The following is a 121896-nucleotide window of genomic DNA, read 5'->3' as shown; positions in this document are numbered from 1 at the left end:
GAATGTGTCATTTACGAAAGGAGAATATTAATACCCATCATACAAAGTTGTTGGAGGCTCAAATTAGATGACATATAATAAAGCACTGGGTAAACTGCTAAACAAATCTTTCTTATTAATTGTAACTTTTGTCTGAAGTAATTCATGAATGGCGATTGCCTTAGAAGCAAGATCCCACCTAAATGACTTTGTAATAGTTGAAAAGTGGAAAAACCCCCACAAACACACTACAAAAATGTACACACACTATGTACATGCTCCCTACACGCACACATACGGACACTGACACATGCACATCTATTTTGGGGAAAAATATTAAAGCTGACTGTTGAACTGTTAAACATTTTTATTGTGCAGACTTGTAACCTTTACAGGACATGCAGGATAAAAAAGTGTAAAATATATCAGTAAGCATATAAAATTTTAGCAGTCTTCTGGACCAGCACTTGACTGGCACGAGGGACTAAGCATCTATGTAGAACAGACATGTCTTGGGATACACAGTTTACAGATTGAATCACAAAGCAATTTCCCAAGTGATTTTCCTCATATAAAGATAAAAATATCTTTACACTTAAAAAGTATGCAGTATAGTACATTTTAAGTTATGTACACGGTTTAAAAGTAAAACTATGTCCATGCCAGTGTCTGTTTTTAATGCAAAAAATCAAAGTAGGTAACAGGTTGATAACTGAAGTGTCAGGAAAACTGGAAGAGGCAAAAAAAACAAAAAAAAACCCCAACAAACAAGCAGGGTTCCAATAGGTGTATGAAAATAAAAATAAAAGCATAACTGAAAGTCAAAAATAAAATCCCCAAGGGCAGAATCTTAATATGAACAAGAGGAATAAAAAGCCTTTGGATGTACCAGACAGCTTTCTGTATGACTCAGGTTTACAGGTAAAATTCCTCAGTTTGAGTTCAAAAGAACTGAATTTATTCCAGCAAAATTACCTCCATCTTTTATTACTGCCTCCTCCCCCATCTTCTCTCTGAGCAAAGTGATGCTTGGATTTGGTCCAAAGCTCCTGGCAAGGGGAGGGGCTGTGTGTCACAGCATAACAGACGGTTGCAAGTGCTTTACTTTGAAGGGGTCACATTTGCAACAACTGTGATAGTCTCACACAATGGCCTCCATTTTATGAGCCCTTCCCTGGAGGCCCACTGATCAGCTGAAAAGGGAACACAATGTTCAGCCACTAAACCACCCCGATGATGGATTAGTTTGGAGTCAGGAAAGCGTGATTATTCTTGAAAATAAACGAAGCTGAATAGACATGCTGACCTCATTCAGCTGATGAGAGGCAGGGAAAGCTGGCTTCCACTCCTGCCAGCTCAGAGAGGGCTCAACCCTGTTCGTCCACCTTAATTCGTTTCATGGGGCTGATGTGAACCATACTCGACATGGATAAAGATACTGCGTGATCAAGTGCAGTCATGAACTTCATCCGACTGTATCTCAGAGTCAGAAACAAGCATGGAGAACTAGTTAATGAATTTTCTAATTTTGGTCTTCAGGGAGGCTGCTGACCTAATGAAACTTGACGAGTTGGACCCTATTTGAAAAGGAAAGTGTGAAGAATAGGAAGGCACTTAGGTCTCATTATCTATATAACAAATATTTAGGCACAGAATGTATCACAAGTTAAAATTTGAAGAAGGGTAAGGCATTAGTCGGACCATGTGAATGCAGAGTGTGTTTTCTAACTTGATAAAGATCACTATAGCCCATTGGATCATTAAAGTGAATGGCAGCAATCCACTAACACTTCAGATGGTGGAGAAAGAGTTTGCTTAACACCTGCCCACATACCTGTACACTCAATGGCCATAGCCTGGAATTCTTCCCTTACCATAAAATGATCAACATTTTAGAACAGGCAGTTGAGGTTGTTGGTTGTTTTCTTTCCTCCTCAGTTCTCCATATTTCTCTCAAATTATATTTCAACAATAGGTTCATATCTCAGCCAATAAAACAATGATCCACATGGAAATAAAAATGTGAGGAAAAAATTTTAAATGGGTTTAAAAAATTCAGACCATTAAAAAAAATAGATGAACTAGCTCAGAAGAGACAAATAATAGTTATGAAGATTGAGAGAGTGATTTCTTTGTTCTGAACCAAGAAAATTCATTCATATATTGTTGCTGTACTAGCAACTTGAAACTTGAAATTGGCACCGAGAAAATTAAAAGGAAAAAAAAAAGAATCAGGTATACTTCTATCCTTGAAATGTCATTTATATTTCTTTCTGCATGTTGATGCGCATATTGCTGAATATTTTGCCAACAGCCTCAAAGAGTGGGTCACAGAAGGTATGGACGTAGATGGAATAGACACGGCTGATGCACTGAATCTCAATCAGGAAACTCTTAATGCACGGTACTACTGCCCAGATGTGCAGGAAAGAGAGAATGGCAAAGTAAATGCCCCAGATGAGCGCCATTGGGATGCCAAAGAGGGCAGACAGCAAGCGGTAAAACCAGTACTTTGTCACAGTGAAGGTGGTGAAGCTCGCCTTCCAGATGCCATCGAAACTGTGTGTCCCTTCTGGTTCTGCAATCACATCTTCAAAATCAATCTAAAGGGAAGAAGTGACAGAACATGAGCTTAAAATAGAATAAAAGAGGAAAAAAAAACCCACTACTGAGTATCCATAAATATAGATTAGCTTTTATGTACAGATTGTGTGTGAGATGCTTGAAGGCAGTATCAGCATCACTTGGAACTTTTGGAAATGCAAATATTTGCCCTGCACTCCCCCGGAGCTTATTGCATCTCTAGGGGTGGAATCCTGGAGAACTCTTAACACGTTCTCCAGGTGTTTCTCTCCCACGTGAAAGGTTGAGACCCACTGTTTTAGGAGAAACCAAAAGGACATGATAAAATTCCTGCCTTCAAGTAAAACCCAGAAACATGGATAAATACTTACTAAGTGTTTATTTATTAAAGGCACTCAGTAAAATGTAAATGACACAACCTAAGTTAATTGCACTTCAAGACAACTACACACACCATGTTAAGGGGTAGCTAGTTCATAACTGATTATCGACTCTTCAAACAGTTAATTCATAGAATTTCTTCAGGAAATTAGATCACTGTGAGCTGTGAGGACTCAAGAAGTCTTCATGGGGTGGTGGGACTTAGCAGGGCTTGGAAAATGGGGTATGATTTGGAAAGGAAGGGAGAAGAGAGCTTGGGAATGGTGTGCACAAGACCCCAGGAACAAGGAAGGATGATACGGTGAGTCACAGGCAGATAGACCTGTGTGGCCACAGCTGGAAAGACAGGTTGAGGCCAGACTCGATTTTATCTTACATACATTGGGGGTCAATTGAAGATGTTAGGGTCAGGGAATGCAGCCACAACCAATGTGGTCATTTATCAAGATGAATTTGACAGCAGTGTGCAGGCTGGGGAAAAGGGAAAAGAGACTCAAGGCAGAAAGACTGTATCCCAAGTTTGAGAGGGTAGGGTCAAACCTGGAATAGTGTCCATGAAAAAAAAGAAAAGAAAAGAATGAATTCCAGGGACATTAAAAGGAGAATCTACAGGACTTGATTAGTTCAAGGATAGGGAGAGAGAAAAGCCTAAGATGAGCTTTGAGCTTTGAGATTCTGATTTGACTGCTAGGCAGAACAGAGGTGACATTAATGGCAAGAAAAAAATTAGAAAGGAAGGGAGTTAAAAAAATGTCAATGGAGAGCTTTACTTTTGAATTAAACAAACAGAGTAAAGTTTTGAATAAGGACAGATGCAAATATCAGTGGTCCACACCTCATGAATCCTGTAGTAGTCCCTTTGTGGTGGCCACTAGAAAGTAATCAATGAGTTTGCAGTCACATAGCACTTAAGAGTTACCAAGTACTCCTACATGCACCATCTCCATGTGATCTGGGGTTTCAAACCAATCCAGGAAGGTGAGTTGTTATCGTTTTACAAAAGAGGATACAGAAGTTCGGAGAGGTGAAGGTGACTTGTTAGCATCAAGCACACAGCAATGGTGAGACCAGAATGCAAACTTGGCCCCTTTCCCAATACCGCTCTTTCCCATGGTACATGCTCACCTAACCAGTGAATTCTCATTACTTTTTATCCCTCTGGAAGGATTTTTATAGACTAAATTGAAGCATAGGATTAAAAAAAATTACCAAGAGTAGGACAGAGCCAACTCAACTGCTTGGTGGTGATGGCTATCTGAAGAGATCTAATATAGTTTGAAATCCACACGAATTGATGATTGCCCTCAGCAATCTAGCCAAGTTTAGGATTAGAGAATGAACACTTTGGTGACTGACTCCATGAAGGCTCTCAGTGCCAAGGAGCCACCTTTGATTCAACACAATAAAACATCTCTTGGAAAAAGTACATGATGCTTACCAATAGTTAAAGTTTATTTTCTAGAACATTCTGTTTCTTGATCTATTGTCCAATGTCCTAATAATGTAATATGTAAAAATGGTATGTTCACAATTATGTAGATGAAGTTATATAGATTTATTGTTGTTCTAATTTTTTCTTTGCCCATTTAGATCTAGACTCAGAGGTAAACATTGACTTGCGCGTTTTAAAAGGTTTCACAAAATACGTGGCAAGTTAGATCAATCCTTTAATGAAGTTTCTGGGCAATTTACTTAATTGTCTACTGTGGGGCTTTGTTCTGACACTACATTTTTCCAAAGCTATTAAAAATAAAGGCCTGTAGTTTTCCTTCATTCAACAGCAAGGTACCCAAATAATTTTATTTTTTAAAGATGATCTTGTTTTGTAAGAGGATTGGGTGAAGCCAAAATTAATACACTAAAGCAGATGTTCTTAATATGAGGTCAAAGGATGGGCACTGGTGGTCCATGAATGCCCTGAAATGGGTACATATGTTTTGAGTGTACAATGGGAGAGGGTCCATCACTTTTATTAGAAAATAAAAAGAGTCTATTACCAAAAGAGGGCGGGAAGCACTTTACTGGGGCAGGGGATTCCTATCTCTTTACAGAGCAGACTTGAAGCACGTCTGCCTTGAGATTCTTTTCCAAGGGAAGGGATAGTAATTAACATTTGTTGACTGGCTATTATGATTGGACACTGTTCTCATTTAACTCACAGCAACTCTTAATATACTATTCTCATTTTATAGAAAAAAAAATGTGAGGTTCAGAAATGTTAATAAATTGGACAAATAAGAGGAGGATTTTAAGTTAGAATCTGGTCTAAAAGATACCAACTCTATCTTTAATACCACATTGTTTTAAAAACAACTTTTCAAATTCCTCCAAGGCAATTATAGTATTTCATAATTAAAAGACACATTAACAAAAAAGAGTCTGCTGACTTTAACCCTGTGGGTGATTGTAAGAACTCGCACAGCATGGTCTCTGGGGACAGTGTTAGGATGAGGTCACACACATCACATATGCAATTGGTCCTTAGTGAAGATCTGTGAACTTATGAATGTGTGTAAGATTTCTTGATAATAACTTTATTTTTCTAAGCTTAAATATAAATGCTTTTTTCAAATAACATATTGGAAATTCTTAAGCTTTCTTTTAAGTCGCTTAGAAAATTTCAGTGTAGCTGCTTTTTCAGTGCTTTCCAGAAACTGCCAGTGAGCATGATTTATCCTCAAATATCCAAGTGAATTTAGAGCAGGTCTCCAGGGGTGGACAGCAACATGACAAAAATAACATGTTATATAAATATATTCAGTTTGCTAGTTGCTGCTTTAGTCTTGAAAATTTAACGTGGCTTAAAAGAATACTAAAAGTACAGCCAATTAGATGTAGTTGAGAAAAAGAAAGCAAGGCAGGTTAAGGAAACACAGTGGAGCCAGAAATAAAGCTTAGTTTCTCTCTACCTCCATTTCCACAGCAGTAATAGTAATAGGTTTTTGTGAGGAGATAATTTATGTAAACACGAGATAATTTATGTAAACTGCTTAGCATGAAGATAGAGCATTGCAATATAGTAAATTCTCAGTAAATAATAGCATTAAAAAATTCATTGCTGTGGGGGACTAAGCTTTTTAACAGGCAATTGTAATAAGGGAAACTATCAGCTGCAAAGTACATAGTGGCTGTGAATCCGAACCCCGCCAGTGGCTCAAAAGAACTTCCATCTGTTATCATCTTTACCCCAATTCTCTGAGATGCATGCTGTTATTCCTGTTTTACAGATACGGGTACCGTGGGAGGTTAAGAAATTACTCAAGGTCACACAAATGCTAGGTGGCAAAGCTGGAACTTGTCCTACTTCAAGTCTGACCTCTTTTTGCTTATGTATCCCCAGGACTACAAGCCCTTATAACAGTCTTACTCACTTAATCTTCACCCAGATAGATACGCTTCCTAAAACATTCCCATTTTGATTATTAAAGGAATTACTCTTAGGGTTTCCATTCTAAGTTAGGACATCTAGTAAGTAGGATGTTTTGCATTTTTGGTACTGATTGTATTTTCATGGCCCTGCACAGTATGTTCTCGCAATCCTGGGCACTCAGCCAAGGACTCTCACTCTAGCTGGCAGATAAGGAAACTGAGGCACGGAATGATTAAAATGGGCCAGACATTCTCAAGGTCCCAAGTGAATCACTGGAAAAGCTGAAATTAGAACTCTAACTTCCTGATTCCCAGGCCCAGGTCCGGCCCTGTGCTCCACACTACTTCCCTAGGAACTTACATCTCATTCCTGAAGTCCCTTCTCCTCCTACCCGATTCCTATCTCTAGGTCTCCCCTAAGTCTCTCATTGCCTTCTAAGACATTGAGTTGAAATGTATCTCTGTGTGAGGTTAGGAGAAATGTCCTTTTCACAACGTGAACATGGACATTTCTGTACATCTATCTGAGATGAAAGAATTTGGAGGGAATATTTTAAAAAATATCCTCATTGTACATTTTGACATGTATTCATAATGCACTGAACCCAACAAAGTTCTAGTAATCAGTCATTCCATTTAAAAGCAGTTCAAAATTCCACATCAATCAAAGCACAGTTGCTTCAGCAGATTAGTAGATATTTAAAGCCGAAGGCATCCTTAAAGAAATGGAGTCCCATTTGAGATAGAGAAATTGATGGCTAAAGCTGTCAGATGACTGGATCAAGGATACCTTCCCACTTAATGGCAGACACAGGATTGGAATTCAGGCTTGGGAACTCTCCTGGGCTCTCTACTGTCTGCTATCACCACACATCTTCAATTAGTCTGGCTGCTACATTCCATAGCCAATGCAGAAGAGAACTAGGCTGGCATCTGAACTTGAACATTGTTGAATGAACGATGGTGCCTGTTTCTGACAATCCCCAATGTGCTCATCGTTCACATGCATCATCAGTTTGATTTAACCCTCATCAAAACTATCACTCTGGAGTCCTGTTTCCTCAGGGGTGCACTCCGTTTACCCCAATACAGGAGGGCAGGTCTTGTCCAGAGCAGAACTTTATCTGCTCACTTAGATTTGGAGCAGAACAGGAATTAGAGATCTGCTTTAAAAAAACAAAAAGCAAAAACAAAAACCAAGAGGTGCAGGTGCCCTTTAGTTTCTTAGAATGAAATACCTCAGATAAGGTTGAGCTGCTCTTCCAAGAGCAGATTTTCTGTTCTGTAATCCAGGGAACAAGTTGCCCTTCTGGCAAGAATCATTATGCAGACCTCAAGATCAAAGGCATAAATATGCTTCAGTGATATTTCTGTGTCTTAATGGATGCTTTACAAGGAGTCAACAATTTATGTTACTAGATTTTTATAAATGACATTAAATACCTTTGTGCAACATTGACTTATGATGCTACAGTTTTGGAAACATAAATTAACAAAAATCTAGCAGCAGACATCAAGAAAAGCAATCTGTCTTGTGTTTTGATAATACTTGGCTAATGCAGTAAATTTCAGGAGATTTCAACTTGTTAATTTATCTGATGGCAATATTTGAAAAACAGTTTATACGTACTCAGGATTAAAAAAAATGGGGTCATTTTTTTGTCTTAACATCTTATGTCTGAATAAAGAATTTTCAAGATGGAAACTTTAAGTATGTTTGGGATTTCATAAGCAATGATGCTTGCATATTCTGTTTCTATGGGAAAATATCTTTTTAGATGGTTAGTGGAAATTGTGATTGTATTGGATATATAGAACACATAAATAACAACACACAAGATGTTTACAGAAGACATGTGTTGTCTGCCCAACATCCATAGTCCCACTTCTCTACCAACAGAATCTTTATTTATTAAGGTAGTAGCAATACTCCTTTGACTTCAGAGATAAGTCATGGTCGGTTTAGACTTGTCATGGTAATGTTAGTCTCTTTGGGGAATGATTAGTTTGGGGTAGACATTCTGGCCAATGAGATCTAAGTGGAAGTCTGCTGGGCGGGACTTCCAGGAAAGCTTCATCTTCCCTATGAAAAGAGACAGAGGCATATGGTATGGCCCTTTGCCCCTTTCATCCTGCTTAGAATATGATGTGTTGCCTTACTGTAGAGAAGTCACCTTGTGACCATGAGGTGACATGCATGATTAAAAGGCCAAGAGCATAGAAGATGTTGCTTTTGCCACTACTGAACTTTTGAAACAATGCCAGCAGCTGTCCACCTCTAGACATTTCCTTATGTGACACATATATACCCTTATTTTTAAGACATAGCTATTCAAATTTTCAGTTACCTGTAGCAGAAAGCATTTCTAAGTGATTAACTAACACTTTTTCTTGTTGGCTGGCATAGTAGGTGTACAGCTCCTCATTTAGCAACCTTAGTTCAATTTATGATCTCAGTGTATCTTTCCAACACTACTAGACTCTATTCCCAGACTATGCTATCTAACAAGTATAGGAAATGTTTGCTTTACATTAACATTTAGTTTTAGCAAAACATAAATAGGATGATAAATTGACTACGAAAGAAACAAATTAGTGTATTCTGTGATAGCATCTAAGATGGCTCCCAATGATTCCCCCTCCCCACTTCTTGGTATTCACGCCCTTGTGTAATGCCTTCCCCTTGAGCGTGGGCTGGATTTAGTGATTTGCTTCTAAATAATAAAACATGTCAAAAGTGATGGGGGGGTGGGGCATCACTTCCAAGATTAGGTTACAAAAGACTACGGCATCATCTTGCTTCCTTTCTTGCTCTCTCGCTTGCTTGCTCTGTTGGAAGCCAGCTGCCATGTTGTGAGTTGCCTAATGGAGAGGTCTATGTGGAAGGAACTGAGGGAGGACTCTGGCCAACAGCCATTGAGAAACTGAGACCTCAGTTCAACAGCCTGGGAGGAACTGAATCCTGCCATTGGCCATGTGAGTAAGCTTGGAAATGGTCCTCTCAGTCGGGCCTTGAGATGACTCCAGCCCTGACACCTGGATTGCAGCCTGCGAGAGGCCCTGAGCCAGAACTACAAAGCGAAGTCACACTTGGATTCCTGACACACTGTAAGATGATAAATGTTTGCTGTTTTAAGCCACTAAATTTTGGGGTAATTTGTTATGCAGCCATAGATAACTAACGCAATTCTAGAAAAATCACCTTCATTTTGATTATCATTTCTTGTTTTCTATTTTTTTGCCCTTTTCTATTAGAAAATTAAATGTTCATACTTATAGGAAAATGCATGCAATGAATGTATATAAATATCCTAGAATTTGGTTCTGGGGCAAAGTTTAGAAATACATGAGAAGGAAAAACAGCATTTCAACTTTCTATAACTCATGTCAAACAGAATGTTAGAAAAGTTTTAGGCTATTGATCATGCTATCAGCTCATATACCTCAAGTGGCTCTTGGCTTTATACCCAGATATGCACCAAAGAATAAGAGTCAGCTCCATCTAGAAGACCCATCACCAAATCTGGACTCTTAAATATAGTGCTCCTGAATGCACTAGCACAGGGGTCCTCAATTCCCAGGGTTCTCAGCAGGTGCATGTGGCAAATGAATCAGCTAGGAGGAGGGGGCTAGTCAAAATGCAGATGCTTAGGCCCCATTTCAGACTCAGATCAGATGCTCTGGGGAGGGGCCTAGGGAATCTGTATTTTTAACAAGATTTCTCCTCTCTTCTCACGCAAAAGACTAAACTAGAGCATGCTGTGCTTCTTTGGATTTAGCAACAGCTCCTTTTTGTCCATGCTACCCTTTCTCCTCCATGCCTCGAAGCCCTAGTTTGCCTCCTGCTTCTTTCTGGGAGCTCCTCATGTGCTGGATGGCATCTGGAAGTTGGTGGATAATGAATGGAAATTCTCTTTGAAAATCCTTTCCTAATTATGTATTATCGAATAAGGATGAATAACTATTATTTATTATGAAAAATACACAAATTGGCAAACAGAAATCTTGATTTATTTTCATGTTTCTAAACCCAGTATAAACAAATATATGTTTTAAAAAATCAAACATGCACTTCTAAAATCCTAACATATGTACTACACTCAGTCATACAGAGAGAGGGTTTAGACTAATTTCCAACTCCCTTCACTGTTCTCACACATATTTCCAACATGTTGAGCAGCCTTTGAAGTCAATGGAATAAATGTTGTGCGTGAGTGTGTGGGTGTGGAGAGGTTGAGAACTAGCACAATTAAATGTTACCAGAACACAGGAACTTTGCGCTGATGCCCGTGTGTTTTCTCAGGGACAAGGGCAAATACCCATGTGTTTACTGGGACAAACTTGCACTGTTAGGGGAAAAGGCTGCAGTGTTCTTGCAGCCCTGACTGAAAACAGGAGGCCTGGATTGTGTCGTTAATGCCTGCAATTACTTGGATTCCCAGAGGATCCACAGAGCATCCTAGGAAAAATGTAAACCTGGGGTGGGAACACTGATGTGTTCTGGGGGTGGCAGGTACTAGGCAACTTCATCTTGCAGAAGATCACAAGATTGCTTCTTGGGGAGGGAAGGAGAGGGCTGCATTACTAATCAGGGTTTCAAGCTGGAAGAGGATAGAAAGGTGGGTATTTACCTCCCTCTGTGAGCAAGAGCAAGTTTGGGGTGCAGGGAGATGGATGCCAAGTGGATCTGCACTCCCTGGCCTGGGCCTCCAGGTGGGACCCTGTTGCTTTCCAGACATTACAGAAGCCTCAGAATAATGACATTTTACATTTATGGTGCCCTATTTTACTCATCTGCTTCTCTCCACAAACTTATGAAGTTCTAGGTTATCTTCATAATAAGAATGGAAAACAGTCTCTTATTTTCCCACTAAGGAAAGGTCACTTAACTAATAAAAGACTGGACCAAACCAGAACTTAGGGCAGGTCTGTATCTGTTGCACAAATATCCTCCGTGATACCTAGTAGTACTGTGCACACATTAATTAGCCAATCAATATTTCTTCAATAAGTATAGTATTTTAAATGAGGTAAAATGTCCATTGAAAGGATGTAGGCATACATAACATTTCACTAACCATCATTTTATCTCCTATGAATTCATTGCTTGGTATCTCAAGTGCACTTTTATTTATCTATTTATTTAATTTTTTTTTGGTATCCTTATTTATTCAAAATGATGTTCTTATTCCCTGTAGCTGTATAATGCCACGACCATTCTGATTAAAATGAAGTGGAGGGTTAGTTATCATTCAGGTTACTTGGGCAGCATGGAAAGCCTACAGAGGAGTGGGCAATTAAAACTTAGAAGTCTTCACCTTTAAGGAAAAATGATTTAGAAAACATTAATGAAAGCGTAGTTTTGTGCCAATGATCTGCATAATTGCAATTGTGTAGACCTGGCCCAAAAGCAGGGGGCATGCACTGGATGATGATGCGGGGCCTCTGAGAGGAAGCAGGAGCAGCAGCCAGCCCAGCCCCCCAGGGGACCAGCACAGCACCCCGCTGGGGGAGGGATAGGGTGAGGAGAGCGATTGTTCTTCGGTGCCTCTAGCCTTCACTTTGCCTCATGTTTTCTCACGTGCACGCGTGTGCATGTGCGTGTGTGTCCAGTGCAAGAAAGGAGGCCTACAAGTAATTTGTACCTTAGAATGAATTTAGGTGACTGTGTTTTCTTTTTCGGCCAGGGTGCAGAAGGCAGCACAGAGCAAGGCAGGGAATCATCGCCGTTGTCCTTTCTGTGTCATTAGTGGATTTCAGGCGTCAGTGTGGCAGATGTATTGAGGCAGGACACTTTTACAGAGGCCTTGGAATAGCAATAACTTAAGTTATAGAGCACTATATGCCTCAGTGGGCTCACATTACATCCTGTGTGTGAGGACCTGCGAGGCAGGTATTATTTTCCCCATTTTACAGACCAGGAGACTGAGCCTCAGGGAGGTTGTCGTCAGTGACCGGACCAAACCTAGGACGTAGGTCCCTCATTCATCATTCAGTTCTCCCTCCATCACACCGCTCTCTTTAACTGCACACCAAAACCTCGTCCTGTTTATGTAACCCCGCTCATTCACACAGAATCACGCAGGGATTTCTGAGTCCACACGCTCTGGTTGCTCTCACTTGTCTGCACTCGTGCTTCCCATCCAAACTAATAGAAAACGTCTCCTCCGACTCAGCAAATAGCCATTTCTACCAGCACGAGGTGTGTGATCCAAGCAGGAGGATGTGGCTGGCCTCCTCCTGCTGTCAAACCTCCATGCTCAGTATTACTCTCATTCCTCAGCAACTGAGCTCCTCTGGCCAGGACCCCCGAGTCATTCGACTGACCATTGGTTACCAGGGTCCTCACTGCCTTGTCATCTCTCTCTGGCTTTTCCTGGTTTACCACATGCTATATCTTTCCCTTATTCCATTCCTTTAGGGTCAGTGATTCTTAAACATTAGTACACTCAAGAATTTTCTGGGGAATGTTTGTTAAAATGCAGATTCCTGGGCCCTGGGATTCTGAATCGGTGGTCTGACAGTAGGGTCCAGATATCTGTTTCTCCTCCTTGTCTTGATGCAGGTAGTATGGGGAGGACACTTTGAGAACAAAAGCTGTTTTAGGATTCATTCTCAGCTAGATGAGAGGATCTGGAAAATCTGACACTCAGATCTGAGTGGGTGTGTTAGTAGGTTATTTACTATATTGCTCCAAACTTTTGAAAGGCAATATGGTACCCTGAACAGTTCTGCTGTGTTATCTCACATAAGCTACTAAACCTCTCTGTGCCTTAGTTTCTCATCTGTAAAATGCAGATACCTCATAGGAGGTACCTCATAGGATTGTTAAATGACAACTTATGCAAAATGTTTGGGACAGTGCCTGGGGCAACGGTCAGTGCTATATCAGGAGCTTCTGGCCCAGGTGCCCCAACCAGAAGTGGGGAAATGTCAGAGATTTCAGTAACAGTGTCCGGAGGATGGAGGAGATATTTTGGAAAAGGAGAACTTCTTGGCATTCCTGAAATCGTTTCATTCGGGTGACTGCTTATTTTACATTCTGTCATTAAGCAAGCAGGAAGAATTAGCTCATCTCTAGCAAGTGCATCAGCCTTCTGGAGTTTATTATAAATAAGAGGCATACAGCGACCAAATATGCCCTGGGGAGAAGGTGCCCCAGCTGACTGAGTGCCTGGATGTGTCAGAATGTGGCACCAACACCAACTAGATGGGACTCTCTTTGCTTTGGATTAATTCCTATTTGCCTTATTCTTCCTTTCCTTTATTTTGAAGGCAACCACCAGGTTTTTCCATCTCTTATTCTTCTTAGGAGGGAGTATGGATTACCCTAGGGTTTGTATTACACTTTGAAAATTTAAGCTAAATTTCCCTGTTTTGATAACAAAGATATACATTCCTAGTTTACATACTGCTTTGCGTTGAATTTTGTCCCCCTCAAAAAGATACATTGAAGGCCTAATCTCCAATCCCTCAGAATGTGACCTCATTTGGAGACAAGGTCTTGCAGATGTAATTACACTGAAGTCCTACTGGAGTAGGGTGGGCCCCCTCATCCGATATGGCTGGCGTCCTTATAAGAAGATGGAAATGTGAAGACACACAGGGAGAAGGCCTTGTGATTGGAGTTATGCAGCTGCAAGCCAAGGAATGCCAAAGATTGCCAGCAAACTACCAGAAACTAGGAAAAGACAAGGAAAGATACCCCCTATAGTTTTCAGAGGGAGCATGGCCCTGCTAACGTCTTGATTTCGGACTTCTAGCCTCCGGAACTGTAAGACTATAAATTTCTGTTGCTTCAGGCTACCCAGTTTGTGATACTTTTAAGGCAGCCCTAGGAAGTGAATATGCGTCCTCTTTGAAACGGCTAAAAACTGTCCTCAATGATAAGATGATATTGGGGTTCCAGAGCATTTTCATACCTTCTCATGTAGGCTACCCACCCTTTCTTATGGAGATCCCAGGCAAGAATCTAAAACCACATTTGGTGCACCTGAGACAATTGGCCATGGGCCTCTTTCAGGAAACTGGAACCATCTCTCCTGTCCACACGGCCTCACATTTTCATTACCATGAAAAGTACCTAGTTGCAGATGGCTTGGTACAAAGAAGGCTGCATATCTTTTCATTCCTTTTTTTTTTTTTAATCTTCTAGCTTCTGTTATTGATTTGGTGGCACTTGTTGATGTTGAGTATCACCAAACAAGAGACATGGAACAGTGAACAGCATAAAAATAGGCCACAAAAGGGCCAGTGATAGGAGCATTGAGACTGCAGCATTGAACTCGAACAGGGAGGAGAGATACCTTGGGGGCACTTATGTTTGCCATCCTTGAGGAGAAATAACTACAGCTCTTCAAGTGTTGACAGTTCTCTTCTCAAATAGAAAAGCCGTGCATTGTTTAATGCATGAAAATCTTATTTTATCCAAATACGCAATTATAAGGATTCATCAAGAGGCCTCACTCGCTCACAAAATTCTGTGTTGACACTGGCGAGTTTGTTATTTGAACTTCTGGGCGTGTCATGGGACAGATATGAATGATTATTGCACTAAAGAAAAGAAAAGCTCTTTCCATTCTATCAAAGACACAAAAAACGGAAATGTCTTCATCATTTTCAGGCTACCCATTGGTCCGTGTAGACATTTGTTTGAACCAGAGCTTTTTAAACACTATTAACTTCTTTTCTGTTTCTACAGTTCACTTCCTGATGGCAGAGGTTGTTTCCCACCATTCAGTTAAGTCAAACTAGGGTTACTAATAGCTTTCGTCTTACCTCACTGCTGGAATATTTTTCCCTCCAGTGCTTCGAGTCTGTTTATTAAGCAAATAGAAAATGAATCAAATAAATCTCTGCAGGTTTGAACATGGCTTGACAAGTGAGGAAAAGGATGTACACTAGGGATCTTGTAAGGTCTAAGCAAGGATAATCACAGCCCATTATGTGGCTCCCAATACACTGCCCCCAGCTTCTACCATGCGGTTTCTCCATCTGGGCACTATGGGCATTTTGGGCCAGATAATTCTTTGTTGAAGGGGTGAGGGTAGGGGTGCTGTCCTGTGCACTGTAGGATGATTATCAGCATCCCTGTCCTCTACCCTCTAGATGCCAGTAGTGCCTCCTAAATTGTGACAACTGAAAAATGTCTGCAGACGTTGCCAAATGGCCCTGGGAAGGGAAGCAAAATTATCCCTGGTGGAAAACTGCTGCTATAGAAAATCAGAATATGATAAGACAGGACCGAACTTTAGAAATATTTATAGCCTAGAATGCTTCCTTACTTTTTGCAGGCACTTTTGGTTTGCAGTACTATGGCCTTGTGAGGTCATTCATTCATTCAGTATTTATCAAACACCTACTTTCTGAGGATGAAATAAGTGAAACAAGGAAACAGAGCCAGGACAGGGTCGATGAGCTGGCTACAGATCATTGAAAAGGGGACAGTGCAAATAAAATAGAGATGGCCTCTGGCTGCTCAGGCTCACTCAGGAAGCGTTACCAAGGAGGGGTGATGTCCTTCCTGGTGCACTCCTTTACTTTTATTTTATTTATTTATTTTTTTGTGAGGAAGATCAGCCCTGAGCTAACATCCATACTAATCCTCCTCTTTTTGCTGAAGAAGACAGGCTCTGAGCTAACATCTATTGCCAATCGTCCTCCTTTTTTTCTTCCCCAAAGCCCCAGCAGATAGTTGTATGTCATAGCTGCACATCCTTCTAGTTGCTGTATGTGGGATGCTGCCTCAGCATGGCCGGAGAAGCGGTGCCTCGGTGCGCGCCTGGGATCCGAACCCAGGCCACCAGTAGCAGAGCGCGCGCACTTAACTGCTAAGCCACGAGGCCGGCCCCGCACTCCTTTACTTTTAAGGTCATGGAGGAAGTCACTTTCTTGCCCTTCCCCAAATCACTAAACGCTTGAATTTAGACTGGAATCTTAAATAATTTTTCCCAGGACAATGGCCCTAGACTTTTCCTGCTTTGAGGCCTTCCCTCTTGCTCTTGGTGTTAACACTCCTTCCATCACTCTTCACCTGGCTGACTCTGAGTTATTGGTAATGTTTTAACCTGAATGTTCTTTCTTCAAAGACTTCTTTCTGGTCCCTATCTGTTTTCTCATCTGGACTTTTTTTTCATCCAGCCTATCCCCCACTTACTCAATGTGTGATTGTGTGTGTGTGTGTTTGTGTGTGTGTGTGATCATTTCTGCTACTGGACTATGAAATCCCTGGAACATAGTAGGCACTAAATTAACATTCGTTGAATAAATGAATGAATTAGTGAATGCTGTCATTTCCCAAGTTATATTCCTCTCTTTCTCCTATTTACAAGAGCACTAACCTGATAAAATCTCCTTTAGGAAAGAAAGTTCTGAATGTGTTGTTATCTGGCTAAAGGGTTAGTAATTGTATTCATTGATTGCATTTATTTATTCTAACCTAGTCACAGTAATTTCGCTAAAAGAGTGAACAAAAGATGACTAATGACGGGGAAGACAGATCAATTCAGTTTTTGTTTATCATGAAATTTGGGCTGAAACCTACAGATTTAGACATAGCTTTACTTAGGGAGCTAATGAGTTTCCTAAGAGGGTTCAGGTGGTCTGGAATTCAAACAACTTCATGTTTACCTTCAGAATCATACAGCTGGAGTGCTAAGTGATGGGATTAAAATTACACAGGGCCCTAAATGCTAAACTTTATATGGATCAGAGAGAAACAAACTCTTTATGGCTGGGTAATGGGAAAATCTGACTCAGAGTAATACTGCTTGTGCCCTGTAACTCTTAGTCATCTGATCCTATTGCTCACAGATGCGCCGGTAAAAGAACTTCAGAAATGTGGCCACATGAACTAGTTGAATTTGACAACTATAAGCACTCAGAAAGTCTGAGCATTTTCTGTTTAGCTAGCCCTTTTTAAGACAATTGCTCTAACCAAATTTGCAAGTAATTATGGACTTCTCTGTTACGTGAACTGAGAGGACTTGGCTGGTTACAAAGAAAAAAATTTACTGAAAGTTTGTAAATTCCAACCTTGGAACTGATTTTCTGATCCACCTCCGAACATAAACAGCCAGTTTGGAGGCAAGGGCAATAAAAGACAAGACTGAAGAGTTCTGAGCCCAGATGAGAAGAGGAAATACAGTCCAGCTCTTGGTCTTCTTCAGTCCCCAACGTTTATTTGTGGTATATTTGCGTTCAGCATGCCATCTGTTGATAGCTCAGTATTTCAAAGATGATTTAATTAAACCCCACAGCTTGAATATTAAGAGTGAGAATGATAATTGGTAAAATCTAGGAAGAAGGTAATAAAAATATTATTGATGGTCTCCCACCATTCTCTCTGCATGGACTTTTAGGTACTTTTACAGGCTTCCACTCTTTTATGTATACTGGTCAACTAGAATCACAGATTTTAGAAATGAAAATGAATAAGAGATTGTATAGTTCGACTTCTTGATTGCTATAGATAAAGAAACTGCTATCCAGAGGGTCCAAGTGACTTTTCCAAGGCCCAAGGTAATGCTCAGGGTCAGTGTCCAAGAGAGGGCTGGAATTCAGGTGTCATCTAAGGCTCAGTTTCCTGATCTGTTGTGAGGAGTGATTGGCATCAAAGCACTTCTCGGTGACTCGAGGTCCCTTCTCTGTGCCAGGCACTGGAGAAATGAATGACACCTCCCTATCCTTAGGTCCAGTGAAGCTTCGTGTGGCCACCACACCATTAGGAGAAAAGCCTGCGCATGTTGTCAGCCCCATTCCTCATATGCCTGGGCCATGAACTCAGGCAGGAAAAGAGAGATGGGGATGACATTCTGACACTCTAACCAGCTGATTTTCCTTTTAGAAAGAATAAAAGAATGAGTAAGGGAAAGGGAAACACAACAGGACTGGATTACATAAGTGACATGAGATTTATTCCACATATAAAGTCTGTCTTATGCAGTTGCTACGCAGAGTTCCAGAAAGTATTTTTTGTAACAGGAGTTTAAGTGACAAATATCATAGTCCAATAAAAATACTAAGGAGTCCTCAAAATGAGGACCTAGAGAAGTAATAATTTCCCCACTGTGGCCCTTATTATGGTCCTGAAAGTTGTATCATGGTACATAGTATTATTATTGAGAAATTCTGAAAGTCTAAACCAGACTCAATTCCAGCTGTACATTAGGGGAGCTTTGGAAAAAAAACATAGGCCTGGCCCTATCATAGACCAATTCAATCCGATTTTCTATGGATGGGCCATGCACAACAGTTTTTTAAACATTCCCCAGATGATTTGTAGCCAGAGTAAAGAACCACTGGTCTAAAGTCACAAAACAGCCATCCTTTGCAGAAGCTACACTCTCTCATGAGTTTAAATCACATACACAATAGGGGTTTATACAAGCTGCAAAATTGTGTGAATATGCAATGTGTAGGAGGGAGTGGATAGGCAGGCTTGCCATAAAGATAATGTTTCATGCTGACCTTTTGGTACATACAATGCATGCATTTTGCAGTGTTCTACTTTCAGATGTTTACCACTTGCATGCTCAACCACTGTTTAAAACAACGCCGCATCAACTCCTCTTTGCCTCCAAACAAACCAGGTATCCTGCTGGAGTAGAGGAAGGCATTCATGCGCATGCTTGTGCTTAATAATGAGGCTGTGTGTCAAGGTTGTTACACACCAAATTGTAATTGTAGTGGTAAAAGGATTTGAGAAGTTACATAGACAAGTAAGGAATTTAACACACAACTATTACAAAACAACCTCTAGTGACACATTTCTGGGATTAACTACTCTTATTACTTGAAATTTCTCCCATGCAACCTAAAACTTTTTTTTTTTTTTAAACTAGGTGTCCACCCCTTCCTCCTTTTCCCTTGTCCTGAATGGTGATTGTGTCTGAGCTGTGTTTCCATTGTTAGTCTCATAATATCTATATTATGAGTCTCATATAACCTGGCAATAACCAAAGGCAACTAGTTGTCATTCCATGTTCTCCTCCAACTCTTCTAAGAAATTATCCAGACAAAACAGTCCCTCCCCAGCCATACCTGGGGGCTTCTCTTCACCCCTTATCTCCTTCCTTTCACTCTTCCCTAGGATCTCTCCACCATCTCTATCTCCCTTTTAAGATCAAAATAGGAACCCATTCTTAAGAAGGCCGACCAATAGCAAATAAAGTAAAGAATCTTGTCTATGACATTTCTTTTTATTGCATTGACCTTTTGATTCCATTGATTATGCTTCTTTTAAAATATAATTAAATTATTGAGATGTTTAATGTTCAGGAACAATAGATAGACTTAGTTTGGGTCCCCTATTGCCCAAGGGATATGGAGTGTGGTGGATTCATTTAAGGGTGTGTTTACAATAGTGATTCTCACCCCAGAGATCTTGGTCCCTTGGGGGTTGTGGAATTATTACAAGGGGTTTCCATATCCATTATGCTCACCAAGCATCTTGGTTTTCCACAGAAATGACACTCTTCTCCTGGTATTTTCTTATTTTTCATATGTTTACCTATTTGTTTCCTACTTAATATCTATACGCTTTATTTCTAGTTGTTTAACATTATCTCACTTGGTATTGGTCTTTATCTTATTTTTCTGGGCTATTTGTAATTTGTCAAAATCACTTTGATGTTATTTTTACCATAGACATTAACAAGGGCATCATAATTGTTGTCGTTTGTAAGTTGAGAGTCCTCTTAACTTGTTCGTTCCAGTCACTGATAAAATATTAAATGTGCTAGGACTGTGGTCCTGGCTGTATTTTAGATACGAGTCACACCTAAAATTCACATTACACATCATCATCCCTTTTTTTTTTTTTTTTTGTGAGGAAGATCAGCCCTGAGCTAATATCTGTCGCCAATCCTCTTCTTTTTGTTGAGGAAGACTGGCCCTGGGCTAACATCCGTGCCCACCTTCCTCTACTTTATATGGGATGCCACCACAGCACGGCTCGATAAGCGTTGTGTCAGTGCCTGCCCGGGATCAGAACCCTGGGCTGCCGCAGCGGAGCGCGCGCACTTAACCGCTACGCCACCAGGCGGCCCCATCATCATCCCTTTTTGATGGCTACTTCCTAGTCCTTAACAGAATAATGATCCTGATTTCCTATACTTAGCTTGTTGACAGGTAAACTATTTAGGGTCAATTTGACAAGTCTTACTTTCATATAATATTACAGTAAATCCACCCCCAGTGAAAGAAGCAAATCTAGGAAAGAAGCTAACATTCTTTTTACTTGGCACAGACATTAAGAATGAAATGAATGATGTCTGACCCCTTCTAGAGACACTTAAGAATTTTGCCTGTTTTTATTTTTCCTGAGAGGAGATCTGAGATCTATGAGAGACTACCTCTGAGGTACAAAGAAACTTCTATGCTGTTGGAATAGTGGATTAATGGTCACCTTCCAGCTAGTAACATCTCAGAGCTCTGTGTATTTAACATCTGGAAATAGTAAAGCTAAAGAGAAGGAAAAGCTTGTGTTTCTCAAACGTGCTGTCTCCTTCAGGAGTGGAAGGTTTTGGATTTTTCTGCAGGGCTATCTCCTGACCTAGTCATTCCTCTGATGTTTGCAGTTGTCCAGGGGTGTATGGAGGGTTCAACAGGGAGTCCTTCTACCCTTCTCTTGGCAGGAGAGTTCTCTTATGGCCTGAGATCCACTCTCAGCCTCCATGCTCTGGCCCCAGGGGGCAATGCCAAGCAGCGGCGATGGCATCTCGGCATCCTGGGAATTTCCCTGCCTTGTCTGCCAGATACTTAGGAGATTAGACTTATCCTCCAGGCCCCCGGAGATCTTCCAGGTGCCACAGCCTTCTTACTGGAAGGCTCAGGAGAGATGTATTTGTGTTCTCCTCAAACTGGAGATTAAAAAACTTTCTTAACAATAAATATATACACATATTAGAACATGTTTTCTCTTTACCTTAGTAAATAGAGTGAATGTTTTTGGATTTCTTTATTAAGTACTTGGATATCTTTTGCCTTACGAGGTTTTAGATGTGGCTGCTGTAGAGAAAAGGGGCAAAGGAAGACAATAATGTAATCTTACTGTCTTTCATGCACAGAAGACATTTCATTACTTTAAAAATAGATTTTCAGATTCTTTTTGGCAGATTACAATCGGCATCCATTTTCTGATGGCGGATTCAGTGTGGTGCCTTGGGGTGGGCACTGGGCAGCCACGGTCCTGGGGCCACTGAGGGCCACTGTTCTGCTCTGAAGGACTCATGCGCCAAGTGGCAGGAGAAGGGGAGAGAGAGGCTTGGGGATAGAGAAGCAGAATCCTTAGAGGGCTTCCATACGTGTTAAATAGAAATAAAACCAAAACGTGGTGGGGGCCAAGAGAAGAGAGGACCAGTTCTGACGAGAGTGGCCAGGGAAGGCTGACAGAGGCCCAGATGGCGGAGGTGAGGCTTGGCTGGTGGCTGCGGTTCTGTCAGGTAGGCTGGACTCATGACATTCTCCGTGCCTGGCACAGAGCAGGTGCTTTGTTGAATGGCCTTTCTGGGTAGTACATTATCTGAGAACGACTCTCATTCCTACCTTTATAACTAGCGTAATAGAGGGGCTTACCCAAAATAGTTTGGTGAACTGGTGGTTATTAACTGTTTTAGAAAAACAATTTCTCTCCCTACTAAAAAGCCTGACGCTCAGGATCAAGAGAGGAGGAAAGATCTATCAACCTAACCGAAATAATTGATGATGAAATCCAATGAATGCCATTCCATTCCCTTGCCATATTTTGATATGTCCATTTCCAGCTATATATATTATTACTATTAATAATATAGAAAAGGCAAATGGTGAGCCATGGTTGACGGAACATTTTAATTGTTCTTCTGAGTGCCTTGTAAAATGCACTATTACGTCTGTTCCTTACTTCTGGCATTTGTTTTTGAGAACAAATACGTAATTCGTAGGGAGGAAGTCTCAGAGAAACTACTTTCAGGATTAAATGGGCACTTCTCCCACTAGCATAAGAGTAAGGTTTTTCTCAGCTGTTTCCTGTTTTTACAACATATTGCTGTAATGGCACGAATATCTGTAGGAATCGAACAGGTAAATTGAGAACCTTAAATGAGACTGTTAAATGCAAAGTGCCTGTTGGGACCTGCTTCCTTCTCTCACACCTACCTCTCCCCGCATACCCGGCAGGATCAGCTGCACCCCAGGCACCGTGGCCCGCCTGGGCAATCCGGGTGCTTTAAAGACTCAGGTGATTCAACACAAGCCAGCATTGCAGCTTGTCTGGTTCTGAGTGCATGTCCCACTGCTAATCACTGAGACCACACCCCTGCTTTGTAGCCCACTTCTGGTCTTTGGGACTTGACCCTCCCCACCTCGTTGGAAACTCACCCAGCATACATATTTCTTGAGATCTGACGTTTTACTTTAGTCTTTACATTGGTCCTAACTGCTCCTTCCCCACCCCACCTGCCAGGATCTAGAGTCTGACCTTAGAACTGCAGGCCTGTCACTCCCAACACAGACCACGTCTGAAATCCCCTGGCACGTGCTGCCCCCCTCCTGTGAGAACACAGTCATCTCTTTGACACCACTGTCTGCTTGGATCACGACCTATTACAGAGAGGCACTGGAGTGCAGTGGTTAAGAACCCGGGCCCTGGGGTCTCACTGTCTGGGTTCAAACTCTTGTCTCTACCGCCTCCTAACTATATAATCTTGAGTAAGTGGCTAAGCCTGAGTTTCCTTATCTGCAAAATGAATATGATTGTGATAGTAACAATAGCACCCACCTCGCAGGGCCCTTGGAGAAGTAATCTATACCACCAAGCTAGCCTGTCCCAAGTACTGGAAGAAGCATCCCACCTCCTGTTTCACTCTCACCCATACATCTGGTAGCCCTTGGTTTGCCCCACTGAACCAAAGTTAGTGCTTTCTATTAGTAAAGGCCATATCTCATCAGGTCACTTCCTTGCCTAAAAACGCCTTTGTGGGTCGCCATGGCCTACAAAGGGACAAACGCCTTCGCTGGGCACAGAAGGTCCTGCTGATCTGGCTCCTGCTTGTGTTCCTTGCTCTGGCCACAATGACCTGCTGCTGGTGCCCAGAACATGCTAGACGCCCTCAGGTCTCTGGGCCTTTGCTCCTGCTGCTCCCTCTGCTGGGAACCCTTTCCTGCATCGAGTGCCTGGTGACCACATGCTTGGCTTTGGAAACTACTGAGAACTTTCTGCTTTGTGCCCAACTGACCTGTCCCTTAGTTACAAGACTTCACTCAGATTTGTTTATGTGTGTGCTTCCCGGCTAAATTCTAAACCCCTTGGGGGCAGGAGCAGTGGGTTAATACTCAGTCAATGCCTGAGCCTGATCATGTCATCAGACATGGCAGCATTGTGCAAAGCAATGGATGTGGGGATCCTGGAGTTGGCACAAGTAAAGCCTGGTACAGCACAGAGCAAGTGGCAGGACAGGAAGAAGGGGCTTTATGGTTCTTCCTTTATCTTTGCTTCTTTTCCTCCTAGTCTCCTACTGTCTCACTATTTGGGCCCAGAAATCAGCATCTTTTCCAGTTATTCATTGTAAATGAGAAAATGTAATTATGTTTGATACCTACAACATACACGAGATGACCCAATACGATCTGAAGGCACAATTTATCTTTTTACATAGAATCTATTGATGTCCATTTGTACGGTAATATACTTGCTGGGCTCTGGAAAGGTTTATATATTGAATGTACCTTTTTAAAATTTCACTTTTAAATCACTGTGAGATAGCATATTAAGCACATATATACACCATCAAAACTTATTTAAGCCTCCTCAAAATTAAAAATGCCTGGCTCTTAATTACCTAAAAAGCTAACGATGGCTAAGGGGAACTCAGTTGTATCTTTAAGAATATGTACTTCCCCTGCCATGAAATAATGACCAACAAGAGACATCTTCTCAGGTTCCATAAAGAAAACAAGATGTATTTTATATCTGAAACATCAACATAGTTCTCATGAGAGGCAGGAAATATGTATTCTGTGTAAGTCTGTTCTACCAATTAATTCCCTTGGTAGTTGCACAGTACATGGATCATGCAGATTTCCTTTAGGACAAAATTAAAAACACTTCCCTCACCCTAAACAATAGTTCAAGTGAAAGTATGCCATTTTATGTTTCCTGGACTAGCTGAAAAATAGTTAAAACCATTGTAAACATTTTAATCTTTGAGTAGTTGACAGAGTATGTGATAGAAGGATGTCAGTTTCATTAACGCTGTGTTGCAGGGAAAGAAACTAGGGTCTGAGGGTAGAGTAGATTGGTGTGTAAGAGCTCCTCTTCCAAGTTATAGTGCAGCTTGACGGCTGCAATGAAGGGCAAGAGAGAGGTGACACTGGAGAGTGGAACGGAAAGAAAAGCATGACGTGCTTGGCATGTGGAGATTTTGCCCATTCTACTAAAGAACAGTGGGTGTAGGGACTTCCAGTGTATTCCAGGTATAAGAATCAGTGACAGGTCCTTGCCAATCCATTCGTGACCATATAATTTTTCTTCCAAACTGGATCACTTCTGAACATGAAAGGGGCAGTATTAATAGTGACTCAGGGCTGACCAGTATTAACTGGTCTGTATGGGACTACCTAGAACACATGGCCACCCCATTCCTAGGGCACCCTGAGGCTCTCAGCTTACAGTTGGCTGTAAGCCCGAGTCGCCTCAAGGGATGGAGGACCATTGAGCAACGTTGATTTGGGAACCCTCTATGGTGCTTCAAAACTCCCTGGCAGGATTTAAACTGGTCTGACCCTCAAGTTGTCTTCTGGCAGAAGAACATTTCGAACTATGCAGTGTGACACCTCTGTTCTCTTAGGGTGGAACCATCCGGGGTGTATATCTTTAAGTCAACCTTGGGTACAATCATTTCTAAACCTGACTTCACAATGTAATCATCTAGGGAGCTTTGCAAAATACAGATCCTCAGGCCCCATCTCAAATATTCTAATTTAAAAGATTTGTAGTGGGCCCAGGTATCTGTATTTTTAAAAACTCCTCTGGTGATTCTGATTCCCAGCCAAATTTGAGAGACCTCTCTGCTTTGTAAAGGGCTATGAGGTTTAAAAAAGGGTGAAAATTTCTAATTTTCAATGGGAAGGTTAGAAATTGAGCACCAATATGAGAAGAGAGAATATTAGAGAAGAGCTGAAATATTTTCCATAATTTAATTACAATGTTTTATAGGATCAAAACAGGGGCAAATTGTTTAAAAAATACGTGTTCCTCATTTTGCCCAAGCCTTGTTTACTGGCTTAGGAACAATTTGAGGCATTAGAGATGTGACATCTTTTGAACTAAGACCTGAAGGTTATAAGGTTTTAACAGACAGTAGAATTTGGTAAAGGAATTTCCAAGGAAACTGCATGGAGAGAGGCAAGGAGATAGCCATAAACTCTGGGTGGACAGTGCTCATATCTATCTTGTTCCATACTGTAGCCCTGGGCACATAAGAGTAGATGTGTAACAATCGTTTATTGAAAGATGAATGGCTTTGGGGGGAGGATGCTATTATATGAGAATGACTCTCATTCTTTTCTTTATAGTTAGAGAAATTGAAGCATAGAAACATAAAAGAGCTTGCCCCAAATATTTTTAAGGGCTGGTGTTTTTTAACTTTTATTAGCCAGACAAGTTTTCTCCCTATTTATAAGCCCAAATCTCAAGGACTACTGAGGAAGAGAAATCTATTGCCCTGACATCCTTCACCCCTCCTTCCTTGGTGTCCAGTCACACGCTAATGGGACTAGTTGCTTTCTAGTTGAAAGAGATCATGAAAGCATTGGGCCCTCACGTTGAAACCCAAACTGATCTGATTACTATGTGCATGCCTTTTCTTGACTGTTAAAGAAAAAGAATTTTGTGTCTGTATATTTAAGAATCACTACATTCAAGTTTTAGAGAAGAAAGTTAGAAAAGTTGCAAAAATATCTTTTCTTATCTTGGCACAATACTCTTTCCACTCTATCAGGGAACCACTGAACACCTACATGTTAGGCATATTTCTGGGGGCTAAGGGCTTCTTTTTTAGGAACTTCTTTTAAAAGAAGTATAGTATGGCTGGCCCCGTGGCTTAGTGGTTAAGTACTCGCGCTCCGCTGCTGGCGGCCCGGGTTCGGATCCTGGACGCGCACCGACGCACTGCTTCTCCGGCCATGCTGAGGCCGCGTCCCACATACAGCAACTAGAAGTACAGTATGCAAATATTTTCTCCAGGGCCTTAGTGTATAGTAATGAAGATAATATATATACAAGGCCCAGAGCATGGAAGAAGGAATGTCTGTTTCTTGGCATAAACCATCTTTGCATGAAAACAGCAGCCTTGCCCTTTCCCCATTACAAATCCAGCCAGGAGGATCATGAAAGGGTCCAGAACCCCACAGGTCAGTGCACACAGCCCCATTCTCTTAGGGACCAGATCTCTCTGGGCATTTCATCATAGAGAACCTATGTTGAAAATAGGGCAAACTAAAGAGCAGTTTCGTTTGGAGTACGAAAGTGTCTGTTATTTTATGGACTTGAGTGGGCAGGATGCATAAGCAGATGGTTTTTGAAATTGCTGGACTTTCCAGATGCTGTCTACTACTGCAGCTGTTCTTACTTTAAGACCCTTTAAATTGTAGCCAACACTGCTGTTAATTGGAAGATTAAACTCACATCACAAACTTTTTCATAATTCCAGGATACTTGGTGTATCTTCTCTTAAATTTTAATACACAATATGAAATTTTATTCAGTTAGAACCAAAGTTGAGCTAATTCTTCAATGTTTTTTGACCACAATTAGGAGATGGAGAAGAAAAAAGACTTTCTTTTAATAAGCATTTAAAATGTATATCATTGTTGGCTGAACTTGAAAGTGTTTTAGATGCTTAAGAATGAATAATATCTCCCATTTTAGTATCGTTCTTTGCTCAGTGACGTGAGAATAATTTCCCACCAAAGATGACCTTAATGCTCTTTCACAAGCTGAGGATTCTGAGTTCCATGCATGATCTCATGTGTGGCAGAATATCAATCACGATCTTGTGAAGCTATCTCCTAAACAAACAAGCAAAACTGATACCAATTCCAACAGAAGAGAATATTAACATGGTGCTGAGTACTTTGAGACAATCTGATTTTTTAAATCTTAAGCTTTGAGTATAAGTATATCAGATAAAAAATTAAAAATTACTATTATATTGATATTAATCACCAATTCCCATAGAATGCTTTCTAGTTGAAAGGGATCACAGAGGTATTAGGCTGTTATTTTGAAACCAAAACTGATCTGATTACCATATGTATGCCTTTTCTTGACTACTAAAGAAAATTTTGTGTCTGCGCATATTTAAGAATCATTACATTCAAGTTTTAGAAAAGAAAGTTACAAGTCATATTTTTATTTTCCAGCAAAGATCTCCTCTCAGATGTCCTGATTTGTCTCAGAGCTAACTTCAGAATCATCTCAACTCATTTCTCCCTTCGTGAAAATAGTCCATGAAATCGCATAATCTTGTCTGTTCTTCCCTTACGATACATTTCAAAATATCTGCTTTGGGCAGTAACCATGTGAAAACATGGATAAAATTTTAAACTTCTTTAGCCCTTAAATTTCTCTTAATGTTAAAAAAGAAGAGTTGGAGGTTAGCCTGGTAACCCTATGTTCCCTTCTGATTCTAGCATTCTCTCATTTTGTGCTTGTCTGGTTTATCCCCCTGGCTGCTAAATGCTGTCCTTCTCATTTCATGTCTGGACCACCATACAATTACATTGTAACTGTTCTCTGCTCATCCAGACTGGCGACCTTTTACTACATCCTGTACTTTTACCAGTCATCTTCCAAAAAGCCCACCTTCATCATGTCATCCTTATGCTTGAATTCTTCCTGACTTCTCACTGCTGACGATAAAGTCCAAACTTACCATGAGTCCTGGATTCAGGACTCTGCCATTTGGCCGCAATCAGTCTTTTCATCTTTATGAACCACCACTCTCCACATGAACTCTAATTCCAGTCAAAATGGGCTACTAAACCTGCCAGGCTCGTGCCCTGGGTGAGACATTCCCGTCTCCACGCCTTGCTCATTTAGAATGCCCTCCTGTGCTTTTCTCAGCTATTCGCATTCCATCTGTCCTTTATGGTCCAGCTCAGACTGCAACTCCTGCATGCCCTTCTCCATTAAACTATCATCTATGATGCATCCTCCATCTCTCACACTATTGCCCTATCCGTAGGAGGGGCTCCCTAACACTTCATATCAGTACCATTCACTTTTTAAAAAACTTTATTGAGGAATAATTGACAAACATAACTGTAAATACTTAAAATGTACAACATGATGATTTGATATACATCTACTTTGTAGAATGATTACCAAGATGAAGATAATTAATATGATTCACTTTTTAAAAATCTTTTTATTACGCAATATTTAATACTACTTACTTTTGATTTACTATAGCGTATATTTCGTCTATTTCCAAAATGATGATGAGAAGGCTTACAGTACAGACCACATAAATAGCATGCCAGTTGAAAAAGAAAGTGAATATTAAAAACCATATGTGAGCGAGAATAAGTAACATGGGTTAATGAAACAAAATCTAGTTATGTTTCCTTGCAGTCAAGGCAAAAAAGGACCCATTAGTTACCATTTGGCAGTGACTTACTGTTGTGATATTGTGTGCATGTGTGTACTTTTAAAAACTTTCTGTCTGTATGCATCTTGTCTCACTCTAATCTTTCTGATCGCTAGGACTTATTTTAGGAATCATCCTTTGTAATACATAGTACAGTGTCTAGTCTGGCATGTGATAAGAGTTTAATAAATTGATTGATGGCTAATTTGATATCATAAATTTGAAGCCATTTTCTTTATCTAGAAAATCCAGATAAGTATGTAATAAATTTATGAATGAAAATGTGAACAAAAGAAGAAGACATAGAAATCTCAGAGGGAGAATAGAGGGTCTCAAGTTGTGATCATTTTAATTAGAGGAAATTTAAAAAAGCATTCATAACCTACTCTTTTTTGGATAAATGTCTATGCAGATATCTCATAACATGGTGCAGCAAACCTTTAGTAAGCCAAGAAACCAATTTTAGTAGAACTAAATTGTACAGTCTAATTTATGCCATTAACACCAGTGGAATAGGTGATAATACTCCACCTTCTTGAAATATAAATTCATGGCCCACTCAGCTTCTGAGTTTTCTTTCCCTCTCTACGTAGCTGTTTTATAGGACTAAAAGGATACTGTGCGGTGTGCTCCTTGCGCTGTACATCACGGTTTCATTTCTTCTCCATCTAGAGTTATTTTTCTAAACTTGGTATGAGAATCTTTTTAATATGCAGGGAACACTCTAGTCTGACACCGTCCAAAAGCAATTTCTGTGACAATGGAAATGTTCTATATCTGTGCTGTCCAATACAGTAGCCTCTAGCCTCACGTGTTGAGAACTTGAAATGTGGCTAGTGTGACTGAAGAACTGAATTTTAAATTGTATTTAATGTTAATTACTTGAAATTTAAATTGAAATAGCCACATGGGGCTAGGTACTACCGAATTGGACAGAATTGGCATCTTTTATAGAGCTGCTTGCTTTTAGAACAGACCTTTCCTTACCTGATTTGGTACCTTTAATAGTAATTCAGTTGACCACTGTTTCTTTATTATCACGTGAAATTTTAAGCTACTACACATTAACAGTGAAACTTTGGGTGTCTTTATTATTTTAAGAAGGCTTTGTCATCAAAGTAAAATTTAGGGAAATTTGCTACTTACTGTCAGGGTAACATGGAGAGGATCATCCTTGTTTCTATCATTATGTTTATGCTTGGACTCAAAGAAGAAAATTTATAAAATAGGAGTCTTCATGGGGTGTAGGACCCCATTCCTGGCCCTACTAGCAGATGGCAATCTGTTGGGCTTTCTCTGCAGGGCATTCTCTGAAGTCTTCTCTAAGTGGGGCATCTGAGTAAGCGGGCCTACCAAATTCTTCTCCAAGTGGATTTTTCGGTCTGACTGTCTTGTTTTGCTCACAGTTCTAGGAGCAAGAGGGCGCGGTTTACTTTCTCTAGGCCAGCAAGAGCTTGCCCTAACTCTTCCTTTTAATTTCTTTAATATGAAGAGCCACACACTTGCTCTTTGAAATGCTATTTTGTAAACTACTATTTCCTCTAAGCTTGTTATGCCTTTTTTCCATCTGTGTTGAAGTCTGTTTTCCCAGTGGGGCCTTTCTTTCTCAACTTAGTCATGCTATGTGTGGAGACCCACATCCACACTGCTGGCTTCTCTGACTCATCCAGGGAGGTTCGCTTGCTCCAGGAATCCCACTCACACTGCAGTGGAACAAGAGGGAGCCTCCAGTGAAGCCAGCCCTTTCTGAAATCTGCCTCTTTTCCTGGCACCTCTTCTTGTCCAAAGCTACATGAGAAGGGAAAAAAGCAAAAATGCCCTTTCCCCCTTTAAGGTAATGTTTTTAGTAAATAGTTTTTAGCAATTCTAAGTTCCAGTTTGTAAACTACTTTTGTTATTGCTCCTGCTTTTAAATATGCCATACTCTGGCTAGTAGAAAAACCTGCTAATGCTCCAATTTTCCTTTTTCCTCCACTAGCAAGCCAAGAGAGTCAATTCTGAAAGTTACATTTTCCTTCCAGTTACAGATTAAATTGTTCCCCTTTTTGAAATATATTATTCATAAATGTGAACAGTCCTTGAACTATAGCTCCTCCCATCCACAGAGAGGGGACTGGGTGGGTGGAAATTTCTCATCCACCCCATTGGCTGCTCTAGGGTTGTATAGAATTGGGTCTTCATACTCTAATCTTGGAGGCCAGGACTTTCCTTGGCCCTCCCAGCCCCTCAAACAGAACCTTTTGCCAAGGATGGCTCAGGCCCATGATTTCCCAATCAAGATGAATTCAGACAATAAATTCCTCTGATGAGATTTGCTAAAAGGGTCAAAGTTGAATAACATAATGATAATGAAAAACTGACCACAAGGACAGATTTAAATTTGGCCAATAACCCGTTCAATGAACCTATTTTTAATGTCACCAAACGCATCCTGAAAGTATAAAAAGGAACTCCAACACAAATGTCCCGTTAGTTCAGGGAAGGCTGACCCAGGTAGTTACTAAAGAAGCAACTTTCACACCTAACTAGAGATGTCTGTGGGAGAAATCAAGAGGCGCGTATTAGTTTTGGTTGTGTAAATTTCCTTAGCTGTGCACAAGCACCGTGCTTTTCCAGTTAAAATATCCTTCATATGTATATTACATACATAATATATATACAAAATATTATATTATTTGTCTTTAGTCAGAAGTATTTCCACCCACTTTATTATTTTAAAGAAAATCCCTTCAGGTTATCTTAATTTTAGCTGGAGGAACCTGCCCACTCTGTATACAGGCTCTCACCTTTGGCACAAAACCTTGCAAAATGGTCTTACTGCTCTAATTCTATGTGCAATGGGGCACCAGCCTTCAGTAGACTTTCAACCTGGGAATGGAGAGAGGGTGACCTGCCGAGCGATCATCTCACCCTCCCAAGGGGTGCGAGTCTGTCTGTTGCTGAGATCAGGAGGTTCATTTGCTAGGAGAAAAATGCAGTTATATGAACGCCTACAAAACTCAAGTTTGCTAAATTCCAGCCGAACTAAGCAGCAGGAGGGGGGAGGGGAGATGTGACATTTCAGACGACAGCGGGAGTTCCCACACATCAAGCCCAGGAAGCCCTGTGTGTGTGGCAAAGGTAGAGAAGGATGCACAGGCTGCTTGCCAGAGGAGAGCTGTCCCGGCCCTGACAGCGTCCCCTCGAGGGGCTGCTGTTCTGGCTGGCCGCCTCACCTTACCTTGACCACATCGTCGTTGAGATGCTTGGGGTCGCGGTTGACCAGGTCGATCTCCTTGGTGTGCGCGTCGTACACTTGCTTCTCGTTCATCTCGTCTGCCATGGCCTTGTTGTTGGGCTTGTAGATGTTGCCCTGTTCCCGGATGGGAACCGTATAGAGATGTCCCTGCGGAGGGCGGACGACCAGGAGGGGGAGGGTAGCACGGGCGGTAGGAAGAAAATTTCAAAAAGAAAACAGCGATCAGAAGTCACCCAGGCGGCGGGGCAAACCTCGAGGCTCAAAATCAAACTAACCGCTTCGGCAGCGGTGGCTCCGCGCACAGTCAACTCCTTGGCGCCGCAAGCTTTTTAAGAGGATCGAGGAGAGGACACCACACCCCTCGGTACCAGGCAGGGAGCGCCTGCCTCCCCCGCCCGCCGCCAGGGGTCAGGGCAAACCCCGCAGCGCGGTCCGCCCGGACCCCCGCCCTGCGCTCGCCCTGCCCGCGGTACCCCGCGGAGACCTCGACAGGGGAGGAGACCCGAACTCTGACTTCTCTCCAGCCCCTCTCTCCGCCGCGCCGCCCTCGCCCCCAGTGCTTCACCTGCTCCACTTTCCCTTCCCTGCTCCCATCCCCCCTCTCTCCATAATCCCTTCCAGCTTCATCCTTAAGATTCAGCTCGAACCCCCTGACCCACGGAGTGTCCTCATTTTCGTTGCTTCTTGGCCGCGTCTCTCTCGCACCTGCCCGCGTCCCCCACCCTCTCTCTGCCCTCCTCCCCCGCCCCCCGGCCCCCCCACGTGGTCGTCACAGTCCCGAATGCCCCCGTCTCTGGGCCGAGCCATGTGTCAGACCCCCTAAACTCCCTAGAAAGATATCTCACCTGCACAACTCCCTTGACCCACCCCCAGGTCACTCCCAGGCTGCCAGCCGGTGGCTGAACCACGGCTGCATTTGGGAAAACGAGGTCTCCACACCCGGGCGGAGCCCGAGCGCGGGAGACTGGTTGGAAGATGTGGTGGTAGTTGGGGGGAGGAGAGGTCCACCCCTCTCCAAACACCCCTGCCAGACGCCGAGATGCAGGAAGAGTTCTTGAGGTGGCCCAAGAGCTTTGGAAAGTGCAAGCGCAATGAGCGCCACCGCCCCGGGGAGTCCAGGCGCCCGGCGGGGAGTCGCGGGGACTGTCCCGAGGATTGCGGGTGAACGACCTCCCGCCCTGCCCTCCAGCTCCCCTCCTCCCAGCAGGCAGGAGCCGGACCGAGGGGGTCCCGCAGTAAGGCAGCACCCCGGACCCATCCAGAAACACGTCCTCGGTCCGGCAGACCCAACTTGAGTACCCCGACGACCCCCTTTTCCGCGTTCCTCTAGCTTAGGGGCTCCCTTGGCCCCCTTCCCAATAGGAAAACAAAACATTCCAGCCTCCTCTTCACTTCCCCGCCCAGGCCCATTCCTCAGCAGTGCCAGCGCGAGAGGAGTGCTCCGAAGTCGAGAGAGGGCTGGGGCAGGGAAAGCAGTTGGGATATTTAGAGTGGGAAATAGCAGAAGTAGGCACTCCTTGCGCACCCCGGGGCCCGGCACGCACCCACCCAAGCCTACCTCCGAGTCTACGTATTTGCCCCCAGACATGCTGGCCAGTGGCTGGATGAAGGCTCTGAGGAGATTTCACTGGACTGTGATTTAAGGGAACTGAGGAAGGAAGATCTTGTATTGTATGGGGGGAAAAAAAAGGCGCTGGCGGGGGGCGGTGGCTGGGAGGGAGCCTCCTGGCCGAAGGCCAAGAGTTTGTTCTGCTCGCGGTTGGCCAGGACGTGCGCTGCGCCGAGTCTAGGCACATCCCCAAGGTTCTGGCAGCAGAGGGCGGGGAGAGCCCGCAGGGAGCAAAGAGCAGTGAGAAAGCGTTTCGCCCAAGCTGGGCTGCTTACGCGGATATTTTAAACCTGGGGCAACATTTTCCCAGCTATGAACCACCGAGAGGAGTCCTCGGGAGAGCGAGTGTTTTCGCAGTGCATCATCCCGGGGCGGGTGGGGTGGGGGGAGTGGATAGAGCCGCCGCGCCTGCAGAGATGCCCAGTATGGGCACCCGAGCTTCAGAAAGAATTCTGCCCTGTTCTAAGCCGTTTCTTCTCATCGCCCACGTTCCATCGCTGCCTAAGACACAAGTATCTCCCTGTTTCGCAGAGGAAGGGATGAAAAATGGCCCGGAACCTTTAGGTGCATTTCACATCTAAACACAAGGAAGGAATTTGTGTGGGTGCTCTGTGTTGTGTGCTTTTGGTGACACTCAGTCGGTGCAGATGGAAACTTGGAGAAGCAGACATACAGAATTTAACGTTTCCCAGCCGCTTCTGAAATGTCTCACAAATGCTTTGAAATAAGAAATGAAAATGTTAACCTTTACTGATATTTTCTGGAACAAGGGAAATTCATGCCAACAGGTTATGCCATATTCACAAAATAAATAAAATATTTACAATTGTAGAAATATTTAATTGGAGCTTCAAATTTACCAGAGAAGATTTATTTTTTTAAAAATGTGCTTGGCTGTGAGTTAGAGAAGGCTTGACTTTTCTACTAATTGATTAGAATTAAAAAAAAAATGGTTAGCAATTAAAATATTTTATCTGTTCCTGAATTTGGGGCTTCTTTCTTCACTCTATTATAAAGCAGCACAAGACAAATTAAATAATAAGCAATCATTTTACATTTTGGTTATAATAAGTCAGGAAATTCACTATACAAAAATGGAAAGGGCATTTTACCTAAGGATCCATATGCAATCAAAAGTCAAATTATAACTTGAAATAAAACAGCTGGGAATATATCTGAAGGGGCACGATTTACATTAAAAATACTGGCAGTCTGTATATTGGAGCAGGGGCACAAAAGGAGGAGGAGAAAGTGAAATAGAGGACGGAACCCTTAGAGTGGATTACCTAGTTGGAGAGAAGACATGAAAATATAAAAGATCTATTAGGCTGTTGTTGATAGCAAAAAGGCAATGCAATTTTTGAAAAAAAGATCAGTTTCATTATATGGCAGAGAAAATGTCACAAATGTTGGCATGACTTGAATCATGCTGGCTAGTCATCATTAGAATACTAAAGAGCTTCCAAAAGTTGGATTTTCTTATTTTTATTTCTGCCAAATTTCATTTCTAAATTCTTTGAACAAATGGTGTGTTAACAAACATGGTATGCTATTAAAGGGTGGTGTCAGGTTCAATGTGTTGGGTAGTACCCAGTCTACCTCTACTGATTGCTGGAAGATTGCTGTTCATCTAATTCTTTCTTTGTAATTGTTGGCTGCAAAGCAGTTGGGGTTCTGTTGTATGGAAAAATGTGGAAACCATTTCCCATCTATTGTTATTCAGTCTTCAGCTGCTGATGAGTAATCTTGACTGTGAAAAAAAAAGTCAACAGGAACAGGGAGAAAGCATGTCCTGCATTCCAGCAAGGAATGGACTGTCTGGGGAGGCCTGTGAGTGAATGCTTAATTAGCACTCCAAAGAGGGAAAGCAGCCTCGCTGGAGAAGTCCACGACGAAGCCGAATCAGCAGCAGCACTCGGAATCATAATGATCAGTGAAGCGTTGTCATTGCCCGAATGAATTCCTAATGAGAGGAAAAACCACAACTCTTCATTAACCTACCTCAACGAGAAGCTGGCACCAAAGAGAAGCAGATCTTATTCTGGTTATAATAGCTGAACGGGAGGATTGGCTCCAATTTTACGAGAAATAAAGAAAAGATGAAGAACATTGTTAGCATAGGTACAAGATGTGAATTGACTAGGTGATGTAAAAATACACAGATAACTTTGATATCCGCACAGATAAGTTTAGGCTTGGAGGCAAGTTAATAACTTTCTCGAAATCATTTACTAAAAAACAGGTAAATGGCGACTCATTTGCCCTGTATTTTTTTTTAAGCAGCAGCCTTAACGGTCAGCTCGTGCATTATATGTTACCAAAATTATAGAGCTAAAAGGGACACACATCATCCAAACCAGCCATCTTAGAGATGAGGAAGCTGAAATCCAAATACATCAAAATGATTTGTTCTTGAGGAGTTTTGTGGGATATTGAAACATTTTAAAGTTGGTAAATAACTAGATCACCTGTTCAATTTATGGGACATGAGCTTCTTAAGTAGTCTGGTGAGGGCCTGTTCATGGCAAGATTGTGAGGCTGGTTGCCTAGTGTTCTCTCTCATCTTCTCTAGTCCCCTTAGCCCTGGCACAGCCTCCGCTTCCTGTCCCTACCACCCTAGGTCCTCTTCATACTCTCAGCCAGCTCCATCTAACTCCCACTCTAAGATTAGGCGTCTAAGGTTTGACCACTTATAATGATATCAAGGTTTTAAGAAGCAGGCATCTTTCCAACATTTCCCAACACTTGGAAGCCTGAGACTGCCCCAATGTGCCTTTGTTGATAAGTTTAGAAAAGGGAGTATAGCTTGGTTTGTAAAAGGGGTTATCACTTGGTGTGATACCAAGGAAAAAAAAAAAAATGTAATGGCAGAGCCACCCAGCAGTCATTCCAGACTTGGGTCACAGCTCTGCAGCTGTGCCTTAAGAGTCCTGCTGGCTAGTTGCTGGCTCACTGGGAGGTTGGGGGCCCTTAGGAGAAGGGCGAGAGGGGAGGGGGTGCATTTCAGAGCGTAACTATTTACATGCAAGTATATAAATGTCAATATTTTCACAATCTTTGTGTTCAGCTGAATATTTACCCTGTTTTTCACCATCATGACCTCACTACCTTCCCCTGTTCATCCCCATCTGACAAAGTCCCTTACGTCTTCTTCCCATACCTGCCATTTGTCCTTCCATAACTTCCATTTTATACATAGAAACGGCTTTCTAGAGGAAGAATTGTCTCATCATCTGATTTCTTCCTATCCCTGTTCTGGCTTGAAGGCCCCACTGGAATCTCCCTCGGTTTGGGTCTTTCCATTCTGAGTATTTTAAATGATTTTTTTCTAATTATTTTCTTAAAAAAATTAACATCTATTTCTACATTTAAAAAATCTTTCTGTCCAAGATGGCTGAGAAAATATTCTTTTTATACTGTTTCTTTAAGTTAGCTCCACTTTCTTTATTTGTAAAATGAAAAATATAATTGACATTTACCTAATAATGAACACCCACCATCAAGCTTGATCAAAAAATATCGTTTTGGGGCCGGCCCGGTGGCGCAAGCGGTTAAGTGCGCGCACTCCGCTGCTGCGGCCCGGGGTTCGGTGGTTCGGATCCCGGCGCGCACCGACGCACTGCTTGGCAAGCCATGCTGTGGCGGGTCCCATATAAAGTGGAGGAAGATGGGCACAGATGTTAGCCCAGGGCTGTCTTCCTCAGCAAAAGAAGAGGAGGATTGGCGGATGTTAGCACAGGGCTGATCTCCTCACACACACAAAAAAATATCGTTTTGCCTTATTTGCTTCAGATTTTTTGAAGTGGAAAACATTAAGTCTACTATTGAAGTCTCTTGTGGGATGTAAGTTTCTTTTTTTCTATAACTGAACTTAATTTCTTTTACAAATCCCCATTCCTTCAGGTGGCAGAATCTTCATGTCAGTCAATTCCTAGTTTCCTCCGTTTTGTTGGGCTTACATCTAAATTCCAGGGGCTTATGAATTGCCAAGGAATCTCAGGGTGCGTCTGTGGAGGAAAGTCTCTTCCTTACTGTGCGTCTTGGATCTGCTGCTAAATCCATCATCCTGTCTGTCCTCCGTTGCTGATTCATTCAGGAAACTGCTACACTGTCCTTCATGCTCATTCAGTATGATCCTTAGGGCTAGAGATACTTTTTACTACTTCCGTCCTTTTCTTGGGGCTCCGTGCAAGTCTAATGCATCTGAGTGGGCAGGCGGGATGCAGCGTCATGGAGCCTCGCACAGTGAGTGTGGTCTAGAGAGCAGAATAACTGCGACTCCAGGGAGTTGCTACCTCCACGGGCACTACCCAGAAACAGGAGGCACACGTATCTTTGCTCTTAGATCCGCCAATTGATCTGGACCTGTGGTAGGACACACATGCATCAAAAATTACTTTGCTCATTTTCCCAATTTCCTCTTCCTCGAGCAGGAAGCCTTGCTCATATATCACCCAACAATTTTTTTTATGCCCTGAATTCCTCTAGGACCAAGCCTTTTGAAATCAATAAAAACCTTATCTCTGCTTTTCTGCTGTAATAATCATTCCCTGGGCATGGGGGTGGGTAGGGTAGGGTAAGGCTCCTTGGGCATCCAGAACAGAACATCAGCAAACATTTCAAAAGTGTCACCATTCACCAGTTTTCTTTCTCCCTTCAACCAAATTCTGTCGAGATTTTGCCAGTAACGTCACTTAGGATCTATCTGGTATTTCTGAATTACAGCAAACCCTCAAATTCAAATTCCAAAGACATAATTTTAGAACTTCTACCAATATTTATATTTCATTGATAGCCTTAAGGCTTTTATCCTTCTAATTAACTCAAAATGTTGATAGTGGAATACTACATCTGGCCTTTAGCTTTCACTATGTCAGTTTACTTTATAATTTTCTTATCAAATCTTTCATTATTCAAGACCAGATCAATCTGACTGGTTACTTAATATGATTGAAATAATGTTAATTCTTGGGAAAACTTTTGAGTAGCAAACTTCGTGTCAAAAAGTACAATTCTTTTCGGTGTCCTAACTAAAATTGGTAAAAGCATAGTTATACTGAAGTAAAATCAGTGCAGATGAGGCTTTATGGCTATGTGTGAGTGCTATGACAATAGCTAATTAAAAGTGAAAGATGACGTGAACCGACGCTTTTTTTGTCATCACATATCCAACACAGATTTTAAAACTGAATTTTAGGGTGTGTCAATCAATTATTGCTACAATAATTTGGCACAAATAAACCACTACAAAACTCAGTGGCTCTGAGGAACAACCATTTATTCTCACAGATCTACGGGTTGAGTGGCTGGGGCTCAGCTGATCTAGGCTGGGCTGGCTAGGGCAGCTCTGCTTCTCACTACAAGTCTATGCTGGCTCTGCTCCATATGTCTCTCATCCTCCTTGGACCAGCAAGCTAGTTGGGGCAGGTTTTTCTCATGAGCCAAGAAGTAGCAGCTGCATAAGAGGACAAGGAAAAGTATGCAAGGCTCCTAAAAGCCTAGACTCGGAAATGGCACACTGTCACTTCTGCCCATTTCTGTTGGCCAAGGCAAGTCATGTGACCCAGCCCAAAGTCAAGGGCTGGGAAAGTAAATTCCATTAATGATGAGGCCATGGCAAGGATGTGAATGCAGGAAGGTATGAAGAACCCAAATCTACATCAAATGTGTTCGTCATTGGGGACTAGTGTTGGATTTCAGTTTTCCATGTTTTAATCTAATTTCTGAGATATATATACCCTTTTGCCATTTTTTATTTCATTCTCAGAAAGCTTTATATAGTGTATTAAAAATCTTCCCATTAAACAGTTGGTAACAAAAAAAAAAATCCCTTAATCTTAAATTAATTGCAAACTTCTATATGAAAATTCTCAAATATGATGCTTAACAGAGGACCTCGGAGAGAGGAACCCAGACAGGTCACAAGATAAATTCTCTTGCCTTAAATTAGAATGTGATTTTCAAGGCAGTTAACAATTTATCTTACTTTCAAAAAATTAGGCCATCATCTTGTTATCATTGTCATCACAATTATTACTGTTCTGGTAAGAACTAAATCTGATGAAACTTGTGATTTTCTTTGAACATGTAGCAAAATTTGTCTCTAAAAGTAGGTAGAAACTTACAGCCTTACTTTTTCTTTTATCTGTAAAATTTTTTTCTTTGAGGTATTTTCTTCCACAAATTACATTAAAAACAAAATCATAAAAACAGTCTGATTTGTCAGCTTAAAAGTAAATTTAAATATTGAGAAAATGCTGTGATAAGCAAACACAAATCGCATTGAGTTCTTTTTTATTTGTGCTTAAAGTCCATGCAAAATTCCAAAATTCCAATACATCATCTCATCGTGATGACATGTAAGAAATCAGAGTAACTGCCATGAAATTGGATGATCTACCTACCTTGACTATTTTAATAACTGAATTATAGTAGTGCTACCAAAATAATTGTTCTAGCATTCTTTAAATAGAGAAAGTCTTAGTCCAAACCGAGAGCCAATGCTAATATAATCAAGGGATAATGCATTCAGAAAGCATGAAATGAGAGGTAAATAAATATTTGGCTCATTTTTTCATCTAGGTAGGTTTATATTAATAATAAAAGTAATAATTCCAGTCTTACCTAATCCAAGACTGAAAATATTTAACATAAGGCTTGGGCATAGCAATATGCAGAAAAATTGAGGTCAAGTGGTGAACCAGATTACTACATTACATCTAGTTGAGAGAAGTCAAATATTCAGACATGTGGACAATGACTACATTTCCTCCTATTCAAGTGAAACAAAATTATGAGCACACTTTAGAAATACGGCAACTCCATAAATCTATCCAAAGTATGAATAACTCTTAGAAAACCTAATAGGACAACAAAATATAATATGATATGATATAATGTAATATAATATATATGAGATATTTGCCATTTTATAATATACTAGTAGAGTGTTTAAACAGCATATTAGAACATCACATATTTTATTTTAACAACAAATACCGTATGATTTCCTTCATTAAGTAGTAGATAGTGACAACAATGGACGGATACATAGGGACAGAGATTGGATTGGTGGTTGCCAGAGGGGAGGGGGAGGGAGGAGGGTGAAAGGGATAATTCGGTGCATGTGTGTGGTGATGGGTTGTAATTAGTATTTTGGTGGTGAACATGATGTGGTCCATGCAGAAATAGAAGTACAATGATGTACACCTGAAATTTTTACAATGTTATAAACCAATGTTACTGCAATAAACAAAAAATTTAAAAAAAAAAAAAAAAGATTAAAAAAAAAATAATCTTAAAATTCCATTTTAACTATAATGAAATGATAAAAAATGAAAATAACATTAGCCCCTAAATGCTACCAAAATTTAAAAGGAGATATAAACTTCCATATATATTTTTTTAAGTTAATGTAAATATTTAGGAGCAGTCCTCCACAAAAGCCCTTTGTTTTATAATCAACCCATCTGGGGTTTAAGTCAGAGCTCCATTATTTAACAAAGGAAACTCTCTTTCCTTTCGGCTCTTTCCCTAGTAAATAAACTATTTACCAGGAGTTGCTGTTACCTGGGGGAAATTTCTCTCTACAACCGCTCCCTTCAAGGCAATGATGCTTAATCATAAAGTATTTCACTCTTTAAAAAGTATGTATAAGTTCATATTGACCATTTGTTAAGTGGTTTGGTCTTTATAGGGAACTGTACTTTGTTATAATCATATGATGTTTGTTTTTTTTACTAATTCCAGAGAAAATCGGTGATTGCAACCTTAGCTTTTGTACGTACTAGACCATGGGCTTAATTCTGCACTGCTGGCTTTGCCTTCAATCAATTCAGGTTACATCAGAGGGAATGTGGATATGTTTTAAAACAGGTGTGGGGAACTATAGTTATGGGATGGACCATAGAATCTTTTCACAGGGCCAAACAAATGATCTCTCTGTCAGTTTCTTCTTTTCTCTCTCTGCAGCTACTTCATCTTCATCTCTCTCTGTGTCTTACTCAAGCTAATTACTAGGGCTTTGCTACTAAAAGTGTGGTCCAGGGACCTGCAGCATCAGCATCAGCATTGCCTGTGAGCTTGTTAGAAATCAGAATCTCAGGCCCAATTCCAGATTTACCAAATCCAAATCTGCATTTTCACAAGATCCCCAGATTTTTCATACGTACATTAAACTTTGAGAAGCAGTGATCTAGGGGAAACTTGAAACTGCACATTCTATGAAGTCATTTTAAAAGGCAGAAGTTATGCCAGCCAATACAACTCTCCTATATAAGAACCACGAATGAAGAAAACCCCCCACAAATACATGCATAAAAGAGCCTTTACATCATGGGAAGAGCGGTAGAACTGAAGCCTGGATGACTTACAGGGAATCCCAACTCCACAAGAGGAAGTAACATACTATTAAAGAAATATTTGTAAGCAAATTGAAGGAAGCATCATTTAAAGGGGAACCCTACAAGCTAAGCTGGCCAAGTTGCTTGCAGGGAACTGGCAGTTCTTTCCTTTTCTATAAACTGAAGGCTTCTTGGAATGTGAAATCAAAAATTACAAACTAGACACTAGCCAAGATGATTTTTTTTTGCTATGAAGGGGCCTGAGCTATATTAACTCTCTCATTATCCACATGCAAAAGGTATTGGCCCATCGCAAGAGTTGAGGCTGCACTGGCCTCTCAACTTTATGAGAAGACAGAGTAGTTCCTTAGGGACTGCTTTATTTTTTTTTTTAATTTTATTTATTTATTTTTCTCCCAAAGTCCCAGTAGACAGTTGTATGTCATAGTTGCACATCCTTCTAGTTGCTGTATGTGGGACGTGGCCTCAGCATGGCTGGAGAAGCAGTGCGTTGGTGCGCGCCGGGGATCCGAACCCCAGCCGCCGGCAGCGGAGCGCGCGCACTTAACCCCTAAGCCACAGAGCCAGCCCAGGGACTGCTTTAAAGTAGCCCAAACCTATCCTGTACCATGAAGCATTTCATGCTGGGCACAGTTCATTGCAGATTTTAAGACTGGGGGAGTCTTCCTTTGCAATTCTGAATATTTCTTTAATTCTAAGAATCATAAAATCATGGAAATCTTTACATGAATCCCTAGTTCATCGTGCAGCACAGAGCCTGCCTGCATTTGCTCTGTCCCAGATAGATTACTGCTCATCATTCCCAAAGTTCTTCTAGGAAAAATATTTTGCAATCTTCTTTTTGCCATTTCCACTTGTTTGAATGTATTTGTGATCACAATTCTTATTGTGTGTGCCTACAGTAATGAAATTATCACTTAAGAGAATTCCACTTAGGCTTCCTCTCTCAGAAAAAATAGTTTTAATAAAACTGTTCTTTGTACAATATTTTTCATGTTTCATGTGGCCCTTTAATCACCTCTAGAATAAATAATACTAACATCTCTGGCTCTTTTTCAGGGGTCTATTTCTAATTTTTAATCATCATAGGATCTTTCACTCTTCTAAATAAGATGTATATAAATAATTCAGTTGACTGCTTACTTTTTTCTTCTACGTGATAACAAATGATTTTTTATGTTTTATTCCCAATTCTTTGATCATGCCTGTCCCACACCCGTTCTACTCCCTGCATGGCCCCTGCACAGGGATCCCATGAAATTGATCTAATATGCTAGAGAATCTGTGGTGATTTTTATCTTGTTTATACTATCTAACCCTAAATAATGTGTGCTATTCCAGTGACTGCCTCAGCAAGGTCATATCTAGCCTGGAGGGGAAGGGCTGGTTGCATCTTATGTTTCTCTTTATATATTCCAGTCTCACGACTTCTCATTTTAAATATTGCTCCCTATTTTGATATCAATTAGTTTACTGCTGAGAGAGAATTTTGTGGGAGAAAATGTATGTAAAAAATATTTGCCATTGCAGATATGTTCATTTGGTGATTTATTTCGGTGCATTGTAGTTTACAAGGTTTCAAATTAAACTTTGTTAGATCATTTAAGACAAAGTTCTAAAGATATCAAGATCATATTGCGTGGTGCAGTTAGTTTTTCTTTGTCTCACAGGAAAGCACTGTAAACCTTCACCCTTGAAAGCCATCTAAAATACTAGTTCACTGGACTGGATGACAGTGGGGAAGATGAGAAAGAGGAAAGGAAGAGAAGAGTGGATGAATCTTATGCTAGCCATTGCCAATCCTGGGAAATGTAAAGTCTGTGTCATATGGTAGGGGGCCAATGTAACCATTATTGCAGAGCACAGACAGCATTACTATATTAGATGTGAATATAATGAAAAATTAGGGAAAAAAATGAGCATGGGGATCACAATGCTCATTATCACTATAGAAAAATGTTTATTAAATTTTTGTATGTGTGAAATAGAATACTATAATGTTCTATCATACCACTTAATGCCTTAGTAAAAATTACATATATATAACTTTTTACTGATATACACATATATACACAGAAATGCTGATAATGTGTAGAGAAACAATCACACATACACTGCTATTGCAATTACAAATTATAGAAACCTATTGAAAAGTAGTATGACAATATACAATCAAGCCATTAATATGCTTGTATACTGCAATCCAGTTTTTCTGCTTTTGAAAATTTATCATGAGAAATTATCCTCTAGGAGGAAAATAAATTTATTTATGGTTTTCCCTGGGATTTACAAGATAAAATAATTGCGAATAAGATTTCATAATATACTAAAAGGTGTACAAACTGACAAGAAATTTCCAACCAAATAAAGATACAAAATATGGCCTCTGTCTAGAAAAATATATGCTTGGTCTAAATAGACATTATTACTGCAATTATTAATATTTTATGTATTAAGATGTCCAGGAGAAATATCATCATTGTGCTTTTGATACATATTAAGGAAGTCTTTGTTAAAGATGTGAAATTTTATGAAATTTACAAAAGATAGGAATAATGGCACTTGAAAAATATTTGTCTGGCCTAAGCTGGAGTGTAGGGACTACAGCACAGATCATAAAGGGAAGGAAAGGGTGTGCCCAGAAAAGCAGGGTATAGGGCTGGGAGAGGGCTCAGGGATTAGAAGGGGGCAGAGTGAGGAGGGTACAGGGTACCCAGGTACCAGCTTGGGGCGAGCTCTCACCACTGGGGACTTGGAACTGACTCCTTTGATAGGAGGAAGGAAAAAGACGTACTTCTCAGAGTAGGAAAGGTGACATGACTGAATGATGAATGAAAAAGAAAATTTTGGCTGGAAAGGAGAATAAGTTATTAGAACAGCCATGCATACATGCTAGAAATAGCAAATCATCTCTATAGTGATTAAAAGCCTGGACTCTGGTATCAGATTCTCTTGGCTCAAATCCTGACTCCCAGTGTGATTTTGGGGAAATTCCTCACCTGCAGGGCCTCAGTTTCCTCATCTAAAAAATAGAGATGATAACAGAACTCACATCATAGGGTTATGGTTCAGATTAAATAAATGCCCAGCGGGTAATGAATGTTCAACAATGTAAATGTTATCGTTTGTACCAGAGATGAGAATTCTCCCACTGATAAAATGCATGAAGGATTCCAACCAGTTTCCTCCTCGGTAAAAGAAGCATGTTAATCCTTGCCACTTACTTGTCTCACTGGGAAATGGTGTGTTTATCCCTGCCACTTTCCCAATGACTCCTTGTTTCGCTGTCCCAGTTAGCCGAGCCAGCAGTTGGCTGGAACTGGTGTGCCACTCAGCTAGAGAAGCAGGTCCTGCTCACTGCCCTTCTCTCCCCTTTTGTTACTGGCAGGTGCTCGATGACAAGTAACTTGGAGGAAGGGAAAGAAAAGAATGCTCCAAAGATGACCTGTTGCTCCGATCTTCCTGATCCATTTATTTCTGGGAGAAATATTTGACCTTGGTTACGTGCTGTTTCCCACTCTGAGTCATCTCTCTTCCTTTCTCTCATCATTCCCCACCCCTACCTTTTCCTATAATGGCAAAATGACTTCTCCAGCCGTGCAGCCAAGCTGAGTGACCTAACACGTCCAAGTGCAGGCAGATAGGTGTCTCTGTCCTATTTTTGGATCATTGTTGAAGTGGTGTCCTCTGATTTCTCTGACTGCTGCGTGGTCTTCTTTATTTGCCACAGATACACTGCAGTAGTCAACAGCACAGAGAGGTGAGGTGGAAGAGAGACAGATGGCCACAAGTTGTAGTTCAGTTTTCATTTTGACTTTTGCTCTTCTGCACTGTCTTTAGGGCACATGATTCTAGCAGAGCCCTCATGCCTCCTCCCTGGGCCCTTTTCATTTAGTGAGACATAAGCAACTTTCCTTTATGGAAAAAAGAAAAGTCGTTAGCTGACTTCAACTCCCTCCACCCTTGTTCATTTTCCATTGTCTCCTTCACTAGGGGTTTGGGGCAGGGGTGTGAGGGGTGAAGAGTGTGAAATTGGAGCCTCCTGTGTTTTCCCTTTTCTGTGCTGACTTTCTCTTTGGTGGCGTGTCTTTTAATCAGTGTATGTTGCTTTCATATGGTGCTCAGTTCAAGGCCCTCATGCTTGGGTCCCCTTCTCAGATCGTTCACTCACACTGAAGTAATGGATGACTGCTAGTAGATTGAAATGTTACCCCACCCAAGGGTATCTTTCACTTAAACAAGAGTCAAGGTGTAAGGTTCCAATGGTGGCAGTTCAGATACAGTCTGAAGAAAGAAGCTGAAGAGTGGATAGAAAAATGATTTAAAAGTACAATAAAGGGGGGCCGGCGGTTGAGTGCTGGCGCTTCGCTGCTGGCGGCCTGGGTTTGGATCCCGGGCGCGCACCGATGCGCCGCTTGCCATGCTGAGGCTGTGTCCCACATACAGCAACTAGAAGGATGTGCAGCCATGACATACAACTATCTACTGGGGCTTTGGGGGAAAAAAATTAAACAAAAAAAAAGTACAATAAAGGGGGCCTTCTTTTGCTCATTTTGCTATTTGAGAGTGAACAGGGAGAGGAAATTGGGATGATTAAATTATGGAAGCCCAAATTATTTTTATTCCTAAAAAATGTAACCTGAATATGTAGCATATCCTAATCCCCTGCTTCCTCCTCCTTCAATTCCTGCCCTGTCTCCCTACACATATATACACCTAGAAGGAAGGAAATATACCAAATCCTGATAAATTGCATTAGTGGTGGTATTTTTTTCCTTGCGGCACTACCTAATACTCTTTTTTTTTTTTAGTTTCTTAAAGTAATGTGTAACCTTGTAAAAATTCTTTAAGCTCTTGTTATCTTAAATAAACATTCTAAGATGACAAAGTCGCAAGCTAAGGAAACGGAGCCATTACTTACATGATTTCTCCACAATGCTATTTAATTTGTCCTGGGATTCAAATGAGACAATGTATGGGACTGTGTTTTCTAAAATGTAAAACTCTATAAAAACAATCTTTTAATATTATAAATTTCAAAATGGGAACTAGGATAGTAAAAGAAATAGCAACATTCTAAAATACCAGAAAGTATGTTTCCTAACGAGTTTCTAAGTGCTAGTGTTTCCTACCCCTAAAAATGTGAAAATAAGTTTCCAATAAGAGAATTGAGAGTAAAGACAGGCATTACCTTGAAGGATGAAATACACCTGATATGCTTTACACTCATTTTAGTTTTCCCAACTTAATGATTTGTGAGAAAATGGTGACAAGGAAAATCTTATTAGAATCAGTACCTTTTAAACCCTTCTTGCAAACGAAGAAAATTATGAAGTCAAAATGTGATTCCCACCCCAGCTGTGCAATCATCCCAAGTTTTCTTCAATTATTTATTCACGTAGTCATTCATTCGGAAAATACTGACTGACCTTGCTAAGTGCTAGGCACCATTTCAGAATCCCAGTAACCAAAGATGAACTCAAGTTTTTGGTTCTCAAAGACCTAACTAGCAGTCCAGATGGTTAGTTAACATGGTTGGTTTTACCATGTGGTAAGTGATAACAGGAGTTTGCACAAGATTTTATATGAAGATAGTGAAAGCCTTGTATACATTGCTCAAGAAGCTGGATTTTTATTCTAAGGACAATCACACACAAGCTATAGTTTTACTATTGCTTACATACATGGGAGTCTTGATGGGATCACTTTTTTTTGAAGGGGAAGATGGACTGGAGAAGATCACAGTGAAGGCTGGGAGTGAGGCCAGTTAGGAGGCTGTGGCAACCAACCAGGCAAAAGATGAGGATGGTGATGATTATGGTGGTATAGTAGTGATTCTGGTAGAAAAACCTTCAACTAAAATACATTTTAATTAATTTAAAATATAGAGTAACATACTATTTTTGGAGAAAATGTCACAATAATAAACATTCAGAATTGTTAGAAATTTGGAATCCTTGTCATGAAGAATCAAAGCCACATACACAGTCTCACAATCAACCGAGTAGTGAAAAGCGAATGCATTAATTATTGTATTTATAGCACATCAGCCCTCCAATTGATAGAAAATTCATGACTTTTAAAAATTCCTAGTCAAACAGCTAGACTGGTTTGCGTATACATAGCCAAGTCTTTATCCTACTGAAGTCACAGAAAAAAATGAGATGGGAAGCTCCTGAGAGATCCTTTAGTCTAATCCTTTCATTAAAGATAAAAACTGAGGGGCTGGCCCCGTGGCTTAGCAGTTAAGTGCACGTGCTCCACTGCTGGCGGCCGGGTTTGATCCCGGGCGCGCACCGACACACTGCTTCTCCGGCCATGCTGAGGCGGCGTCCCACATACAGCAACTAGAAGGATGTGCAGCTATGACATACAACTATCTACTGGGGATTTGGGGGAAAATAAATAAATAAATAAAATTATTAAAAAAAAAAAAAAGATAAAAACTGAGACCCTGAGACGAAACTATTTGTAGGAGGTGACACACCTCAGTCATGGCAGTGCTGAGACTGGAATCCAGACGCTTGACCTGGAGGGCAGGGCTCTTTTCACTACCATCCAACAGCTTCTCAAGAAAGGCATCTAAATAAATTAACGAGATGTGGATGACTATTCAAAAATGGAAATTTTTAAGTTCTTTGAAACTATAAAGAACATTTTAAAAAGCCAAACACCTGCTTTATTATTAGAGGTTGGTCATTTTTCAAGATAACTGACAACAAGGAAATGTATGCCAATATCAGCAACTACTCTTCACATACTTACTTTCCAAAAATAATTTTGAACTCTAGTCTGGCTTCATGGTACCCATATCCAAGTACATGTGATTTATATTGTTTCACTTTCTTATTAAAAAAATTGAAAACAGAAATACCACTTTATTTAGGATTAGCAAGAGACTTTATATCATGAAGATGATGAAGTATGGTGGGTTTGCGAACAAGCTATTCCATACTATTCATCAAATGATAGAAAAATTTATAGGGAACCTCTTTAAGTGCTGGGAAAACAAAGAATTAAATTACCAATCTCATCATTTTTCACGAAAACGCTCCTGAATAAGCAATAACATATATTTTCATTTATTATGAGTTTTTAATAAAGTAAAACTTAGTTTAAAGAGGTTCTTTATTGATCAGATTGATATCTAACGTAATAAAAGCAATGAACACAGTTTATGGGTTTTTAGAAAGTTTATTACAGATACTGGGAAAGTCTCATCATCTACCTCACCCCCATCCCCAACTAAAAGAACCAACATGTTTGCACATGAAACCTAGATCCACCTGGTACAAAAATTCGGTCTTCTAAATAAAATGGTTAATGGCAAATCTCAATAAAAATTCATTTTGAAAATAATCAATGCTATTCAGAAATAGGGAAATCATATGTATCACTTGTTAAAAGTTAACAGGTTTTGTTATATGACTGTGTGCATATATTTTGGCTTTAAAACTTGCCAATATCTATTTGAAAAGATAGAAGCTCATGATTTATTTAAATAGGTATTTTATTAATCAAATACTTTTGGCCAACCAACATATCCAAATACATTTTAAAAACACTTTAAATACAAGGTATAAGTATAAAGTCATGAGACTGATTGACCTTTTTAACTAACATAAAATCTATACAGTCAAATGAGTGGTAGTGCTCTCCGGTAGTAATCCTGAGTCTTTTCTAAGGATGCTACAACGGCCTAAGGCAGTTTTGAAAAGTCTCTTTTGTAGCTACCTTCAAAAGGAAATGAGTTTCATAATTTAATCATTAGTTTGCTTTAGTCCCCAATAGCATTCCAGTTCTATCATCCTTTATATTCACCCATCCTGGCAATTTGGATAAATAAGATTTGTCATCTATGAAGATATTCAAAGGAATGTTAATTCAGGTTCTGATAGTAATTCTGAAACTTGAGCATTTACAAACTTTTTTTTTTTTTTGTGAGGAAGATCAGCCCTGAGCTAACATCCATGCTAATCCACCTCTTTTTGCTGAGGAAGACCGGCTCTGAGCTAACATCTATTGCCAATCCTCCTCCTTTTTTTCCCCCAAAGCCCCAGTAGATAGTTGTATGTCATAGCTGCACATCCTTCTAGTTGCTGCATGTGGGACGCGGCCTCAGCATGGCCAGAGAAGCGGTGCGTTGCTGCGCACCGGGGATCCGAACCCGGGCCGCCAGTAGCAGAGCGCACGCACTTAACCGTTAAGCCACGGGGCCAGCCTGCATTTACACACTTTTAAGATGTGTAAATTAAAGTAACCACTTATATCACAGATATCTTTTGTACATGCCTATCATTTTGGAATAGAGATTTTTTTAAAAAACAGTGACTCATAACATTGAAATAGGACTCTACAGGTCAAAAATGATAAGAATAATTTTACACTGTGTAACAAAACCTGTATTAGACAACTCAGTAGCAGGGACTCAACAAGTTGACAACTCTCCTGTAAGTTTCTCTCCATGAATCACTGTAGTTGAAATCATATTTAAGTGTCAGAAATAGCCTTTATTATAAAATGTTATTAAATAGCACCAGTATTACTTGAAGGTAAAGTGAAACACTAATAGGATTGCAGAATATAGGTTTCATTTCTAACTACAAGAGAGAAAGAACTACAATTAAATTTGGCTTATTTTAAGATCACAGCCAGATAAACATCAACCATAAAACATTTCAGGATTTTGCTTGAAAAAGGTAGAAAGAAAAGCCTTGTATATCATTCTTTTACATTCTATTCCCAAAATAGATATATATGCTTACATAATCAAGACAGTGCAATCTCATCAATGAAGTTCTTCACGGCAGATATATTTTCTCATTCTATATATTAGTTTGACAAGATAACAAATATAATAAAAGTGCTTGAAAGCAATCTGATTAGAGCAACATTTACATTAAGTACAAAATATACAGTAAAATGAAACATCTCATTAAATAGGCTTGTAGGTTAACAATACCTTATTTAAAGGAATACATTTTCATGAATCTATTTTCACATTTGTTTTGTATACTTGATAGCCCCTATCACCACTGTATGTTTGTGTTACTGCAATTTCTAGGATATCCGTATATCTTATCTCTAAGTATTCCCATGACTTTATCTGTAAAGGTAATTTTAAAAGTATTACTTCCAGAGGAAAAAAAAATAAGAAATCCCATATTTTTATGAGCAGTTGTGCACAAAACTGTTGTAGCATTTGAGAGAAATGTCCCTTGATCCTTATAAATTCATCATTATAATAGGCATACTTTTGTACTAAAGCAAAATAAAGTGTTGCCTTTAAAATTAAGTGTTGCCAACCTACTGTACAATTCCGGTTATAAAGTTAGATATGAAATACTTGGCTATTAATTAGAAAAGCATTATTTGAAAAGATCTGCCAATAAACATTTCTAAGTGTGATTGCCAATCTTAATAGTTTTCTTAATTAGAACAGTTGGGGAATGAACAGAACAGTAGTGCTTTTATGTTATAACAACAAAGAAGTATTACAGTATCTAAATCTCCAGACCTGGGGTCCAAGTGTTCAGTCGTGGCTCAGTTGTAAGCTGACAGAAGAGAAGATGCGTCCCACGCTTGTACACAATGGGGCAATGACAACATCTGTCACACTCTTCCATATTGTCTGCACTGAAGGCAGGACCATCAGGCAGGTCTTTACAAAAGGCATTATAATCCTAGAATGGAGGAAGAGAGATGTGTGTGGATTATTAGTGTTACCAAATAAGGCCACTGACTCTCACACATGCATGAAAAGATATAATAATGGCCTAATTCACCTAAATTTGGTTGAACATTTGAAACAAACAAATGAACAGTGATCCACATAGTGGTAAGATGCAGAGAAGGTGTTGCTTAAAAAAATAAACACACAGGTAGATGATAAACACTAATACTCTTTCTATTGGTGGCATGCTATCTGAAAAAGTAAACCAAAAAATAAACCAAACGGTAAATTTATCTACCTGATCTCTGCCCCTAAATATTAACCTGCTTAACTCTCCATATTTCCCCGAGCTTCTACTCCCTGGTAGCTTTTCCTATCACCTCATTCCACTTTCCTCCCCACTGGACCAGGCTGGGCTGGATACTCCTTTTTTGTGCTTCTAAAGTAATAAAGCAAACTTCTTAATCCTCAAATTTACCAAAAGGTATCACAAAGAGATGCTTATATTTCTGTCTTCCCTATTAGAATGTAAGCTTGTTAAATGAGGACATCCTTGATCCTTAGTAAGCGTTTGAGCTGAAGTGAATTTGGCATTCTGTTATGCTTTATATTATTAATTTTTCATAGTAATTACATACACTGAAAAGGGCTGTGTGGTATAGTTAAAAGAGCCCTGCAATTATGTCAGAACTCTTAGACAAGAAAAACTAGACTATTCTGAAATTATTTTTTCTGTATGTATTTTCTGTATGAAATTATTTTTCTTAAGATAACTGCATATCCTCATATTACTCAGGCTGGTTAATTTTCTATGTAATCCTCTGAATAATGTTGTCTGTTGTAGTAGTCCCCTTTGAGCACAAAACTATTTGTGAATTCTCAGGCATTGCTGGCGGCCTTAATGGAATTTTTATTATTACCTGGGTGGGCACAAGGAAGTAAGCTTGATTTTCTTGGTTTGCTATTAAAATGTGACTTAAATAAAGGTCTGTTATACTTAGCCCAAAGTGAAGGGAAGATCAGGCAACTGTCTGATTGATTGAGCTATTTTTAGGATACTGAATTATTCATATTGACTGTCTACACAAATTATATTTATCGTGTTTTGTTCCAAGTGCTAAAGACTGGAAGCAATTTTTTAAGAAAATTAATTACTAGGTGTTTCAGAGCTAAATAGTTGAATAGAAACCTGAATGATGACAATTTTTGACTTCTTATCCCATTATGTTTCTCACTTGATATGTGGCCTTGGGCAAATCACTACAAATTAAAATAAGAATGGGAAATTGTACAGACTAGCTAGCAGGATTAATACTTATCATGCACCATTGAACTGTCCTATGATGCCGTCATTATAATGAATAATAAATAGAACTATTTTGAAGTCAGAATATATAATGATAACAATCATAACAATCTCAAATTGACATACTACAAGACTGAAGTTTAGATCAGAAAGCTTCCTAACCAAATCTGCTTCACCCAGAATATAATGCACTTTCCACTCTTCCTTAGGCTAAGAAATTTTCTATTCCCATAACTCCTTAGATTTCCATGTCCTAAGAGAGAAGTAAGCACAGAACAAAAGTGCATTTTCCAGTTCAGCATAGTGTGGTTGACCACATTTGAGAACTTCAGTTCATAGTATGTGATGAACTCTTTAATTTTATTTTCTTTAAGTTGTTCTCTCACTTTATTCTCTCACAGATTTTCCAATTATCCTCTGACATCAAATTTAAATTGTGTTCTCAACATCCCAAATAGTTTCCCTTCTGAAACTCCAGGCAATTTAGAGTGACCTAAAACTTGGTTGAGGCCCAGTGTGGCCAACCAAACACTTCTTAAATAAATCTTATAATTTATAAGATTACATATTCCTCCATTGGATAATAAAGCCCTAAGGACATAGGTTTTTATTTGTATCAACTATAGTGTCATGTAGATTGCACTGTCATAGCAATTTGCTGTATTAAAAGCATCTTCTAGAAAAGAGATTGCTACTACTGCGTTTCTATCAGTTGGACCATCTATTTGAATTGCATCCCAGGAGAAACAAGGGGTAAGGGAACTCCAGCCACATTTCTTTGGTATGATCCACTTATTCCCAATAATCTGCAGTTGCCAAACGGCGGCTATCTCAATCTGACCGGGTATGGAATCAAACCAATTCACTGGTTCCTAATACCCTGTACTTCTAGCCTAGGATTCAACATCATCAGACTGAGTTCTGGGTTTTTGTTGTTGTTATTTGTTTACAGAATCTAAAATCAGATCCGTTGTGATGATGCAATGTGGTTCAAAGATCTATTATTGCGTATTTTCATAGCTTTGGTCACCAACTTCTTGGTAAAACAATAAACACCCCCAACCCGTGCCAAAAAAAGAAAGAAAGAAGGAAGCTTACTCAAATGTCTTTGTTCTTCTATAAGGCCTCTCCTTAATCTGGTCTTATCGTGTCATGGGAATGTAATCTATTAACGATAAATCTCTTTTATCAAGGTATAAACTAACTTTTAAGCATTTTTTTTGAAGTTACTCTTCTACTTGCAATCATAGCTGCCTGATGACAAATATATAATGGTTAAATATTAATGTCTCACATGAATGTAATTTGAAAAACAAGCCCAAGTTAAATAATACATTTTATGTGGCTAAAAAAGAAGTGGTTTGATGATTCACCATTGGAAGCACTACACAAAAAAAAAGCCTCCAATTCTTAGGAAAGCCAGGTGGAGAGAAGCATCATTTGGTTAATTGTAGTTTTACTTATATCTTTCCACCATTTAGTAAATGACACCTTTTTTGTTTTTAATTCTTCCACAAGTGCTTTAGGAAAGCCTAGCTTTGTTGACTATAAATATGGCACTCTATATTTCCAAATAGCTTCATAGCCAACATTTCACAACATGCTATGTGGTCACTCTGTTTTTCACACTTGAAAGTGAGAAAACTGCATAGAGGTTAGATGACTGGTTTTAGTTAATGAGGAATCCAAAATTTTATGTATTGACTTAGGCATCTTTTAAAAAATCCATGTGCTAATGTCAGAATATGAGCTAACTATACATCTGGCCTTTGTGGGTCTGCTCATGTATCAAGAAAAAGATTTTCATTCTTCTGGCAGTCTTTTGGCACTTTCAACATAGTTTAGTTGTTTACAATCTTTAGTGATCAAATTAAATCGATGTTCATTGTTTATCCTTTACTTATTTGGTGAATTTTTACGTATCCTTTAAAAGCATCTTTAGATTCTTTTCTCTCTGCAAAGCGTTCCCTGTGCCTCCTTGCTCCCCGACAGATTTAACTGAGTTTTCCTCAGCATCCAGCTCTATACCTAGCCCTCAGCATCCAGCTCTGTACCTAGCCAGCTGCCCTGATGTGTTGTAAGTAGTAAGCTAAAGGCAGACCCTACATCTTATTCTTCCTGGGTGCATGCCCAGCACAAACTAAGCACTCAATCAAATTTCTTAGTTGAACTAGCTAGCTGGCTAACTGCCTAAGAAATTGATTCAGATGGTAAAGGGGATGGAGAATAATCTCATAACTTCTAACAATGAGCACAGCATGTGTCAGGGTGGGGCAATACCATATAAAGTGATTAAGAAAGACATGGAGGCACCTGGGGTTATACATTTTATCAGGACTGCCCTAAAACACAAGCTCGGCAACTATTTCGATACTGGGGATGATCTGAATGTTCTTCCTCTCAGAATAAAGTGGATATCTTTAAAAAAAAAAAAACAAACTTCTTGGTAAAATATAACATTTTCCTTTAAACTTTTTTTAATGCTTAGAAATGTTCTCCAAAGCTTTATGATGCATTTTGAGTGTGAATAAAGTTAGTGAAAACATCCTATCAATGTCCAGTAGGTTTCTACATTTATTTTCTCTTTAACTAGATGCCACTCTCATTCATATCTTATAGGTGAAAAAGTAATTTGGAGTCCTTCTCATTGCATTATCCTGCAGTTGAGTTTTCATTCATTTGTGCTGGGAGCCCCTCACTTGAATTGCACACACCTCCCATCTCCACTGGTCTCATCTTTGCCATTTGCCAGTGGCAGGACTGGAGCAGCCCCTCGATAGCACTGCTTAACCTGGTCTGACTATCCAACAATATCTCACCGGCATTCTGCTCAGAGATAATTTTTGTTTTACCCCAAGCACAGGTGGTGACTGAAGAAAAGGTGATGAAAGAAATAAGAGCCCTGCCCACAACCAGAGGCACAAGTCATAACATGGCCCTACAAGACAGCAGGAAGAATGGCCTCCAGGTCTCCACCTCCACAGTCAGCTGGGCCTCAGCATCTCAAGGAAAATCACACTGGAGGACAGAGGGACCTTCCTTCTTCTGTTTAAACTCCTAACCCAACCTACGATTCTAAAGAAAGCACACTGCTTTTCAAGGCCTCCAGGTTCTTGCTACTGCGTCGGGAGCTAATGGGCATTCTTCCCCCAGCAAGCCGGTCTGGAAGAGGGGAGGGCAGAGGCAGGTGGCAAAGAACATTACTACATTTCAGAAAGTGGGTCCACCCCAGTGTACCCCTTCTCACCAGATGTGCAGACAGCTGAGGGTGGCAAAGAGAATTCCCGCAACGAAGGCCAGGGGGATAGCAAGGAACACCGTCAGGAACTTGTAGATCACGTATTTGCTGATTTCAAAGAGGGCATGACTGCAGATCCACACTTTGTCAAAGGAGTGCGTAGACACCGGCTCTGCGATCACATCCTCGAAGCCCACCTGCGGAGACAAGACTCAGGGATCCCGAACTGTTGCCCAATCTGCCGCCCGGGAACCAGGAGCGCTCGAGGTGGGAGAAGCAGGAAGGAAGGACTTGGCTGGGGTGCCCCACCTTCTCTTAGGGTCACCGTGGGCGCACAGGAATTTGGCTAAGAATCCCTGGCTACGCAGGCGGCCCCGCGGCGGGTGGATTCCGGCTCCCGAACCCCGCGGGGTTGACCTAGTGGCGACGGTGGAGGCTGGGGTCAGCGCGGGGGTAGTGGGGCACCCGCACCCCCAGGCCATGGCGGGGGCTTGGGCCAGCCTCAGGCCCAGGTTACGGCCCGCCCCGGGCTTCACCTTGAGATGCGAGTTGAGCCGGTGGGGATCCCGGTCGAGGCCCGAGTCCGCAAACTTCTCGGGGTCGGCGTAGTCGACGCCGCTATGGCGGCTGTAGGATTCGTCGTCCAGGAAGAGCTGGACGTCCGCCTTCTCGGTCTCCAGCCCCATCGCGGCGCTCGATGCGCGGCGGCTGCAGCCCGGCTGGCGCGGCGCGGCTCCGGGTTCGCGCGGCCTCCCCTTCCCGTCGCGCCCGGCCCCGCCCCGCCTCGCCTCGCCCCGCGCGGCCCGGACGGAGGCCGCTTCCCGCTGCCGGCTCCGGCTCGCGGCCCGGGACCGGCCCGAGCCCCGCCCCGCGCCCGCCAGGGGGCGGGGGCCGGACTCAGCCCGCGACGCGGCTCTAGCGCCGCGCGCTCCGCCGCCCTTCCCTGGCCGGGTCCCCGTCTGCCCCCCGGCCGGGAGCGCAGGGAATCGTCCCAATTAGGCACATCCCGGCTCTGCTCAGGCGGGGGAGACCTGCCCCTGGATGAGGACCCGCATTCCGCCCAAGAGGGACCGGAGGGCTCCCTCTTTGGTCACATCACTAGACACCCAGAACTGTGATGCATAAGAGCTGGCGGGTTGACCCAGGGCTGAAGGACTGGAGAGCAGCAGCTTGCTGGTGGAGAGCGAGGGATCTAGAATCAGAAGGTCTGTCTTCACTTCCCGGCTGTGCGGTTTACCGTGTGTGCTCCGAACCACGGTACTGAGCCTCTCGGAACCTCAGCTCCCTCCTTTATAAATCGGAGCGTTGGTACCGGTTCACAGAGCAGCCGCGTGAAAATTAAATGAGTTAATTCATGTAAAAGTATTACATGGTCCCTAACACAGTACGTTTCCAATCAAAGTTGTTGCCGCTGCACTGTGAGATAAGGAGCCCTAACACACGATTGCCAGGAGACACCCCACACCCCGACCGCCCGCCCCGCGAGCCAGGGAACCCTGCAAGCGCATCAGCTATTCAGCTATCCCAGTGCCCACAGGGTATGTGAGCCGGGTAGAGGCACGGTGTGGGTATGGAGTTGGTTAGATGAGCACCCGCCCCTAGGAGTTTGCACCTTCAGGCCTGGATGGGAGGTCTGAATTTTTTCTCCCCTAAATTGTAACTCTTGCTTTTCTTCGAATCAAACCCTGTTGAAAAATTTTATCTCTAAGATGCAGTCTACATCTGCACCTACCTTGTCGGAACCGTGTAAACAAATCTCTAGCATAAAGCCTCAGTAATAGTTGAACCAGGCTGTTGACTACTCACTCAAAAGCGTTTAGAAGGGAGGAGTTTGCAGGTTCATAAAGGGTTCATAAAAGGTCTGGTGGACTGAGACATGAGTTTGGGGGAGGAAAAGGAAGTAGTGAAAATCTGCGAAAAGCAAAATAATGAGTCCTAGACTTGAGAGGGTGCCTGCAGCTTGCTCAGAGAATAAGACATAGTAGGCCCGCAGTTAAGGATTGCTGCATCCAGTGCATTTGGAACTCGCTGCACATATCAAATCCCCTTGTGTGAACTGGATTTGAAGAATTACGTCCTCGGAAAGAAAAAGACGACTTTTGAAACAAAAATTACAAAAAGAGCAGGATCTGCATTGAAAAAATATTTTGGAGCCCAAACACAATATTTCTAATAGTTGACCTACTGCTGCTGCTGCGTATGGATGGCAGTGTTGTAACATTGTAGAGTGTCACAGGGTTGAATCTCATGCCCACTGTGCCCCTCCTCTCCTGGAGGTAGTCCTCCTTGCCGGTTCCCTTCTTTCTTCCTTTTCTTTCCCAATTTTACTTAGGTTCAATTAATTCCGAAGTGATGACTTAGACATTCTGCTTATTGTTTTTTCTGTACTTCTCTACCTCCTCTGTTTGCCCAACAACTGTTTATCAAAGTGAGTAGAAGACATTAACCCTTAAGGAAATCTGTAATATCAATTACCAGGAAATGGAAAAGAAGTGAGTTTACAGCTAAATAACATTTTGTAAAAATTTTTTTTCCTTAAAATTTTAACCCCAGATTTCAAGATGTTTCATCCAAAGAACAAAGTCACTCCCTTTGTGCTAGAGTGGGTTTAGGCAATGGCTGAAAATCGTGCATTAGGGCTTCTTTCCTTACCATTCTTTGTCCTCTGATCACGTTTACATTTCCAGTGGGACTAGTAAAACATTTACAGTAGTTATCACAAGTAGGAGGCCAAAAAGAAGGTGAAATTAACATGGTCTTAATGGGACAGCTTAGATTATAGATTCAATTGTAAAATGATAGGTAACTATGAAAAATGTCTCTGAAATCTAAGTTAAAAGAAACCCATCTAGATTTGTTGTGTGTAGCACACAACCTATAAGAGGAGGATGCATTCGTTCATTCATTTACAAATTTTTATTGAGTAACCTGCCCCCCCAACGAGTTGGGTCTGTATGAGGTTCTTATTTTGATGAAATTATTGTCCATTTCACCATTTTAACACATAAGATTTTTTAAGAGAAGCTATAAAAATTATTTTGCTTATCCTATTAGTATATGTTTAGAAGAGACTAGCTACTGTTGTTCTTAAGGAGTTTAAAACAGAGTGATTGCCACAGCAAATGGCATCCAGTGTCCGCTAACTGGAGGGGAGATTTACCAGGAAGGGGAGAAGAGAGGAGGTGGGTTGGACCTTTATAAATGTCTGAGCACACTCTATTATCTCCCAGACCACAGGATTACTCTCCAATAAGCTTTCTTTAATTTTTAAAAAATTACCCTAAAACCAAGGGAACTAAAAAATTTTGTAATAAATCCATACTGGTGCTTTCATCTTCTGGCTTTTATCATAGCTTCTGACAAGATGGCTGATTTTCAGATGGTATATTAGTAAATTTGAAGAATAACAACTTGATAATAGATTAATATTTGTGAGTAGGATAGTTTATAACTATTTTGTTCTTCACTTTTCTCAGCATAGTGTCTAAAAAGAGGGTTATTCTTCTGGGTCATTAAAAATTGTATACACATTCTTTCATGAATAAAAATATCTAATTTTTTTCCCTTCATTTTTTTTTTTTTTCCCAAATCACAAATGTGTCATTCTTTTCCTTGTACAGCTTACATACAATTTTAGGCAGAGTCTGTTTTTCAAATTGCCTTTGTGAAAATTGGCTATTAATGAAAATAATAATGACCTCTTAATTTCACCATTATGGTTTAATAATATTTAAAGCATTTGGATTAGACCAAGTTTCTTGATTTCAACATTATTGATATTTTGGACTGGATCATTCTTTATTGTGGGGGGGCTGTCCTGTGCATTGCAGGATATTTAGCAGCATCCCTGGCCTCTACCCACTAGATGCCAATAGTGCTCACCAGTCATGACAGCCAAAAATGTTTCCAGACATTGCCAAATGTCCCAGGAGCCAAAATTGCCTTTCCCAGGCTGAGAACCATTGGGTAAGATGTGGTTGAAACAGTTCTTTATGTGAAAGGGAAAAATTAAGCTCTAGCTGTCCATTTACAAATCCATGCTTAAATCTCAGAATTGTAATACCAGTGTGTTAGAAACTCCAGGGATTTTTGAAATTAAGCTCAAGGATATGTGTTTGCCCTGTAAAATTTTCAGAAGAACCCCTTATCATCAATTAATTGCCAATTTTCAATACAATGCTGGTATTGTTTGAAGGATACATGTACCTCATTAAGAGACCAACAAGAAGCAGCTACTAGGCCCTGTCTACCTTGCAGCCTCCTACAGTCTCCTCACAAAGGCCAGGACTGTTTGAATAATTATAGCTGGAAAAATGGAGATTTGGGACTTCTTGATTCCATCTTAGGACTGTAAAATTTAGTAATTTTTGACACTCTTCAGCAACTGAATTGTTTTAACAAGTTTTAGGTGACCCAAACTGAGAAGTCCATGGGCTTTTTAGTGGAACAGCCAGGCAGTTGCTTACCAAGCCTTCAAGCATCCCTTCCCAGACTTTCTTACCATCAGAAAGGACAAAGTCTGAGAAATTTGGAAAGACCTGCAGTGTCCTATACAAGCCATTCCCTCTGTGGGCAATGGGCTTTGCATAAACTGTCCCTTGTATAACCCCCTGTCCCCTACTCCTTCATTGGTGTATCTTTTCATCTTCTCCTCTGTCCGTCCCCACCCTCCAATTATCCCCCCCCCCACCCCGCAATGCACAGGACAGCCTCCCATAAAAACGTTTAAAGGAACAGATTAAAAAATGTCTGTTTTTAAAGTTAATCAATAATCACTTTTGTGGAGTAGTGCCAGATAGTTTTATGGCATTTAATGAAAGCTTGTTCATTTTTTTTCTTACCTATCACTTGTCTTTTTGTCTACATTCTGGGTAAAATTAGCCTTGTACCAGTGAACCAGAGAATTCTTAGTTTAATATTAAGGCACAGTAGCTTGTCTGTAATTGGTGCCAGCTTAATCTTCTGGCTGTTTCAAATAGCACCTCCTCTGGCCAAAAACCTCTTTTCATACACAAGAATTTCCAGAATTAACTTTTGTTTGGGAATGCTTGGCTATTAGAAATAGACAAGGAAAAGGTATGCTCTTGAAAAGTCTATGTTCATGATTAGAGCTGGTAGGATGAGTCATTCCATTCTCATTCCAAACAATGTATGACAATTAATTTTAGATTTATTTATCCTGTTTTCCATAAGTAAAGGATATTCCTGTTTAATCTTTTGAGTATTCCATTGATTTCTGGAATACTGTATGTATAAATAAGACATCTCCACAAGACTTTCATATTTTATCTTTCCAGAACATGAAATAGGCACTAATTAACTTTTGGTGAGCCCTAACTTTCCAGTTAAACTCTTAATAAGTACAACTTCTTCTGTATTCAAATAGGAACATATTTTTGCAAAGCTGCATAGTTACATGTTTTCCAAATACCAACTGAAATGTGCACAGTAAGATTACCAGTTACTGAAACAACAGATCTAGAGGTTGTTTTCTTGATTCAGGGTTTTGCTTTGGACAAAATAATTAGTATAGGGCCCGCTTGGCGGTGTAGGCGTTAAGTGCGTGTGCTCCACTTCGGGGGCCCAGGGTTCCGATCCTGGGCGCACACCGACACATCACTTGTCAAGCCATGCTGTGGCGGCATCCCATATAAAATGGAGGAAGATGGCACGGATGTTAGCCCAGGGCCACTCTTCCTCAGCGAAAAGAGGAGGATCGGCAACAGATGTTAGCTCAGGGCTAATCTTCCTTACAAAAAAAAAATTAGTATAGCTCAATTTGAAGCCTTTGCTGTCTCTAGTAATTCTTCTTTTTACAAATGTTATTCTACTTTGATTTAAAGTAAATGCCAGCTTTTAAAAATAGCATAGCTAATCTGCATGAGTCAAGAGAAAAAAGGCTGGGAAGTTTTGTGTTTTTTGTTTTGTTTTGTTTTGTTTTACACATTTTAGTCTTATTGCATATTTCCAATAGGAGAATAAGGACAAAAACACAGAATGCCTTCCACCTGGTTCTTGTATATTACTGTTTTAGTGTCTAGTAGGCGACCTTTAATACTTGGGACAGTTATCTGGGAGTCAAGAGCAAAGGGAACCCAACTGCACGGAGCAGATGGAAGACTGGGATGCTGCCAAGAGGCTGGGCAGAAGAATTTTTAGGTTATATTTTCCTGTCAATAAATATCTGGGAAGAATTTTGTTTCCAGAGAGTTTACTAAAAGAATGTTTGTCTATTTCTGTTTCATGGTTACACAAAACTGTAAGGCAGATTTCTACATTACATAAAGGCATAAAATAAATTAGGCAATTATGTGTGTATATCCACGCATTCTGGGCTACTGAAGCCCAGTTAGGCCCTTACTGTCTGCCAACTGCTTATTAACTTCTAGGTTCCTTGTTTATAACAGCGAGAGGATTGGATCTAAAGGTAGATATTTAAGAAGTTACCCTACTAAAAACGTTATAAATAGGACTATTGACATTCTTGTTTGTCTGAATAAGGTAATTCTTCTCCAGTTAAACAATTAGTAAACAAATAGATGTCTTAATTCAAAAGCGGTTTTAGTAGATGTTGGCATTTTCTTAAAAAAAAAAGATAGAAATCCTTCAGAGCATTCAGAACATTCTCATCATGCTAACCTCAAGAGAAACAACAAACAAACAACATTTTATTGAAATATGCACTGTTTTCTATAACATCTGTATTTATGTCACCATCTCACTTTTGGGAAATGATAACAATTATTTACTAAATAGACAGGGTAACTATTTTCCCCTTATAATAGTGAATGAATATAAAATTCTGCTTGTCATTTATTATCAGTCTGTATACAGTCATATAATTACACATTTTACTAACAAGTATGCTTTTTTCCTTGTTAAAAATTATTGTGGTCATTGGAAGCTCTTGGATAAACAAGTCACTGAAAATAAACTTAGATAGTAAAACACTGTGGTCCTGAAAAACTGCACACTACTTTATTTGGAAATAGTAGAATTTGCAGAATGTTGCTGTAAAGGGCATGCTACTCAAATTACTTGGTTCTGAAGACTCTTACTATAAAAGCAAAGTATTTTCTGAAGGAGTAGAGCACAAATAGCTAAATGTTTGGGCCAAAAAATAGACTTATTATTTTATCACTTTGGAAAAGCTTCTCCAATTTCACCGTGTATGTATTGCAAGTCTTTTTCATTAGAAAAATAGCATAATAGAAGAAGCGAGAGGTGACAAATGAATGACTTAGGTTTAAATTATAACTATAAGATGCCGATTATCTATCAGAGTTGGACTGTCCTTTAGGAAAAGATTAAAATGTGAGTAAGTTCCTTTCAGCTGTAGGGAGATGTTTTAGGATATTAAGACCTACTTTAGAGCCCCACATTCCTGCCATGGATTTTATGTTCCCCTAAGTTCCTTCAGTGTTTTTTGTTGCTTTGTTTTTTCCCGCCAGAGAAAGTGTTTCCATGATAGAACTGTTTCCCTTTTCCACCCCTCCCCTCCCCTTCTTTCCTCTCTCTTTCTTGCTCTTTTCCTTTCCAAAATGTTATTTTTCCTGGTCACAGTCTCACTCATTAACAATATCTCAGGGTTGGGAAGAACTATAGAGATTCTAGACCAATGATCAACTCATCAATGAATCTTCAGAAGTGGCTATACAGGTTCCGTCGGAATATTTAGCAATGGGGAATTACTGTATAAAGCAACCCAAATTTGGTGGTTATAAAATTCTTCATTATTTGTGCCAGAATCATCTTTCTATCTGAAATTCTATCAATTGTCTTCTGCCTTCTACAGTTTTTAAAAAAAGTGTGAAATGTCAGCCATTGTAGTGTTTGAAGGTAGTTTTTAAACACCAACACCTGTCTCTACTGAATCCCTTTTCTAGCTAAACAGATTCATTTCCTTCAGTTCTCCATGTGTCACTGTATCCAAATTCTTGTAATTTTCTGTTTCTCTGACCTGTTCTATATCTCAAAAATCACACAAAGTATAACACTTAGTCTGGGGTCTGAGCAGTACAGGGTAAAGCAAGAATACTCTATTACCTCCTTTGATTTAATCTCTAGAGTCTTTGATTTTTTGACTGCTCTATCTTAGTGCTGATTCAAATTAATCTCATTGGACATTAAACTCTCTAAGTCTTCTGTACTTATTTGTATTTTGATCAGGTCACAGTGCTAATATGAAGTAATTGATGATTTGAACCTAAGAGGATAACTACATTCTTCCTATTAAATGATATCAAGCTTTGAGTTGTTTTCTTATTTTTGACACTGTTTTCAGTGTATTATCTTATTTTTGACACTGTTTTCAGTGTATTACTTTACTGTTAATCTGTGATATTGCTTGTACATTTATCCATAGTCACTGATAAAATGTTGAATAAGGCAGGCTTGAGAATCGAGTTATGAAACATTTCAATGTAATAGCTATAAATACCATCTATATGCTGACGATTTCTAAATTTATAGCTCTATTGTGCCTGTTTCCAGCTTCAAATTCATATGTCCTGCTGACAACTCTGACATCTCAAACTTCATATATCCCCAAACTTAGCTCTTGATTTCTGCCCCCAAGTTTGGTCCTCTGGTCATTCTCATCACACAGTTGGTCAAACTCAAAACTTAGGAGTCAACTTTAATTCCTCCGTTTCCCTCATTGCCTCCTTCCCCATCAAGCCTGTTAGTTCTACCTCCAAACCAGTGCTTTTAACCTTCTTCCATTTTCACTTCCTCTCCCTGGTCCAAGTTCACATCTCACTTGAACCATTCTCAGTAGGCTCCATGTTTGACTCTACTTCCACTCTTCTCCCAGAAATTGCTTTCTTCACACAACAACCAAAGGATCTTTTAATTTACAACATGCCATATGATCCAGCAATTCCACTTCTGGGTATTTATCTGAAGGAAATGAAACACTAACTTTGAAAAGATATCTGCACCCCCATGCTCATTGCGTCATTCTTTACAATAGCCAAGACATGGAAACAACCTAAGCACCCATCAGCAGATGAATGGATGAAGAAAATCTGGTATATATATCTGATGGAATATTATTCAGCCATAAAAAGAAGGAAATTCTACCGTTTGTGACAACATGAATGGACCTCGAGGACGTTATGCTAAATGAAATAAATCAGAGAAAAGACAAATACCATATGGTCTCACTTATGTGTGGAATCTAAAAACGAAATTGAACTCATAGATACAGAGAACAGACTGGTGGTTGCCAGGAGTAGGGGTTTGGAGTGGGTGAAATGAGCAAAGAGGGTCAAAAGGTACAAACTTCCAGTTATAAAATATATGTCATGGGAATGTAATGTACAGAGGGTGACTATAGTTAATAACTATATTGTATATTTGAAAGTTGCTAAGAGAGTAGATCTTAAAAGTTCTCATCACAAGAAAATATTGTAATTATGTGTGGTGATGGATGTTAACTAGACTTATTGTGGAAAAAAAAGAATGCACAATTTAATGAATATTCTTGTTAAAGTATCACACAGCAAAGTGACCAAATCATAAATATACAGCTAGATGAGTTATCACAAGGAAAACACACCCTATAACCTCCACCCAGATCAAGAAATAGAACATAACCAGACCTCAGAAGTCTGTCCCATGCCACATCTGTCACCACCCTCATCTCCTCCTCCGAAATAACTTAACTTTACCATGATGCATTAGACTTGCTTATTTTAAATTTTACATAAGGGGAATCATACATATTACTCTTTTTTGAGTCCAATTCATTATATTAAGCATGACTGTCAGATATATCCATGTTGTATAGAGGAGTACTTCTTTCATTTTTATTTCATTACTGTATGGTGTTTCATTGTATGAATAAACCACAGTTAATTTATCCATTCCAATGATGATGGATATGTGGGTTGTTTCCTGTTAGGGGCTGCTATGAATAATACTGCTATGAATATTTCTGAATATGCCTTTTGGTGCAGATATAGACAAGTTTTGGCTGGATTTATGTCTATGAGAAGATTCGCTGAGTTAAAGGGTGAACGTGTGTTCAAAAATAGTAGATACTTCCAATTTTATGAAGTGATTATACTGAGTTACATTCCCACAAGGAGTGAATTGAGAGTTCCTGTTGCTCTGCATCCTCACCATGTGTACATACAGCTTTGATTTTAAATAGCAAAAACAATTTTTTAAATTAGGTAATTCAACAAGAATAGAAGAAAATATTGAGGTCAGCAAGCTCAGGAGTAAAAGGTGGCAGATCCCTGCTGTTATTTTAAAATCAGGAGGTAGATGAAAAGCAAAATCTAGTACTTGTTTGAAACTGATATTCTTTCCAAGGGGTAGGTCACTGGAAAACATACACTCATAGGAACACACAAGGGCCAAAATAATCAACCTAGCTAAAATGTCCCTTTGGGGAGTGGAAAATGCATTCTTATTCACTTTACTGGCTTCCCGGGAAGGGATAACATCAAGTGTTAGAGGAGACATCTTGCTTTTACAAACTGTCTTTTAAAATATCTTATTATGAGTGAGTGGATTATTTTTCTCTGAATATGTTGACACATCCAGTATCACAATTCTTCATTTACATGTTCAGAACTTCTCTATTTCTCTTGTCTTTGCTGTCTCTTCCATCTAATTACTTAGCTAGATTTTATCTTCCCCAGACATGTATATTCCTTTTTAGCTTAACTGCATACAACTTTTAAAAAAAGTACAAATTTGTAGCACATTTACAAATCTACAATTTTGATGTCTAGTGATGACAGATGAGAAGTACTGATCTAATTCCTTGATGATACTGATTAACCTTTATGATGTAAAGGCAGTGTTAGCATCGAAGGCTCAAACCAAAACATTTTTGAGAGTGAAAGCAGGGGCACTGTTGATAATCACATCAGGACAACCAGGGGAGACAGAGACTGTCCTGGGCAAATTGGAACCTATTGCCATCTGAGCTTGACAACAGTCTTCAGACCATTATCCCTCATATCCAGGGGCTATGGATGGTGGACACTAATTTGGTTGCCTTAAAGGGATGAGGGTTGTTCAGGAGATCGAGGAAAGCAGAAATCTCCCCAAAAGTCTTAATTAGTAGGAAAAAACATGAGTTTAGAGTTAAGTTTTAATTCCTGTTCTAGAAATCACTAGCTGTGTAACTTTGGTTGTTACTCAATCGCTATTATCCATGGGTTCTTCATTGTAAGATGGTCATGACATAAGAATGAAACAAAATGCCAGAAAAGATACTCAGTACGTTTTACTCTCCTCAGAGGGTCAATGTTTGCAGATAAGAAGGTAAACAAAGGGAGAGGAGGTGACCTCAGATTGAATAAGGTCCAATTCTTTCACCCAGCTCATTATTCTTAATATCACATACGTCTTTTATATTTTTCTCCAAGTAATTTTACATTTGCTCCTAAGAACTATTCTGTGAGATGGGCAGGGCAATTGTTATTACACCCACATTAGAGACAAAGAAACTGAGGCTCAGAGAAGTTCATAGATTTGACAAAGTTCCATGGTTATTAAATGTTAGGTCCAGGGCATAAACCCAAGTCTCTTGAGCCTTGGTCCAGGACTTTTTTCAACATGTCAGGTTCTTCCTGCCTCTTTTGGATGGATGAGGAATTAATTAACTCTGGTCCCCAGGCTTGAGATAGGGCACTGATTTGAAAGGAACTTTAAATAAAATATTTAAGGTGTGTTTGCTTATATGATACGCTTTGCTTTATTTTTTGACAGAAGCGAGGTGTTGATTACACTTCTGGAAGCAGCTAAGGGATAAAATCGCTAACCTTTCATTATCTGCATATTACACATTTTATGGTTATTTTAAAACAAATGTTCAAGTCTACAGTTGCTTTTCCCTGAATACTAGAAACACCTCAGATAATTGTCCTTCAACCCTCTATTCAGTGAGAACATTATGCTCTGGGAATGCTGATATTACATCCAAAATGGAATTAATAATTTCAATCTGTGATAAATTATTTCAAAGGCAAATGAAAAGTAAATCATGGGCCAACTGTTATTTAGGATTATTCTCCAATGCCTTCTTCAATTGATAGCATGAGAAAGCTAGAGTTAATCCTGAAACCTCTGGAGCTTAATAGTCAGGACTTTGCTAGTTCTTCAACAACAAAGGAAAGAAGCAGAAGCAGATGGACAATGTTCCAAGTCAATAGGAGTGGCTCATGCTTCTCCAAGGGGGGTGGGCTGACCCGGAGCGCAGCAAGGGAAGGGGCCACCCACATGGCTGCAGGTTCAGCCCAAATAGCTCTGAAGTGCCTCAGAAAACACTGGACTAAAAGAGTAGAATGAAATACATGTACTTTGCATGATTTGGGAGAATGGTCTAACTGGAAGAAAGAGTCCATATGGAAAAAATTTAGACATATTTTAGGTTTCTATTTTCTTAATAACAGCTTTATTGAGCTATAATTCACATACCGTACAATTTACAAATTTAAAGTGTACAATTTGATGGTTTTCCTTATATTCGCCGAGTAGTGCAACCATCACCATGATCAATTTTAGAACATTTTCATCACCCTGAAAGAGACTCTTTACACATTAGCTATCATCCCCTAATCCCTCTATTTCCTCAGCCCTAGGCAACCACTGATCTACTTTCTGTCTCTGTGGATTTGCCTATTCTGGGCATTTCATATAAGTGAATTCATACAATATGTGGTCTTTTGTCACTGGCTTCTTTAACTTAGCATAATGTTTCCAAGATTGTCCATGTTGCATCATAAATCAGTACTACATTCCTTTTTATTGATGAATAATATTCCCTCTTAGTAATGTTATCTATTCATCAGTTGATGGACGTTTGGGTTGCTTCCACTTTTTGGTTATAATGAATAACGCTACTATGAACATTTGTATACAAGTTTTTGTGGAGACATTTTTCATTTCTTTTGCTTATGTACCTAGGGGTGGAATTGCTTGGTCATATCGTAACTCTATGTTTGGTCCTTGGAGGAGCTGCCAAACTTTTCAAAAGTGGCTGCACCATTTTACATTCCTACCAGCAGCGTATGAGTGTTCCAGTTTTTCCACATCCTCATCAACAGTTATTTCTCTTTTTGAATATTGTCATCCTAGTGGATGCTAAGTGGTGGTATCTCATTGTCTTAGTCCTTTTGGGCTGCTATAACAAAATACCGCAGCCCGGGTGGCTTGTAAACAGCAAACATTTATTTCTGACATTTCTGGAGGCTTGTGAAATCCAGGATCATGGTGCTGGCAGATTTGGGCCACACGAGGGCTTCCTGATTCATAGACAGTCATCTTTTTGCTGCATCCTCACATGGTGGAAGAGGCTAGGGAGCTCTGTGGGGTCTCTTTTATAACAGCACTAATCTTGTTTATGAGGGCTCCACCCTCATGGCATAAACACCTCTCAAAGTCCCGCTTAATACCATCACATTGGGCATTAGGATTTCAACATATGAATTTTGGGGGGACACAAACATTCAGGCCGTAGCACTCATTGATTGGCATTTTCTGGTAGCTAATTATAGATTTCAGTTTTGTCCAGAGTATTACCTAATATATATGCCCTTCAGGGGCAAAATTGGGACTTCTAAAATGCAAATTTGAATAATTTTATCTCAAAATATTTTCTTCACTGTGAAAGTCCTTTGTTCATTTCATATAATTCATATTCCATAGTTATGTCTTTCCCCTGGATTTGTCATATGGCAATTAAGTTATAGTGTATTTGTTATATTGCATTAAATTGTATTGTATTTAAATATTGTATTAAGTTATAGTGTATTGTCTTATTAGTTACATCTTTTCTGAGGGCAATATATAACTTTTTCCAGGAAGACTAAAACTCTCAGAAGATAAGGTCTATGCCTTTTGTTTATTTTGAGAACCTTTCAGGACCTACTACAAAGATGAGCACAAGGTTTGGGCTCACTAAGAATTGTTTATTGACTAGTTCATTTGATTGTTCATTTGTGCTAGGCTGGTTTAAATTAAGTCTTAAAGCTAAAAAGAAAATAACTGAACCAGTATCCTCAAAGAATAAACTTCATCAAGTATTGGGTAATTGAGATTTTACCAAATTAAATTTTTTAATTCATAGCTTAACAGAGCTTGATGATTAAGTAAAATAGCATCCTTGAGATAAGGGGATTGGGACAATTCCCTTTGGACGTGAGTGTTTTGCATAGGGGCCCTGTGCTGCTGTTTTATAGAGTTGTGTGGGGGAGTTTTTCTCATATCTGTCAATAGGACAAATAGAATCACATCCATAGCTTCTATTGGGGGATATTCAGAGGCTTACCAAGGGTTACGTGAGCAAAAGTAGTTTTACGGGTATCACTTTTCATTTGTTTGACATCCATATGTACTTTACCAAAATTAATTTACTTGGTAATTCATCTGTTGGTTTTTTTTCCCACTTCCCCTTTCAAAGTTGCTCCTTTTCCATTTTATATCAAAGAAACGCAGACTTCTCACCCACCCTGAACTTACCACGCTGCTGTGCTCAGCTCCGTAAAAGCCTCCGGGGAGGAGAAAGTGGGGAAGGGACAAATTCAAAATACTGGTGTTAGCAAAGTCTTCTTCAGTCAAGGAGCCATAAGCACTACCATTAGTGCATCTCATTAAGATAAATGTTTCCCATACACTTTTATTTCTTTGTTTAGTAATTTCCCCCCAAACTTGTGAAATATTTATATTGTCTTGATCAATGATTTACTACTAATACTTTTAATAGTAATTATTATTATTTATTATTATGTACTACTAATAATTATAACAATACCTTACTCCAGAAGGAAACATAATTCTTAGATGTTTGAGATCACAGGCAATACAAATTAATTTCAGTTTATAGATATTTATGTAGCAAAAAAGTATGCTAAGGTGATCAAAAGTACCTTTGAGCACAAAAAATATATTACTTTCAAATCGTATTCTGTAGACGCTGTAGGAGAAGTAACATGGAATAATTATTTCAAGAAGAAAAAAGACCAAGCCAATTTTTGACTATTAAAGAAAAGCTTGTCATGTATTTGCTCATATATTAATAAAAGAGATGATGATGGCATCAAATTGATGTGATATTTATATTCTACTGGCTACATTTAAAACAGTAATGTTAGTACTTATAATATTCTGGAAATTACATTCTTTGCAGCTATTTAAACTGCGGTGAAGAAGACATTTTATATGTCAACCTAGAAATTTACAAAGGGGTGCATACTTTTCCCAAACTTTTTCAGGGGATATTGAGCAAAGAAAATAATAAAGGGAAGTGCAGTGCTATGGTTCAAGGTAGGGTATTTTCCAACGGCGCAGGCTTCGTTTTTGTTACTTATTTTCCCCTCTGACGCTGTACATTATATTAGTTTTGGTCCTGATTTATCTGAAAAACCTAGTGTTGGGGGAGGGTAGGGGAGCAAACAGAACAGCAGCTGTCCAGTTTCTGGGCACTTTCTGCTTCTGGAAGTCATCCCAGAAGATGATCCTCAATGATTCCAGTGAGATGTGAACCAAGCCTGCTTTTCAAGACCTTCTGAGAAGGCCCTTGATGTTTCCTCTCAAAGTAATTTTCATCATTTCTTAGAGGCATTTTGGTCAACATATTAAAAGCATTTAAAATATTTTCAAGTTAAAAGAAAAAACTAGTTATGTTTAAATTATAGCAGGTAAAATTTCAGAAAAGTGGTTACATTTAAACATTATAAGAGTATTGCAAGTTGGTAAGTATATTGCAATGTTTGATTTGGCAGCTGAGAAGCAAAGCTTTAACTGAGGGTAGAATTTTCATCTTTTCAAGCCAAATATGGTCAGTTCTTAACTCGTGACAATGTCCATCCATATATAGGTCTCTGTTTATAGTGTGACTTGGATTTATTACTCATACAACTCAGTCCTCCCTGTGGCAGACTGGGGTTTTCCTGCCTTTGATCCTTTCTTGTGGTTTGGCACTTGCCCTGTTCTCCCTGGGGTCTAGGCTCATGAAAAATTAAGCTAATAAGAGGAGATCTTTGTTAAAATGGAGAAAGGAGGCAGAGAATCTGTGCAGTTAAGATCCTGGAAGGAAATGGGTGGGATCATTAAGGAGAGTGTAATGAGAGACAATTTCCAAGGATGTGAGATGGGTAAGGGGAATCACCAACAGTAGTGGAGGCCATTGCCAAACACAGGCCAGATGGGCAAGGAGAAGGGCTGGTGACAGAACCCAGAAGTCACCTGACAGTGTGGCCTTTGGAAGATGAATACAGCTATTGGTGGGTTTTGAGGGACTAAAACCCAGATTCATTCTCCTCTCTTCCTTTTGATCTTCTGCAGGTGCCTCCAACTGACTAACCCAGCTAGAAAACAGTGGGCAGGGCTGCCCTAGATGCAGTCTATAAGGCCAGCTTTCTGGGGCACAGAGCAGGGTGGGGAAGGATGGGGAGTATATTTGAGGAGCACTTGGAAAATATCCAGCATGGTGAGAATAACAATACACTAGAGCTGTAAGAGGTTGTCAGTGTTAAGAGAAACTTATGTCTTATAGCTGAATTGCTCCTCGGTTTCTAAAGGAATTGAAGGGTGTTATGAAATGCATGTTTATGTTCCCCCTAACAAATTCATATGTTGAAGCCCTAACCTCCAGTGTGATGGTATTAGGAGATGGGGCCTCTGAGAGGTAATTGGGTTTAGACGAGGTCATGAGAGTGGAGCCCTCATGATGGGATTAGTGACCATATAAGAAGAGGAAGACACCAGAGTTTCCTCTCTCTGCCATGTGAGGATACTGTTGGAAGGCAGCCATTTGTAAGCCAGGAAGAGGGCCCTCATCAAGAATCTGACTATGTTGGAACCCTATTCTAGGTCTTCCCAGCTAGCGGAACTGTGAGCAATAAACGTCTGTTGTCTAAGCCACCCAGTCTATGGTATTTTTTTTTATGGGAGCCCAAGCTGACTCAGACAAGGAGTTTGGAGGTCTTAAAGTTACCCTCCTCTACACAACTTATACATATTCCTTGTTTGAGAGCCAAGACCCTGAGGAAGTCACAGGGGCAATAAGAACTTTTAAGGCACACATAGTATGAACTGATGAGGGGATTGATAGGAAAGGAAGTGAACTGTTTCGTTTCATTCTCTGGGGACTCTGCTTTATCACTCAATAGTAATATTTTCTTTCTCATAGTGGATTCTTCCTCTCCATCTTTCCAAACCTTAGAGGCATAACTAAGAAATTATATACGTATGTGTGTATATATGTATATATATGCATTTCTAAATAGTGATTATTATTTTTATTAAATTTTAATTAAAAATAGGTTTTATTTCAAAGTGTTTTGAAACAGTTTCTATATCTATATTACTTCAAAGACTTATGCCATAGTGTCAAAACTGTATAGTTCAAAACTATATTTAACTTTGATTCAGAACTTCTGTAATCCAGTTAAATTAAACTTTAACACTATTTATTCTAGCATAACTACATTTACAAATAGGTAATTTAAAAAGAAATAACAAGGAAATATGATTTCAGTATAACATGGAAACAAGGTCAATGATAATATGATGAATTTATTTGTTATTGAATAAATATATGTTCCTTTCTAACTTTTTTTTTAGAAAAAATGATTTAATGGAAGTGAAAGTGAGTAATAAGAAGGCTCTCCAGTGATGGATATTGGAATATTCTTTCTCCATAGAAGGAAAGAGAGACAAAAGGTGTATTTGTGAGGATATATCTTCTAGCCCTCTTGTTTAGTGGGAAGATATGTATAATGGTGGCGTTGAGGCAAGACATAGTTGAGAAGCAAGAGCGTCAACTGTTTGGACAGTTGGTGGAAGAGTTATTTTGTTAAAATCAGAGTATCTGTTGAGATTTAGTGAGGGAAAGACCATTCTGGTCTTATTTCAAACTAATAGGAGAGAACAGGCTCATAACCTGGAAGTAGTGGGGACCTTAACGGTGCATCTTGGAATCATAAAAGCAAAGCAATTTTTTCCTTGGAAAGCAAATTACAGGAAGGAGAAGCTGAGTATGACCAACTGACTAGAAACAGCTAAACACAAAGAAATATCACAATTGGAGTGGAGAAGAGTGGAAACCTAAATAAATCAATACACATCAAGTTATGATACTAAGCCAGCATGTCTGCATTAAATGGAACAAAAAAAGACACAATCAAACAGAAATGAAACAAGAGTTAGGTTAGAGACTAAAACAAGATGAAGCTTGAGGAAATGGGTAAGGACAAAATAAAAAAGTAGTGAAGGGCAAGGGGTGGGAGATTTAAAGCTGAATTTGGTGCGAGATGATCAACAAAGTGAACTCCTTTAGATTGGGGGAATGTAGGCAGGTTAACCAAGGATAGAGAGAAGGCTGAACAGCCAGGATTCTGTTTTACTCCTGTCTTATCTGTCTGGGAGAAATAATAAAAAAAACAATAGGTAAGAAGCTGTTGAAGCCCTTAATAAATGAAGACAAAGTGTGGTGGTGAAAGCAGGAGGTTACAAAATTATTTATTCTTTTTTTTTTTTGAGTTATAATTACATGTGGTAAAATGTGCAGATCTGAAGTGTGGAGTTTGATGGATGCTGACAAATGTGTACATCTGGGTAACCATCACCCCAATCAACATTAAGAACGTCACTGTTCTAGAATGTCCCCTTGTGCCCCTTGCTAGTCAATTTCCATCCACTCTCCCCTGCTGAGGAAATGACAGTTCCAATTTGTATCACCATAGATTAGTTTGGCTGATTCTTGTACTCTATCTAAATGGAATCCTATTAGCATGTACTCGTTTTGTATGGCTTTTTTCGTTTACCACAGTGTTTTGGAGAGGTATCCAGGTGGTTATAAGAAGAGCTGTGTTTAAGTCCCAACTCAAATACTCTGGTTATGTGAGTGCCACACGGAATTCAAGCTCCTGAGGACAGGAATTTTTATCTATTTTGTTCAGTCTCCCATCCTCAGTGCCTAGAATAGAACCTGACACACAGTAAGTGCTCAATTTCTCAACTATGTGATGAAGATAAAAGTAATAATCCCCTATATCTTTGTTCAAAGGGATTTGTGAAGCATAAGTGAGGAAAAGTATCTTAAATTGCCTTGCAAACTCTATAGTACTTTCTAAAGGTTATCTTTTATTACAAACAGGCCATGGATTCATTGAAGAGAGCAACCGTTCCTTATTGAACTTTGAATTTTTCACATCTAGCACAGTGTTAGATTTACAGTGTGAAGTCAATTAATGCTCCTTGAATAACTTTCATTTTTTTCTGAGAACCTCAAGTGAGTCTGTGCAGCTTTGGGGGCAATAGAATTAATGGAATTAATGTTCATTAAGTGTCTGTGAGACACTTTTTAATGTAAAGGTACCTCATGTGAGCAAATTGCTTGTGTTATAACTACTTGGCAATAAGAAACTGAGAGTCCGTACTGGGCTACTGCTGGGCCCGCTGAACTGAGTAGGGCGGAGAGAGATAGGCTGGCTATGGAGCAGGAGGGGCACTAGATTGAGTCCTCTAGAAACAGATGCCAAAATGGGATTATATACTAGATGTGCAAGAGATTTCTTGGGGGAACACCTGGTAAGAGAAAAAGGAAAGGAAACCTAGAAGTGGTGGGGAGAATTGTCAGATCACATTGTAATATGAAGGAAAGAGGAAATGAAGAAGAGCTGCTTAGGAAGAGTCTCAGACTGCAGCAGAGTAATCAGAAAGCTAGGGCTGGCCTCAGCATCCCCACACTCAGTCATTGGCTGGGGCAACCAGTGGGAAGTGTGGTCTCAGCAGGAGCAGGGTGGTGGATTCAGAGAGCAGCAGCGAGCGCCGTCTGTCAGTTATGCTCTCCAAAGCAGGAGATCTGAGTGATGCGTTTTCATGGCCGCAGTGGGTTTTTGGTGTGGATGGGATTAGCGGCAGTATTCCAAATTACATTGTCAGTGGGATGAGGCCAACTTGGTTTAATCTAGCCAGCTGATCCTGAGAAGTGGGTAGAGAAACAGTGAATTAGCAAAGAAGAATGAAATCTGGTAAGGAGGAGCCAGTTTTCTGGGGTTGAAATAAATGAAATAGGGAGTGACTGGAAGAAACTCATGTGTGTTTTATGTGTAGTGATGTTAATTGAGTAATAAGATGCAGAATATATTTCATTATACAGAATTTGAATCTTCAGATTCTTTTCAATGTGGCAAAATGATTGTGCATTTAAAAATGGTTGATGGAATGTGCTGTATTAGAATCTGAAGAAAGGGCATCAAAGAGAATTAAAAAGGGGAAAGATCGCAAATCTATCCCAGTATTATGAGAAGAGTTAAATGGAAGCTTGGTGAAGAAAGTTCTGAAAAGTAAACGGAACTGCTTCTTCCTTCCTCCTTTCTTTCCTCCCTTCCTCCCTTCCTTCCTTCCTTCCTCCCTCCCTCCCTTCCTCCCTTCCTCCCTCCCTCCCTTCCTTCCTTCTTTCCTTTCTTCCTTCCATCCTTCTTTCCTTCCTTTCTTCTTTCCTTTCTTCCTTCCTTCCTTCCTTCTTTCCTTTCTTTCTCTCTGTCTCTCTCTCCCTCCCTTCCTTTCCTACTAGCAGTCGTTTGTACTCAGTTACGTTTTCTGAAAATGAATACTATATATATTTTATATTTTGTTGACATATAAGCTTATCCTTCCTTCCCCCAAAACGGTATCTTGAAACTATTTGCAAATGCAAGTTTGATCATGTACCTTTGATTGTGACATTTATATACTCTAGGTTGTGATAAATAATTTTATAAGGCAAATTCATCTAATCACGCCCCAGAACAGGACATTTCCTGGTTGTGCTCCATCCTCCCAGCTCTTCAATGATTTTAGAGTAATTGTTGATGATCTCTCTTGTTATAACCTGATCTTATCAATTAAATTATTTTGGTTTTTAGGGAGAATGTACTAAGCTTATTCACATTTAGGAAAAAATGTATATTTCCATTTTCTTGATTTACTTAAATCTGTGGGTGAATAGATGACTATAGTTTCTTGGGAGTTACAATTTACCAAATCATGGCTAACATTAATAGGAAAAGGTTTATTAAAAAGATTCTTATGAATTGTAAATTTTTTGTAACCAGTGTAAATGCTTTGTAAAATAGATGTTTTTCTTCATATTTTACATGGCATGGTAGATTTTGGTATTTATCTACTTTAATTATTGGTTTTGTAGAATTTATTATGTGGTTCTCCAAAAGCTATTTTCTTACATGTGTTTTCCACATTTTTGTGTCTTCTAACTTGTGCATTCTGTAACTCGTTATAATCTCTTATATTAAAATGACATCCTATTGAGCACCTAAAGTATTTACTCTAAGTTTCTTAAAATGGTAATTGTTTTAGGATATTTTAGAGTCCTTGGAATTTTGACAATGTTAAACGTATTTAAAAGAGAAAATGTATACATTATGCAAAGGCCATTTTGATGACCTTTGAAATTTCAATGAGTATCTAATGCCCTCTAAAAGGGTCTTTTTCATGTCTGGATTGGGATGCAGGTATTTCTGGAATATAAAACATCCATAGCCCCTCTCCCACCCCCCAGTCCACACACACACACACCCCCCCACACACACACATCAATGTGTCTATGATCTGTTGGTATGCATGGAGCTTCTGTTTTCCCCCCAGCTCTGAGTTTGGTTGAAGGAAGGTGTCATAAGAAATGGGACAAGCAAGAGGATGGAAGGCATGGCACGGCATATGTGCCCAGCCTGGCTCTTTGGACTAGAATTGGGCCCTTGGGATTAGAAAGGAAGAGCTTGTAGTTGGAGGAACTGTTTTCTTGAAAGACTTGGTAAAATTCTAGATGCATTAGAGCTCCTTTGGGACCTGTTCTCTTTGACTCTTTGTGGAGTCCAGTCCTGCTCTGGCATCCCAAAGTTTAATGGCTTTGAGAGCTTCAAGATTCAGCACACAGCACAGATTTTGGGTTGGTGAGCAACATCAATGGGGGTAGTTGCAAGGTTCTTCAGTGAGGTCCAAAGAAATGGGCAGAGAGAGGATGTTGGATGCCACTAAGTGACTATAGCTAATGGAGATTGGTCAAATTAAAATATTAGTGGCATCCATTTGAGAGTATTAGAAATAGAGAACACTTTGAATAGGTTTGCATTCTTAATGAAGCCATCAATTTGACTATGCATATATGTATAAATACACACTGGTGAAACAAAGTGATAATCCATTTGTACTATAATGATAAGTTTATGTGTGTGTATGTGTGTATAACCTAAAAACTATGAATTTCTTTGGAATGATAAATTTATTATATAATTACTTTTAAATTAATTTAATTATAAATTATTATATTTGTTGTCTAGGATGTATGGGACTTTCAAGCTTAGTGTTTAGTCAGAGATGACTGTCCACAACCAGTTATAACATGACAGTAAATATCTTTGTTGAAACATTCAAGTTGTAATTACAGCACATTGCTTCAGGTGGCAATTTCCGAAAGGAGTTGCCATATAAATGTCACCTAGTCTGAGTCTATACTTGCCATATGGTTCCACCCAGGAATAAATCCCGGACCATGTTAAAAAACAAAATGTCAAAGACCAGCTCTAACCTCCCATAGCAAACAGTTAGAAAACCGAACAAATGAATGAAAGAACTGTTTCTAGTGGCTGAAGAATAAGAAAGACTGTGATCCTTGTGCGAAAGGAAGCAACTGTGAACCCTTTGACTTTCTTGGCTTTCTGCCTAGAGTCAATTTCCAACTGTGGGCACAGGGAGGGAAGCCCAAACAGATCCTGGATGCCTTGCTGACTTGAAAAGATGAAGATGAGAGCCTGGGGAGGCTGAGGCAGCTGAAAGTTACAGGGCAGAGTTTTAAAAAGGGAGGCACTCTAGGAGAAAAGAACCTCATAAATCTGCATGGGACCCGTCTAGTCTTTATTGAGTACTAGGCTGCCCACATGTAGAATAAAGGTCCACAAAGATGGACAAAGAATGACCATGGAGCTATAAATTGAAATATTCCCGGAGCTCACAAGCAGCAGGAAGACGTTTGTGCTCTGACCATCCAGAATGGAGAGTCCTGGATGATCATCTGGGAAATTTGATGGAGACCCAGAGGTCTCACCTTAGAAGCAGGAGTGAACCAATACTGAAGTGAAAGGTATTTTTGACCCAACCCAGAAAAATGTATAAACAGGCCTCAAAGTGATGAAACTGATCTGCAAGTTATTTAACTCTGTAGAGGAAGAAAACAATATCTAAACATTTAAGAACATAACATTCACAATATCCAGCATCCAATAAAACATTAATAAACAAGCCAAGAACGAAAAAGGCGCCACCAAACAGGAAACAAATTAGTCAATAGGAAAACCACAGAGATGACAGTGTTGTTAGAATTGGTACACAAAGATGTTAAAAACATGAACATAGTAAGGAGAGAAATGTAAACTATTAAAAAGAACCAAACAGTGGGCCGGCCCGGTGGTGTAGTGGTTAAGTTCATGTGCTCTGCTTCAGCGGCCCAGGATTTGCAGGTTGGGATCCAGAGCATGGACCTATGCACAGCTTATCAAGCCATGCTGTGGCGGCATCCCACATATAAAGTAGAGGAAGATGGGCACGGATGTTAGTCCAAGGCCACTCTTCCTCAGCAAAAAGCAGATGTTAGCTCAGGGCTAATCTTCCTCACCAAAAAAAAAAAGAACCAAACAGAATTCATAGGAATAAAAAATGCAATATATGAAAATAAAGAAATGATGGCTCCAAATTTCCCAAATTTGGTGTAAATTATAAACCCACAGGTTCCAAAAGCACAATGGACCCAATGCAAGATGGACACATACACACAACACAAATACATCGAGGTACACCATAATCAAATTTCTCAAAATAATTGAAAAAACAATATTTTAAAAGCAACTAAAGAAAATAGGTGTATACAGAGAAACAAAGAAATTATAGCGGATTTCTCATCTGTAATTATATAAGCTAGGGGACAGTGGAATGCTATTTTTAATGTGTTGAAAGAAAAAAAAGCCTGTCAATCTAAAAGTCTATAAACAGCAGCATTGCTCCCCAAAATAACGCCAAATAAAGGCATTTTTCATTAAAAAATTGAAAAAGTTTGTTTTCAGCAAACCTGAACCACAAGAAAAGCACAAAAGTTCAAGTTGTTCCACACACTTGCCAGCACATGGCATCGTGAGTCTTTTTAATGTTGGCCATTCTAGTGGGTGAGTAGTGGTATTTCGTTGTGGCTTTAATTTCCATTTTCCTGATGACTGATGATTTTGAACATCTTTTTATGTCCTTATTGACAATTCACAAACTTTTTTTGGTGAAATGTCTGCTCAGGACTTGTCATTTTTTTTAAGGTGTGGTTTTTGTCTTCTTATTAAAATTTTAAAGTTCTTTATAAAATCTTAATACAAGTCCCTTGCCAGATATATGTATTGTGAATATTTTCTCCTAGTCTATGGCTTGTCATTTTATTTTCTTATTAATGCCTTTCAAAGAGCAGAAGTTTTAAATTTTATCTAATTTATCAACTTTCTTTTATGGTTCATGTCTTTTGTATCTCTCCTGAGAAATCTTTGTCTACCCCAAATATATTCTCATATATTTTTCTCCTAGAAGTTTTATTGCTTCTTTTTTTTTTTTTGTGAGGAATATTAGCCCTGAGCTAACATCCAATGCCAAGCCTCCTCTCTTTTTTTTTCTGCTGAGGAAGATTGGCCCTGGGCTAACAACCATGCTCATTTTCTTCTATTTTATATGGGATGCCGCCACAGCATGACTTGACAAGCGATGTGTCTGTGAGCACCTGGGATCTGAACCGCAAACCCTGGGTCGCTGAGGCAGAGCGCATGCACTTAACGGCTACACCACCAGGCTGGCCCCAGAAGTTTTATTGCTTTTATGTTTAAGTCTATGATCCATTTTAAGTTAATTGTTGTTTATGGTGTGAAATAAGCATCAAGGTTCACATTTGATATTTTTCCATGTGCATATGCAATTGTTTTAGCAACATTTGTTGAAAAGAATTTCTTCCCATTGAATTATCTTGGTGAATATATTAAAAAATAATTCCCCATCTATGTGTGGTCTCTTTCTGGACACTCTTCTGTTCCACTGATGTATAGTATATCCTCACACTTCACTGTCTTGAGTAATGTAGCTTTAAGTCTTGAAATCTGTTTATACAAGTCCTTCGACTTTGTTCTTTTTCAAAACTGTTTTAGCTATTCTACGTTTTTTGTACATATATATGTACAAATATATGTATGTTAGAGTCCAATGTGTGTGTGTATGTGAGAATCAGCTTGTCAATTTCTGTAAAAAAGCCTCTGGGATTCTTGAATGCAATTGTGTTGAATCTAGAGACCAAATTATGGAGAATGGCTTTCTTAATAATACGAAGTCCTCCAGTCAAGACATATGGCATATATCTCCATTTATTTAGGTCTTTAAATTTTCTCAGAAGTGTTTTGCAGTTTCAAAGATCTAGCATATCTTTTGTTAAATTTATTCCTAAGTGTTATATGTTTTTGATGCTATTATATGTAATAATTTTTAAAATTTCATTTTCTGATTATTTGTTTTGAGTATATAGGAATACAATTTACTTTTGTTAGTTGACCCTGAAGTCTGAGTCTTTTATAAATTTACCATTACTTCTGTAGTTGTTTTGTTGATTTCTTAGGATTTTTTATGTACTCTAGCACGACATCTATAAATAGCAATAGTTCTAGTCCTTTCTCTACAACTTTTATTTGTCTTTCCTATCTTATAGTACTTCCAGCACTATGTTAATAGGAGTGGTGAGAGTGGACATCTTTGCCATGTTCTTAATCTCAGGGAGGAGCGTTCAGTATTTCACTATTAACTATTATGTTAGCTGTGGGTTTCCCTTAGGTGCCCTGTATCAGATTAAGGAAGTTTCCTTCCATTCCTAGTTTGCTGAGAGTTTTTTTTTTTCCCAATCATGAATGGTGTTTAATAATTTTTTTCTTTGTGAGGAAGATCAGCCCTGAGCTAACATCCGATGCCAATCCTCCTCTTTTTTGCTGAGGCAGATTGGCCCTGGGCTAACATCCATGCCCATCTTCCTCTACTTTATATGGGACGCCGCCACAGCATGGCTTGACAAGCAGTGCGTCAGTGCGTGCCCGGGATCCGAACCTGTGAATCCTGGGCTGCCAAAGCAGAGTGTGCACACTTAACTGCTGCGCCACTGGGCTGGCCCCAATGAACGGTGTTTAATTTTTGAAAATGTTTTTTCTTCATCTATTGAAATAATTATATGATATTTTTCTTTATTTTGTTAGCGTGGTTAATTGATCTTTGAGTTTTGAATCAACTGTGCATTCCTGGGATAAATACCACTTGGCCTTAAGGCAATATCTTTATTATATTTTGCTGCGTCTGATTGGCTCATACTTGTTGAAAATCTTGCTTCTTTTTTCGTGAGGGATGTTATTCTATTAACTTTGAGATTGAGATTTCATAGTTTGTTTACTGTGGCATCCTCTGTCTTATTTTGCCTAATCCAAATACTGATCTCTATCAGATTCTTCAATTTTCTGTTTCAACTTATAGCTTCTACTGCAGATTCTATGCTTTCCCCGCCTAGTGTTTAATGCTGGGATATTACTTCCTTATTGATTTTCTTGCCTTATTACCAGTTGTAGAAAATCCTCAATCTCTATCAATGTCTTTGCTCAAAATATACATTAAGAACTAGATCTTCACTTTATATATCTCAACCTGTTCCCTGTACCCTTGACTTAGGATTTCTTTAGATATATTATATACATAATAACTTTCATATCTGATATGAGATATTTTCACTTGGATTGTTACACAAATACCCTAACTTAAATATTTCCCTTCTTTTCCTCAGACCCAATCATCTCCTTCTCCAGTATTTTCTATCTGTTATTGGCAACTCTGTACATTTTATTAACCAAATCAGAAGAATGTGATTCTCCCTCTCTGTCACTGTCTGTTTTTTTTTTTTTTTGGAGAAAGATTGGCCCTGAGCTAACATCTATTGCCAATCTTCCTCCCTTTTCCCTTTTTTCTCCCCAAAGCCCCAGTAGATAGTGTATGTCATAGTCATACATCCTTCTAGTTGCTCTATGTGGAATGCCGCCTCAGCATGGCTTGATGAGCAGTGCATAGGTGCGCACCCAGGATCTGAACCAACGAACCCCAGGCCACTGAAGCGGAACGCGTGAACCTAACCCCTACGCCACCGGGCCAGCCCCTGTCACTATCTATTTTTGATTCACCACCAAATCTCACCAATTCTAGATCTTAAAAATCCTTCAAATCTACCTCCTCTTCTGCATCCTCTCTGTCATTGCTTTCAGATGCTTACCATTTCTCTCCTGGATTTCTGAAAGCAGCTTCTAACTGGCTTCTTTTGCCACTGCCAGTAGTTTGACCTTTCTTAAAAAGAAATTTGCTTTTCTGCTTAAAATTATTCAATGTCTCCCCCCACCTTTTTTTTTGTGAGAAAGAGTAGCCCTGAGCTAACATCTGTTGCCAATCCTCCTCTTTTTGCTGAAGAAGATTGGCCCTGAGCTAACATCCGTGCCTATCTTCCTCCATTCTGTATGCAGGATGCCTGCCACAGCATGGCCTGATAGGCGGTGCCTAGGTCCGCCCCTAGGATCCGAACCCAGCAACGCTGGGCCAAGGAAGCGAGCGTGCGATCTTAAGTACTACGCTGCCACGGGGCTGGCCCCTAATGTCTCCCTTTTTTGCCTTATAATAAAACATGAACTCTTTAGTACAATTCCCAAATTCTTCAAGATCTGTTCCTTACTAAAGAAATGTCCAAAATGGGTCTGAGCTGAAAATGAATTCCATATAACCTAGTAAAGTGATAAAGTATAACAACTTTTGTGCAATAACCCTACTTTCTCCAACCGTAGCACAACTAAGACTTTCACACTTAGTTTAGCACAGATAAGATGGTGCGCCAGTAATTATGTATTCAATTAAAATTTTTTTTGCCAAGATATTCACATATTTGGCTCTAAATCTATTTTAGTTTGAGTGAAGCAAAAAGTCCCATGAAGCTTTTGGAAAACTCATCTTAATTACATATAGAAAATTAAGCTGCATTTGATGGAATGTCAATGATTGAAATTCAATAATTATTTTAGCTCAAAAGTCTCTTGGTTCCTAATTCCTTACCCTGGTTCTGAAGTCAGAAATAATCCATTCTTCTTTTGTGCTCTGAAAGCCCCTTTAAGCTCACATTGCCTTGATTTACATTTACTTTTTTTCTATATCTGTTTCCACGAAAGGTTGAAGTTTTTGAGGCAAGGACATAATAATGTCTTGTGCAGAGTATGGCTCAAAGATGTGACTTAATAAATGTGAATCAAGTTCGTGGCAAGACTAAAAGTATGAGTATGAACACGGAGTTATTACAAACAAAAACATTCTAGAAAGCCAACTTTGGAACCTCTGGAAGTTTATTCTGTGTCTCCCTATCAACCAAATCCAGAGTTTCATGGATCAAATATATGTCATTATTAGAAATGCAAATGCAAATGCAAGAATATAAAAAACAGCTTCTTAAATGTGTATTAGTTAGACTTTGTTAATGTTTATATTTAAGTAATTTTTACTGAGGTTTTACTGGATAGTGCTCATGTCTTGCCAGCAAAGCCAATACATCTTTTGGTTTTTCTTTCTCTTTAGACTTCAGGTGTTCGATTTTGGTATGCTTTTATTTTTTATTGTTTGCTATTATTGACTTAATTTTGATGAGAGAAAATATTTTGTTTTTCCTCATTTTTAATTTTGTCCAACAACTGTATAAAGTAAATTAAATTGAGTTTTTTTATAAGGGTGGAGAAAAATTTTAATGAGCAATTTGAAACACATTTTGCATGTGGTCAACATATTTAAAGTCTTCATTTGCTTTTTACTTTAATTTTGGATATAAGAAAGGCATCATAAAAGCAGAATATCAATAGATGCAGGATCATCCCATGTGGATTATGAGCACAGATCACTATTGACTAATACCAACTTGTTTATTATTTCCATCCCTTGAGGAAACTTTGATGAACAGCAAGTTAGATCATGAGCCAATTGTGGCTTTCCCCAAAATAAGGAATTTGTATTATGGTACAAAAAAATCAAAATGCAGATTTATTTAAGGCATATCACTATACTAGATCTTCTTGAAACCTTTTTCTATCTACTTCAGAATCCTCTTTGATAAATCCAATTGTTAAAGACGGTGAAATGGAACCCCAGCACGTGTCATTCTGGCATATAATCCAGCATATAAGCAAGCAAGTTGAGTAGGTTAATGCCCAATATTGGGATGAAACTACAAGATTTAAACTATCCGGTAAATTTAGAGAACATAGACACTTACTTCTGTGATATTTAGGAAATTGTGCTTTTATATCTTTTCTTTTGGATACTCTTATGAACTGAATGGTTTGGGGCACGTCTCTATATTGTCACATTGTCTCTGAGTCTGTACTTTTACCTGTGAAATGTAAAAATAAGTCTGCCTCACCCACTTTAGTTAATCCAATAAATATTTATTTAGTTCCTGTTATGCGACATACACTGCTCTAGGCATTTATGTTACATAACAGAAGAGACACAAATGAGTAAGGAAACACACAATAAACACAATAAATAAATAAGCCATATAGCAAGTTAGAAGATGGGAAGTGATGTGGAAAAAAATAGAGTAGAGTAGAAAGGCAGAAAGCTCCTGGTGGGAAGGGTGAACTCACTGCAGTTTAAAATAGAGTTGTCAGTGTAGGCTCCATTGAGAAGGTGGCATCTGAGAAAAGACTCAAAAAATATCAGGAAGTCAGCCACCAGGGATCATTCCAAGCTGAAGGACTCACTAGGGCAAAGGTCCTAAAGCATATTTGGTGAGTTGGCAGAACAGCAAGGAGGCCACTGTGGCTAGAATGGAGTGAGGCGGAAAATGGTAGAAATCAGAGACATAAGGAAGACCAGGTACAGGTTGATCATACAAAGTCTTGTAGGCCATGGTAAGGATTTTTCTTTGATTCTAGGGAGCGATAAGAAAACTTGGGAGGGTTTGATGAGGAGTGATGTGATTTGAATTGGGTTTTAAAAGGACTATTCTGACTACTGTCTTTAGAGTATATCATAGAGCACTAGACTGGAAGAAAGGAGACCATTAGGAGGCCGTTAGAGTGATCAGAGAGAGATGATGTTGGCCGACAGACCAGCATCAACCTAGGGTGCTAGGAACAGAGGTGGGATGAAGTGCTTGAATGTATATATGTTTTGAAGGCAGAGCCAACAGTATCTCCTGATAGATTGGAGGTGGGATGTGAGACAACGTGAAGAGTCAGGGTGGCTCAAATAATTTGACCAGAGCAACTGGAATGATGGAGCTGACATCAACTCACATAGGGAACCTGAGGGTGGAGTAAGTTTTAGGAAGGAACATCAAAAATTCAGTTTTGGTTGTGTTAAGGTTGAGATGTCTCTTTGACATCTAACTTAAGATAATCTAAATTATGCTACAGTTAAAATTAAGTCTCAAAACGTCAGCGGTTTAACACATCTAAGGGTTACTTCTCACTCATGGTACACATGAAACGTGGGCAGTGAGGGCTCTGCTTCACACATACACTCAGAGACTAAAGGTGATGGAAACACTGCCATATTGTAACTGCATTGGAAACATACAGCTTCCAAGGTCATGAAACAGGAGAAGAGAAAAATTAGAGTCATGTGTTGGCTCCTAATACTGTAAATCAGCCCAGTGACACCAATTGCTTCCTCTCACAGCCCGTTGACTCAAGCTAGTCACATGGCATGGCCTAACTGCAAGGGGGTGGGAAATACGGACTTTAATATACGAGCAGGCATTCAGGCAAGAGGTTTATGCTTGTGATATGAAGTTGAGAGTGGTTGGCCATGTAGGTAGTTTTTAAGTTCAGGAGATGGTGAAATCACCGAGGATTGAACGGTGTTAGAAGAGAGAAGAGGAAGAAGGTTTGAGCCCTGGGGTGCTCCAATGTTGATAGATCTGAGAGAGAAAGAAAGAACAGCAAAGGAGTATGACAAAGATTATCTAGTAAGGCAGGAAGAAAGCCAAAAGACTGGAGTGCACTGGCATTCAAGTGAAGAAAGTTATCAAGGAGAATAGAGAGTGATGGACTATGACAAATGCTACTGATATTTCAGTAAGATAAGAACTGAGAATTGCCCATTACATTGGCAAGATGGAGCTCATTGGTGTCCTCCCTGTTTTGGAGGCTTGATGAAAACCCGACTGAAGTGGATTTAAGGGAGAACTGGAGGAGAGGAATTGGAGATAGTAGGTTTAGGTAACTCTTTTGAGAAAATACAATATATATAATATAATAAATATATATAATAAAATATAAAGGGTGAGAGAAATGGAGTGTCAGCTAAAGAAGGAAGAAGAAACAAAAACAAGGTTTTTTAAAATGAGAAAAATTGTAACACAAGTGTATGCTAATGGATAGAGGGAAAAATTGATGATGCAGGAGGGAGGGGCAAATGTTGCTGAAGTGATGCTCTTGAGCAAGGGAGAGTAGATGGTCTACTGCACAAGTGGAAGAATTGATTGGCTTTAGCTAGGGGCATGGACTGCTCATATTTAGTGATAAGCAGCAAGGCAGAATTGAAGCGTGAAATATGATGGGAGTCTCTGTAAATTTGGTGAAGCTTGTATGCAGGTGTCTATGGAAGTTGTGCCTTGGATTTGGCATGACACCAAATGAAGTGAGCTCCGAAGTAATAGACAAATATGTTATTATTAATTTGCTATTAGCTTTTAATAGCTTAGCATTTGTAAAAATTCTGAAGCTGCCAATAAGAACCAACTGGAATACAGGAGGCCAGGCTCATCTGGAAGAAGACAGAGCCTAACTAGAGGCTCTTGGCAATGGAAGAGTATGCAGACTTTCTGAACTAATCACCTCCACAGAGATGATGCTCATCAGAGGAACATGAGGATAGTGAGGATTATCTTAAATTATTTTTATAGAAGGATGAATTAGGAATTGAATGGATATAGACCTGTATTTCCATTGCTAGACTGTGTTTACATAGCTGTGTTAGCTCATAAATTAATCTGCAGCTAATAGTTACAGTAATTTGTTAACTCAGTCAGGTGGGCCTCATTTGTGTGTATCACACACAAGCTGGCAGCAGCCATTCACACAGGTCCATGCTTTGGGAACCAGAGGGCTACGTTTAGAACTGTACCTTCTAAATATATGATTTACGTTTTTATCTGCTAACATTTACATTCTGTTCTGCAATAATAATTAATACCTTCCTAATATGGGATAATATGAACTCTCTCAGGCCCAGAGTGCTACCCAGGATCTTACAGGCTGTTGACACTTCTGTTACCTAAAGGATTATCATTTCCTTTTGGGACAAAACCAAACAATGCAAAGATTTGTTTTGGGGTGTGTGTGTGTGTATTTTCCTGATGAATTTGAATTGGCAATGATTGACCAATTACCTCCATGAATCATTGGAATTTTTCTAAATTTTTGGACCTATAAAAACCATTTTCTCTTAAATTAGTAGATGCTGTGTTGTGACATTGCCATGCTCTGGAAAATCAAGCTATTTTTGCTGCTACAGTCCTAAACAAGTCCAAGAATACTATAAATCATAGAGTCACAGAATTAGCCAGAGTGTTCCTACACTGTAGAGATTTGTACCTGGAGGAGAAAAGGAAAAGATTTTAGAGGCCGTTTGGTAGCCCATTGCCATCATCTATATTGCCCAAAGAAGGGAAAGACTGTGAAATGGAGCCTCCCTCTGGTCTTGTCAGCAAGTCTTTTATGAAAAACACAATTAATTCATTCTTTCACTCCAGACCTTTTAACAGGATAACAGCTGACACACTGCCAGGCTTTACTGCCAGAATAGAAACAGACATCACTATATCATAACACTTGTCCTAAACAGGAACTTCTACTTTCTCTAATGCAGTGTTTGAAGGTTCTGAATTTTTGATGCATTTGCCTTACTTCCCCACCTTGTTTATCGGGCTTCAATTGATGTACTGAACATATAGAGATATTCAAAAGCTTTTATTTTTAAGAAGATTGAAATAATACCAAGCATCTTTTCTGACCACAACGGTATGAAACTAGAAATCAACTATAGGAAGAAAAACAGAAAAGCCATAAAAATGTGGAGATTAAACAAAATGCTGCTGAACAATGATTGGGTCAACAAAGAAATCAAAGAAGAAATAAAAAAATACCTGGAGACAAATGAAAATGAAAACATGACATGCCAGAATTTATGGGATACAGCAAAAGTGGTTCTGAGGGAAGTTTATAGCAATACAGGCCTACCTCAACAAACAAGAAAAATCTCAAATAAACAATCTAACAGCACATCTAAAGGAAGTGGAAATAGAAGAACAAAGCCCAAAATCAGTTGAAGAAGGGAAATAATAAAAATCAGAGCAGAAATAAATGAAATAGAGGCTAAAAAAAAATAGAAAAAATTAATAAAACCAAGAGCTGGTTCTTTGAAAAGATAAACAAAATTGTCAACCATTTAGCTAGACTCACCAAAGAAAAAAAGAGAGAAGGCTCAAATAAGTAAAATCAGAAATAAAAGAGGAGCAATTACCTCAGACACCCCAGAAATACAAAAGATTATAAGAGAATACTATGAAAAGCTATATGCCAACAAATTGGATAATCTAGAAGAAATGGACAAATTCTTAGAATCATACAACCTTCTGAAACTGAATCAAGAAGAAATAGAGAATTTGAATAGACCAATCACCAGTAAGGAGATCGAAACAGTAATCAAAAACCTCCCCAAAAATAAAAGTCCAGGACCAGATGGCTTCCCTGGTGAATTCTACCAAACATTCAAAGAAGACTTAATACCTATCCTTCTCAAACTCTTCCAAAAAATTGAAGAGAAGGGGAAGCTCCCTAACTCATTCTACGAAGCCGACATTACCCTGATACCAAAACCAGACAAGGACAACACAAAAAAAGAAAATTACAGGCCAATATCACTGATGAACATCGATGCAAAAATCTTCAACAAAATACTAGCAAATCGCATACAACAATACATTAAAAAGATTATACACCATGATCAGGTGGGATTTATTCCAGAGATGCAGGGGTGATTCAACATTCGCAAATCAATCAACGTGATACATCACAATAATAAAATGAAGAATAAAAATCACATGATCATCTCAATAGATTCAGAGAAAGCATTTGACAAGATACAGCATCCATTTATGATAAAAACTCTGAATAAAATGGGTATAGAAGGAAAGTACCTCAACATAATTAAGGCTGTATATGACAAACCCACGGCTAATATCACCCTCAATGGCGAAAAACTGAAAGCTATCCCTCTAAGAACAGGAACCAGACAAGGATGCCCACTCTCACCACTCCTGTTTAATGTAGTATTGGAAGTCCTAGCCAGAGCAATCAGGCAAGAAAAAGAAATAAAAGGGATCCAAATTGGAAAGGAAGAAGTGAAACTGTCACTATTTGCAGATGACATGATTTTATATATAGAAAACCCTGAAGAATCCACAAAAAAACTTTTAGAATTAATAAATGAATATGGTAAAGTTGCAGGATACAAAATCAACATACAAAATTCAGTTGCATTTCTATACACTAACAATGAAGCAGCAGAAAGAGAAATTAAGAATACAATCCTATGTACAATTGCAACAAGAAGAATAAAATATCTAGGAATAAACTTAACCAAAGAGGTGAAAGATCTGTACACTGAAAGCTATAAAATATTGCTGAAAGAAGTTGAAGAAGACACCAAGAAATGGAAAGATATTCCGTGCTCTTGGACTGGAAGAATAAACATAGTTAAGATGTCCATGCTTCCTAAAGCAATCTATAGATTCAATGCAATCCCTATCAAAGTTCCAACAACACTTTTCACAGAAATAGAACAAAGAATCAAAAGCTTTTATTTTTTCTTACATACATTTAAGATTATTATAAACATGCCCATGTTTAAAAATAACATATAGAAGAATTTACAGTTTAAAGGATCAGCCCCCTGCCCCATCTTTTCCTACTCATAATTCCGTTCCCCAAAGGTAACAGTTTTTTCCTCTTTCAAGTGTCTCCATCTTAAACTTCTTTGCTAGTTAGCTTCATATATCTACATACTATGTATACTATGTCACTACTTCTTGATTTTCCACATAGGCATTATTTATTGACTTTCTGATAGATGAAGATTTAGCCAGGTTATCCCTTCTACACCTTTGTCACCACCACCACCTTCCAGTTTTGTTACAGCACTATTTTATGACTTCTATTGGTAATTTGTGTTATCTACCAATTACAGACGGTATCTCTAAGCTCCTCACTTCATGAAAAGACATTAGTGCCCGTAATCTTGATTTAAATTCTCCTCCTCCTTTCCATCTCCCAAATTACATCATTTACACCTACACTTATACATGTCAAGTTTAAAGACATTTGCATTGTGTTCTGCACCCATAATTAACATCTTTTGATGTATATATAGGTTGATTTTTAAGAGTTGAAAATCAACATATTCTGGGTTGTGACTTTTTTCTGGCCAATTTCACTAGTTATCCCATTTTATTCTACTTTTTTACTCCTGAAAATTCATTGAAAACTCTTATTTGCTGATGGTCCATCTCTGGTTCTCTTTACTTTTGTGTTCTTATAGTTTTATGTCTTCTTTATTTCTTTACTTTTAATAAGATCTAGAGAAGGAAAGAGGATAAACAAATGTGCTCAGTCCACCATCTCGCACCAGACACTCCTTTTAAAATTGTATTTTTCCCCCCTGGTACATATGCAACAAAAGAAAAGTGTTGTACCAGCAATGATCCAGCTAGACTTCCATATTTTTAGTAACACACTACTGGAACTACATTTTACACATATTGTCTTTTTACTTCTGCAGTTTAGTACTTCATTATTGTTTTAAATTTAGGAAGGAAAATGTTCTAATCCAAAACACTCTGAGGTAGCAACTTAGAAAGGCAAACACATGCTTTGGAAAATTTAAAGAAGCATATAAAAACTGATCATCGATTTTAATTCAATCTTTTGACTCTGATCTTCTTAAAAAATATTGAAAACAAAAACGTTTCCTTTTAATGTATTGGCATGATATCTTGATTCCTTATTTAGTCTCGTCCAATTATAGTTTATAATACGCCTGGCAGGCAATTCCCCATTTTGATATCTTCATCTGCAATGCAGGATAAGACAGTAACGTGCTTTCCTCTTTCCTCTGCCTTCTGTAAAGCCTGATTTACAATTTTAGTAACTCCTTGGAGCAAGTTACAGTACAACATAAACATATATTCCTGTTTATTCAGAATGATAGTTTTGTTATTGCTGTATTATGAAAACAATTGTGATTCTAAATAAAGTATAATCATAAATTAAAACCAAGAGATCAACTTAACTACAATATACACACAGTTTGAAGTCCCAAGAATTGTGTTTCACAAAACTCATCTAGCCTAAAAATACAATAGAGGCAATGTCTGTGTGATTCATTTTTTCAGCATGTCAAATTTATGGCTCCCTGTTTTCTTACTGATCCCTAGTAGTACAGTCTTTTTGGATATTTCCATTAGCACTTTGTGAGGCTCAGGGCATGTCTTAATGTGCCCGCAGGACAGACTGCTTTGTCCTGGACTGAAGGTGGCCTTTGGAAAAGCTGACTTCAAACAAAAAGAGGTAACGCACCTTCGTGGTGATGGGGCCTGGCTTAGAAGCCGGGCAGTAGATGCTGGTCTTGGCTCAGCCTCTTACTGACTGAGTAACCTTGGACACTTGACTTGCTCTCTCGAAGCTTGTGAAATGGGAATAATAACAGGACTTATCTTAGAGAGCTGCCAAAATGCTAAAATAAAACAGTGCATGTAAAACACAGGAAAATGCCCACACTTATTAAGTACACATTAAAGGTTAGTTATTTTTATTCTCACTAACTTGACTTATTAATTGTTCAGAAGTATTAATCCTGTCTGAGCACACAGAAATACCTACACATGAATTTCCTCTTAAGTTTTTGAGGACCTAAAGTACCTTCTGAGGATAGCTTTTCAGTATTAGGAACTTTTCCTTGTTTCACGTTAGGGGCATGATTCATTATTTTAGGAATTGCTTGCACAATGTACAGATGGAAATATGAAATCTAACTTTTCCCTCAATTAGGAGGTCAAGTTTGTACATAGCTTATTTATATCAAAATCCCTGTTTTTGTTAAGGTGTCTTTAGTGGTTTAACATAGAGATTAGTTTCAGAAAGCCTGAAATGTCAAATTAAACCTTTTTAACTCTCACTTGACATAGCAAACAAATCCCTAAATTTCTAAGAGAGAAGTTTTTGAGTCTCTAACTAGTTAAAGGAGAGAAGATGACTCATGGGTAGGGTAAATGTTAAAGACTCAATTTAATTCTAACTTTCTTTGTGACTTAAGACACTTTATTTATTCATCAATTTATGCATGTTTATCTTCTGCTATGTTCCAGGAACTAGAGTAGAGAGACAAATAAAATCTCTTTCCTTAGGAAACACTCCTCTTGGTTTGGAATGGACACTTGGGTTACTTCTACCTTTTGGCTATTGTGAATAATGCTGCCATAAACACGGGTATATAAATTTCTTTGAGATCCCATTTTCAATTCTTTTCAGTATATATCCAGAAGTAGAATTGCTGGATTGTATGGTAATTCTATTTAAAAATTTTTAAGGAATTGCCATACTGTTTTCATACAGTGGCTGCACCATTTTACATTCCCACCAAGAGTGCACTAGGTTTCCAATGTTTCCACGTCTTTACCAACACTTGTTATTTTCTGGAGATTTTTTTGGATAGTAGCCATTCACAACTGAAGGATTTTTTTTTTTTTTTTTTTTGGTTGAGGAAGATTAGCCTGAGCTAACATCTGTGCCAGTCTTCTTCTACTTTATATGTGGGTCTCTGCCACAGCGTGGCTGACTAGTGGTGTAGGTTCGCACCTAGGATCCAAACCCACGAGCCCAGGCCACTGAAGCAAAACGCACCAAACTTAACCACTATGCCACAGGGCCAGCCCCACAACTGGGGGATTTTGAGCAGGTTAGTCACTTAACAAAATATTTATCCTTGGGAAGATTATGGAGGTAGTAGTGTGGAGAAGGAAGTGGAACAGGACTCAAGTGGAAGCTAAGAAGGCCAGCTGGTCCCTGGGCAGTAACATAGGCCTGATGTGATGAGGGCCTGAACTAAGGCCATGGGGCTGGAGGAGGAACTGGGAAAGGGTTTTTGAATACTCAGTGGAAAGGATGTGGAGGGGAAGAAGAAGGGAGGAGTGGAAGAGGGAAAGGGGAGGACAGGGGTGAATGGTGCATTCTTACCTCCTGGAACCAATTGGGCAGGTCAATGGGCGTGGCTTTTTTGAAGGGGTATTGGGAATTTAATGTGGTTCTATAAAGCAGAGGGATGGGCAAGGAGGAAGGGGATACAGAGTGGAGGGGCAGTGCCAGTGACTGGAAGAGAGAGGGCAGGTGAGTGGGCAGATAGAGGAAGAGGATGCTGGGGGGGAGCAGACTTGGGTCTGCTAGGAAGGCTCAAATGCAATGCCTTGAGGCTTTAAAATAGATGAAGCCACCTTCTCCACCCATCTACTGACTGATCTCAATGTGCTCCATATGTACATTGTGAAACCTTCCATGACTTGGACTGTGCTAAATAGAATTGATGTAAAGAAATGATTGATTACCATTGATCTCCATTCTATTCCAAGCTCTAATTAGAAAATGTTCACAAGTGCTTAAATAGGATGAGTTCATTCCCAGAATTTTGTCTTTTTTGCATCTCTTTTGCTCTAGGGACACACAGGTAAGGACTTGCTTCATTTTTGACCTTGTATAAGGCCCTTTGGTACAGATTAATGTGCTAATGAGACGTAGAAGAAAGGCAACTGATTAACAAATCATTCCCTCTAATGCCTTTCCAAATTTTGGATTATTCAAACAATGGCCTTGAGAAAGTTCCTCATGAGTTTTTATAAGATTTTTCTAGCACAATGCCAAAAGAAGACTTCTTATTTTTAATCTGATTCTTCAAAGATATAGTATCTTTTCATTGAATATGCATCATCTTAAATATGATTTTTCACTACTATAAAGGAGAGCACATTATTTTCATGTATCAATAAAGATACCGAAATAGAAAGGATCTGAGAAAAGTCTGTGAGAATGTCTTTTACTTACGTGTTTTCTAGTGGTTCACAGTATGAAATCTTAAGACATATCTTAATTAAGCTTTTTTATAAAAACATGAATTTTACCTTATGCCAAAATTATTTAAATGTATGTGGTTCATGTGTTAATTATTTAATGTATGGATAAGGCTGACTATAGGCAAAATTGTGATAAGGAATTTTGCAGCGACTCATTTATACTTTGTGTGTCCTACTTGACTCTAGCATTCTTAGTGATCTCACGTTTTCACTTCTCCTTCAAGCACACTCTTCCCAGCTATACCCTATGGTACAGTGCCATCAGCCTTTCCTCTGTTAAGAATATACCCATTCTGGGGCCTGCCCTGTGGCTTAGCAGTTAAGTGCACACGCTCTGCTACTGGCGGCCCGGGTTCGGATCCCAGGCACGCGCCAATGAACCGCTCGTCCGGCCATGCTGGGGTGGCATCCCACATACAGCAATTGGAGGGATGTGCAGCTATGACATACAGCTATCTACTGGGGATTTGGGGAGAAAAAAGAGGAGGATTGGCAATAGATGTTAGCTCAGGGCTCGTCTTCCTCAGCAAAAAAGAGAGGAGGACTGGCATGGATGTTAACTCAGGGCTGATCTTCCTCACACACAAAACGAATATACCCATTCTGGACATTGTCTGATGCTGCTATCTGACAGGAAAGAGCCAGATATATTGATTGTAAAAGACTGATAGCTGTTTAGTGTTTTATTCCTCTAGGTGAATTTATATTTTTATGTAATAATGCTTGGAAAGGAAGTGCTTACCCCATTCTAATGGGATATTTGCCACCTGAAATGAGGATATATTTTTGACAAGAAGCAATTCTGCTTATAGTATTATATAGGCAACAAACAACTGCATGTATAGGGCTAACTCTGTGTGTGGTATTTTAAGAAATTTATTTAGATGATAGAAAAGAGGCACAGGGATTAGTGCTACCACTACTGATAATACATATGCCTGGGATTTTAAAAGAATTAGAAGGAAAAAAATTAAGTTATAAGTGCTTCGTGTTTTCTCCCTTTGGCCACACCTGTAAGAGAATCCTGAATTTGGTAGCTTGGCCTTCTTAACTTCTAGGAGATATATTGAATCTGCTGTCTTGGTTCCTGGCTTTATATGCCACAGAGTCAGAAAGACAGGAAAGAAGAAGCAAGGAAGGGGGATTTGCAGTGGAAGGATTTATTCAAAGGGGGAAAAAAGAAAGAATTGAGGAGGGAGCCAAAGAATGAAGAGAAAGGTCAGAAGCCGTAGGGGTTTTGTTTATTAGGTGTTGTGGGGGAAAGATAGAGAGACTGAGAGATTTAAGATAGATGCAGGGTGTGGCAGATATGGAGAAGAGTGGGGCAAACGGAATCTTAGGATGTGTTGCTTAAATAAAGATTGGACCACCCTAAATATCTTTGAAAAACGCAAGCAACTATTGAAATTACTTTGTGTAATTGCACCATGTTTTTTGAATCATGTATTTTTCCTATCCCAACCCGGAATAAGTCATTTCTCCAAGAATTCCTGTCTACTCTTAGTAGAGAATGGTATTTGGAAACAGATTTGGGTGCTAGATGTGCTTATGCTACTAGAGGTTCCTTGCTTCTTGGCCCCTCCATCAGACAGAGCTTGGAAATAAATGCATATCCACGCTGCCCCACACACATTTATTTATACACACACATACATCTATATCTAATTCTACATGTCTAGTTATCTATCTACCTATATTAAAAGCCATGAATTCAACCTATACTTTCAATTCCAATCCAATGCTACAGGGTTTGTTCTAGCATTCTCCCTTTTCATATTTGAATTCCCTCCTTCAACAGTGAGAAGCATGGCTCTCATTATCCTCAATGTCTTTATTTACTTGTCCAATCTCCTTATATCTAACCAATCTCCCTGAGGTGTGGGCCAACTTGCTGGTCTGGACCCTGCTTTACATCTTGGCTGCACAGGCTAAGTTCTCCTTGCTGCTGGGCAGAAAACGGTGAGTGTTGACGTGAAACCAAACAAAAGTTTCATAAACCCCTTAAAATCATCTGTAAGTGGTGGATTTTCTTCAGTGTCAACAATCCAAAAGGAAAAGTATTTATTGTCCAATTTTCCTGTTTGGTTGACAGTTCTGCAATGTGTAACTTTCTGTTCTTTTCATTGCAAATATATACAGTTCTGGTAACGATATAGACCTTTTAGCATTATGGGAAATGTACCACTTATTTAGAACACTATTACATGGAAAAATACTCTCTAAATACTCTTGAAATTTAACTTTTGGAATATCACCTTTTGGTGTGTGACTACCTGTTATTTCTGTACTAAAAACACCACTTTAAGGTCACTTTCCCCAAGCCAGGACTGCTTTTGGAAGTTGTCAGTGCTGTTTTTTAAACACCTGAATGTGAGATAACTAAAAAGAAGTGTATGTTTCTCCAAGTAAAAATACCCCTAACATGTGGGTGTGATGTAATAATTTAAGGAACATAAACCCTTGCCATCCATTTAACAACAAACTGAGAGAAGGTATACAATGCTAATACTGGAAATATGCTCTCTGAACTATTTAGAAATGGACTGACTAAACAATATACCTGGATGTAGAGGAAAATTAAATAAAATTAATCAGCCAATCATTTAGAGAAATATAAAAGAACTATGTAAATGTGTTTGTGATGTGTGAGTGTGTGTGTCTGCGTGTGTGTGGTGTGGTATATGTGTAGATGTGGGTGAGAGGTGTATGTATGTATATGTGATTGTGCGTGAATATATGTGGTATAATGTGTGTGGCTACTTAAATTTAAAATAAGGTAAATTAAAGGTTGGGTTTCTCACATACTACCCACATGCCAATTACTCAACAGCCACATGTGGCTAAAGCCTTCTGTATTGGACACAGAAGAATAGAATATTTCCATTATCAGAGAAAGTTCTGCTGGATAACGCTGTCCAACAGAGCGCTGCTCTGTAAAGCAAATGAGCAATACTTACTGGTTTGTTCAGTTGGTCATCTGAAATCCACAGGTACAGACTCCATTACCAACTGAAGCCATCCCTCAATGGACACTGATGTTTAGCCTCTTCTGTCACATTAGCTATTTTTTCCCCTCACAGGTTGACAAACTACGTAGATCACTGCTTTGTTCCTGTGAAATATCTCCGTAGTCTTAAAGACAGAGATAGTTTGAATGGCTTCCATTTACTGAGGACCTAACTATATTCTAGGCACTGTGCTTAGTGCTTTGTCTGCGTTATCTCATTTAATCATGATAACCACTTTCTGTCATAGGTGCTCTTAGTCTCTCTGTTTTACAGGTGGAGAAGCCAAGACAGAGAGGCCAGATAACTTGCTCACAGTCCCATAATAGGTGAGGAGCGAAGCCAGGATTTAATTGTGGAAGAGTAAGGGAAGTAGAAGAATATGTATTTTTGATATTCCCTGTGGGAAACTTTCCAAATATTAAAACTTGGGGACGCCACTGTTTTGCTTTCATGAACGGAAATATAGCACAAGAGAATTACAGAGAAATTCGTCACATCTTTTTAGACTCATATTAAAAACTTCAGTTATGTACCATGCCTTAGTCACATAAATTCCTGATCTAGGAGTGTTTGTGGAAAAATATTTATACTCCCCTCCCTCCTTCACCTCTCTCAGACGCCAAACTTCTTTCAAATTACCAGCTTCTACATCACAGAACATCTTTCTAATTCTGACCCACATCACTCTCCAGACCTAGGGCCCCTCACCCTATATTATACTCTTCCAACAGTAAAATTTTTTGTTTGTCTTTTATTTTGTATTTAAAGATGATTTACATTTTAACATCTCACACCAAGTATGCATTTCCATGTTTTAAACTTCTTTATTCTACATAAAAGAATTTCTTGGCTAAATTTGTTTACTTTCATTCAGAAGATTTTATCTTTTTTATCAGCATGTATTGATTTTATTTTTTCATTGATTGCTCCCCCACCGCCACCCTTTCTTGTACTTTTTAATATTATATGGAAAATGTTTCAATGGTTTTGAAATCTTGAATTTAACATTGGGGTAAAAGTTTCCTTTTCTAAGAAAGTGACCCATCCAGGAGGGGAAGCATGATGGTCACAACGCTGACGCTGGAGCGCAGAACTACTCGTGTGCTCTGTTTTTTATCTCAAACACTCTGCCCCCTCTTGCTACCATGAACTGTGTCTTGGTGGTCTCACCAGCTCAGGCTTCATCAGCTCTCTTGGGAAACAGAACAGACTGGACTGACCGCCTAAAACTCCTTCAGATCTGCATTTGTAATAAACGAGTAACATCTGTAAAATATATTTTGTTCAGTAAAGGAAAGCATGACATTATTATTGTGACATGATCTTTTTCTTAGATGTGAATGGAAGAAAAAAGTTCTGAAAGATTAAAATAATACTAATAAAGAGTACTTAATAAAATTTTATAAAACACTAAAAAAATCTGATCTGTTTAGAAATACAAGAAGAACAAAGATTTTACAGTGGCCTTTGGCCTCAAGTAAATGGAGTGAACTTGTCCTCATCAAAATGCTCTTTGCTTATTATACAGCCGTCACATAGAAGAAAAATCTGCAGGGAGATCCTGTAGGTTCAAATCACTGAACTCTCTTTATTCATATTTAGAGACAAAAACAGGAGAGCCCTCATAATTCCATCATGAACCACAAGAACAATAGTTTTAGAAACATGCAAATTTCCTTTGATATTCAGCTGCGAGGAGCTCTTTGAAAGAACTTTCCAGCCATTCTTATTTTGGAAATGCAGCTGGATAATTATCTGCATGTGGCAGAAACAGGAAGGCCTCATTTCCTCAACATTTTCCCACTCTGCTTTTCAAAGAGAATGTGAAAATATTTTTGTAAAAGGATGGGATTCCCTGGGTTTCCTAATAGTTGAAATTAGTTAATCTACATTAAAGTGCTACATTTTTCCCCCCCGGGTGGAGCACCTGTCTTTCTGCTGTCTAAATTTTTTTTTTAATTCACAGGAAATTTTTATGATTACTTGATGAATGAGCATATTAATATGTAAAATGGTAGTACATTTTTGTGAGGTTCACAGCAGATCCACTTATTACCTACTGAAAGAGTCAAGGAGAAAAGTATCTTAAACAGAAAAATTAGAAGAATCAATCATTACTCTAGATGAATTTCTATATCAAGGTAACATCCCCTAATTTAGGGTGATTCATGATTTACTTCTTTCTACTTCTTTGTGTTTTAACTTTGTCAATAATGAATAATTATTATTGGTGTGATAAAGAAGAGGAAAGAACAAGATAGTGGAACACTTGCCTATTCCATTTTACTCACGAGACAAGGAAGGCAGGATTTAACAACCTGAAGAACTTCAGTCTGTTCTTGAACACATCATTCTCGCTTATAGATATACCTTTACCATTAATACCATGTAGATCAGCATTGTCCAATAGAACTGTTTGTAGCGATGGAGACAACTACACATGCTGCTCAACACTCTAGCCACTAGCCACATGTGCCTCTAATGTAGCACCTGCAATGTAGTTTATGAGACTGAGGAACTGAATCTTTAATTTATTTCATTTTAATTAATTAAAATTTGTATAATCATGTATGGCTAGTGGCTTCTATATTGGACAATGCAGACTTAGATATATCCAAAACAAAAATCAGTCACAAGCATCTAAAAATTAGTTACAATACTAAAAAGTATTGTAGCACTATTAGAGATTATGCAAAGTCGCATTTGTTATTTGTGCATAGTTCTTTGGATGTTTATTTTCTCTATAAATGATTAGATGTGTTTATAAAATGGAAGTCCATGTTTATCAAAAGTAAACTAGAATTTTGCTACAGCACTATTAGTTATAGGAGAAACTAAAAATAGTGCAGGTCAGAACTAAAATGAAATACTACAAGAATCTTGATAATCTCCAAGATAGTCATAAGCCATTGTCCTTGATTCTAATATTTCAGAAAAGCTCAGGGGTCTGTTAAGACATGTTAGACCCTCAACAACACTAGTAGTAGGGCAAGGAAATAAACTAGGAGTAAGCAGGACGGAGACTGGTGAAACTCTCAACTGTGGGACCTGACCCTGAGTGAGCAGTGAGAGGGGTATAGCAAGACTGATCTTGGTTTTAACAGGAATCAGAATTGACTTGATGGCACTAACAACAAAAACACTACTATAATTAAAACAACTGGGAATTTAAATTTCTGAGTAGGGAGATTTTAATCATTATTTTTGCTTCTGGTAGGTACAGTAGGTTTTTTTAAAGTCATAAAGCAGAGAGTTGGAGAGAGATAAGGGGTGAACATTTGGGAATGGCTGAGTGCTTGAGGAGTAGAGCAGGCTAAGAATAGAATTCATGCTACTCCCGGAGGGCCAGTGGGCATTGTTCCAGGACATACTTGGCCAGTTGGAATGGTTTGCATTTTTTTGATGTTGAGGGGAGGGAGGATGGTGGTGATAGGAAGAAAAACAGCAGTCTAAATTGCTAATTGCCAGTGAATTAGGCAATTTCTTTTAAAAAGTAAAAAAATTTTCATGAAGAAAGTGTATGTTTGGTTAACTCCTTTATCTCCAGCACCCGGTCCAGTACCTTGTACGTTGTTGGGACTCTACAAATGTTCATTGGATGAATAAATACAAGGCCTTTTTAAAAGAATTTGGATGGCTTAGAGAGGATGGCCTCATGTGTTGGTCTGGATGTTGGAGTAGATGACCTTGAAGATCTTCCAACTCTGAGATGACATGATTTTATGCATAAACAACACTTGATATTTTAGCTCCAGCCAAAATGCCTGGATATGAAGCTAACATAATTTCCTCGAACTCTAAGCATTATATGCTAGAGCCACATAAGTATTGTTTGTTCTTTTTAAAAATTAACGTAAACATATTAGCTGACTTGAATAAGGCATCATGTTTTCAGGATCAAAGTGAATCAACAGATTCTGGTGTTATGCAGTTCAGTGTTTTAATCTTTATTATTTTTTAAAACTTTCTAAAAATGAATTAAGTATTTTTAGTGATCTGAATCTGTTAAAAGAAAATTAGTAAGGGCAATTTGTTTGGGGATACATTTCATTCTCTTGAACACTTCTTTCATTTCTTTATCCACTCTTATCTGTCAGGAGGCACCCAATGTGCTCATATTTCCTCACTTACCTTGTAGGACCAACACTTATATGACAGATCTCTTCCATTAGCTCCTATCATGTCAGGTCTCACTTGTTAGCTTTGCTCACACGGCCCTCCAGGGTCTGAGCTCTGCCGGTCCCTCTGACTTTGCCCGAAGGCAGGGCCATACGAGGCACCTTGTGTTTTCTGAATCCGTGCACCATACTGTGTGACAGCTCTTCCTCTACATGTGTTGCTGTCCCTTTTTTGTTCATTGAGAGACTTTATTCTCCTCTGCCTAATAACAATATGCCTGACAAATTCCATTTCATCCTGGAAGCACATCTTTTTTTTAAAATTATTTTATTGAGGTCATAACGGTTTATAACATTGTGTAATTTCAGGTGTACATTATTATATATCAGTTTCTGTATACACTGCTTTATGCTCACCACCAATAGTCCAATTTTTATCCATCACCATATATATGTGCCCCTTTACCCCTTTTCCCCACCCCCCAACCCCTTTCCCCTCTGGTAACCACTAATCTATTCTCTTTGTCAATGTGTCTCTTTATCTTCCACATATGAGTGAAATCATGCAGTGTTTGTCTTTCTCTGTCTGGCTTATTTTGCTTAACATAATACCCTCAAGGTCCATCCATGTTGTTGCAAATGGGACAATTTTGTCTTTTTTTTTATGGCTGAGTAGTAGTCCGTTGTATATATATACCACATCTTCTTTATCTGTTCATCAGTTGATGGGCACTTGGGTTGCTTCCACATCTTGGCTATTGTGAATAATGTGGCAATGAGCATAGGGGTGCATAAGTCTCTTTGAATTGTTGATTTCAAGTTCTTTAGGTAAATACGCAGTAGTGGGATAGCTGGATCATATGGTATTTCTATTTTTAATTTTTTGAGCCATCTCCATGCTGTTTTCCATAGTGGCTTCACTAGTTTGCATCCCCACCAGCAGTGTATGAGGGTTCCCTTTTCTCTACATCCTCTCCAATGTTTGTTATTTTTTGTCTTGGTAATTATAGCCATTCTAATAGGTATAAGGTGATATCTCATTGTAGTTTTGATTTGCATTTCCCTAATGATTAGTAATGTTGAACATCTTTTCATGGGCCTGTTGGCCATCTTCTTTGGAAAAATGTCTGTTCATACCCTCTGCCCACTTTTTGATCAAGTTGTTTGTTTTTTGTTGTTGAGCTGTATGAGTTCTTTGTATGTTTTGGAGATTAACCCCTTGTCAGACATTGGAAGCACATCTTTCTCTCTAATCATCCCTTGTTTTCTTGCTCCCACCATACCATACATTTTATTGCATGATAACGCTTATCACAGTGTCCTACAGTTTAAAACATTTTTCTATATGGGACACCAACTGTACTGCCAGGGTCTGAATAAGTTAAGCACAGGGAACATAACTTAGTTATGGAGCTCAAATGGCCACTCCAGTGGAAACACTATGAGGGTAGAGACTGGGTCTGTTGTGTTTACTATTATAACTCAAGAGCTTAGAACAATGTCTGGCCCACTGCAGTTGTTAAATGAATGTATCTATAAATCCAACACTTTTCATAATAGAATTAATATTTGCTGAATGACTGAATGGTTCAGAAGTTCTGCGTTCATTCCTGGATCTACTGCAGTCCATGCTTGATCTTAAGAGTTAATCTGGCTGTGAAGTTTGCAATGAAATTTGCAAGTGAAAATACTATACCATGTGCTTTAGATTACAGAATTATAAATAATTGAACCACAGATTAAGACTAGAAAGACCTTTATAAAGGCTATCTCTTTTTGAGGCATTGACAACGTGGTAGGCACTATTGTAAGCTCTGTACATATATTAACTCATTTTTATTAATTCATTGTTACTAACTCATAACATTGAGAGGTAAACAATATTATCTCCATTTTACAGATACTGAAACTGAGGCACAGCAGGTCTACATGACTCCCTAAGATCACACAGATAGGGGGTGCAGAGTCAGCCCAAGTGGTATGGTTTCAAAGTCCTTTCTCTTAATCTCCATATTAGCTGCTCCTTTATGACATCTTTAGTCATTTTCTGTTAACCACTTCTTCCCATGGAGATGCTTTCAGTTGTAAGTTTCAGAAAACCCATTTAAAAATGGCTTAAATTATGTAGAGGATTTTATTGGCTCATGTAACCAAAATGTCCAGAGATAGGTCAGACTCTAGGATAGCTCTGGTTTGGTTCCCTATAATTTTCACAGCTCTGCCTTTCTCAAGATGTCAGCCTCATCCTCAACTGGATGGAAGATCTAGTAGGGGGTTGGCTATAGTTGTTCTAGGTGCCACTATCCAGAGAAAGAGACAGTGTCTCCAGTTGTGCCCCAGAAGAGACAGCTTCTATTACAGAAGCCCCTGCAAATAACTCCTGTAGCCTCACAGACAGAAATTAGGTCACATACCCTCCAGTACCAATGACCAATGGATGGGCTTGTGCAGGTCACTTTATGCCTGAACTTCCTGCCTTACCTCTAGATCCAGCGATGAACTCAGCTCTCCCTGAAGCACACAAGTTCGTTATGGGACACATGAACAAGCAAACTGAGAATGGTTGTTACCAAGAGCTGGGGTAGTGAATGGTAGGCAGGAAACCCCAGTGCTCACTACGTCTCTCATTTTGAGGATGCAGGCCCTCAGAGACATGGTGACATCACAAGGTTGGTTAGAGATCCATTTATCTTTAAGCTGTAAACTTCTAAATCATTCTAACAACCTCTTCAAGGAAACTTTTAAAATCATGTCAGATTGAAACTCTTCAGGGGAAATAAAATTTATCTCTAAATAATTTTTACAAAATATGAAATAATCAACGTGCTAAGAAATTGGAATATTTTAGTTAATTCTGAGAGAGAAAACAGTGTGAAAATAGAACTGAGAGTTATTTAGCTCTCATTGTGTACTTAGTAATACTTTATAAAAACAGTATACTACAATATAGTACAATCTGCAGCATGATTTACTACTTTGACTTGATTTTTAGTTTCACTCTGAGCCCATATGCAACTAAATATGATCGAAACTCTCTCTGAAAAGTAAGAGGTTAGGATATATCACAGAACGTCTGCTAATCAGCCCATTGCAATCTCAGTTCTCTGTTTCACTAAAATTTTGTATGCCACATTTAAAACTGGTCTCAGAGCTAACTCCAATAGATGCACATTCATCTGTTCATTTATCTCATGAGTTCTGTATTTATTGAGGCCCAACCACTTGGAGTTAGAGTGGTGGGTACTTGTCAGTTGTATTTGAATTCTCTGTGGATTCTTGGGATTTCTATCTTGAGAGCCTTTCTCCTAATTTGATCTTCTCTCCTGGACTGAGCCTTCTTACATCCTGCAAGCAGAGCAAATTTTATAAAACCCAAATTCAGTTATACCTTATTTCTGCTTAAACAACTTCAATGGCTTCCTGAGACCTATAGGAAAATATTCAAAATCTTTAGAATGGCTTAAAAACGTTTTCACAAGATAGACTGGATCTGACTTCCCAGCCACATTTCATGCCACTTTCTCACACATACACCCCTAAACCTGCCCTACTGAATTCCTCACTGTGCTTTAAATACGTTTTTTAAATGCCGTGCCTTTGTATATGCTGATCCTTCTTTCTCTGAGATCCTTTCCCACTCTTCTCCACCTACTTCAATCCTGCTCGTGCTTCAAGAACCAGCTCATATACTACTACTCATTCTGTGGCTGCTTCTGCAAACTCTCTAGGCAGAGTTACTCATTCTTTATTATATTCCATAAAACTTACTGTGACTCTATTATTACACTTAATACATTGCATTGTAATTTTTTTACATATTTTTCTTATGAAACAAGAGATAGCGTTAATCTTTGTAATCCTAAATTATCATTTATCAATGCACCAGTCTGACCAATACATTGACCAATGGGCATTTTCTTTCATTGTTTCTAAAAAATATTTACTGTGTACTTTTTCTGGGACAGGCACTGAGTTGGTATTTAGCTCCAAAATATGGCACAGGGACTTCATTTTATTTTAATAATCTGGGTGCTTTTTGGGCAGTTCGATATTTATTTTGGCTTTAGTAATCTTCCATGATGTATCAAAGTGAGAACAGCCATTTCCAAAAGTTGACTGTGTACTAGTATTTTTTACCCTGTAGTTAGAAAGGTCCTGATAGGGCAGGTGTCATTTGATATCCTTCCCACATGCTATTTATGATGATGGCAATTCAACACTAAAAAGGTTGGCTTTTCCCTCCTTTCTTCCCAGATATTTCTTATGCCTCTCATCTAGTTGAATATAACAAATGTTTAATTTTTCACATTTGTATCTGCAGATTATTGATGGCAAAATTTCCAGGTTAAAAAAAAAGGTATCTTTGTTTTGAATTAAGGCTCTTACTTGGTCTTCAGATTATAACATTTTATTAGTAGCTTTAGTGTATTACTCCAAAGTTCTCTGATTGACACGTGAATCTGAAAAATGTATTTCATGAAAGAAAAATTGCAGTACATTTAAGTGATGTTTTAAAAATTCCATTGAAGAATAAGCTATTGAAGAATAACTCCTAATTCTGAAACCATCAAGGCATGCTGCTTTTGTTCATGAATATTCTTGTTTTAAATATGCACAAAGCATGAAAATCTTATGTCATTTTCCCATTATAAAAAGAATTTATGATGAGCATCACAGTGAAAAATTGTTAGGTGATATTGCAGAATTAGTTCCATCATTTTCCAATAACTGTGGAATGTATTCATCTTCCTTCTACTTACTAATTTTAGAAGTGGAATTGGACTTTCTTTTCAAATTTTCAAGTAATACTTTGTTGGAAATGGTTTTCTTGCAAAGACGGTTTTGATTCTTCCTTCTCTACAATTCCTGGTTCTTTGCCTGGAGGTTGAATATATTCCGTAGAAGCATAAAGAAATGTTATCCTTACCAAATAATTATTGTATCAAATAAAATATGACAACACATACCATGTGTTTGGAGACATTAGGATTTTAAAACAATCCAAAGCTAAGTTAATGCTGAATGGTCATTTCACAAAGAATATAATATACCTCTGATCACCAGCGGGGAGTCTAAACAAGGCAGTCTGAATTTTGATGTTAACTAGAGAGAATTTAATCTTCCTATTCCTCTGTAAATAAATTTGGAATACAGTGCCTGTTGAGTTTTGTGTTTGTTAGTCCTGAATGGTAGAGAACTAGAGTGTGACCTTTTGGGTCTCTCTCTCTTTCTCTCTGCCAAGCCCTGAGGAATGTAGTCTTGCAGTACAAAGTGGAGCATTAAGACAATGAAAAATAGAGTGTGACAGACATGATTGTTTTAATTTGTCACTGCCAATTGTCACGAACAGGCCTTAGACTGTGCCTGTATCTCTAAGAATTGGACTAAAGGTCTCACCACAAAAAAAGAAAGAGTTAACTGTGTGAGGCGATGGATGTGGTAATTATCTTGATCTTGGTAATCATTTTGCAATGTATATGTATATCAAATCATCATACCTTACACTTTAAATATATACAGTTATGTTTGTCCATTATTCTTCAATAAATCTGGAAAAAAATAAAAATAAATAAAATTTTAAAAAAGGTATTGGGATAAAGGAAAGATCCTTACAGGAATGATAAGAAAAAAAATTTAACATTTCATCTATCAGTTTCATCACAGACAATCCCAGCCCCTCCTGAGCTCACCAGATGGCCTATTCAAAGTACTAGCTCTGCTGTCTCTACATGAAGACAAACTACAGCACACCATACAGATCAAGTTTTATGATTCCAACCCGCTCAGACTCAGGCTGAAGGCACATTTGGGATGATCCCATTCAGTCTCATTGCAGAGACGAGAAAGGTATAAGTTGCATAGGAAGTATTAATTTGTGGTGGAGCAACGGTTCAAATACTAACGAATGTGCACTTGCTTGTTTTCCCTGTTGAACTGCCACCTTCTCCCTATTGGGCAACGAGGGAGGGGTGCACCTGTTTGTTCAAGGAAGGAAGATCCCACAGGTGAAAACAAAGAGCTTCTACATTCTATATTCCAAGCTATATTTTAAGCTCTTACAGTTAAAACACATCTCAGTTTAAGACCAAAAAGATTTGGTGTAGTTCCACTAGCAGGGTGAATAGGTGTGTCTTTTTGCCCTTCGTACTAGGTAAAGGAACTTCACGAGAAGTGGTGAGTTTAGAAAATAAGTAAGTTAGAAGTATTGTAGGGACCATGTGTTCTGCCCCTCCGCACATTAGGATTCTGGTGTGTGTGGGGGTGTGGTACGGGGAGCATGTGATATGATTAACCTTAAGTAGGAATACGAGAATAAATGGTCTTGTGCCCCACTACTCATCTAAAATCTTGGAAGGCAGCAGCCTCGTAGATTTGGTACACTCTACTAGGGGCAGTGAAGTGGTGTATCCACATTTGAGAGAAGGGACAAGTTGGTCAAGAGGTCTTGGGAGTGGGAAAGCAGTAAGCAGAGATGTGAGTGGACCGTACCAGCAATGGACAAGAAGGCAGTGCTAAAGCGCCAGGTGACCCACCCGTTGGCAATTGCCCTCTGAGTGTGCGATATGCTTCACACATGCTGTCCAGTTTCACATGAGTCAAATTACATCATTAGAAAGAATCTCAGCATAGGATGGAGAAAAAGGGAGACTGAAAGAAAGATTTCCTGTTCCCAGCACCACTGTAGGGTGACAGTTCTCTAACGATCACCTGCCCTCTTGACTAAGGAATATGGGTTAAGGGTAAAATAGGAGCACATATACCTTAAATGTGAATGAATAAAAAATCGGGATTGGTTAAAAGGAATCACTGGATTGGACTGAGAAAATTGAAAGTTGACAAAATTGGGATTTTTTAAATATCATGCAGAGGTGGGAGCTCATGATAGATAAATTTGTTAGAGGAAATAAAGTTATGTTTTTATAACACTGAGAACTTTGTGGACCATTGTATCTGAAAAATGCACACACACATAGAGAGCAAGATGGCAGATTGTGTGTGTGTGTGTTTGTGTACGTGTATATGTATATATATATATACATGTGTATATATATATTATCCAGAATAATCAACTCTGGAAAGCAAGGGTTTCGTCAAATATATGTCAGGAATGCTGTCAGGATCAGATTAAATCTGGGCATTTTTAAGGTACATATTTATAAAACTGTTTTTGGCATTCTGAGCCGGTTCTCTCTTTTCTTTTGCCATGTTTCTGTTGAAACATGAGAGATTTTTTTAAACAATGTTTTTCCCTGCAATGAAGGGTAGTGAGCATATGTGTTGGCCCTGATGAGAAAGAGAGACAGACAGACAGAAACAGAGAGAGACAGAGAGGTCTTAGGAGCAGCAGGAAGCCCCCAAACCCAGAAGATATGCTGCTAGCACTCTGCGCTCTGCATGGTAGCATAGGCCATCCTTCCTCCATGATGACCCATTGCAACCACCAAAAAGCAAAAAAGGGATTCTCAAACACACCAGGAATCACCAAATAATTGAGAAAAATCAATTGAGAAAATGAAACTAATTGAGAAAACAGAAAACTTAGAAAAAAAATTATTAATGTCCTCAGAGACATTCAAGAGATAGCATATCAATAAAACCAAGAACAGGAAGTTCCAAGAAATAAACAAAAGATTTCAAAAAATAAAAAACATGAGTATTGAAATATGTATCAGTCAATGGCTAACGAAGTGTAGCAATCTTAATATCAGGTAAAATAAAATCTAAGGAATATATTAATTTAACATCACTTTTCATTTTATCCTTGTTCTAAATTAATTCTTGACAGACTGTTGTACACCATGGGACAGAGTCTATCTTGTTCACTATGGTATCCTAGCTAATTGCCTTACACTTAATAAGTACAGTAACTATTTCTTTAATTGAATTTAATTTAATCTAAATCATGCGGTCTCTTGTTTCAGTGAGCTAGACTGAGGGGGCATGTAACTTAGGTTTCTCTCTGTGTCACAGGAAGATAAATGTTAGTGAAAATTTAGAACTCTTTTGTAGCAATTTCATGTATATAGTGATGCCATTTTTCCAGTTTTATGCCCCATCCATATTTATTCACTTTATAATAGACTGTCAGCTATCTCCTGGAATGCTATTTTAAATTTATCTTTATGATTGTACTCCTGAGGTCACATGACTCACAGCTACACTGAGTCCATTAAGGCTATAGTGACATTGGCTTTAAGCCCAGATAGAAAAAAAAAAAAAATATGCCTTTGACTTCCAAGGAGTGGAATTTCTGAGTCACACATCCTTGCCCTGCTACTTATGCAGATGCATCCTCAGAAGATGAGAGCCATTCTGAAGAGGCATTTCCCTGTTTTGGTCAAGGGTCTCCAAGACAATTAACTAATTACATAATTTATTCGAAAGGTATTTTTTGTCTTTGTCCAGTATTATAAGAAGTTCAATTCAAGAGCCCTTGACATATTTATGACATAATTTTCTAAGGAAATTCAAAAGTCCTTAAGAAAGTATTCTCCAGGCATCAACTTTTTATTCCCTGAGGAGCCAAATGATACCAACACGATTTTGGGAGAATCCTACAGAAACTTGCTATGTGACGAATTTATTGTGACAATGTGCTTACTTCTCTTGAAAGCCAGATCTATTCAGTGAAATTATATCATGTGCACAAAGGGGTAATGACTAAAAAACACACCTATCCAGTGAAGGCAGTCAATCTTTGTAATTTATGCAGACTTTATTTATTTTTTTATTGTGGTAACATTGGTTTATAACATTGTATAAATTTCAGGTGTACATCATTATACTTCTATTTCTGCATAGATTACATCACGTTCTCATGTTCGCCAACCAAATACTAATTACAATCCATCACCACACACGTGTGCCTAATTATCCCTTTTGCCCCCCTCCCTCCTTACTTCCCCTCTGGTAACCACCAATCCAATCTCTGTCTCTATGTGTTTATTTGTTGTTGTTTTTATCTACTACTTAGTGAGTGAGATCATATGGTATTTGACCTTCTCGCTCTGACTTATTTCACTTAGCATAATACACTCAATGTCCATCCATGTTGTCACAAATGGCTGGATTTCATCATTAGGCAGACTTTAAATTTAGAACATCCATATACTATGTCAAAATGCATCTAATAGCAGATTCGCAGGTCCCCGCTCTACTGGTATTATATTTATGATCCAATATATCCTAGCATCCCAGGACTTTATGGCAGGTTCTCTTTCCCCAAATCTCTCAGACTTTGACATTTCTGTTCATTCAATCTAGATTTGTTGTTGTCTGCTATGCACTAAGCATGGCTCTATGCACCACGGACACAATAATGAGTTAGAAACACCTCTGTGCCAAAGGGCTCATATTCTACAGGGGGAAAATCATAAACAGATAATTAGAAACAATCTGCTCATGCTGTCATAGAAGTATGCCCATGGAAATATGAAACTACCAAGGAAGAGAACTTTACCTGACTTGGGGAATTTGCGCAAGACTTCCTGTTGGACATGATGATGGAGGTGAGTTAATTAGCTGAATAGTGGGCAGGAGGCCATTCTAGAGAGAATAGACAGCATGTATTAGTGCACGGAGGGAAGAAAGCATGGTATGTGAGAGACTTACAAACAGTTCATGGGGAATAAGGGAAGATAGGAAGTGATGAATGATAAACCTGGAAAGATGGAAGGCCATATGTGCAATAGTAGCTTTAACCTTACCTTGTGAGTCAGGTGGACTAACATGGTCATATTTTTATTTTAAATCTTTTCCTGGCTATATATGTAGAGGTTGGATTTGAAGTCCCATTCTGGAGCCAGGGAAACCTTTTAAAAGACTCTTACAAGGGACAATGAAATGCTAAACTAAAGATGGAGCAGTGGGCTGGATAGGTGATATCTTTAAGATGACACCAGGACTTGGCATTTATGTGTGGGGTATAAGGCAGAATGTAGACTGAAGAACGACTCTGAGATTTTTAGTGTGGGTGACTGGATGGATTGTAAATTAGTCACTTGAATATGGGGCTCTGAAAATAAGTCTGAAATGGAATGCTAGTTTAAGTTTCATAAGCATGTAAATTTTAGTAGAATTCATCACCAAGAAAGAAATTGGAGACCTCCATCTTGTGTTTCAATATATTATTTAGAACTTAGATCCTTTGGATCTTGATGATCAGGATTTGAGAAAAACAAAGTTATTCTTCTATCTAACTCTCATACACTGCTGGTGGAAATAAACAAAGTTACAACCACTTTGGAAAACAATTTGGAAGTTTTTTAAACAGTTAAACTCATCATGTGGTCCAGTCTTTCTACTCTGAGGTATACCCAAGGGAAATGAAAGAGTGTATCTATACAAAACCTGTAGACTTATGCTGATAGTAGCTTTACATGTAAAAGTCAAAACTAGAAATAACCCAACTGTTCATCAACTAATAATGGATAAACAAACTGTGGTATATCCAGGCAATGGAATATTACACAACCAATAAAAATGAACAACTGATACATGCTACTACATGGATGAATCTCAAATAATTATGCTGAGTGAAAGAAGCCAGACACAAAAGAATACATACTATATGATTTCATTCATATAAAACTCTATGAAGTGAAAACCAATGTGTATTAGCAGGAAGCAGATCAGTGGTTGCCTAGGGAAGAGTGGGGCAGGAGAGAGAAATAACAAAAGGACACAGGGAAACTTTTGGAGGTATAGATATATTTATTATTTTGATTGTGTAACGGTATCACAGACGTATACTTTTGTCAAAGTTTTCAAATTGTATACTTCAAATATGTGTAGTTTATTGTATGTCAATTATACCTCAATAAAATTGTAAAAAGAAATAAGAAAAAAGCCCTACCTGGTTCCCAACCAATGAGTACCTCAAAATTACCATATGGAATTCCATGAATGAGAGTATGTGAATTTTTTTCCCAACATGGTAACTTATAATTCCTCGATTGAAGTAGAAAGACATTATATTTTGACAAGAATATAGTTATTTTTTGCTGAGGAAGATTCACTCTGAGCTAACATCTGTTTCCAATCTTTCTCTATTTTGTATGTGAGTCTCTGCCACAGCCTGGCCACTGATGAGTGGTGTAGGTCCATGCCTGAGAGCCAGGCCCAGGGCCGCCAAAGCAGAGCACACCAAACTAAACCACTAGGCCTCTGAGGCTGGCCCTGAGAATATAGTCTTTGATAACAGTTCTTTTTAAGAAAGTGGAAGATTATCTCAGGTATTATAATGAATTTAAGAAAAGTGCATAGATGCTGGTACATTGGTCATTTTTAAATAAAATATTAAGTACGGGTCATTTCCATGTGGGTTGTGGAAGGAAGGTGACAGGATAAGAGAATGTGTCCTCTGCTCTTATTTTCTCTTTCTTTTCATTTTTCAGAAGGCAATTTGGACAGATTTAATACTTCCTTAAAAAACCACAGGTATATTGAACTGGTTAACAGTGTGGGTTTTAGAGTTAGCGTCTTTGAGCTCAGATCCCAGCTCTATGATTTACCTTTGGCAAGTGAATTAATCTCTCCAAGCTTCAGTTTCCTCATCTTAAAAATGAGGATAATGGTAGTACATATCTCACAGAGTTGTTTTAGGGACCAAATAAGATAACACATAAAAAACACTTACCATACTGCCAGACATAACGCACAAAATGTCAGCTACTATCCAAAATCCTTGAAAAGTTCCCACAGACTGTGGGGAAACCTAGAACTGAGCAGCCTGACAAGGTAGGGGGCAAAGAAGGAAGTTAGCAGAGACCACTATGAAATTATACTTTGGCACATTTCCTTTATTTAGAGAGATAATACCACATTGGCTGGTGTAAAACTGGGGAAATAAACATGGAGGGAAGCTGCGATGTGAGAAATAATAGACTAGCTAACATCTGTGCAAGTAAATAAAAAATCTAAGAAAAAGACATTGGAAACACCATTGTCTGTGTTGCTAAGGGACTATTTTAAACTGAAGAGATCTTTTTGGGGGGGAGTGTGGAAGGTTGTATTTTGAGAAAAGGTGTGGTGGGCGGAGAAAGACAGGATTCAGAAGTTGGTTAACTCTTGTCTATTCTTCGGATCCGCACTCAGTCACTCAGCGGGAGCTCGTGTAGAATCTAATAGAAAATGGAGGAGCCAGACTCACAGGCAACTCCACATCCCGTGCTCAGCTACCTTCCATTGCTTCATCTGCTACCCACACATTCCTAAGTTGAAATAAACTTCTTATGTTAATCCAAATGTTTTCTTCATGAAATAGTTTCTCTTGAAAACTTTAAAAGGTGAGGCTGAATTCCTTACATTTCTTTTGTCTACACCCTGATTTCTTTGGCATAGCATCAGTTCTTAGGTTTTGATACTAAAACATATGTTAATAATCATTGATTAGACTAATCTGGCAAACATGCTAAAAGATGGCTAACTTCTTTGCAATGGGATGATAATGAACAAATACAGGAAATGCCTGGCATCTTTCCTTCTAATATGAGGTGAAATATGTTTTGACAGTTATTCTGACCTTTCCCAATGACAGGATATTATTATTAGATTTTTCAATTCTTCTTCCCCCTCATTTCATATTTACATTTTTTAATGATTTAATTGATTTTGGTTTGAGATTTTATTTTGGAAAATTTCATGAGACCTCTCTGGAGCCCTCTCTCTCTGGAGAACTATTTGGGTAACAGTGTGTGTTCCCTGATGATGATACTTTTCTTGTCTGCCTATATCATAGTTAAATGTGGACAGTTCAGGTTAGTCTGCTCATTTAAACACAGGGATTATTTCCTTTTCATGGGTACTTACAATGTGCCAGGCACCAAGTGAAAGACATTATTTTTTGAATTTTTTTCTTTGCCCATGTCTTTTCTATGAGCTTGTCAGCAGCATCTGATTTGAAGGAAGTTTTTTTTTTTTTTTTAATGGATATTTGCTTCCTGAGATGATTGTCTTTTTAGTGGCACTCTGCCCAAATCTCTGGGAATGATAATTCAGGCAATCCTTTTGCATTAGGCTGTAGAAGTGTTTTGGGGAGCGAAAGGGGATTAGATTGGGCAACAGAATCCATTGCGGACTGTGTAAAACACTTTTCTCTGGCCTCACATGGCTTGTGGCTTAAGGCATATTAACAATCTTTACTGAAGGCACACTGGAAGGCAAACCAATAACCAAAATAAGTACTAAATGCATTTGTAATTGCATATACAATTTAATTGTTTAGTTAATTTGTATGTAAGCTAATTATACATGTAATTATATGCTAAGACATGGCTTTATTCTCCACTGCAACTCCCCATTATTTGGTAGGATGGAATATAACTTCTTAGCAAAATAAAATAACAGTTCCAAGTTATGCTACAAGGCAGTAATATTTACAAGAGGAAGATCTGTTTCTTGTCCACGCGTCACCCTGAAGATAACATGATCATAAAGTCCCTTCCACGGATATGCAGGATTTGCAGAATATGATTCTACTCCTCCAAGATAGAGCCAGGACCCTAGAAGGAGAGCAGAGTGGAGTAATTCAGGCATTGATGCTACTAGAAGGATGACTGTTACACATGGAGACACATATTTAATATGGTTCATGTGTTCTTTCGTATGTGTATTATGCTAACAAAATCTCTTTCTCTTTAATCTGTTTTACTGAAGACCAGCAGTGGGACTGGGGTTAGGGAGATGGAGGAGAAAACCAAATCCTCCCACATAATTAATGTACATAAAATATCTTTATCCAAGATGGTGAGGAAATTGCTCTGAAGTTTAAAAAATGTATTAGTTAATGCCACCGTCTTAACACTGTAATTTATTTATGTGCTGTACTTAATTGGGAATACGTTTTATGTGACATGATACACGGTTGAAATAAGTGCGTACTCTCGGAATTGGTATACGCTGATTGCACCGCATTCTTCCACAGTCAACTCTTTTAGGTGTGTTTTGTTGATTTAACATTCAAGAAGATAAGATGAATTGCATTTCTAATATGAGACATTGGAATTGTTTGCTCCAAACACAAACACAATAACTTATTTCAACTTGGCAGAATGAATATTTACAAACACTTTAAAGGAAGGATTACGTGTTTTCCAAGGCTTCACCACATGAAAGAAAAGCCTTCTCTTTATTGTAAATATTGACAATGATTAAGTTGTTTGGCATGTAGTAGGTAGATCCTAAATTTGACAACTGAATGGGTAAACGAATAAGAGTGTAGATACTCTAAGGAGCACACTAAGTCAAAAAAGGATTTTCTTTCAGAGTAAGCATGCTTCTGAAACAGCCATTAGCTGTGCTGCTGGTAGAAGTCCTCTGAAAATGTTTTTCAGCTGAAGTTGCTGTGGGAATAATGTTTTCCTTTCCCCTACTCCACTTTGCTGCTTTTTAATTCAAATTACATGAAAGTCAATTGATCAACATGTTTTAAACTAATTAACGAGTGAGACAATGCGCTAACTACAACTAACCTCTCCCAGGCAACGCTAGTCTAATTTCCTGATTCCAAGGGAGATCTGCCTTTGGAAGTGATCCTTTCTATCTTTCTTTCAGAAAAAACTGCAGCCTTTTCCCTGCCACCCTTGTCCCAGTCCGGCTCAGTGAACGTGGAGAACATAGGTGCCAGTGTTCCATCCTCTCAAGTTTAGCAGGTCCACATTCCTGGTCTCATTTCTACTCCCTCTTTTCATTCCTTGCCCACCACCCAATACTTAGTTCCTGATACGGCCCTGCCAAGCAGCCACTTGTGCTGTCTGGTCCTTTTACCGCGTGACCTACCAGACCCAGGGGTGATATTTGTAGTTGTTTATCCTAGGGATGAGCCCTTGAGATGTAGGTAATTGCGAAAGAGCCCAGAATTGGGCATCCGGAACCTGGTTTACAATCCTGGCTTTGCCCCTCACAAACCATAAACCCACGTGCGGGTTATTCAGCTTCTGTGGCTTTCATATCCTCATCTGTAAAATAAGATTTAATGCTAGATAACTACTAAACTCTCTTCTGGATCTAATATCCTCTGCTAACATAAAATAGCCATCTCAAGGAAGAGAAACATAATTGGAATTTTTTGATGCATGGGCTACGGAACATTTACTTGTGTTCATTTTGCATAAATATTATGAAAACTGTTCTGTGAAAAATAAGCTATCATTAAATAGTACTGCAGCCTAGCTTTTAAAAAATCTTTTTTAAAAACAAACGTGCTTTTGACCATTGCCTGGCATATTCTATGATTTTCAATAAAGGGGTTTAAGAACTTTGTATAATTAACAAATCATTTCAAATTAATGAAAACCCGCCTCAATATAAATTAGGAGAAATGAATGTCTTGATTTATTTTGTTCCAGACTAAAGACTAAAGTCTGAAGAATACATAAATAAGCAAGCAAAATAGAACACATTGGAAAATCACATCTGTCCACTATCATCACACAAAAAGGCACATTGTGTGGTCTCGAGAAAGATTACACAGATCCAAGGGAGGAAGCTTTCTTTAAAAGGGAGATGAATAACTAGAAAACCAAAGAGTTCTGTGAGAAAAATCAAAGACTGGGTGGGTAGAGCCGGAATTAGAGGAAGAATTAAGGCAAGAGGAAAAACCGGGCACAAATAGAGTTTTTGACTGGACATTTAGGCTTACAGACGCCATCTGTGATTGCAAAAGGAAAAAAAAGCATTGAGTCTGGGATGTGACTAGGATAGTCATATTGTGTATGTTGAACAAAATATAATGAAAGAATGAACATGATGATTTAAGAGGGAACATATTATTTTTTTCATTCAGTTTCCTTATCTGCAATTTAGCATTTGAATTTGACTATGGAGTATATAACCTGAGTATAGAGTACATAACCTCTATAATAGCTGGATCATACCAAACAGGATCATACCAAACCTAGCATGTTCCTTCCTCTGCATCTCTCTTCCTCTCTCAGCCGTAGGACAATCAGAAAGACAAATAGCTCAGGGTCTCTCTGTGCCTAAGGAATTGTGCTGTGTGTGTGTGTGTCGTCATTTCTATGCTTTCTCCGCTCCCACTAAGTTAGGCAGAGAAGATGGGAACAGAGTTCAGTATCACACCTACAAGGAGCAAAACTCATCTTGAGATCAGCAGTGGAGAGGGGACTGCAAGCTTGTTGTGGAAAGCAGTAGTAAAGGGAAAGGCTTGGTGTGGCTTATAAAAAGCTACAGAGTGGCTTAAATGTAGTAGATGATCCATTAAACAGGTTGAGAAAATCTATACAGAGCAATCCTTTTGGGTGGGAAAATAGAGGCTGTTCACAAAAAGAGAGAAGAAAGTGTAGGGGCTGTTCTGGCCTCATTTTGTCTTCGAGTTGCTCAGATTATATTAGCAATGAAAGTAACTGGTTACGGAGATGAAACGTGTACAAGTGACACCTGAACCACGTTGCATACGTAGCTGCTCATGGAGACATCCCATGGAAAGTCTAATCGGTAGAATTCCCAAATTGGCAAGAGACTTTGCAAATATTAATGGAAAATATCTGGACTACTAGTTTAGCCTGCAAAAGGGAGAGTAAATTTGAATGAAAAATAGCACTCACTGGAGACATCTGCCCTCCATGACATCCACACATAGTCTCAACAAGGGTAAGAAAACCTTTGCCCCAGCCTTCTGGGATGTTGCTTAACAAAAATTATGAAATCTGTGACAGAGACCACTGTCACCATAGAACAAACAGAGCTATTTAGGTATCAAGCCATTAATAATTAGTAATATTATTACTAATTATGTTAATAATTTGTTAATGTTAATAAATTGTAAGCTGTCATATTATTTGTGTTGAAATAAGACGGTATCTAATGATATTAATATAGAACATGTGGTTTACTTCATTTAACTCTTTAACACATTTAAAGTGAACTTTCTTAATCATGAATGAAATGTCACTTCACTTGTAAAGAATTGAGAGTCCCTGTGATCTGAATTGGAGATCAGATTTCCTCTATTAATTATGAAAATTGAAACTAACCCATGCATTCTAGAAAATTGAGACAATTACAGATATGAATTTTGACTTTCTGCCGTAGAAATTGTAGCTTCAGTGGTATTTTGGGAATTATTTACAAATCATTTATTAACTATCAATATACTTTTCTGAGAAAATTAAGTGGATTAATATATCCACTGATATCGGGAGTTAGAGTTGGGTACTTCTCATTTCCACTTTGGCTACCTGTCATCTTTACTAGTTCTTCCTGGCTATCATTGACTAGTGACGAAGGAGGAGTTTATAAAGAAAATATACCAAAACCTAAAGAAGTCTGCTGTTGGGGGCAGCACACATATTTTCTGAGTGCAAAGTTGAGAAGTAGATTCCGAACAGTGCAGTTTAATATAACCCAATTGATGGATTTTCCGTTGACTCCCTAGAGACTGAAAATGTTTGACTGTCAGGAAAATTTTCTTGTGTTTATTCTTCAATTTTCCTTTTCATATGTTCCAATCATCATTCCTTGTTAATATCCCTCCATGGGCCACCTTAAGTGATTCCTCATTTTAATGGAATTTATGCTCTTTTTCTATTTCCTGATTAGTTGCTATCCTGCCAAATTATACAATTTCTTAATCTTCACTCACAGCTTAATTCCTCCAACAACATTTCAATACTCATCAAACATTTCTTTAAATAAGCCTCTGTTTTTAAAATACCAGATACAAATGTAGCAGTGTCACCAACATCATCTAGAGAGTTCTAATTTTATGAGAATTGTACAATGATAAAATTTAGCATTCCACGTGATTTTTCATTATTATATTTAACCATGGATTCGTATTTAAGCTTGTCAACATTTTTCTTTAATGATTTCCTTCAGTGGAATTCCCCCTGAACCGAGTATTGTCTTTACATTCTTTAAAATAACTCATTTTCCCTGATGAAGGTCTGAATTGTTTCTTTAACATTGTGCAGTGTGTGTTGTCTGTATCCCAAACAGCAAAGTCAACACACCCTGCACCCCTAGCATTTTTGACATATTTCATGCTGTGGCAGGCACAAGTTTCCGGGATTTCCTCCTGACGTTTGCAGGGATAATCCTGGGACAGTTCTTTGGGGAGTACTTGCTATTCTTTACAGATGACTGCAGAGTCTCGTGTACCAGAAAAACCTCTGTTGGAGGAAGATTTTAACTGTTTGCTTAGTGACTAGTCTCTGATAGGAGAATCCAATGTTTGATATATTAGATAATTTATCAGAGAAAATATGGGGCTCCTAAAATAACCAGAGGAGAATCCCTTTGGTCATCAGTTGTATTGAGAAATATTGTGACTCATTTTAAAAGGGGTTTGGCAGTAGTAGTATCACTGCAAGAGGTTTGAATAAAATACACAGTTGTGCACGATCTCTTATCATCTTGTTCTAGTCAGAATAATCTTAGTCTGATACTTCACTGTTTTAGGTTGATAGCCATGAGATTTGGGGAGAAAAAAAAAGATTAGGATAAAACAGGACATGTTCACTTCAGAAAGCAGAAATTTGGTTTTCTTTGCAGGTATTTGTCACCCCTCTTCTTCTTAGGCCACCAATATGGCGAATGATCCTTCTAGTCAGGACGAGTAAGGGATGATTGTGCCTCTCTCCTGGGGTGCCTTCTAGGCCTTTGGCTAGCACAGTGGCTGCTACCCACTGTGAGGGGCTTTGGAGGCCCCCTTGAAGATGTCACCAATGACCTCTTGACATTAGGTATCTTTCATGGTCCTTCATTAAGACACTAATTCATTTGGTTTATGATTGGTGAAAACAGAGCATATATTTTTAAACCAAGTAACACCTAAGTTGCATAACTCCAGAATTTATATAGAAAAATATAAAGTAATAGAGATATTTTAAAAGACTATAGCATGGTACTACTGGACTCTTTAGCCATATGTGGGAATTCTACAGAATTAAGCTTTATCATTCAAAAAAACTACCAAAGCTCCAGGAAAAGCTTCCTTTGGCTTCCAAGCATTTTACAAATGTAGGGAGTCTCTGTGTAAAGTATCACGTGCTTATTTATCGAGTGTTACCCTAAATGACTAGTGTCATCTCCTAACAGTCATTAATATTCTTCTCGAAAGGTTCCGTCTGTCAGAAATGGTGAAATGTGATCCAGTATAAATAGGATG

The 121896-nt window shown here is 39.0% G+C and overlaps 2 protein-coding genes across 3 annotated transcripts; both read right to left on the bottom strand.

The window, feature by feature from the left end:
* Window positions 1–328: 328 nt before the first annotated feature.
* On the bottom strand, window positions 329–33908 carry CAV1 (caveolin 1). Of its 2 annotated transcripts, none has more exons than XM_004418778.3 (3): window positions 33740–33908; window positions 32164–32328; window positions 329–2582 (listed from the first exon to the last, which is right to left on the bottom strand). In XM_004418778.3, the coding sequence occupies exons 1-3, from the start codon at window positions 33767–33769 to the stop codon at window positions 2241–2243; spliced, it is 537 nt and encodes a 178-aa protein (XP_004418835.1). In that variant the 5' UTR covers window positions 33770–33908; the 3' UTR covers window positions 329–2240. The 2 variants fall into 2 exon arrangements, with proteins under 2 accessions (XP_004418835.1, XP_087286039.1); XM_087429913.1 differs by lacking the exon at window positions 33740–33908 and adding an exon at window positions 33027–33203.
* A 1177-nt stretch (window positions 33909–35085) lies between these two features.
* On the bottom strand, window positions 35086–57200 carry CAV2 (caveolin 2). Its single transcript, XM_004418782.3, has 4 exons — window positions 56907–57200; window positions 56380–56567; window positions 51671–51836; window positions 35086–35753 (listed from the first exon to the last, which is right to left on the bottom strand). Exons 1-3 carry the CDS (start codon window positions 57054–57056, stop codon window positions 51686–51688), a joined length of 489 nt encoding a protein of 162 aa, XP_004418839.1. The 5' UTR covers window positions 57057–57200; the 3' UTR covers window positions 35086–35753; window positions 51671–51685.
* Window positions 57201–121896: the final 64696 nt, after the last annotated feature.

The sequence above is a fragment of the Ceratotherium simum genome, chromosome 1, assembly GCF_057802395.1.
Source record: "Ceratotherium simum simum isolate JZ-2026a chromosome 1, ASM5780239v1, whole genome shotgun sequence".
Lineage (NCBI taxonomy): Eukaryota > Metazoa > Chordata > Mammalia > Perissodactyla > Rhinocerotidae > Ceratotherium > Ceratotherium simum.
Note: the sequence above shows the minus strand (reverse complement) of the source record. Positions and strands in the feature narration are given on the sequence as shown.

Coding starts and splice junctions, on each gene's coding strand:
- CAV1 (XM_004418778.3), bottom strand. CDS start 33,769: ATGTCTGGGGGCAAATACGTAGACTCGGAG. Junction 32,329..33,739: donor GCAAATACGTAGACTCGGAG/GTAGGCTTGGGT, acceptor CGCCCTCCGCAG/GGACATCTCTATACGGTTCC. Junction 2,583..32,163: donor TCAACGACGATGTGGTCAAG/GTAAGGTGAGGC, acceptor TCTTCCCTTTAG/ATTGATTTTGAAGATGTGAT.
- CAV2 (XM_004418782.3), bottom strand. CDS start 57,056: ATGGGGCTGGAGACCGAGAAGGCGGACGTCCAGCTCTTCCTGGACGAC. Junction 56,568..56,906: donor GGCTCAACTCGCATCTCAAG/GTGAAGCCCGGG, acceptor TTGTCTCCGCAG/GTGGGCTTCGAGGATGTGAT. Junction 51,837..56,379: donor CTCAGCTGTCTGCACATCTG/GTGAGAAGGGGT, acceptor CCTCCATTCTAG/GATTATAATGCCTTTTGTAA.